Source organism: Hibiscus syriacus, unplaced genomic scaffold (assembly GCF_006381635.1).
Source record: "Hibiscus syriacus cultivar Baekdansim isolate YM2019G1 unplaced genomic scaffold, ASM638163v2 tig00111505_pilon, whole genome shotgun sequence".
Classification (NCBI taxonomy): domain Eukaryota; kingdom Viridiplantae; phylum Streptophyta; class Magnoliopsida; order Malvales; family Malvaceae; genus Hibiscus; species Hibiscus syriacus.
The window spans coordinates 76,906-209,099 of NW_024063108.1; the positions used below are offsets into that span (position 1 = coordinate 76,906).

Consider the following 132,194-nt stretch of genomic DNA (forward strand, 5'->3'; position numbering starts at 1 on the left):
ATCAATCTTAATCCTTAGATTGTTCTGGAACAAGTTCATTCTATATCTACATCATATAATACATTGATACATATCAATATAATTGATATCTCTAAATTGTCACTCTTAGGCTAAAAGAAAGCTATTTTCATTTTTAATGAAGGTATGCATCGATGCACTATACAGTGTATCGATGCATTCCCTATCGGTGCATCGATTTACTACCTGTGCATCGGTGCATAAATGACATTTGATGTTTGTTTAATTGAGAGTGCATCGATGCACATTGAAGATGCATCGATGCACACAACCCAGAAATTCCATTGCAAGCACGAAATTCACTATCTTTTCATCTCAACTCCATCTTTCACCTCCTTTAATATATCTAACTCTCATACACATGTTTAAACTCATTATATTCATTTATCTCATCTTAACCTTAATATCCTCTCCTCTTTAGGAACTTCAAGAATCATACCCTATTTTCCACATGTTTCAAATCAATTCTAACACTTAATACTTTAATTAAGCTGATGACAAGTCAAATTTAACTTCAAGTTCAACTTATCAACTCCATTTCAAGATTTCACTCAAGAACTCCAAATCTTTAATCTTCCCTAACTCATTTATCTTTTGATTTTAAGATAACTTAAGCTTTCCTTAAGCTTAAATATCACCTAAGAATCATAACCCAACTTTTAATTCAACAAATAACCAACTAATTAAGAAAATCACCTTTGAGCTGGAGCTTCACGCACAAAGAAGAAATGAGGAGAAGAGAATTCTGGAAACATTGCTTTTGGTTTCCTACACTTCCACGTGTAAATATATATCCCCCACTATCATATTTTTAATTCCTTAAATGATCAAATGACCATTTTACCCTTTAGTTCCTTTAATAATTACTAACAACTTTTAAGAAATACTTTCAAATAAATTATTGAACTAATCCATTCTTCTACTTTAGTCACCAAATTCTGAAACTTTACAATTTGGTCACTAACCCATAGTTTGGGATGTACATCTATATATGTCTCACTAAGTTTATGACTTAGCGTGTAAGTGATTTACACGTAGGTACCAAGAATTGAGAATAACAGAAATAGGAGTGGCAAGAACAACAATACTGCTAGAAGATCAGATTAGAAGTAACGAGTAAAGTATGTCTTTTGTCGTGTATAGTGTTGGCATGTAAGAAAAGGGCCAGTTATGGATGCTCTAATCGATTTTAGGTTGTTTTGGGTCAATTCATGTAAATAAACCATTTTATTTTAATGAAAGTTTTAAATTTCCTTGTTTTCTTTAAGTGTCAAAGTTTGAAAAGTCAATGTGACACCTACTCGTATTCGGGTCGGATACGGGTTAGGGTGTTACATAAAATGAATTACCTAAAAAACTGTTTACATAAAATGAAATATATGAAAATGTTTTACGTAAAATGAATTGCCTAAAATAAATTACATTTTGTAAAAAAACAGTTTCAAAAATTATTTTATTATGGTGTTTGATGATATTGTGTAAATCATTTCACAAATTGTTTGATACAATATAATTAATTGTTTGAAAATCCTCTTATGTGATAAAAGATGTTGACTTCTGACAGATGAGTGTGCCTTTGAATGCAACTGGAGTTTCAAATGTTTACTTAAAATGAGACCTGCATATCCCATCTTGTTGCTGGTCCAGGCTGTGATCCTTGCACGAGACAAATCTGGGAAAGCATGCGGACCACAGCAGCCAAGGTTTGTGGCACTGATTGGTATGGTTCCCTGGGCGCATTCCTAAAACACAGTATTATCCTTTGGATGGTTGCCTTGGACGGCTCCCCACTCGCGTCAGACTTGCGCGGATGGGTTTAGCCAGAATGACAATTGCTTGCTCTGTAGTACTGAACCGGAAAACTCGGGACCATATTTTCTTCGAGTGTGGATTGGCTAAGACTTTGTGGGGGGTGATCCTTTCTCTTTGTGGTATACATCGCACTGTGAGCTGCTGGACTGGAGAGCTGGCATGGGCCACCCATTGATTTAAAGCCAAATCTCTCATATGAGAATGTTGAAGCTCGCTTTGGCTGGGATATTATAGCATTTGGAAAGAACGCAACAACAGACTGTTTGGAGGTAAAGTAAGATTGATGGAAGATATCTGGAGGATATTAGAGACACTATCAGGACTCGTTTGAGCAGGTCATTGATAGAATGGAATCAAGGAATGATGCCCTTGATAGTTGGGGCATCCTGTGCATATAAGTTGTTTTAAGTTTGTTATGAATATGTATTGAATTGTTCCTTGTAGCAGTATTCTGCTTTCTTGGGTAATGAAAATGGATTATCCAAAAATTTATAGAAAATAGTTTTCATAAATTGAATAAAGTTTGATTCAATTAATATTAAAAAACGGTTCGATTAATTATTAAATAAAAAAGTTAGACTAATTCGGTTAATATAATTCGGTTCGATCGGTCGAATTAACAATTTGAACATTCTTAATTTTAATAGTATTTATTAACATATACTAAATTATGTAATATTAAATGTAAAATTATATTATTCATTATTAATATATAATAATATTATATTTAAAAAATAATAGATAATATAATATATTATAATTTATTATACATTATTAATTAAAAATATAATATAATATATTATTATAATATAACTGAGTACATATGAATATAATATTATTAAATTTATATTATATATACATATTTTAATACATAATATTTTCATTAAAATGATATTAAAATGGTATATTAATATTAAATAAATAAAATAATATTTTTTGATTGCTATATTAAAGGGAAAATTAAGAAATATTTATCAAAAATCAGATGGTAAAATTTTTACAGAAATATAAAAGACCTAGAAAAATGAATATATTAAGAAAATCAATTGCAATTATCAAACACATGAAAATATATTTCAAAAAAATATTAACTATCAAACACATAAAAAAATTATTTTTTAAATTTATTTTCAACTATTAAGAAAATAAAAAATAATTTTTAAGCTACCCAATTATATGGCACAGTCCTTCCCAAGAGCTGGTCTCATCAATCATTGTACCTACTTTCGTGGTCCTTCTCATCAAATTAAGGTACTGTTCCCTTCAAATGTGTTCAGAGTTCAGCCAATACAAATGTGCGGTCATTAACTCATTATAAATTTCAGGCGTATATATTGTTTATAAAATGACATATAAATTTATGAAAAAATAAATATATAAAATAACATAAAATATACTAAATATTTGAGGTGAAAGGAATGAGTGTATTTTTTGAAGTCAACGACTGTAATATAAGTAATTAAATGTTTATTGTTAAATAGTTAATAATATTTAATATATTAATTATAATCACTTTAATTTTATCAGAAAAAGATGATAAAAAGGCATAAGAGGTTCATGTATTTTTAAAAGAAAAAAATCAATATTGTCATCGTATTATTTTTCTTAATGTGACCCAACTCAGAAAATAATTCGATGTGGTTATTTGATAAATGTTTTTATCGTTTAATCGTCACGTTCTAACGTGACTATCTATTGAATTGCGTGACAATTTCATTGGCATAAGAGGTTCATGTATTTTTAAAAGAAAAAAACCAATATTGTCATCGTATTATTTTTTCTTAATGTGACCCTCCAACTCAGAAAATAAATTCGATGTGGTCATTTGATAAATGTTTTTTATCGTTTGATCGTCACGTTCTAACGTGACAATCTATTGAATTGACGTGACAATTTCATTTGTCATGTTTGAATTACCAATTTAGTTCATCTGTCACGTTATCAAACATCGTAAACTATCACGTCAGCACCGTGAACTTCCATATCAGTACCGTAACGGCCAATGACGAAAAATATTGGTTAAAATATCATATTAGACTTATTTTCTGAGTTGGAGTACTACATTAAGAAAAATAATAATAGGATGTCTACATTAATTTTTTAAAATAATACATAAACTTCTTGTGCATTCTTCTATATATATATAGTCATTAATCTTACTATTAACTAATTTGAATGGAAGATTAATTTTATATAAAAAATAATAAATAAAATGTAAAAACTTGAGAATCATGTAATCTATTAAAAGTTAGATTTAATATAAAAATAAACGTTCAAATTATATTGTTTTTATTATTTAGGTATCTAAACTTTTTTTTGGTCAATCTAGGTGCCTAATATTTTTAATATTACACTTTTAGGTGCCTCAGTTGGAACTGATATTAAATTCTATCGTTAAGTGACATGTACCACACTCAAATAATTTTGAAAATGTAATTTTTTTAAAAAAATAAAAAAATTAAAATTTTATAATGAAAGTAACGTATGTCATTTAATGACGGAATTTAACGACTGTAACAATCAAAGGACTTAAAAGTATAACGTCAAAAATATTGAATACCTAAATTAATAAAAGAAACGATTCAAGCACATAAATGAGAAATATTATCTAATTTAAACACTTATTTTCGTATTAAAGCCTAAATTAAAATGTGATGATTTCTACGGTACCTAACAAGTGTTCATTGATCAAGGGCACCATTCACATTAGTTAATGCTGACGTGGATGGGGCACTCTATGGTAGTGACGTGGCTTTGTCTTATTCGAGACATTTCATGGTACTGACGTGGCTACGTCTTATGGTAATATGATTAGAGACATTAATAACTTTGGGATACAATGGCGGAATCACGTGGGGTAGAAGGGCATGACCCACTCTAACTTTTATGACATAATTGTATTTTAAGCCTTTGAAAGTTTTAATTTTAAGACATTGTCAATTTTAAGACATGATAATTTTTCTAAATCACTAAAATTAATTCATGATCCCTCTCAATATTTTTTAATTTAATATGTAAACTTTTTTAAAAAAATATTTTTTTAATAATTTTTATAAAATATTAGAGTTAAAGAATAATTTATAAATTTTAAAAGATATAATTAGTAATTTCAGAAATAAATAGGTTGACTTAAATTAGTGGAAGACCGACCATCTTTCCCATGTTCTACCAACCCCCTATCATTTTAACTTTTATTTGGGATTTAATGTGTTCACATTTACAGGGAGGACCGAGGGGTAAATTTTAAATTTTTTTATGTATTTTTTATTGAGAATATGTCTGGTCCTGTGAAATTTTTGGTTGTTCCCTAAGTTTAAGGTCAATTCCTTTAATATAAAATCATGTATCTGACCCTACACACACATATATATAAATATAATTATATAAATGGATGATTATTATTCTTAGAATTTTTAGTTCGAATAACAATTGACAATGATCGATGCAATCATTAATGTTGATCGACAATCAACAACAAAGACTTTGATTGGATTCACGAGTCAAATTTATATTTTATCTAAAGTTTAAGAGTAAAATTAGCATTTTATCTAAAATTTAGGTTTAAACAATTATTATGTCTAAAATTCATGAGTCATGTTAAAAATAAACATTTTTATTAACGTGACACATTAATAAACTAACGTGATTCAACAACTCAGTGATCAAAATAAAAATGACTAGAATATAACTTTTTTTAAAACCCGTGATCAAAATATGACAATTAAAAACAAAAAGTGACCACCGTCATAGTTTATCCTTTAAATAAGGTTAAATTATGTGTTTAGTATCTAAACTATCAGTTTTGATTCGTTGTAGTATCAAAGCTTTCAATTTTTTTAAAACCATACATAAAGTTTTGTTTTGTTTCATTTTAGTATTCCTGTTCAAAATTAATGTTAATTTTTAAAAAAATAAAAGTTTATATACTAAAATAGATCCAAATTGACAATTTAGGTACTAAATACGTTAAGTTTTAAACATTGAGTACTAAAATGAAACAAAAACTAAACATTATATATGGTTTTGAAAAAATTAAAATTTTAAATATTAAAACAGATCAAAACTGATAATTTAAATACTAATGCTTAATTTACCTTTTAAGTAAATAGTAGAAAGAACCCATAGGCATAAAGAGGATGCATCGACGGCTAAAAAATAGAAGATCATAGGGGTGTTCAATCGGTCGGTTTAAATTTTTAAATTTCCATTAACCAAAAAATCTTTTTCACTTTAACCGTTAATTGGATTGAATTTTTTTCGTAAATAATTAACCGAACTGAACTAATCGGTCAGTTAACTAAATTGCAGTTAAGGTTACGACACTATAATGTTGCGGTTGTGAGTGATGCTGACGTTACGACGTTATTTATTCCATAAAAGTAACTTTGATTTTATGTTCGGCGGCCCAATGCCCTTGTTTTCGGACACTACTCTCTACTGGACACCGCTACCATCTCTTGCCGACACCATGTGAATTCAACCACATAATAATAAATTTAATTTTCAATTGTGACTCCAACTGATAAATTCTTCAAAAACTCAATGCATTAAAACTATCACAAAATAGTCCACGAATTGGAGATCAAAAGTTAGGAAGTCGAAATATAAAAGTCGAGATTCACAGGGTTTTAAATATTATCATCATATTCGAGCTCAAGGGATCGAGATAAATCGACCTATGAAATTTGAGATCGAACGATCACCATCTACGACGGTCGATGGTAACGTCCAACCACATTTTTATTTTATTTTATGACTTAAAATACTTAAATATAATAGTTTAAATACCTAGTTTAATAAAAAAAATAGTATAAATTACCTAAAAAAACATAATTTAAGTATTTATTTTTATTTTAAGGCATTAAAAAATTATCATTGGTCATAATTAAACAAAGAAAACGGATAAATATTAAATTAAGTAAGTTTTAAAAATAAGTAAATAAATAAATACATCTCCAACATTTTTCATCGGTTTAAGGTTGTAGACACATAATTTCGTCTCCACTTACATATATATATTAGTATTACTCCACACTTTTATAATATTTACATATATATATTAGTATTAATTTTATTTATTTCTTGCATATTACAAGACCAAAATTGGGTTACAAGACCAATCTGCTGGCCCAACAGTGGACCAAGTCCAGTACACGTGACCCACTGGAGTTAGGGTTCCCAGAACCCTAGCAGCTTCCCCATCCAGCGCCGCGTCACCAAGATTCCAGGGCTATCACGTCGCTCCAAGACCCCCATCACCGCACATCTCGCCTCCAAACGGCCGAGACTCTCGGCCACGCAAAGAAACAAGCAACAACAACCAACATCAGTGTTTTACTCTAATTTAAACTCTAAAAAATAACCATTTTTGGGCTATAAATATTATGTAAAGCACACAAGTTTTTTTACAAAAAAATACACAAAAAAAGATACTAGGCACGAGCACACAAAGAGAGATCGCGAGAGTCACAAAACTCAAAAGGTTGTAAAAGCATTCAAAGCATTTTTCTTGAAAAGAAATAAAGGGTATTTTTCTTGGTCTTTTACCTTTGTTTTTGATTCGGTTCCCTTGCACTGCTTGCATGTTGTTGTTGTTGAGTCTCCTTTGAACCATCAAGAAAAACCATTTGGCCGATGAACTCTTAGGGGAAGGATCGAGACTTTGATCTCAGTTCTACCCTCCCCCGAGGCCTATTTCGAAAAACCAGTTTAAGATTTGGGTTGAAGGCAAGAAGAGCTTTCGAAAAAAGCTTACCTTTTCGTGTTTGGCCGCCGATGAACGACGGCCGCCGCGGATCAGCGGCGGTGGCAAGGCAGCTTGAGGCGGCGCATGGCCGTTTTCTGGAAATGAACGGTGGTGTGTTCATCAGTTGGATGAACAAAAGAGAGAGTCTGAGTGAGGGAGGGGAGCCTTCGACGAGAGAAGAGGAGAGAAATGAAATTTCAAAAAAATATTTGAGTCATATAGTTAGCCCAGCGGACCAAACTGGCCCGACCCGTGCTTATATCAGATCCGCGTGTTTTGCTAAAAGGGGTAAACTTCATTTTGGCTCCCTCTGTTTTGAAAAACATTCAATTTGGTCCCCAAATCGGTTGGGTAAACTTCATTTTGGCTCCCTCTGTTTTAAAAAACATTTAATTTGGTCCCCAAATCGGTTTAATTCCCCTGGTTATATTCTAATTCTGCCATCTAACTTTATTTTGTTTCATTTTACCCCTTTATACTTATATATATTTTATTATATCTCGTATTTGCTCTTTATACATAGATATTTGGATTTTTATTTATTTACACTATATTATTATATTCCTATTAGTTTATATATACATTACATATTTTTCTTTTATTACATGCTATTTATTATATATATATATATATTACTCATATTCGCTTTTTTATATATATTATTTTCTTTGTTTTTATATTTTTTGTTCATGTATATTTTTATTTACCTATCTATTTATATTTTTATATTTTTTTCTTTATTTGAATTTTCGTATTTTTCCTTGTAAATTTTATTCATATTTCATTCTTAATTCTTGTGTACATTATACTTTCTTTATTTCGTTTGTTCGCCTTATTTTTATATTCTAATTTTATTATTTTTATTATCTAACCATTTTCTCAGTTTTTTAAGGATGTTTTCAAAACAATCAGAAGTAAGTAATTCAGGATCAAATTTTACCTTTTTAATTTAAAATTACAATTTTATTAAATCATGACAACTGGAAATTACGTAGTACCGAAAGGGCGGTTCAAGGGTGCTAATCCTTCCTTGACCGTAACCGACTCCCGAACTCGACACATTTCTGAAAAAACGCAGATAAGGTAAGATGGTGTCCGACCCACCTAAATTCGTTTTAAAATGGTCGGTGGCGACTCCAACCCAATCAATTCAAGTCGAAGCCCAATTTCGGGCCCAACCGAAAGACGGTTGCGACAGCTTGGCGACTCCGCTGGGGACACAGGTAAGTGAGTCAGGCTAAGGTAATTTCCAGTTGTCTTTTCAACGAAAAGAGTAAGTTTGAACTTTAAGGTAACATTTCGATCCTTATTACTTACTTTTGGTTATATATATTTTTTTTCGAGTAAATAGTTGGACTGACCGTTTTCTAATGATTTCAGCTTTCCAAACTTTTTCATCCAAAGGCTCTATACCCGAGCTCCGAACCCTTTAAGTGGGGGTGAAAGCGACGCATTCGTGTGAATTTATTCACCGCATATGCCTAGCAAGTAGCCTTCGGGATTCATATACCTTATGTCTTCGTGTGAATTTATTCTCCGCATAGACATAAGGGAATGTGTCCCCTCGAGTTTAACTTAGTCCACACAAGCCTGTGATGGGTTTAGGACTAAGGGTCTGGTAAGCCCAAGGGGGCACCGGCAAGGAGAACTCGAGTACCTTTTAGAACCTAAACCGGGAGACTTTTGAAGAAATAGAGCCTACCCCAAAACCACATTCCAAAACCTAGGGCATTGTTTACCTAATCATGTTTTTGTCCCTATGCTTTTTTTCCCTTTGCAATTTTTTTTTCTTTCTTCATTTATTTATTTATTTCTACTTTTACTAACTTTTTACCTTTGTGTTTGTTTTTTTAGCATTTGCATCATAACAAGAGGCCATTGATCCCTAAAAAGACGTTCATTACGCACAAAATAATCTAAATTAATGGATAAAGGTGTTGTAATACAAGAGATTAAAAACCCTGAGGTACGACTATGGTCCGAGAAGACTCAGAAGGAAAAGGGAGACAGTCTTCAAGGCAGCTATGTGTCAGAGCTGGTTAGCTACGCCTCGATCAGTCTAAAGCAGAATGACGTACAAGAGCTCCGGGACATCTGGGATAGTTGGAAGAATGAGGTGAAACAGAAGTTCAGCCAACGGTACGGTGATGTTGCACTTTTGCTTCATGTTAAGATTGATGAGCCCTTAATTAGAGCTTTGGTTCAATTCTGGAACCCGGGATACAGTTGCTTCACCTTTAACCGGGAAGACATGGTGCCCACCATAGAAGAGTACACTACACTGCTGCATTGTGAAAACATCAAACTTGAGCGGGCCTACCTTAAGCACATTAAAAGTCAACCTTTCAAAAATGCACTAGCTAAGGTTGCCGGAGTTGATGAAAAATGGGTAACTGACCGAGCTCGATGTAAGGGTAGTGGAGAAGGAATCGCTTGGCTTCATATCAAACAACTAATGAAGCACCATCCCGATGAGTGGAAGACAATAGACCTGTTTGCATTAGGTCTGTATGGTCTAATTTTATTTCCAAAGACCTTAGGATACATCGATGCCACCGTAGTGGAGCTATTCGAACAACTCTCGAGAAGAGTCAATCCAGCACCAGCCATCTTGGCTGAGACCTTTCGATCTCTCAATCATTGCCGAAGAACTGGCGGAGGAAGATTTTCCGGGTGTGTTCAACCCCTTCAGGTCTGGATTCACAGCCACTTCTGGAAGACTAACGGGGTTGCCTACCGCCGTTTCAGCACCACCTATTCACCTCTAGGTGAATTCATCACCTTGAAATGGCATGAAGGCGCTTCGAAAGAAAGATGAATGAAGGTCTTTACGCATCTTCAGGACCGGGATATTGTCTGGAGAGCCCCCTGGCTATTTCTCAGTGACGTTCTTTTCCGATGTGGTGACTCTGACACTGTGACCTTACTTGGACTTTGGGGAGCAGTCGGGTATGCTCCGCTATTAGCACTTAGACAATATGGAGCACGTCAGTTTGTCCCAGCAACATGCGGGTTGGCTAGGTCAGAGTTTGAGTATCACGGCGACAGCTATAAAAAGATGATCAAAGAAGCAGCCGATTCGTGGAGGAAAGTATTCCGGATGGATGTTGTAGCTGCCAGAAGCATGCTCACTCCGGATTATGTGGAATGGCGAAGATTAAGAAAGAATGACAACATCCCTGTGCCAGACTGTGATGACACCCGGACCATGGAAGAACATCTCAGGCATGTCCCTTCTGAACTCGAGATAGCCAAGACCGAGTTTGAAGCAGTGAATAATGAGCTGAAGCAAAGGATAAAGGAACTTGAAGCTGAACGTTATCAGTGGAAGCTTGATGCTGACTCTCAGAAAGATCGGGCAGAAAAATTGGAAAAAGAACAAAAAAGAGTCCGTTTTGAGCTCGAAGACTTGAGAAAGGGGTATCAAGATAAGGTCAAGGATAACTCCAAGTTGAAGGTAACCTCTGAATACTGGAAAGACGAAGCTCATAGCCTGAAAAGGAAGTTCGAGGGGCCTGATGAGAGAGCTTGGAAAGAACAAACAAAGACTGCCCAAAGACGCTTGGCAGATAGTCAATACCAGAACCAACGCTTGAGAGTTCGGGTAACTGACTTAGAGAAACAGCATGAGAAAGATGGCAAGACGATAGCTGAGTTAGAAGCTATTGTAGATGGGTTCAACATGCAAGCAAACGAGCTTCAGATGGTGCCCTTCGACGGAGGATTACAATGGCGTTTCCGTTGGGAACAAGCACAACGAAGGGTGAGGGCTAGAGACGCAACCATACGAGATTTCCTGGATCAAGTGCAAAAAGCAGCCCGTCATCTTCACGGCCTAGCAAGGGAAGCTGGTGTGGTTCGACAAGGCATTCAACCAGTGACAGATGAAGGCAGAAGACTTGTCAACCTACTGGAAGCAGTTCGGGGTCTAGAGGATTTAGTCCAAATGTACCTTTAATCTGTTTTTATGTCTCTAAAAAGATAAAACATTTTTGTCTGAATAAGGATTATTGATAATAATGAACACTTTTCTGGATCAATGCCTCCAATTGCATACATCATACATTGCATTTCTTGCATTTTATATTTCATGTTTGTTTATTTTATATTTTCCATGTTTTTACATTCGTATTAACTAACAGAACATGTCTCAGACACCGAGCTTACCACCACAAGCATCAGATACACATCACCCGCACAATACTCGAACAAAAAAGAGACAAATGGAAGCCAGAATGGAGAAGATCGAAGAGCACATGGCAAGACTTCAAAAGGAACTAGAAGATAAGATGGCTCAGAACAGTGAAAGTACTCTTGAGTCCATCAAGAAAAATCAAGAGTCCTTGGTCGACCAAATCGTAGCCAAGTTGTCGGGTTTACAGCAAGCTAGTGCATCAGGGGGCATTTCTTCCGAGGGAGTGGCCATACCACCAACCCCGCAAGTGGTTATCTCACCCGGAATATTACCCGGGGACGCATCTGCTACTAAAGGAGAAGCCGCACTACCTGGGGACTCATTCGTTACTAAAGCGAAAGTTACACCGGCTGCGAAGATGCAAACTTCTACAATCGTCCCTGATGATCATCCGGATGATTATCATATCCCAGACTTTGACGAAGAAGATAAAACTAAAAAAATGGAAGAAAAGATAAAAATATTAGAAGATCAAATAAAGATGGTCCAGGGAGACCATGATTATTATGGAGTGGACGCAATGGAGCTGAGCCTAGTTCCAGACTTGGTGCTTCCACCAAAGTTTAAAGTTCCTGAGTTTGAGAAGTTCAATGGGAACAGTTGCCCTTCAGCCCATATTACTATGTTCTGTCGAAAGATGACAGGATATGGCGGGAATGACCAACTCCTGATCCATTGTTTTCAAGAGAGCCTGTCCGGTTCAGCTATTCGGTGGTACAACCAGCTTAGTCGAACTCATATCAAGACGTGGAAAGACTTAGCCAAGTCTTTCTTGGAGCAGTATAAGCATATCAACGATATGAGACCAGACCGGGTCATGCTACAAAGCCTAGAGAAGAAACACAATGAGAGTTTCCGACAATACGCACAGAGATGGAGGGATTTATCTGTGCAAGTTCATCCACCCTTGGATGAAAAGGAAACAAGAAAGCTATTTGTACAGACCTTGAAGGCACCTTACTTCGGGCATTTGGTAGCAATCACGTCAGGGAGTTTTTCAGATTTAGTCATGGCCGGTGAAATGATCGAGTTGGCCATTAAACAAGGGAAGATTGAGGGATGAGACTCCAGTAAAAAGCCTCCCATGAAAAAACAAGGAGCGAGAGATCAACAATGTGAACACCTACAATGTCAGCAAAGGGGTTACGATCTCAAGCTCAAATTCCACAGCAGCTGTACCATCCGGTACTTCTAGACAGAACCAGAGAGAACCAAGAAGAGAAAGGGAAAGGGAGCAGTTTGATCCCATCCCCATGACGTATAAAGAACTATACCAACAGCTCTTCGACACTCATGCAGTGTCGCCTTATCCTATGAATCCAATAAATCCCCCTTACCCGAAATGGTATGACGAGAGCGCTCACTGCGAATATCATGGCGGTGTGCAGGGGCATTCGATTGAAAGTTGTCTCGCATTCAAGAGACTTGTGCAACGGATGAGAAACAAGAATTGGATCACTTTCAACTCCGGAGCACCAAATGTCGCCCAGAATCCCTTGCCCAATCATCAGGAGACAGGAATTAATGCCATTACTACTGAAGGGGGAAGGAGAATTAAATCAAGGGTTTCAGAAATTAAATCTCCTTTGCCTTGGGTATGGAGCCAATTGGTAAAGGCAGGATTTCTTGCACCATATTCAGATACGATAGAAAATGAAGATGGTAACCATTGTTGTTACCACAACAAAGAAGGGCATAAAGTGCAAGACTGCCCAGAGTTCAGATTCTTAGTCCAGCTCATGATGGATCGAAAGGAGTTGGAATTTTACGAAGAAATTCAAAGATTCTTGGGAAGCAGATGTTTGTGCCACCGGAGAATCATCAGATAGAAAATTTGGTAGGGGTAGTCCTTTGATAATTACCCCTAAGGCAAGTATGACAGTGACAACACCAGCCAAGGTGGTAATCTCCGCACCGCGGCCTTTTCAATATAAGGACAATCGGCAAGTGCCATGGAAGTACGAGTGTCAGGTGAGCATTTCCGGAGGAGGTAATAGTAAAGTGGGGCAAAGACCACTGGAGCCATTCAAAGAAGATGTGCTAGTCGTCAATGAACCTATAAAGGAGGAAGAAGCTAAAGAGTTCCTCAAGATCTTGAAGCACAGCGAGTACAACATTGTAGAACAGCTCCACAACTTACCTACACGTACTTCAATGCTAGCACTATTTTTAAGCTCGGAAGCACACCGAGAAGCGTTGTTGAATGTCCTTAATCAAACGTTCGTGCCACAAGACATACCAGTCAGCAAGATGGATCGACTGGTGAACAATATTCAAGCTGATAATCTCATCTCGTTTTCAGATGATGAGATTCCATCAGGAGGAAGAGGCCGAACGAAGGCGTTACACATTACTACCTACTGTAAGGGGCATGCTTTACCAAGTGTCTTAATCGATAATGGTTCAGCCTTGAACGTGATGCCTTTGATTACATTGAAGAGGCTACCAATAGATACCTCTCATATGAGAGCTTGTCAGAATGTGGTCCGAGCATTTGATGGGACCAAAAGAGAGGTAATCGGAAAGATTGAGGTACCATTGACCATCGGACCAGCCACCTATGATGTTGAGTTCCTTGTGATGGATATCATGCCGTCCTATAGCTGTCTTTTGGGAAGGCCGTGGATTCATCAAGCAGGTGCAGTACCCTCCACGTTGCACCAGAAAGTTAAATTTGTCATTGACGGGGCCTTGGTAATTATCAACGCTGAGGAAGATATCGTGGCAAGCGTGACCACGGAGGCTCCATACATCGAAGTAGACGAGGAAGCGGTAGAATGTTCGTTCCGCTCCTTGGAGTTTGTGAATGCCATATTTGTGGCAGAAGGAAAGAGAATCCCAAGACCTCGACTCTCCAAATGCACAAGGATGGAGATCAAGCAAACCCTAGGCCGAGGCGCCAGAACCGGGAGAGGTTTTGGGAAATATTTGCAAGGGATGATCAATCATGTCATTCCTATCTCAAAATTAGACCAATTTGGGCTCGGTTTTCAGCCCAGTTATCATGAAAAGAGAAAGGAGATCCAAAAGAACCGGGAGAGAAGATTGGCCAGATTGACTGGGAACGAATTTCAAAGGAAGCCCATGACATTCCCGCCGCTTTTCAGAACATTCAAGTCAGGTGGTTATGTTTGAGACCACCACATCCGAGTTAGAAACGGCTCTGGAAGATCTGAACGTTAATGCCGTGACCACAGAAGATGTTGACAACGGAGATAGATCCGGGATATGCCTTCTGCCACATGGGTTCGTGCCTAGCAGTTGGTCGGTGGAAGAATTACCTGTGGTTTACAAGAATCTTTCAGAGTAATATTCGAACTATCCCTATTTGCCTATACCCGGGGCAATAGGTGATCTTTTATAAGGGTGAATAAATATTTTGTTTAAGTTTAATAAAAGATGCATTTTTCTTTTCCATGGCAAACAAACTTTTCTTTTATTTTTGAATTCATTCTCTATCTCCTTCATTCCAGTACTTCATTTCCAGTTACTCTCAAAGTTAGTTCTTGACCATTCCGTGTGGGATATTATCCTCTCACACATGCACATTTTCCTCCTTTCAGGTTCTCAGATAACGATAATGGGGGCACTAATGATCCTGATCCGGAGGTGGATTTTGAATCAACCATTTGTCTTGGGGAATTTGAAGAATGCGATAATGAAGAAGAGTACAACTTGCCTACCGAATTGTTGAGAATGATAGAAAAAGAAGAAAAGCAAATACTGCCACATGAGGAGGCGATCGAAATCTTAAATTTGGGCACTGAGGAAGATCGAAAGAAGGTTAAAATCGGCACAACTCTTTCGACTGAAGCGAGAAAAAACCTGATAGCCTTACTTCAGGAGTACGAAGATGTGTTTGCTTGGTCGTATCAAGACATGCCGGGACTAGACACAGATATGGTAGTTCACAAACTACCAATCAAACCAGAATTCAAACCTGTGCAGCAAAAACTGAGAAGAATGCGACCAGAAATGCTCCTTAAGATCAAGGAAGAAGTCAAGAAGCAATTTGATGCCGGTTTTCTCCAAGTGGCCAAATACCCTGAGTGGGTGGCCAACATAGTGCCTGTGCCGAAGAAGGACGAGAAAGTACGCATGTGTGTCGATTACCGGGACCTTAATAAGGCCAGTCCCAAGGATAACTTTCCTCTGCCACACATAGACACTCTGGTGGACAATACGGCCGGGAACGCCTATTTTTCATTCATGGATGGATTTTCGGGGTACAATCAGATCAAGATGCATCCCGAAGACATGGAAAAGACCACTTTCGTCACAATGTGGGGAACTTTCTGTTACAAAGTGATGCCTTTCGGATTAAAGAATGTTGGGGCAACATATCAGAGAGCTATGGTGACCCTGTTCCACGACATGATGCACAAAGAAATCGAGGTTTATGTCGACGACATGATTGTCAAGGCACAGACCGAGAGTGAACATGTCAAGAATCTGAGGAAGCTCTTCCAGAGATTGAGAAAGTTCCAACTGAGACTAAACCCTAGCAAGTGTACCTTCGGGGTAACATCTGGAAAACTACGAGGCTTTATAGTCAGCAGGAGAGGCATACAGGTCGATCCTGATAAGGTTAAGGCTATCCAGAATCTACCTCCACCACGAACCCAAAAAGAAGTCCGAGGTTTTCTGGGCAGACTAAACTACATAGCTCGGTTCATCTCTCAGTTAACCGACAAATGTGACCCCATCTTTCGTCTCCTCCGAAAGAATAGCCCTGGAGCATGGGATAAAAACTGTCAGATTGCATTTGAGAAGGTAAAAGAGTACTTGTCTCACACTCCTGTCCTGATGTCCCCTATCCCAGGTAAACCTCTGTTTTTGTATCTCTCCATATTCAAGAACTCCATGGGATGTGTTCTGGGTCAATACGACGAGTCTGGGAAGAAGGAAAGAGCCATCTACTACTTAAGCAAGAAGTTCACCGATTGCGAGGTCCGATATCCCCCTATTGAGAAGGTTTGTTGTGCCCTGGTATGGGCTACAAAAAGACTTCGACAATACATGTTGTATCACACCACTTGGCTGATTTCCAAGTTAGACCCACTAAAATACATGATGGGTGTACCTGCTCTATCCGGAAGGTTAGCTCGATGGCAGATGCTTTTGTCTGAATTTGACATCGAATACGTGAGCCAAAAAGCGGTAAAAGGCAGCGCCATATCCGATTTTTTGGCAAGCAGAACTGATGAGAGCTATGAGCCGCTGGACTTTGATTTCCCGGACGAGGACTTAATGGCCATATCTTTAGAGGAAGCAAGCATTTCAACGGACGGTTCCTGGAGAATGCACTTCGATGGGGCATCAAATGCACTAGGACATGACATCGGGGCAATTCTAGTCTCCCCAGAAGGGAGTCACTACCCATTTACCAGCAGACTGAACTTTGATTGTACCAATAACATGGCAGAATATGAAGCCTGTGTCTTGGGAATTCGGGCTGCACTGGGGCAAAATATAAAGACTTTACGGGTGTATGGAGACTCAGCCTTAGTAATCTATCAGCTCCGAGGAGAGTGGGAAACCAAGGATATAAAGCTGTTAGAGTACCGAAAACTAGTGTTGGGTCTGCTCGAAGAGTTCGACGAAGTCACCTTCCACTACGTGCCTAGAGAAGAAAATCAAATGGCTGACGCTCTGGCTACCTTGGCAGCCACATTCAAGGCTGGCAGGGAGTCTGAAATGATGCCAATTAACATGTGGTCGTATGAGTACCCAGCTCATTGTTACCAAATTGAAGAAATGAAAGACACTAAGCCTTGGTACTACGACATTCTGCAGTATATCAAGCATCGGAGTTATCCAGAAAAAACCACTGAAATCGAGAAGAGAACCCTTAGAAGGTTGGCAGCTGGATATGTCCTTGACAGAGAGGTTTTATACAAGAAAAGCCATAACCAAGTTCTGTTAAGGTGCGTCGATGCTGAAGAGGCAAAAATGATAGTGGAAGAAGTACATGATGGGGTTTGTGGATCACATGCAAATGGGCATATGATGTCAAGACAAATAATGAGATGCGGATATTTTTGGTCCACACTGGAAAGTGATTGCATCAGCTATGCTAGGAGATGTCATAAATGTCAGATTTATGGAGACAAGATAAATGTTTCACCCCATCCGCTTCATGTAATGACGTCACCATGGCCTTTCTCTGTGTGGGGCATGGACGTTATCGGGCAAATCCACCCGAAGGCTTCGAATGGTCACCGTTTCATTCTCGTAGCAATTGATTATTTCACGAAATGGGTAGAGGCTGCGTCATACGCCAGTGTCACTCAATCCACTATTTGCAAGTTTCTGAAGAAAGAAATTATATGTCGGTATGGTCTACCTGAAAGGATTATCACCGATAACGCAACAAACTTGAACAACAAGATGATGAGTGCTGCTTGCGAACAGTTCAACATAAAACATCACAATTCCACTGCTTACAGACCAAAGATGAACGGAGCAGTAGAAGCAGCAAACAAAAATATTAAGAAGATAGTGGAGAAAACAACTGAAACCTACAAAGACTGGCATGAGAAGTTGCCTTTTGCTTTGTTCGCTTATCGAACCTCGGTACGTACATCGACTGGGGCAACTCCATTTTCACTAGCCTATGGAATGGAAGCAGTGCTACCCATTGAAGTCGAGATTCCGTCTCTCAGGGTCTTGTCAGAAGTCAAACTAGATGATGCAGAGTGGGCACAATCCAGATATGATCAGCTTAATCTGATAGATGAAAAAACACTGAAAGCCATTCATCATGGTCAAATCTATCAGAAACGAATGATCCGAGCACACGACAAAAAGGTGCGCCCGAGAATATTCCGTGAAGGGGATCTAGTGCTAAAAAGAATTTGGCCAGTCCAAAAAGATTTCCGAGGAAAATGGACGCCAAATTGGGGAGGACCTTATGTCGTGAAGAAGGCTTTCTCCGGAGGAGCCCTTATCCTGGCTGAAATGGACGGACCTGAGCTGCCACATCCCATTAACTCGTACGCAGTCAAGAAATACTTCGCTTAGGATGAAAACCCGAGAGGGCGTCCTAAGTTGAAAAAAAAAATATGAAAAAAACAAAAACAAAAAAAACGCTTAGGGTGAAAACCCGAAAGGGCGCCCTAAATTGAAAAAAGAAGAGAAAATAAGGTGGGTTCAAGATGAAAACCCGCAAAGGGCGTCTTGCAACCAAGGATGGGTCCAAGTTGAAAACCCGGAAAGGGCGATTTGGATATTAACGGTGGAAACATCCCGGCACAGGAATCTTCTACAAACTCAATAAATCGGAGAAATGTCGCATTCTCCCAAACGTTGTCGCATTTTCAAAAATCCTTTGGCAAAGGCTGCATTCAAGGTCACCAAACGACTTTTCAGCTCAGAAGTGCCCACACTATCGAGATCTAAGACGTTCATTTACACATCATCATGTATTCGTTTTCTAGAATGTTTGTCATGTATTATTTGTTCTTCTCCTCCCTTATGAATAAAGACCATCTTTCCTCCAATTCCTTTTGAGCATCTTGAATTAGATTTAAACCTAATGGTTTATTTATTTTTATGAAAAATAATCGCATATTACTGTACAAAGATTCATTGAAAAGTACAGGTACCCAGAAGCCAATCAAGGCTCATGCACATGCTTGAGATGGTTGAGGAGCATCTTCAAAAAAAAAAATCATCATCAAACATTTGAAGAATTCAAGATCAGAGATCGGAACTTCAAGCTCAAGAGTCAACAACGACAGGCCACCGGAGATCGAGATTACCTTCCAGAGCTCAGAATAACATATGTTGCATATGCATTTTAGGCATACCTAAGAGCATGACATTCATAACATCACATATATGCATATCTTTGCAGGTTTTACCCAGAGCCAATTTCAACTTCACAACGAAGGATATTGGACTCCAGACAACGCAAGTTCAACTTCACGACGAAGGGACCGCTGGTTGTCAACAAACATTTCTCAATTTCAGAGCCAATTTCAACTTCACAACGAAGGATATTGGACTCCAGACAACGCAAGTTCAACTTCACGACGAAGGGACCGCTGGTTGTCAACAAACATTTCTCAATTTCAGAGCCAATTTCAACTTCACAACGAAGGATATTGGACTCCAGACAACGCAAGTTCAACTTCACGACGAAGGGACCGCTGGTTGTCAACAAACATTCCTCAATTTCAGAGTCAATTTCAACTTCACAACGAAGGATATTGGACTCCAGACAACGCAAGTTCAACTTCACGACGAAGGGACCGCTGGTTGTCAACAAACATTTCTCAATTCCAGAGTCAAGTTCAACTTCACAACGAAGGATATTGGACTCCAGACAACGCAAGTTCAACTTCACGACGAAGGGACCGCTGGTTGTCAATAAACATTTCCTCATTTCAGAGCCAATTTCAACTTCACAACAAAGAATATTGGACTCCAGACAACGCAAGTTCAACTTCACGACGAAGGGACCGCTGGTTGTCAATAAACATTTCCCAATTTCAGAACCAATTTCAAACTTCACAGCGAAGGATATTGGACTCCAGACAACGCATGTTCAACTTCACGACGAAGGGACCGCTGGTTGTCAATAAATAACTTCCCAACTTCAGAGCCAATTTCAACTTCACAACGAAGGATATTGGATTCAAGACAGTATAAGTTCAACGTCACGACGAAGGAGCTATAAACAATACCAACTTCACAAACAGATTGATCCAACTTCGCGACGAAGGAGTCATCTGTAAACACCACAACGCCATAGTCTTCAGAACAAGGGTCACCTTCACGACGAAGTACCTTGAACCAGAAGATGATTCAGAGGCCACTTGTCGAAAGCTTTGAGCTCGTCTTCAACTTCGCAACGAAGGATTTCGTGCTCAAAATCTTCCAGTTTTGACTCAACCCCACGACAAGGGAGTCATTTCTTGATCAAATTTCAAACTCTGTGACAGAGGATAGTTGATATGGACGAAATTTGTGTCTTTTAATCTTTGCTCTATTGTCGTTACACGATAATGAGCAAAGAGGGGCAGCTGTAGACACATAATTTCGTCTCCACTTACATATATATATTAGTATTACTCCACACTTTTATAATATTTACATATATATATTAGTATTAATTTTATTTATTTCTTGCATATTACAAGACCAAAATTGGGTTACAAGACCAATCTGCTGGCCCAACAGTGGACCAAGTCCAGCACACGTGACCTACTGGAGTTAGGGTTCCCAGAACCCTAGCAGCTTCCCCATCCAGCGCCGCGTCACCAAGATTCCAGGGCTATCATGTCGCTCCAAGACCCCCATCACCGCACGTCTCGCCTCCAAACGGCCGAGACTCTCGACCACGCAAAGAAACAAGGAACAACAACCAACATCAGTGTTTTACTCTAATTTAAACTCTAAAAATAGCCATTTTTGGGCTATAAATATTATGTAAAGCACACAAGTTTTTTTACAAAAAAATACACAAAAAAAGATACTAGGCACGAGCACACAAAGAGAGATCGCGAGAGTCACAAAACTCAGAAGGTTGTAAAAGCATTCAAAGCATTTTTCTTGAAAAGAAATAAAGGGTATTTTTCTTGGTCTTTTACCTTTGTTTTTGATTCGGTTCCCTTGCACTGCTTGCATGTTAACCATTTGGCCGATGAACTCTTAGGGGAAGGATCGAGACTTTGATCTCAGTTCTACCCTCCCCCGAGGCCTATTTCGAAAAACCAGTTTAAGATTTGGGTTGAAGGCAAGAAGAGCTTTCGAAAAAAGCTTACCTTTTCGTGTTTGGCCACCGATGAACGACGGCCGCCGCGGATCAGCGGCGGTGGCAAGGCAGCTTGAGGCGGCGCAGGGCCGTTTTCTGGAAATGAACGGTGGTGTGTTCATCAGTTGGATGAACAAAAGAGAGAGTCTGAGTGAGGGAGGGGAGCCTTCGACGAGAGAAGATGAGAGAAATGAAATTTCAAAAAAATATTTGAGTCATATAGTTAGCCCAGCGGACCAAACTGGCCCGACCCGTGCTTATATCAGATCCGCGTGTTTTGCTAAAAGGGGTAAACTTCATTTTGGCTCCCTCTATTTTGAAAAACATTCAATTTGGTCCCCAAATCGGTTGGGTAAACTTCATTTTGGCTCCCTCTGTTTTAAAAAACATTTAATTTGGTCCCCAAATCGGTTTAATTCCCCTGGTTATATTCTAATTCTGCCATCTAACTTTATTTTGTTTCATTTTACCCCTTTATACTTATATATATTTTATTATATCTCGTATTTGCTCTTTTATACATAGATATTTGGATTTTTATTTATTTACACTATATTATATTATATTCCTATTAGTTTATATATATACATTACATATTTTTCTTTTATTACATGCTATTTATTATATATATATATTACTCATATTCGCTTTTTTTTATATATTATTTTCTTTGTTTTTATATTTTTTGTTCATGTATATTTTTATTTACCTATCTATTTATATTTTTATATTTTTTTCTTTATTTGAATTTTCGTATTTTTCCTTGTAAATTTTATTCATATTTCATTCTTAATTCTTGTGTACATTATACTTTCTTTATTTCGTTTGTTCGCCTTATTTTTATATTCTAATTTTATTATTTTTATTATCTAACCATTTTCTCAGTTTTTTAAGGATGTTTTCAAAACAATCAGAAGTAAGTAATTCAGGATCAAATTTTACCTTTTTAATTTAAAATTACAATTTTATTAAATCATGACAACTGGAAATTACGTAGTACCGAAAGGGCGGTTCAAGGGTGCTAATCCTTCCTTGACCGTAACCGACTCCCGAACTCGACACATTTCTGAAAAAACGCAGATCAGGTAAGATGGTGTCTGACCCACCTAAATTCGTTTTAAAATGGTCGGTGGCGACTCCAACCCAATCAATTCAAGTCGAAGCCCAATTTCGGGCCCAACCGAAAGACGGTTGCGACAAAGGTTGTTCCACTAAAGACGAAAATGTCGATTTCATTGCAGTTTAATGCTGTAAGAAAATTGTATTTATGTTTCTGTGTTGAAATCCATCAAAACTTTTGAACGTGGCATTTCAAGGGACCAGAATTTTTTTATAACCATTAATAACCGATCTATTGATCGTTCCAAATCAGGTATTACAGAGATAAAGTCGACATTTTCAACTCGGTTTATTCCATTAGCAATCGTTAGGATTCAAACCCTAACCTTAAGGAATCTAGTGCAGAGACCAGAATTTTGGCAACAATATAAAGTAAGTTCTCTTTGTAATTTTGATTTATTTTTTCTATGTTTATTCATTTAAATTTGATATCTTATTTTTGTATATTATAAGAAGAGAAAAATATATTTGAGATTTTTTTTTTATTAATATGGGATAAGTACGAGATAAAATTATTAAAAAATAACCCTCAACCATTTAAAATTGAATGCTTACACCTTGACATTTTCGGTGCTTGAATCCGTAACCTTAAAGAATAACAAAATTTCCTTCACCGAGAACAATAAACATAGATTATTATGTTGGAATTTAGATGTCATAGATCAACGTAAAATTTATGTGAAGGAGATAGTTTTTTAATACTTTAGGAGATTACATACACATAAAATTTTAGAAGGTAAAAATAAGTTACAATAAATTATGAATAAAAATATAAAAAATAAAAGTTACAAAATGATTATTCGATTATAGGGAGTTGATTTGTTGAGTTCTTTGAATATTAAAAGTTACAAAATGATCATTTGACTATTCATTATGTTCCAAACTTGTCATTTTCTATAAAAAAAAATTAATGACAATTTGAGTTGTATGTTAACCTACTAACTGAAAGTCTGAGATAGGATAAAATATGATCTCGTTATCTCAAACGACTATCATATTTCAGTTAGCATGTTAACATCAAACTCAGATGACCTCGAGTTTAGAACATAACGAGTAATCAAGTAACCATTTTGTAACTTTTAATAGTCAAATGACTCAGTAAAGCAATATCCTATAGTTAGAGGATTATTTATATAGTTTACCCTAAAATTCAAGGAGTCTAATGGTATTTTTTGCAAATTTTTGGGGAGGGCCATGACTTCATCAGGTCCATCAGGATCATAGTTTTAAATTTATTCAGGAGACGGTGTCCAGCCGTATAGATATTCGCTTTTAATATAATTAAGTCTGGGTTCACTCAGGTCCAACCCGCCTAGGTTATTCATTTTTTAATCAATAAAAATATAGTTTTATACTAATATTTATATAATTTTATAATAAATTTAAATAATAATTTTTAAAATTATATCATGCTTTAGAAATCCATATTTAGAATTAATAAATAAAATGAAAGAAAAAAATTCCAGTCTATATGTATATTTTAAAACAACTCTTCACCTAAAAGGACCACTAATTTAAATTAAATGCACCATTGCTTCAAAAGAGAACTTAAAATTATTTAAGTTTAAAATATTGATTATTTTTTATATGTCTTATTATATTTAAGTTTAATTTATATAGTAAATTAAATTATTTAATAGATTAAACCGTGAATTAATTGAGTGGTTTCAGTGATAGAAAAGAGTGTTGTTTCTTTAAGAGGACGTTTAAGCAATTACATCTACAGGGTGGTTGTACTTCGTTAATAACAAAGAAATATTTTGAACAAATATTATATTATAATCACTGAGTTAACTGCATTCTAGGGTATTAGGGTTTGAACTCATATAAAGTGAGAAAACATAAAAATTCTTAATTATTAAGTCTAATGACTTCGTGGTAAATGAATTGTTATTATTCTTTGAGAATATGGGTTCGAGCACCATAGATGATAAGGGTGTGCGTGTTCAATGTCAAAGGGTTAAGAGTTATCTTTGAACATATACTGACTTGCACTTACCCCAGATTAATAAAAAAAATTCTAAATGACGGAAAACAATGAAGACTAGTGGGGCTATGGCACCCCTAAAAATTTGAAAGTATGCCCCTAAAAAAATTATAAGTTAGACTTCTAATATTTTTAAAACGTTTAATTTTTTCCTCATAAAATTTTAGAAATTCATATTAATTTTTTTAATATTCTTAATTAAATATCTCCCATATTTGTTAAAATTCTTATTAAGCCTCTCAAAATTTCAAAAATTTTAGTTATTTCCCAATTTTTTTTTAAACAATATAAACTAAACCTTCAAAAATTTTGAAATTTTAATCTAAGCCTCAATTTTTTTAAAGTTTCTAGTTGATCCCTCCAAACTCTATTACCAAATTCTATCAGTGACTAGGTCAATTAATGGATGTAAAAAAAATGATTAATTTCAAGTAAATCGATTCGAATAACTGAGTTAAGATTCAAGATAAAGTGAATGTTCGTATAGGAATATTCCAAGTTAGAAGGGGGATAGATAGATGTACCAAACTCGTGTCACGTGCCACCAAGCCTTGTAACAAGTGTTTGGTTCATAAGACACGTACCTAAAACCTAATGGCATATACTCAGGCACGTGACTCCCAGCTACCCACCTGCACCTCTTATTTATACGACCAACCTCTTGTTCACTTTCGATCATAACAACTTCCTCCTACAACCACCGTTACCGGCGGCTAACGTTCGTGTTGTTTGCTTCTCTAGAGAGAAAAAAAGGAAGAAATGGTGACTGTTGAGGAGGTTCGTAAGGCTCAACGTGCCGAAGGGCCGGCCACCGTGTTGGCCATTGGCACGTCGACCCCGCCAAATTGTGTCGATCAAAGCACGTACCCCGACTACTACTTCCGCATCACGAACAGTGAGCACAAGGTCGAGCTGAAAGAGAAATTCAAGCGCATGTGTAAGTTGAAAATTTTAAATTATCGTATAATTTATATATATTTTTATGATCTCTATTCATAAACTGTTTTCATCCATTGACATAAATTTATGCGATCGTGTCTGTTATTCTAGAAATTCAGTATGTTTTACGTATAATTTCATTGTGATTTTGGTGTTCCGCACGTAGATTTTTGCATGAAACTGTGCATTTTTCATACAAAGGGCATTGAAAAAAAGTTAATTATTGTATTTGTATAATAATAAGGGCACGTTTAATATCGAAACATCAGTTTTAGTCTGTTTTAGTACTTAAACATTCAATTTTTTCTAAACCATACCTAAAGTTTAATTTATGTTTTATTTTAGTAGCATATTCAAAATTTACGTTAAGTTTTGAAAAAAAATTGAAAGTTTACGTACTAAAACAGATTAAAACCGATAGTTTAGGTATTAAATGCGTTAAATTTTAATGGTGTTTCAAAATATTAAAAGTTTAGATACTAAAACGGATCAAAACTAATAGTTTGATTATTAAATATTTTGATTATTAAATATGTAGTTTATCTTAATATAAAGGATATTCTTTTTAATTATTGTAGGTGAAAAATCCATGATCAAGAAGCGTTACATGTACCTAACCGAGGAGATTTTGAAAGAGAATCCCAATGTGTGTGAGTACATGGCGCCGTCACTCGACGCAAGGCAAGACATGGTGGTGGTTGAGGTGCCAAAGCTAGGCAAAGAAGCGGCCACCAAGGCGATTAAGGAATGGGGCCAGCCCAAGTCCAAGATAACCCACCTCGTGTTCTGCACCACCAGTGGCGTCGACATGCCCGGAGCCGACTACCAGCTCACCAAGCTTCTGGGTCTCCGTCCTTCCGTTAAGCGTCTCATGATGTACCAACAGGGTTGCTTCGCGGGCGGCACCGTGCTCCGCGTGGCTAAGGATCTGGCCGAGAACAACAAGGGCGCTCGCGTCCTCGTTGTTTGCTCGGAGATCACCGCGGTCACTTTCCGCGGGCCGAGTGACACTCACTTGGATAGTCTCGTGGGCCAGGCGTTGTTCGGCGACGGTGCTGCTGCCGTTATAATCGGTGCCGACCCGATACCCGAGATCGAGAAGCCCATGTTCGAACTCGTGTCTGCGGCCCAAACGATATTGCCGGATAGCGACGGTGCGATTGACGGTCACCTTCGTGAAGTTGGGCTTACGTTTCACCTCCTCAAGGATGTTCCGGGCCTAATTTCAAACAACATTGAGAAGAGCCTTGATGAAGCATTTAAGCCTTTGGGCATATCGGATTGGAACTCTCTCTTTTGGATAGCGCACCCCGGTGGTCCAGCCATATTGGACCAAGTCGAAGCAAAGCTATGCCTCAAGCGCGAAAAGCTACGAGCCACTCGACATGTTCTTTCGGAATACGGGAACATGTCGAGCGCTTGTGTGCTCTTCATACTAGACGAGATGAGGAGAAAATCGAAAGAAGACGGACTAGGAACCTCGGGCGAAGGGCTCGAGTGGGGGGTATTGTTCGGGTTCGGACCGGGCCTCACCGTCGAGACCGTCGTGCTCCATAGCATCGCTGCATAAACTGGGTTTCAGGAACTCGTTGGCTTGCATGGGTAATCTATAAACTCTCTCTTTGTTGTGCTAAATTGATGTGGAATTTATGTACCAGACTTATATTTATGGTAATAATAAATTTCAAATTTAGAAGAAAAATCTATCTAGATTTATTTATTATTTTCTGTATAACAACTGTATATTTAATTTATTTATTAAATAATTTAAATAAAATATTACAATAATTTATTGAAAGAGTATTTTATCGATCTCTCGTAATATTAAAATTTAAATCTATAATATTACTTAAAAGAATAAACTTATATTTGTAAAATATTTAACACTAATTCATTTTAACTCTGCTGATTATTCTAAAATTTTAAACATATATACTATTTTAATTTAATGATATCTAATAATTTTATATACTTTTTATTTTTTAAAATATTTTCTAAAAATATGAACAACATTTGTAGTGTTTATTTTATAATACTGTATAATAATAAAAATTAATTTTTATGTGTCATATATTTCATTCAATTTAATATATAATAAATTTAGAAAACGGGTCGATCAAACATTGAATGCTCGACATAAATGAACTTATATTATTACCCAAATTCATTTTTCAAATATCAAAACTTCTAAAAAAATTAAGATAAAAAATAGGGTAAACTATACCGTTCCTCATTAAACTATATTATCTCTCTTATTTTATTTATCGTACTTTTAATTTTTTTAATTTACTCACTGAACTTTTGAATTACTCATGTTTTGATTACTCTAAGTTATTTTTTTTATTTTCGTATGATGACATAGCATTTCTATTATTATTTAATGTAAAATAAGTTAAAATATAAAATAAAAATAGAAGGTGGTCGGACACCACCGTCGACTGTCGTAGATGGTGACCGTTTGATCCCAGATTTTATGGGTAGTTTCGCCTCGACACCATGAGTCTGAATCCAACCTCCATTTTTTCAGAACTTGCTATGAAGTTCAAGAATTGGAGATTGAAAGTAAGGAATCCAAAACATTTCAGTCGATATTCACAATTTTTGGGACATTTGCTGGTGAAACAACCACTAAATTCGGACTCAAAGGTTGAGACGAATCGACTCATGAAATTTGAGAACGAACGATCACCATCTACGACGGCTGGCGGTGGCCGGAGGTGGCGTCCGACCACCTCCTGTTTTATTTTATATTTTTAATTATTTTATATTAAATAATAATAATAATATGTCATGTCACACCGAAATATAATAAAATAATTCAAAATTATCAAAATATAAGCAATTTGAAAGTTCATCGAGTAAATTAAAAAAATTGAAAGTATGATGAAAAAAAAAAGAGAGAGAGTAATTTAATAAGAAATGGTGTAATTTACCCTAAAAGTTCCGAGTACTTCATTATATAAAAGTTTTTGTACTAAATTAAAACTTAAAACTAAATTCAAATTCATATATATATATATAGAGAGAGAGAGGGGGGTTAAAATCCACTTACAACTAGTATAATTTTTTTAGTTTTACACCTTTTTGTGATTGTTGGAAAAGAAAAATCAAAGGCTGAGATTAACTCTTTGTTTTTTTCCGCAGTGAATATCTTCACATTTTCTACTTTTAATCTCAACCTTTGATTTACCTCATCCAACGATTATAAAAAGGTGATTTTAGTTTTACACTAGATGTAATTGAATCTTGTTCTATATATATCCCATATTTTTTAAAAAGAATTTTAGCCCAATAATTCATTTTGGGATATGCCACGTAATCATTTGAGTACACATGATATGTGTTACATCATCATATTAACCATACGACATGTGTCACACCATCACTTTGAACTTATGATTTGTTCCACGTAATCATTTTAAACACGTGGCATGTGCCACATCATCACTTATGTACACACGACATTTGTCGTATCATCACTTTGGACACAAAACTTTTCATGTTAGCGACATGTATTGATCGTTAATCAAATAAAGATTTTTTTTCAATCCGTGACCATTTTGATCGAAAATAAAATATATAGGGTTAAAGTGTTTAAAAGTAATAAAAACTAAAAGTCATAAATTAAACGTTAAGTAGGATTGCCTTTTATACCTTAGAGCTAAAAAAAGTAAGTAAAAATTAAGATCAATGATTACAAAATAATCTTAAAAAATTAAGATTTTATGGAAAATCACTTTGATGAGTCATATTCACACCAGTATTTTTTTAACGATAATTGATTATAATGACCGTAACAGAAGTAAATTAAAACTTTAGTAACTTTAAATAAGTTTTAAAAGATTAGTGACCGAAATGAAAATCCCATAAAAGTGTGGTGACTACTTTTATATGTTACCCTAAATATAAAAACAAAACAAATGAATCCTTTCCTTTTTTTCCTTCTCTTTAATTAAATTTAGGGTAAATTATGTTTTTAGTATCTAGACTATTAGTTTTGACTCGTTTTAGTACCTAAATTTTCAATTATTTCAAAGTCATACCCAACGTTTAGCTTTTGTGTCATTTTAGTACCTCGTTGTTAAAAACTTAAAGACACTGCATATTTTTATGGGTAGATTGAATCATTCATCATTCAACTATCTTCTTACTTTTATTTTGTTATTAAAGTTCAATTTAACTACTCAACTTTCAAATTATTCCTATTTTAATCACTCTATTTTATTTATTAATAATTTGTGGGAAATGACATTTTTATTATTATTTTATTAATACACTTAAAAATAAAAAAAAATTGAAAGTTAGAGTGATTGAATTAGGAGTCATATGAAAGTTAAATAATTAAATTAAAATATTTTAATTTTAGTAACTAAAATAGGAGTGAGAAGATAGTTGAGTGATGAATGATGCAATTAACTCATAAAAAAAGTGTCACGGGCAATTTTTAATGGCGATGTACTAAAACGAAACAAAAACTAAACGTTAAGTATGATTTTAAAAAAATTAAAAATTTAGATACTAAAATAGATGAAAACTAATAATTTAAATAGTAAATACATAATTTACCCTTAAATTTAAAACTTGCAATCACATGAACAAGTAACAACCCTCTCAATTTCAAAATAATTTTTTTGATTACTCAATTTCATATTAAAAACAAAAGAAATGAATCCTTTTCTTTTCCTTCTCTATTGTAATTAAATTTAGGATAAATTATATATTTAGTACTTAAACTATCCGTTTTGGTTTATTTTAGTACCTAAACTTTCAATTTTTTCAAAATCATACTCAACATTTAGTTTTCATTTCATTTTAGTATCCGCCGTTAAAAAATTAATACGTTTAGTACTTAAACTATCAAATTTGGCCCGTTTTAGTACCTAAACTTCCATTTTCTTTTTCAAAACTTAATGTTAAATTTTGAACGAAAGTACTAAAATTAAACAAAAACTAAAATTTTTAACAACAAGTACTAAAATGAAATAAAAAATAAACTTTAAGTATGATTTTGAAAAGATTGAAAGCTTAGATAGTAAAATGAGCCAAAACTGATAGTTTAGATACTAAACTAATAATTTTCCCTTAAATTTAAAACTTGCAATTATGGGTGTATTTGGTTCGGTTTTTTACTAAAAATTGAACCAAACCAAAATAAACGATTTTTTAAAAGTTAAACCGAAACCGAATGGTTAAAAAACTGAATTATGTGAAACTAATTTTTTCGGTTTGGTTCGGTTCGATTTATTGATTTTTAATAAAAAATTCACTTGAAACTATAAATTCAAAAAAAAAAAGTCTATTCGGTTCAATACGTAACAAGTGAGTTTTATATGTAAAACCCGAATCGAATCAATAGAATTGATTCTTTAAATCAACCTGAAAACAAACTGTTTAAAGGTAAATTCAAACCGAACCAAGCCGAACCATTTTACTCAATTTGTGTCTATTTTTCAATTTTCTCAATTTAGTTACTCTGCCCTATTTGCAATCACATTAACAAGTAACAACACTCTCAATTTCAAATAAAAAAAACATACCTTTCTAAGAACCTTCTTCAATTCTGTACAAAAAGGAGTAACTTGGGTACTTCTCCTTTTCATTATTTTTATAATATTTTTCAATTTTCTTTTGTTGGGTTTTCTTGAAAGGTGGGGTTTTGTTTACTTTCTTGGATAGAAATTCTTTTCTTCGATTATAGTCCTATCATTTTGTTTTTTTTAACTTCTTTACCATATTCCCCACCTGATTTTTTTTTATGGTATAACTATTTTTTAATTTTGTTTCACACACCCACATGCATGTTCTTCAGTTTGTCTGATCTGGATTGGATCGCGAAGTTGTTATTTTTCCTACTTTAAAGAAGTGTGCAGAGAGAAACAGGGAAAAACAGGATCTCTCTTTGGTGGGGTTTTGTTTCTTGAAAAATTTTCCCTTTTCGTTTTGGGAGCAATCTTTGTTTTCTTAGAAAGAAATGAAGAGATAAAGAACCAGGTGAGACCCTTTTTTTTTTGCCCCTAAAGTTCATATCTTTTTTATCTCTATTTTGGGTCCACTAAAGGTTATTTTGTTGTTTCCCCTTCTTGTTTATGGCATGAGTTTATGATAGTTACAGGTTACTGTAATATTGCATTTCCATGTGGGCGGGTTTTTACTTATGTTTGATTGGGGTTTAGCCAATATCACATTTGTTTATGAATTGTTTTTGTTTCTTCTTAATTTCTCATTTGCTTGAATTTGTTGGTTTCTAGGGATGAACTTGATTGTTGTAATACTTTTGGGGGTTTGATAGCATTTATTTGTATTTGTAGGGATAAATAATCTACTTTTGTGTCTGTGTTGTTGCTGGATTTGCTTGAATTAGTTGGCTTTTAGGGATGAAATTGAGTGTTGTTGTAGTACTTTTGGGGTTTGATAGCATTTGTTTGAATTTGTTGGTTTGTAGGGATGAAATTGAGTGTTGTAACACTTTTGGGGGTTTGATAGCATTTGTTTGAATTTGTTGGTTTGTTGGGATTTTAAGTCGAAATCGAGTATTTTGATGCTGAATGATTGAATTGTGCTTTTGTTAGGAGAATTAGACTTGGGGTTGATAGCATATTTGGATCCGTGAGGCATGGCCAGTATCGATGTTTCTAGGTATGCACATAGCCCTGTGCACAAAGCTGTTGCGACGAGGGATTACGAGAGTCTCAGGAGGATACTCGAGGCCCTCCCACAGCTTGGTGATGCGGACGAGATTCAAACGGAAGCAGCCTCGTTGGCTGAGGAAGCGAAGGCTGAAGAGATCGCATCTGTGATAGATAGGCGCGATGTTCCTAACCGAGATACCCCTCTTCACTTGGCTGTTAAACTCGGTGATGAAGCTGCGACTAAAATGCTTATGGCTGCAGGAGCCGACTGGAGCTTGCAAAATGAACAGGGATGGAGTGCACTTCAAGAAGCGATTTGTAATAGGGAAGAGGCTATTGCGATGACTATTGTTCGGCACTACCAGCCATTGGCGTGGGCAAAATGGTGTAGAAGGTTGCCTCGTTTGGTGGGAACTATGCGAAGGATGAGAGACTTTTACATGGAAATCACATTCCATTTTGATAGTTCAGTGATACCTTTCATTTCACGAATCGCTCCTTCTGATACGTATAAAATTTGGAAGAGGGGTGCAAATTTGAGGGCTGATATGACTTTGGCCGGATTTGATGGATTCAGAATTCAACGTTCGGATCAGAGTATTCTTTTCCTTGGCGATGGTTCCGAGGATGGTAAGGTTCCTCCTGGATCGCTTTGTATGATCTCTCATAAGGATAAAGAGGCGATGAACGCTTTGGATGGTGCTGGTTCTCAAGCAACTGATGAAGAGGTTCGACAAGAAGTGGTTGCAATGTCCCAGACTAATATATTCAGGCCCGGGATAGATGTAACACAGGCAGTTCTTTTGCCGCAGCTGACTTGGAGGCGACAAGAGAAAACAGAAATGGTGGGTGCCTGGAAGGCTAAGGTGTATGATATGCACAACGTTGTTGTTAGCATAAAATCAAGGAGAGTGCCTGGGGCCATGACAGATGACGAATTTGTTGCAACTTCCAATGGAAATGAAACAGAGAATGAAGAGCTTGACGAGATCTTGACTGAAGATGAAAGGAAACAACTTGAAGTTGCTCTTAAATTGGATTCTTCCGAAATATCCAGCGAGAATGATGATGGCTTTATTGGGCGTCGCCATAGTTGTTTGAATCCCGGGAAATTCCTATCGAGGAAACCAATGGTTTTAAAAATGGAGAGACTAAGCAGGAAAAGAAAGGATGGTTCGGTGGATGGAGAAAAAAGGAGCCAAAGCATGAAGAGCAGAGGAAGATTGCGCCGCCTAGAAGTTCATTCTGTGTAGATGAAAAGGTGAGTGACTTACTCGGAGACTCTCCTTCGGGGAGTCAGATAAAGGCTGGTAGACATTCTTTGGAGATTTCGGCAACCGATGATCATCGGAGGATAAGAGATTCGAGAATTTCTTCTTCCACGAGTTCCGAGACTGGTGGTCGGCATAAAGATAGTGGCCGGGAGAACGAGTATAAGAAAGGATTGAGGCCTATTCTTTGGCTTTCTCCGGACTTCCCACTGCAAACTGAAGAACTCTTGCCATTGCTAGACATTCTTGCCAACAAGGTCAAGGCAATTCGTCGGTTGAGAGAACTGCTCACGACAAAGCTTCCTGCTGGAACCTTCCCGGTCAAGGTTTGTTGTTCTCTCGACTGTCTGATTGGGCCCTGTTATTATCTGTTATATGACCTCTTCAATAATGACTTCCGTACTTGTGGACTGATATTAACGGGGCGTATGATGCATAATATTTTTCTGTTGGATGACATTATATGCTCGTGTTATTATCCTGTTGATGATTTTGGCATGTACTTTGAGGTTTGTTTACCCATTATTTTATTGATCCATTACATTAGAGCTTTTAGCATATTTTCAGGATAAGTGGATACTTATGTAGTCTTTTAAGAATATGATTTTCGTATATTTTAGTCCGGTATATGATCCGATCCTTTCCTTCCATCTATCGATGCATAGACTTGCTAGATGAATGGAGTTAGTTTCATTCTTACACATAAATGGTGCCAGTATACCCTACACATTCCTCGGTTTTGTGATTCCTCAAAGATTTTGATTTGAATGAGTTCTCATGGTTGTACTTAGGTTGCTATTCCGGTGGTTCCGACAATCAGAGTGTTGGTTACTTTCACGAAGTTTGAAGAACTACAGCCTTTGGACGAGTTCTTGACACCCCCTTCAAGCCCTTCAGCTCCCCAAGAAAGCCCTGCAGTGACACAGGCCTCAGGGTCATCTTGGTTTCAGTGGATAAAGACGCCTTATCAACGCCCTAGTTCGTCCAATAATGGCGACAACAAGCCGGAAAATCTTCAAGATCCATTTGCAATACCTCCAGATTACACTTGGATTACAGCTGAAGCAAAGAAGAAAAAGATGCAAGGGAAGAGCAAGTCAAAGAAAGGTAAGAGCCAGACTCATTGAAGTCAGGCTATGATCCAGTCGTTAAAACAAGTTCTGGGTTTCCAAAGAAAATAATGTTTCAATTATCCGTCGAAATCGTGTTTCCGTTAATGGAGAAAACACGAATAGGGAAATAGATACTTGGAGCCATGCTCTTAAGAAGTTTGGATATTCCCTTCTGTCATGGGGAAATTTGATTGTGGGGGGTGGAAAAAAGGCATTTTGTGGGATGTTACTATCTTTGGATTACTGATTTACATCATTTACTTGTGACTACTTGTGGCTACATACAGTTGCTGACGGAGTTGGCACCGTTTTATTTCCAGTATCGGTATTGTTCGTTCCCATCGAACGATGTAATACGAGTTACTCGGTAGAGCTATTGGCCATAATAGTTTGTAGGATCGATGACCGCCGACCGTGAGGTCGTTTGAGTATTTATGCTGAGTCGTTTCGTCTGTTTGGGGTCATACAAGGATATGCAAAACTAGAAATTTTCTGGGAAAATTTTCGTGGTTATTTTGTATGATTTTGAACTCATTTGGTCACTAGATTCACTTGCCAAAGGGGCCACTTACACATGCACATGTTTTGCAATAATTGACCCAATTTGCCCTAGTTTTAGAGAGGTCCTTGCCCCTATTTAAAGACATTGATTGAGCAATGAAGGCTCTTGTGGGCTCTACTACGAAGCAGCAATTATCAGTTTGGGTAAATTACGTGTTTAGTACCTATTTTTTCAATACCTAAAATTTCTGTTTTTTTTTTCAAAATTATATCTAAAGTTTAGTTTTTGTTTCATTTTAGTATTCCAGTTCAAAATTCAACGTTACGTTTTGAAAAAATTGGAAGTTTAGATACTAAAATAGAACAAAACTGATAGTTTAGGTACTAAACGTGTTAAATTTTTAATAGTGGCCATTAAAATGAAATAAAAACTATTAGGTATGTTTTTTAAAAAATTGAAATTTTAGGTACTAAATGCGTAGTTTAACCTATAATTTTTCATGCCAGCCCTTAACATTTAAAGCAAATCTAGCAGCTTTCACAAATCTGTCTGCAAATTTGGCTGATTAATTGTAAATAATCAAGCAACATTGTTGTACTAATTGCAGCAGAGTATGCTAATGGAGATCTTTTATACAATTTTCATGAATTAGTTCCTCTTTGAAGGGGCTTGACCCTATCAGTAAATGTTGTTGCCTTCATTGAATTGGAGATATACAAGAGTTCTTAACTCGCTCTAGCTAGGATCATCTGACTCGCTTTTATGATCAAAATGAAAAAGTCGGATCTATATCGAATCGATTCGAACTTCTTAATACGATCCTCCAAATACACAGAAAAAATATAAAATAAAGTTGAGCTCTATATATGGGAAAAGATATGATTTAAATTACTTTAGTAACTAGGTAAGTTCTAGTTAGGGGAAGGGCATTAACCCGAACTCGATTCGATCAGGTCAAAACTTTTAAAATAAAATTTGAGTTTAGGGTGAAAAATCTTACCTGATCAGACTTAATAGCATAATTATTTTTTATGTACATAGGGATAATTGCAATAATATTTCTTTCTATATTATTTTATCAATTAGATTCTTATTTTACCTAATAAAAATGAATTATATATATTTAGACTGAGTCGAATTAGGTCGAGTACGAGTTTTGACCTAAAAGTTGGATTGGGTGTAAGTCGAAGGATTTAATTTTTGGCTCGAATTCTGGTAGAAAAAATAGGGATAATTATTAAATAAGTGCCTAAACTATACCGTTTTTTCTAAACAGGTGCCTAATATTACAAATGTTAACGCTTTAGGTGTCCGGACCGTAACTGTCGTTATTTTCACTATTAAGTGATAGATGTCACGTTTTGGTAATTTTAAATTTTTTTAAAAATAAATTATTATAGTTATAAAAACCAGAATTTCTCTTAAATTACAAAAAAAACCCAAATTCATATAAACCTAAATATGTAACCCTGACCACCGACGTTAACGTAGTCCATGCAATATTTCTAGTCATAAGTTGCCATAGTTATCACCGATTAGTAGTCGATTTTCACCGTAGGATTCGCGAGGTAAAAACATCGATTGGTCGTCCATTGGTCGTGATTTCATAGGGTTATTGATCATCAGGGGAGGTGAGGTCAGGTGGAGTTTTGTTGACGGCAAAGGGCAGTGGTCGACGTGGGTTTAGGGGTTGAAATGAGGGTTTTCAATGTTTTGGGACTATTTCAAAAATTTTGTGTGTTTTTTAAAGTATAGTTTAATTTTTTAATTGTAAATAAAAATTTTAAAATTACCAAAAGTGACACGTGTTCTTTAATGACAATTACGATATAGACACCTAAAGTGATAACGTTTGTAACGTTGAACACTTGAATGATTCAAAAAAGTTTGAACACCTATTTGAAAAAAACAATATGATTTAGATACTTAATTTATAATTAAGCCGAAAAATATGACCCAACCCGACCCGCTAAATGAACCGTTAAGATTTAGTATCCTTTCTTCTAAGTGCATGGTGAAACCGCTTCTTACTCCCTTACTCCCTTACCTCAAGCTTCTCCTCCAACTGATTTACTATATGTCCAACCTTTGCCTATATATACTTATCTTCTTTTTGATATATATATTTTTATAAAAACCAGAATAAAAAGGAATAAAGAAATTCCAAAAGATTGATTATTTGTCAGTATAATTCAATCCTTTTTAGATAAACATGGGTTTTTCTAGTTATTTCGGTGTGATCGTCGTCTTGTATGTTCTTTTTCTGAATGTTCTCGCCATTGTCGACGAGCTCGAAGTTAATGAAAATGAAAAACTTTGCTTCAGCGTCCATCTGATTCTGATCAACAAGAGATGATGGAATATAAAGGGAACAGAAGATCCTTGACGCTTTTGTTGCCTGCATTGATCGGTGCTGGTGTTGTTGCCGCCGGTGCTACTGCCGCCGGTGTCGGCGGTGCCGTGGGTTTAAAACACATGAGAGAAAGACAACAACGGATGCAAGCCCAAGGTGGGGGCGGCGGTAACGGTGGTGGTGGTGTTGCTTTTGGAGGTCACATAGGAGGTAATGGTCAAGGTAATGGTGGTGTTCCTAATGGTGGAAATGGCAACCCTAATGCTGCTGGTGGTGGTGGCAACCCTAATGTTGGTGGTGGAGGTGGAGACGGTGGTGCTTCTGCTCAGGCTCGTGCTAAGGCTGAAGCTGAAGCTGGGGCTAAAGCTGCTGGTGGTGGAGGTGGAGACGCTTCTGCTCAGGCTCGTGCTAAGGCTGAAGCTGCAGCTGAAGCTAAAGTTGCCGGTGGTGGTGGTGGCGGCGGCGGAGGCGGAAACGCCGGCGCGAGTGCTTCTGCTAAGGCAAACGTGCATGTTCACGTCCATTATCACGGAAAAGGAAAGATGGAGCAGGAGGAGACGACTGATGCACAGAAAAAGTAAACTCAAGTACTAAATCCTAATATCTTTAGAAAGATAAGAGAGGTCTATTTTGTTAGGGTTTCACACTTTGATGTTGTGGAACTTTAAACGGCATGGCATGCGTGTTAGTTTTTGGAAGTTGTTTTTATGTATCTTCTTAATATTAATGTCAATAATTAAACTTCTAATTCTTGTTTGGTCCTAATATTTATTGTTTTACTTTTTTAGGCCCTAAATTATAAATCTTAAACTCTAAATCATAATTCCATAACTCTAAACCATAAACCCAACTTTAAACTTTATAATTTAGGGTTTTAAGTTGGGGTAAGATATAAAGTGATGCAATTAAACAACTTTGAGGGCTAAATTGATGTGAAAATACGATAGGGACGAAAATGATAAGTTAATTCTACTACAGGGAAAAATGTGACACTTAAGCTTTTTTTATTTTATTATATGGGTAAGTACAAGCTAATATCTATTCAAAGATAACTCTCAACCATTCGACATTGAATGCTCACACCCATGTTATCTATGGTGTTCGAACCCGATTTCTCAAGAAATAATAACAATTCATTTTCCACTAATACAATTTGGTTCGTGATATTGTTTTACTTATTCTTAAGCAAAGAGCTCTCCAATGCATTTCAATTAGACAAGAAAGGTTCAATTTAAAGAAATATAATATCAAAACTCACCTTATGATTTAAAGGGTAAACTACGCATTTAGTACTTAAACTATCAATTTTGATCTGTTTTAGTACCTAAACTTTCAAAAAAAAATTCAAAATTAGACCTAAAGTTTAATTTTTGTTTCACTTTAGTACCTCATTATTAAAAACTTAACGCATTTTACTATCAATTTTGGACTGTTTTAGTACTTAAACTTTCCATTTTTCAAAAATTAACGTTAAATTTTGAACAGAGGTACTAAAATGAAACCACTACAGCAAAATAGATCTTTAACGACATTTTTAGTGGCGTTTTCAAAGAAGTTTTTTATTGCCACGATTAAATGGATGAGGGTTGATATGTTGTACTCCATAATACCCTCAGAGCCTTGATAGACATCGAGGATGGAATTAGAGATGAGATTGAAACAAGATAAGAAACTTTACCTTTTGTCCCACAAAATATAGATGAAACTATCGCTAGTATTAGTTCATAATTCTAATAGGTTTGGATGGCATGAATGAATATATTTATGAAAATTGATATGATATAACAATGTAGTAAGATTTTATATCTTAATTAATTAATTTATAATATATTCATTAATAGTATTCGTGTAACTAGTTACTAATATTATTATTTTTTATTGCATATATAATGACTAGGAGAAAATTAAGTGATATGTGGATTGTTCGAGTTCCTCAAGAAGAGGAAGAAACAATAATGAAGAATCGATTGGTGGTGGATCTTTATAAGTTCCGAATATAGTTGAAGAAATTGTAGAAATTAAAGGCAATGTTCAATATTTTATTTAAATGGTGATTGATTTTTTATTGACTTGATTTTGAAAATTTACACTGAATTATTCCTTATGTAGTTGAAAATGGTCAAAGATGCAAGACTAGATGTCTTACGATAATAAAGGAATTATACAAACTTTCACTTGGGGACCGTGTGAAAGTTTCAAGTAACGATGTCAGTCAACCTATTGGGACAGAATCACATATTCAGGCTGGTTACTTAGGTGTGATTGCACGCAATGCTAATATTCTATCGATCAATTTTGAGTCGTGGCGTGAGATGTTGAATAATAACAAAAACCAGATTGTGGATTGTATTAAGGTAATAATTTCATTATAATAGATAATTCATTACAATTCAATAAAATTTTATATTTACTTTTGACATTTGTGTTATTTGTAGGATAAATTTTCTCTAGGGGTCTCAAATGATTATTTAAAGCAAGCGTTAGGAAAGAAATGGAGATACCACAAGAGTTCTTTGAAAAAAAGATTATTTTAAGCATAGTCTCAGTTTAGAACAAAAGCTGCAAAATGTCCCACCTGGAATACTCATATATCAATGGGAAGATGCATTCATGTTTTGGATTTTAAAGAAAGGAGAGGTATGATGAACATTGGTATTGCCCATTGATATGTCACTATAATTTTGACTTTATAGTTCACGTAAATTTCAAATTGTAGGACCAAAGGCATATTGGTATTGTTAGGAGACAACAACAAAAGTTTACTCACACAGCTGAATCGAAGAGCTTTGCTCGTATAGCTCATGAGGAGATATTTTTTTTTAATTATGATTATTCCGATGAACATTTTTCCTATTATTTATTACTTTTTTGTAAGTACTAATTTACGTCCGATAATAAAGTTGCAAAAATAAAGCTCTTTAAAGTTGGTGCCGCTAGCCAAAGTGAAGATAATATTGGCGGACATGGTGGTGTTAGTGCCTCTGCTAGTGCTGCTGCTCAGGCTAATGTTGGTAGAAGAGGTGGAGCTAGTGATTCTGGTAGTGGCCAAGCTATTGTTGGTGGATATAGTGGTATCGTTGCTTCTGGTAGTGGCAAAGCTAATATTGGTGGACATGGTGGTGCCAGTGCTTCTGGCAGTGGTCAAGCTAATGCTGGTGGAAGTGGTGGTGCAAATGCTTCAGGAAATGGTCAAACTAATATTAGTGGACATGGTGGCGCTAGTGTTTCTGGGAGTGATTAAGCTAATGTTGGTGGAAGTGGCGACGCTAGTGCATCCGATAAAGGTGAAGCTAAAGTGGAGGAAGTGGCAGAGCTAGTGTCTCTAGAAATGGCAACGCCAGTTTTTCTGGCAGTGGTCAAGCTAAGGTTGGTGGAAGTGGTACTGCTAGTGCTTCTGGTAGTGGTCAAGCTAACGTTGGTTGAAGTGGTGTCGCTATTGCTTCTAGGAAAAGTGAAGCTAAAAGTGAGGAAGTAGTGGCGCTAGTACTTCCGGAAGTGGTCAAGCTAATGTTGGTGGAAGTGGTGGAATTAGTGCTTCCGGGAAGGGTGAAGCTAAAAGTGGAGAAAGTAGTGGGGCCAGTGCTTCCAGTAGTGGTCAAGATAATGTTGGTAGAAATGGAGACGCTAGTGCATTCAAAAAGGGTGAAGCTTGTAATATCCCAAAATCGGGGCTAGTGACTAAAATAGAAATTTTAAAACTTTGAAGTCTGATTCTGAAAGATTTAAAAGTTTAGGGATTTAAATGGGAATATTTAGTGGATGTTAGTTGGTAATTATTAAAGGAAATAAAGGGTAAAATGGTCATTTGACTAGAAAGATTTTTTATCTTTATTTGAGGCTATAAAACACGTGAAAAGGATGAGAAAGAAAAGAAAGTCTGGAGCTCGGGTTATCTCATTCCTCTTCTCTTCCCGTAAGCTCCATGGCAAAGGTAAATTTAATTTTAGTTGGTTAATTCTTGAGTTTAAGCTTAGTTTTGATTCTTGGGTGCTAAGAAAGATTATTTAGAGATTAAAGTATGTTGAAACTTCAAAATGGATGAGTTAGGGAGGATTAAATATGAAGAGTTTTTAAGTGAATTATTGAAATAAAAGGAGTTAATAGATTTTGAAGTTGAATTTGACTTGTTAATGATTAAATTAAGGAATATGAAGTGTTAGAAGTGGATTTAGAACATGTTGAAAATTGAGTACAATTCTTGAATTTCATAAGGAGAAGAAGATATTGAGGTTAAAGATGAGATAAATGAATATTAATGAGGCTCAACATGTGTATGTAAGTTAAGCATTTGAATAGGGTTGAAATATGGCACAATTAAGTTACAATAAAGTGATTTTCGTGCATAAATTGGAATTATGGGCTTGTGTGCATCGGTACACATTCAACATGTACCGATGCATCAAGGGTAAATTCCAGAAATTATTCAGTGTACATCGATACACACAGGAAGACATCGATGCATGGAAATTTCTAAGCTACTTTGTGCATCGATGCACCCATAGTGCATCGATACACCCTTAAAGGAAAAAGTGAATTATAGTTCAATGAATTAGTTTAAATTATTAGCATCGAATTATAAGGTTTATGCTTCTAATAATCGTCTTGGAAATTATGATTATATAGATTTCGAGCACGAACAAGTTCCGGGACGACCATCAAGTTAAGATTCGATCGAAAGAAATGAATCATAAAATGGGATTGGAACTTAGTGAGGCCAAGGTGAGTGCATATTAGATAGTGTATTATATTTAATGGAAATAAGACTTGTGACAAGTCTATTTCCTATAGTAAAATGAATGAATTCATTAATATGAGCATATGTTAGATATGTTACATGTGTTATTGATTGTTGCATGTGTTAATGATATGTGTGAATACATGTTTATATGATACATGCTAAGTGTCCATGATATATGTACACATGATAATATGATATAAGTTAAATTATGTAATATGATACATAACTATAAGATAAGTGAATGTATGTATATATGATAGAGATTATGTATGAGATATGAGAAGAGGTAGATGTGATTAGGTGAAAAAGAATACAACATATGTTAAGCCATGTTATATGTGATAAATGAATGATATGCAAAGTGACATGAACTACGTGAAAAGAAGCTACATGATTATATGTAAACGTGAAAAGTAGTTATAAGCTTATATGAACATGTGATATGAATGTGTATATGTGATACAAGTTATGCGACATAAGCTATGTGATATGTGACAATGAACTACGTGTTTATATGAATATGTGAAATGATATAATGTTAATGCCCATGTTATGTGAAGAGAGCTAGAGGTATAGTTGGCATGCAAAAAGTCGAGGGATTATACAGTGGTCCTTCGGGACATATACAATGGTTCTTCGGACATAGTGGTCCTACAGGACAAATTCTACGTGCCCCTAGAGGGAATTATACGAGTTGTGGTGACAACATAGTGCACAACCTCAATATACTCAAATATCTATAATTCTCACATATGTACATGGGCTAACAAAGAGATAACGATAAATATATATTACATGTAAAGTATATGCTTTTGTAATATGGATTGCATTATATGATTATATGATGATGTGTCTATTGTTTGGTTAAATGAATCATATAGACATACGAGTATATGATTATAAGACATAAATGATAAGAATATGGATAGTGGAATAAGGTTAGTAATGGAAATAGTGTGAGATATGTATATGTGTATATACATTGTATGTAATGTTATATTGTTTTGGTATGACATCATAAGATGATGTGTTCTTGCATGTTTAAATAATTAGTTCTTTTATAAATGTACTGCCTTACTAAGTCATAGACTTAGCATTTGATTGTTTCACACGTAGGTTACAGAAGCGAGAAGAGAAGCGAAGAAGAGCAAGAGGTCAGCATCTCCCTTACAAAGTTTCATATCAGAAAATAGATGATTTAAATGTATTTGGTTATTTTGAATATAGTTGGCATGTACTAATTGATTGAGTTGAATATGCTCTGAATGGTTGTAAAACAATTTGATAGTATTAATTACTATAAAGTAATTATTTTCTCAAATGAGGAAATTAAGATTTTAGTAGATTGTAAAGAACAAAGTTTTGAAAAGTAGTGGGGCCAGTGCTTCCAGTAGTGGTCAAGCTAATGTTGGTAGAAGTGACGACGCTAGTGCATTCGGAAAAGGGTGAAGCTAATATTGGTGGAATTGGCATCACTAGTGCTTCTGGAAAGGGGGAATCTAATGTTTGTGGAAGTGGTGGTGCTAGTACTTCCGGCAAGGGTGAAACTAATGTATGTGGAAGTGGTGATGCTAGTGATTCTAGAAGTGGTTAAGCTAATGTTGGTGGAAGTGACAAAGCAAGTGCTTCTGGCAAGGGTGAAGTAAAAGTGGGTGGAACTAGTGGTGCCAGTGCTTCCGAAATGGTCAAGCTAATGTTGGTGTTAGTGGCGGTGCTAGTGCTTCTGGAAGTGGCCATGCTATTGTTGCTGGAAGTGGCAACGCAAGTGCTTCTGGCAAGGTGAAGGTAAAAGTGGTGGAAGTGGTGGTACCAGTGCTTCCGGAAGTGGTCAAACTAGTATTGGTGGAAGTGACGGTACTAGTGCTTATAGCAAGGGTAAAGCTAAAAGTGGTGGAAGTGGCAGTGCTAGTTCTTCAGGCAGTGGTCAAGCTAATTGGTTGAAGTGGTGATGCCAATGCTTCTGGAAATGGTCAAGTTAATGTTGGTGGAAGTGGTGGCGCTAGTGCTTCTGGAAAAGGGGAAACTAAAAGTGGTGGCTCCAGTGCTTCCAGTAAGGGTCAAGCTAATATTGGTGGAAGTGGTGTCATTAGTGCTTATGGAAGTGATCAAGATAATGTTGGTAGAAGTAGGGGTGCTGGTGGTTCTGGAAGTGGTCAAGCTAATGTTGGTGGAAGTAGCAGTGCAAGTGCTTCTGGCAAGGGTGAAGCTAATGTTGGTGGCAGTGGCGGCACTAGTGTTTCCAGAAAGGGTGAAGCTAATGTAGGTGGAAGTGGCAGTGCTAGTGCTATCGGTAGTGGTCAAGCTAGGAAGTGGTGGTGCTAGTTCTTCTGGAGTGGTCAAGTTAATATTTGTGGAAGTGGAGGTGCTAATGCTTCGAAAGTGGCTAAACTAATGTTAGTGGAAATGGCTATTCTAATGCTTATGGCAGTGGTCAAGCCAATGTAGGTGGAAGTGGTGGTGCTAGTGCTTCCGAAAATGGAGAAACTAATGTAAGTGGAAGTGGTGGTGCTAGTGCTTTTGGAAAGGGAGAAGCTAATATTGGTGGAATTGGTGGTGCTAGTGCTACAGATAAGGGTGAAGCCAAAACAGGTGGAAATGGCGGTGCTAGTGCTGTTGGTAATGGAACTGCTAATGTTAGTGGAGGTGGTGGTATTAGTGCTTTTGGCAGTGGTAAAGCTAATGTCGGTGGAAGACAAACTTTCAATTATTTGACAAATTTGGGGTGTATACAAGGCAGTATCTGTTTAAAGACAAACTTTCAATTATTTGACAATCAACGCCCATACCTCTAGCATATATAATGCTCGAATTTGAAATCTCAAGAAAAGATAATAAATCACTTAACCATCGAAATCGCTTGGTTATTTACACATAACTTTAAAAGTCTTAACATGCTAATCAATAAATTAGCATGAATATTTATTTTTGGGATTAATATTTCTAATCACTTATCATTTTTTTAATTGTCTTAGTAATTCAAAACAAACCAATATTGTTAAATATTAGAAATATTATTATTAGAAATATTATCTCTAATAATATTTTTCATCAATGACTTTTTAAATGTTAAATAATAATCATTAAACTTCTTAAATGATTACAAAATTATCATTGGAATTTATCATATTGTTATAAGATGCTTGAAAGTTATCGAACTATTATAAAATAGTCCTCAAACTTGTATAATTCGAAGGTGGGTTGGGCGTTAAACGAATTCAACCTCAAATGATGCGTTTCTAATGAAGATAGCTCTTCGTTTTGTGTCACAAAGAGATCACTTTGGGTTAGAGTACTCTTACGTGACAAGTAGAAAATTTGTGAGATTATTCTTGAGACAATTTCCAAGAATGATTGTTCTTGTTATGGGCTGGTGTTAGCACACCTTGGGAAGATGTTCATGGTGGTATGGTTTGGTCCTTGGGTGATGGGCTTACGGTGGGCTTTTGGCGTGATTCTTGGTTGGTGAGTTAGGTCCCTTTCGGATTATATTGTCTCTATTGAGGTATCTAATGTTCAACAGGCGAAGGTGGGTACCATGGTTGATTCGTCTGGTGAGTGGAATTGGGCTCTCTTTCGCGATTTCTTCCCACCTTCGGTCCTGCTTTGTTTCTCGGCTACTAAACCACCACTTCCTGATGGTGGCCCTGGCACCCCAGGAGGAAGTGGGATAAACAATGCCGTTCTCCACCAGAAGTGCTTATAACCGTAGATACTCACATTCAGGTCCTGATAACCGTCCCATTTTAAGACACTTTTCGAAGTATAGAGGTCTACCGCGGATCAAGTCGTTGTTGTGGCTTATTGCAGGAACAAGCTTTTATCGAATGAGGAACGAGTGCGTTGTCACATGGCTCATCCCGACTTGTGCAGTTTGCGGGGCAGCTGTTGAGTCCATGTCTGTGTGTGATCGCTCGATCAACCTGGAGGGCGTTGATTAAATCGGAGCTGCTCGACGAGTTTCATCGCTTAGAGATGCTGCCTTGGATTGAGAAAAACCTGTGTTCCCTCAATTATTTTCCAGTGGTCGTCACTGATTGGAGCTTACACTTTGGTTCCATCCTTGTGCTTGTGGAGAAGGAGGAATACGCTTGTTTTGGACGCTGAATCCGCCCCATGGAATGTGTGATCCATGAAAGTGCACGATTGCATATAATGGCAACCAGGGCTCGTGTTGAAAAGGAAAATCATCCTCAAGGTTACTGGCTCGGGTAATCAAAAGTGCTAGATGGAAGCCTCCTACTCATGGGTATTATAAATTGAACACTGATGGTGCTAGATGTGACGCATATAAGGTTGCTCTCGATAGAGATTGGTGTGTTTCGTTTCGCCATATACCAGAGAATGTACTCGAGTCGCGGATGCATTAGCTCATTGGCTTGGCCGTTACTTTCAAGCTTTGCCATCATCCACGATCCACCTGAAGAATGCTCTACTGTTTTGCAAGCTGATAGCTCCTTGCACCAAGCTACAGCACTTGCGTAAATCGGTTAGCTATGGTTTATTTCTCTTGTATTAAAAAAAGAAGAAGCGTTCGTGGTCCTATTTTGTAATAGTTTACGAAGCTTAATACCCATTCTGTAACATTTGAGAGATCTTGGATCAAATCAAAACAGATAAATGCAATAAAATAAGTATACAGATTTGTTAAGCATGTGCTTGTGGCATAAGATTGCTGTAATTGACCTGATCTTGTTTTGACGTGCAAAAGAGACCATGATAAATCAAGGGTAAATTATGTGTTTAGTTCCTAAACTATCAGTTTGGTTTGTTTTAGTAGCTAATTTTTTAATTTTTTCAAAACTATATCTAAAGTTTTTTTGTTTCATTTTAGTACCACCGTTCATATTTTAATGTTAAGTTTAAAAAAAAATGAAAGTTTAAGTACTAAAACATAACAAACTAGTAGTTTATATACTAATCACGTTAAGTTTTTAATTTGGGGTACTAAACGAAATAAAAACTAAATGTTAGGTGGGATTATGAAAAAATTGAAAGTTGGGATATTAAAACGGACAAAAAATTGATAGTTTAATTACTAATACATAGTTTACCCTAAATCAAATTCAATTTTGATTGAACAAAATGTTACTGTTTTCCCCGATTGTTAGTTAAGAAAAGAAAGAGAGTAATGCAGTTGAAAAGGTCTACTGCCATGCTTTAAGCTTCGCCCTTGATTTGTCTTCAATGTGAACTCATACTCTCCCTATATAAACTTCATTCTTGATAAGTTAACCAACACGAAATAAAACACACAAAAATAAGGAGTTTTTTTTGCTTAAGATTCTTGGTAATATGAATGTTTTTACTTCCTTTGTTGCAGTTTTCTCTTGTTCGTTGTTTTGATGGATGGTCTTACGATTGCTGATAATCAAAATGTCAATGAAAATGAAGAAGTTCAAAACAAAATCCAAATTTGTCCGAAGAAATAAAAAACTACGGTTATAGGAGGTCTTTAACATTTTTACCTTTATTAGGTCATCATGGTGGTTATGGTGGTGGGGGTGGGGGGTGTGGATACATTTTGGCTTCCAAACTGGATTTGGAGGATTTGGCGGATATGGGGTGGAGGAGTTGGTGGGGAGGTGGACTGAGAAGGGATTGGTCATTATGGTGGTGGACAAGGAAATGTAGGTGGATATAGTGGAGGAAGTGTTGGCGCTGGTGGTACTATCACGGCGAAGTTAATGTTGGTGCACAAGGTGGTGTTAGTACTTCTGCTGGTGCTGGTGCTCAAGCTAATATTGGTAGAAGAGGTGGTGCTAGTGCTACTGGAAAAGGTGAAGCCAATGTTGGTGGACATAGTGGCGCTAATGCTTTTGGAAGTGGTGAAGCTAATGTTGGTGGAAGTGGTGGTGGAAGTGGTGAAGCTAGTGCCTATGGCATTGGTCAAGCCAATGTGTTTGGACATGGTGCGCAAGTGCTTTTGGTAGTGATCATGCAAATGTAGGTGGACATGGAAGTGCTAGGGCTTTTAGTAAAGGTGAAACTAAAAGTGGTGGAGTGGCAGCGCTAGTGCTTCCGGCAGCGGTCAAGCTAATGTTGGAGGAAGTGGTGGAGCTAGTGCTTCTGGGAGTTCAAGCTAATGTTGGTGAAAGTATAAGTACTAGTGCTTCCGGTAAGGGTGAAGCTAAAAGTGGTGGAAGTGGCGGCGCTAGTGCTTCCGGCAGTGGTCAAGCTAATGTTGGTGGAAGTGGTGGCACTAGTGCTTCTGGAAGTGGTCAAGCTAATGTTGTGGAAGTGGAAGTGCTAGTGCTTATGGAAAAGGTGAAGCTAAAAGTGATGGAAAGGTTGGCTCCAATGCTTCTGGCAGTGGTCAAGCTAATGTTGGTGGAAGTGGCGGTGCTAGTGCTTCCGGTAGTGGTCAAGCTAATGTTGGTGGAAGTGGTGGCGCTAGTGCTCTCGGAAAGGTGAAGCTAATATTGGTGGAAGTGGCGGCGCTAGCGTTTCCGGTAAGGGTGAAGCTAATGTTGGTGGAAGTGGCAGCGCTAGTGTTTCCGGCAAGGGTGAAGCTAATGTTGGTGGAAGTGGCGGCGCTAGTGCTTCAGGCAAGGGTGAAGCTAATGTAAGTGGTAGTGGTGGCACTAGTGCTTCTGGAAAGGGTGAAGCTAATGTAGGTGGAAGTAGGGGTGCTAGTGCTTCTGGAAAGGGAGAAGCTAATATTGGTGAAGTGGTGGCGTTAGTGCTTCTGGAAGTGGTCAAGCTAATGTTGTTGGAAGTGGCACCGCTGGTGCTTCAGGAAAAGGTGAAGCTAAAAGTGATGGAAATGGTGGTGCCAGTGCTTCTAGTGGTGAAGCTAATATTGTCGAAGTGGCGGCGCTAGTGCTTCCGGTAAGGGTGAAGCTAATGTTGGTAGAGGTGGAGGTGCTAGTGCTTCCGGCAAGGGTGAAGTTAATGTTGGTGGAAATGGCGGTGCTAGTGCTTCTGGAATGGTCAAGCTAATGCTGGTGGAAGTGGTGGCGCTAGTGCTTCTGGAAGTGGTCATGCTAATGTTGGTCAAAGTGGCGGTGCCAGTGCTTCCGGTAAAGGTGAAGCTAAAGTGGTGGAAGCGGCGGAGCCAATGCTTCTGGAAGTGGCCAAACTAATGTTGCTGGAAGCGGCGGTGCTAGTGCGTCTGGAAGTGGTCATGCTAATGTGGTGGAGGTGGCGGTGCTAGTGCTTCTGGAAGTAGCCATGCTCATGCTGGTGGAGGTGGTGGCGCTAGTGCCTCTGGAAGTGGTCATGCTCATGTTGGTGGAGGTGGCAGTGCTAGTGCTTCTGGTAGTGGTCATGCTAGTGTTGGTGGACATGGTGCGCCATTGCTTCAGGCTCCGGTGAAGCTAAAATTCATTTAAATAAATAAATTTAATTCCTAATTCTAATTACATTCCTTAAAAAACAACATTTGATAGTTTATGTTTAGCCATTTTATTCGGTGAAACGCCAAATAGCCGATTTTGTTAGTCTTTCGCAGACCATTCATGAGAAGTTCACAATATAAGTTATGTATATCTTCTTAATATCAATACTTAAATTCACTCAATGTTTTATTGTACTTTTTCATTTTCTCTTAAACTTATTGTTAGAACTAAAACCATAAATAATTTGCTATTATACTTAATATTAATATCATTTGCTTTAAATAGGACTTTTTTTTCAATAAAACTTGAAATTTATTAATGAGAAATATGGTTCTACAAAGTATCAATAATTACACCTTAAGATATGCCAAAAAAAATACAAGTCTCTACTATTTTTTTATATAATCACTGGTATTCTATCTATTTTTAACATTATGCCAATATAAGAGTGCAGTGGTAAGATAAAAGAACTCCTTATGTAAAATTCTAATTCGAACCTTAAAGATAATATTGTCGTAAAGGATAATCCCGAATCCGAACATGAACCATAAAACAGACATGAAAAATAAAAAGAAAAATCGATATCGCAGCAAAATCGAGGTTACCACAATATATGAACATGGTGACTGCCATTGTTGAATGCAGAAGGAACATGCAAATCTTGCTCCCCATAACTCAGTTATCACTTTCAGCAATGCCAAAGCTGTTCTAGTTGGTTCAAAGTTAAAATTCCAATGAAAGAGTAGAAGACTGGTAAAAGAAGCATATATAAAAGCAAGGGAAGTGGAGAGCTTTACATGCCAAGGAAATGGAAGGGTACAAGTGGCTTGCTTGTCCATTAAAGATTTTAGGGTAAACTACATCAGATACCATCGAACTTTACGCATTGTATCGTTCATACCACTGAACTTTCAGTTTTATCAATTAGGAGACTAAACTTTTATTTTCGTTTCAATTATACTACTAAATCGTTGAATCGTTAACGGCACAATGACGACTGCCAACATAGACATCTCACCAAAACAACGTCGTTTTAATCCGACTGTTAACGATTTAATGACCCAGAGGTATAATTAAAATAAAAATCAAAGTTCAATGTTATAATTGACAAAATTAAAAGTTTAATAGTAGAAACCATATAATGCCTAGAGTTGGGTCAGATATAGTTTACCCAAGATTTTATTCTTCACATCTTTTTTGAAAAAGTTATCGATTAAGTTTAGTTAGATTAAATTTATTAATACAAATATAGGATAAATATACAAATGGTACCTCGGAAATATGGTATTACTTTGTTGAGTCCCAACTATCAAAAGTTATAAATGACCCTCTAACTATAAGATTTTTGCTTTGTTAGTCCCAACTATTAAAAGTTACAAAATTGTCACCAGACTATTTATTATGTTCTAATTCATACTTTCTATTAAAAATTGATGAAAGTCTAAGCTAGATGTTAATCTGGTGTCTAAGATATAAACTAATCCCGAAATCTTAAACATATCATCTCACACAACATATTAATGTCCAACTTAGATTGTCGTTCATTTTTTTAACGAAAAGGGACGAGTATGGAACATAATGAATGGCCGGGTGACTATTTTATAACTTTTAATAGTAGAGGGACTCAACAAAGCAACATCCTATAGTTGGGGGACTATTTTGTAACTTTTAATAGTCGAGGGACTCAATAAAGTAACATTCTATAGTGAGATGACCATTTGTGTATTTTACCCTATAGTATAATTATACTACACGAATATGATTTGTCAAATGTTTTCGTAGGGCATGCAAATTTGGCATATGTGCTTGCCTTCACATCTCAAAATATTCAAAGTTATTTTCTGGTTGCTCCTTTTGTATTGCTTGCTTTCTACTCAAAACTTAAAGCTTTCTCTAGACTCATTAAACAAAGGCTTATTTTGCAAATATGCTTCTACACCGGTACCTTTCTTAGACATTACAAGTAGATAAATTAAAGTATCAATATGGACATAAATAAAGTTTAAGTACCATTTTGGAAAGTGTGGATAAATTCAGGGGTTAAAGTGTGCCTTATCTCTAGAAATTATTATGAACTTGGTTTCAATTTGAAGGTAGATATAGTATTAAAACTAATGATAGAATGAATGCATTTTCTAATAAAAGAGATAAATAACTCTTGATATATCGGGTGGGCATTGGACTCAAACTAGACGGGTTTCAATCCGATATGATTCGAGTTGAATTTTTTAAATAAAATTTAGGTTTGGGTTAGGTTGGATCGAGTTTTTCTAAAAAATATGTTCGGGTCAAGTTGAGTTCAAATTTAGATGAAAAATATCTGACTAAACCCTAAAAAATAATATAAATTTACTTTATATATGTAGGGACAATTATAATAATAACTCTTTATATATTATTTTTTTTCAATTAGATCTATATTTTTATTAAATATTACATGTCTGGTCAGATTTAGGTTTTATCTCCAAAAATCGATTTGAATTCGGATCGGATGAAGCCACCCCTAAACTCGAGTCTGGTCAAATTTTGGGTGGAAGACTTATATTTTCGAGTCACGTTAGATTGACCGAAAACCCGACCGATGTCTATCCCTATATATACTTATTATCTCTAATACATTTTTATAGTTAGTTAAACTAAATTACTTTAGTATTTTTTAAGGTAGAATTATCATTTTGACCCTCTAACTTTATTGGTTTAGTTACTTTAGCCCTTAAACTTTTATTATGTTTCTTTTGGCTCTCGAACTTTTATTTTTCTTTATCGAATTGACTTCTATATTAACTTGTTTGTTTTAGTGGATAAAGCATGTTGTTAGGAGTTGAACATTTATGTTTATGATTAACTTGCAATAAGTATGGCTCTACTAATGCTTATGTGATCTGTAATTAAAAGAATTAATTACATGTAATTAGATTGTTGTTTATTTTCAATCACTTCGATAACGAATGCGTTATTTTAAATTTGGGTCAAATTAAAATTCATCGAGTAGCCTCAGTAATTAAAAATTATGAACATATATTATCTTATAATTACTACAGATTACCTTGAAAAAATTATATCAAACTATCTCAATCAAATTTTGAGTGTTACACCAAAAATACCAATCTTTTTCCGTTAGAAAAGTAACAAAGAGATGATATGGTAATTTTAATTATGATAATCTTATTTCTATATGATTAGAGATGAATTTTTTATTTGAATATGATAAGTTTTAATTTGACTCAACTCTATAGAATTAGTTTTTTTTTTTGAAAATTTGAACTCGAGTTGTATCAAGTTTTTCGAAGGATAATCATCGAGTTTGGATTTAATGTGAAAAATATTAACCCGATTCAACCAAAAACTAATAGTTTTGGCCCTCTCTTTATGTTTTGGGATAAATTATGCATTAGTACCTTAACTATCAGTTTTGATCCGTTTTAGTACCTAGACTTTCATTTTTTTCAGAACTATACTTAAAGTTTACTTTTTGTTTCATTTTAGTACCTTGCCATTAAAAACTTAATGCATTTAGTACCTAAACTATCAGTTTTAGTACCTTAACTTTCAATTTTTTTTCTTCAAAATTTAACGTTAAAATTTGAACGAGATAGAAACAATAGCTAAAGTTTTTAACGGTGGGTACTAAAATGAAACAAAAAATAAACTTTACATATGATTTTGAAAAAATTATAAGTTTAGATATTAAAACAGACCAAAACTATTAGTTTATATGCTAAACAAATAAATTTATCTTATTTGTTTTTCAATTAGATTCTATTTTATCGAATAAAAGTAAAAGTTATATAAAGGTGTGTAGAATGAATTGATTGTGAATTTTTATACAAAAATTAATTTGATAATTTTTTAAATTCTTTTTTTTATTAAGCTAAGGTACTTAAATATGTTTTAAATACATCTGATGTGATCCCAATCAGCCCTAACTTTCTTCTGATCTAATTAAATCATTGAAGTTCACCAAGGCTGATTCAAAGGTGGTTTTACATTACTCATCCTATACCTACTTATTTGCACTATATTTTATCATATGTTTTATTTACCTCTTAGGATATGCTTATCATATGATATCATTCATCGAATGAATTTGCATGACTTTATTGCATTTAATAAGTACGTTGTTCATTTAAGCAGGCATTGCATTTAAATCATCTAGTATTTAGGGAAGTAGTTCATTATGCATATTTAGATCATTTAGTAAGCTACTTCATTCATGCATCTAGTTCATTGAATAAAGTTAGTTCATTAATCAAACTAACTCTTAATTATCCCATGCATATATTTATGTTATGATTGAATAAAGTTTATCTTTGTGTTTAGGTGCAAGAGGAAAGCTGAACAGTCTCAACAGATGCAAGAATATTAGTCAGAATGTATTCTAATTTGGAAGAGATACATATTTTTGGGGCCAGAAACCAAATTGGACATTATTCCTCTATCTCTTAGCTTTCCAACGCCTTTTTGAATCACCTATTGCTTCATTTTAGAAGTACGTTGTTCATTTAAGCAGGCATTGCATTTAAATCATCTAGTTCATTTAGGGAAGTAGTTCAATTGCATATTTAGATCATTTAGTAAGCTACTTCATTCAGCATCTAGTTCATTGAATAAAATTAGTTCATTAATCAAACTAACTCTTAATTATCCCATGCATATATTTACATGTTATGATTGAATAAAGTTTATCTTTGTGTTTAGGTGCAAGAGGAAAGCTGAACAGTCTCAACAGATGCAAGAATATTAGTCAGAATGTGTCTAATTCTGGATGAGATACATATATTTTTGGGGCCAGAAACCAATTGGACATTATTCCTCTATCTCTTAGCTTTCCAACGCCTTTTGAATCACCTATTGCTTTCATTTTAGTTTTTGGATTAGAACTCTATCGGTTTCTTGTCGGTCTTAAGCTTCATCCATTCATCTTGTTATAACATTGGTTCCTAGCTCACCTATAGCTAGTGAGTCACGTTCCATCTAGTGAGTCACGTTCCATCCTCTATCACTTCGATTCCATTTTATTATATTGTGGTTCCTAACTCATATTAGAGGGTCACAATCCATCTTTGAATTACTATCATTCTCCACGCCAACCACAAATATCCTTCACCATTTTCCGTTACATCCATTCAACACTATCACCACCACACTTCTTTCATTTCAATCCACTTCAACTTCATTATATCATTTCCATTACTTTCATACACATATTCATATATACATATTTTCCTTCTTATAACGTTGTATATGCATTTTCAGTCTTCAATCAAAGCATTGTGAAATTCTTACTAGAATCACAATCGGGCAACATCGTATATGACTCGGAACACATAACCGGATCATATCAACATCTCAATCATTTGACAATAATGTCCAATCATCTTACTACAGCCACTGATGCTCATACCCATGAGCTCTAAAAGAACAATGATTCGTTTAATCACCGAGATAAGTTGATTCGGCTCTAAATTCGAATTAAATACTTGAGATAAATTTACATAAACTTTAGCTTACCTAAAAAAGGTACATTTATAAGATAATTTTGTTCTTGTTTTACCTATTCTAGTAGATGTAAAGGCTCACTATAAAACCATCTCCAATATTTTCAATTTATTATTTTTAAAATTAAAGGTTGTCACTTTCTTTCTTAGTCGTCGCTTCTTCGTTGGGGTTAGCATCGGTATCGTCGACGATTCACTTTTATCGACAAAAATATCCAATTTAGCCCTCTTGTATTATCGAAGAATCCCAGCAAAAGTTTGGGTTTTTCTTATTTTGGGGGAATAATAGTAATGGCGGCGGCGGCGGCAACGATGGTCAGCTCAGCTGGAGGCTTACTGGCAATGCTTAACGAAAGCAATCCTCAGCTGAAGTTACATGCTCTCTCTAATCTAGTTGGGTTCGTTGATCAGTTTTGGCCGGAGATCTCCACCAGCGTCCCAATAATGTAAGCTTGAGTTTGGGGTTTTCTTTTGTTCATTTTTGTTTGATTTGGTGGTGGAACACTGAATGGAAGAACGTGGAGAAAGATAATTTCGATGTTTTACTTAGCTATTGTAGAGAAAACTTAGAGATTAGTTTGAATTTAGAAATTTGGTATGCTTGGGTTGTTTCACTTGTTTGTGGAGATTTGGGAATGTTTCAAAATTTTGGTTTTCAAATTAGGTTTTAGCTGCTAATGGGTGAAATTTAAGATTCAGCTAAATTGTAGCAATTTTTCTGGGTGTGTGTTATCGGTTGCTTTAGTCGAGCTATATGTTCTGCAAAAGATTTATGATTTCCAGATTCGGAAGAATGAAAATAAATTATCGTGTTATGAAATTTTCCTGTAAATTAAGTTCTATTTGATGTATCTTTTTCGAACCGGGGAGGAACTAGGAAGGGAGAGAAGGGTGGAGTATGTATATGTTTAGGTTTGTGCCTTCAACCATCTGTCGTACACAAATCTAAGTTTATTTAGCACGTTTTATTCCTTGCTTACATAGTAACTAATCATGTGGCCTGTAATGGGAGTGATTCTAATGTTTTTGGTCATACTTGTGTTTTTCAGAGAAAGCCTTTATGAAGATGAAGAATTTGGCCAGCATCAGAGACAACTTGCTGCGCTCCTTGTCTCAAAGGTCCTCTCTTGTCTCTCTCAGTTTGTATGCATGTGCATGTTAGTGCAGTTTTGTTAAGGCATGCACCTAGGTGTTGCGCCTCAGTGGCTAGGTGCTTTTTATTGTTAAGACCAATATGTGCTAAAAAAGTTGGCTTGACTGAAGTTCTCTTTAATTTATCTAATTTTAATATTTTCATCGACTGTCTTTACTAACAATAAAGGGAATAATATCAAAATTATCAACTTCAGCTTTGACAATAGATATGGGATGAATGCCATTGGTCTTGTACCAGTATGGGTTTTAAAGGTAAAAAGAAGTGTTACAGGTACCATACCGTTATGGCTTTTCTACTGGTCCATACCAATCGTACCAGCCTGTACTGGATTCACCAGTTTCTATTGGCCAATACTAGTCAGTATCGATAAATACTTGGTATAAGACTTTGGTTTTTTATTTTAAAAAAATCACTTCTTTTGTACGTGTACTGACCATAACTATCTATACGGACTTATGTAAAATTAAAAATTTCATTGGGGGGTATCATGTTAAAGCAATGCTGCTGTCTGATTTGCAGAACAATTATTTTATTTTGTTGACTTTTAGTTATTTGGGCTATATTGTTCTTTCCACCAGGTCTTTTATTACTTGGGCGAACTCAATGATTCATTGTCTTATGCTCTTGGAGCTGGCCCCCTTTTTGATGTTTCTGAGGATTCTGATTATGTTCATACTCTCCTTGGTAAGAATTTTGTTTAATTTGATACTTCTTGTGATCTTACTAACAGTTTAATTAATTGAAATCCATTAGTATGTTGGTTATGATTTTATTTTGCCGCACGTAGGGTTAATGAAATCCTAAATTTTTGCTTGCAGATTATATTATATTTCTTGTGTTTTGAATTTGATATTCCAAGCGGTTTACTGGTTGTGTTCTTAATGTCAGCCAAGGCAGTAGATGAGTATGCCAGCTTTTGGTCGAAGGCAGCTGAATCAAGTGATGAAGGAGCAAAGGTTGATACTAGGCTGGAGGAGATTGTGGAGAGAATGCTGGATAAGTATGTAAAGCTTGCTTTCTTACCTGATTGAGTGTTTCAGAGTTAGTCTAGCTACTTACTGTTGTTGTTTTGTTTAGGTGTATTACGGATAGAAAATACCAACAAGCGATGGGAATTGCAATTGAGTGCCGGAGACTGGATAAACTTGAGGAAGCAATAACAAGGAGTGAAAATGTTCATGCTACCTTAGCATATTGCACTAATATCTCTCATTCATTTATATATCGCCGAGAATTCCGTCTTGAGGTAAGGGAATTATTTTAGTAGTCAATAAAGTTCTAAAATGCAATCGCTTCTAGTCTTTATAAAGAACATTTTGTAATTCCGGTAGTTCTGTGGTTCTTTCAGGTGCTTCGCCTTCTTGTTAAAGTGTACCAACAACTGCCTTCTCCTGATTATTTGAGCATTTCTCAGTGCCTAATGTTCTTGGATGAACCTGAAAGTGTTGCGAATTTATTGGAGAAACTTCTCCGTTCCGAAAATAAGGAGGATGCTCTTTTGGCTTTCCAGGTTGCCTTCGACCTTGTGGAGAATGAGCAGCAGGCTTTTCTCTTAAATGTACGAGATCGCCTTTCTGCTACCAAATCTCTACCTTCAGAACCAGTACAGACGGGATCCACCGACCCTGCTACTGCTGAAAATGAAAATTCTACTACTCCAGAAGATGTTCAGATGACAGATGGATCTTCTGCTATTACTACAAACGTGCATGAAGCAGATCCTAAAGAAGTTATGTATGCTGAGAGGCTGACAAAAATCAAAGGAATTTTGTCTGGGGAGACCTCAATTAAGTTGACTCTACAATTCTTGTACAGTCATAACAAGTGAGGCATCAATTTCTTTTGTATAATCCTTTGGTGTAATTAAATTCTTATTGTGTTTTCCCCCTGAAAACTGTTAACCAATTGTGATTTGTCTTAGATCGGATCTATTAATTTTGAAGACGATAAAGCAGTCTGTTGAAATGAGGAATAGTGTTTGCCACAGCGCCACAATCTATGCTAATGCAATAATGCATGCTGGGACAACTGTGGATACTTTCTTGAGGGACAATCTGGTAAAAGTTTGTCTTGCTGTACCTATATTCATTCTTTAGGCCAATTTTCATAGTGTGTCTGCTTACTGTTACGGTTATCATTAGGACTGGCTGAGTAGAGCTACAAATTGGGCTAAATTCAGTGCAACAGCTGGGCTTGGTGTTATTCACAGAGGACATCTGCGGCAAGGGAGATCTTTAATGGCTCCATATCTGCCACAGGGAGGGGCTGGAGGTGGTGGAAGTCCATATTCTGAAGGTGGGGCACTATATGCTTTGGGTCTTATTCATGCCAACCACGGTGAGGGGATTAAGCAATTCCTTCGTGATAGCCTACGCAGCACTAATGTTGAGGTATATGATTTTATTTGCATATGATACATGACCATCAATTTGTTTCTTTTCCTACCTCTATGCCATTTGGGAGAGTTGTACTTGTCCAATTGGTGGAGAAAGTAACATTACCCTGGAGTAAATGTGAAATAAAACATTGGATAAATTTTATGTAGGTTATCCAACATGGTGCATGCTTAGGACTTGGTTTGGCGGCTCTAGGAACTGCGGATGAAGAAATCTATGAAGACATCAAAAGTGTGCTTTATACTGATAGTGCCGTTGCTGGTGAAGGTGCTGGCATCAGTATAGGTTTGCTTATGGTTGGAACTGCTAGCGAGAAGGCAAGCGAGATGCTCACTTATGCACATGAGACACAACATGAAAAAATTATCAGGTAAAATTGGGTTTTACATAATCTTGATGTTGAACTGGGTTTATCCCTTTAGTGGTCTTACTCTCATTGCTGTTTCTATATGGTTTCAGGGGTTTAGCATTAGGGATAGCTCTTACAGTTTATGGCAGGGAAGAAGAAGCAGATACATTAATCGAGCAGATGACTCGGGATCAAGATCCTATTATACGATATGGTGGTATGTATGCCATAGCATTGGCCTATAGGGGAACAGCAAACAACAAGGCTATTCGCCAGCTGCTGCATTTTGCTGTATCAGATGTGAGTGATGATGTTAGGAGAACTGCTGTGTTGGCACTGGGGTTTGTCCTTTACTCGGAGCCAGAGCAGGTAGATGCCATCTTTACTCAGCTGTGTGATTGATGTTTGTTGCATCTTTTCCGTGTCGTTCTAATTGTACTGCACCTTTGGGTCAGTCATTAGACTATGAGTTTCTGGGAATCTCACTGTTTTGTCCGATCTAAACTGCAGACTCCTCGAATTGTCTCCTTACTGTCCGAGTCTTACAACCCCCATGTTCGATATGGTGCGGCACTTGCAGTGGGTATTTCATGTTCTGGCACCGGATTGAGTGAGGCTATATCGTTGCTAGAACCCTTGATATCAGATGTTGTTGATTTCGTTCGTCAAGGTGCTCTCATTGCGATGGCTATGGTCATGATCCAGATCAATGAAGCCAGCGATTCCCGTGTCGGGACATTCAGGTATATGCTATTATCATATGTTCTTATCATTCCTTTCCTCTGATATGTAGCAATTCTAAATATGTATTGCTTTATATCCCCTTAATCTAGGCGTCAACTTGAAAAAATTATACTCGATAAGCACGAAGACACAATGAGCAAGATGGGAGCAATCTTGGCCTCCGGGATCCTTGATGCTGGTGGAAGAAATGTAACCATAAGATTGCTTTCGAAGACGAAGCACGACAAAGTCATTGCGGTTGTTGGTCTTGCTGTTTTTAGCCAATTTTGGTATTGGTATCCCCTCATTTATTTTGTTAGCTTGGCATTCTCACCCACAGCTTTTATCGGACTGAACTACGACCTGAAAGTTCCAAAGTTCGAGTTCTTATCACATGCAAAACCTTCGATTTTCGAGTATCCAAAACCAACCACTGTGCCCACCACTACATCAGCCGTCAAACTTCCGACTGCTGTCCTGTCAACTTCAGCAAAGGCTAAAGCTAGGGCTAAGAAAGAGGCCGAGCAAAAGGCAAATGCCGAGAAACCGGCCGGCGAGAAGGATGGGGAAGCTATGCAGGTAGGATTCATCTAATGTTTAAACCTGTGTTTTGTTAATTAAATTTATAGAATTCAAACTTTTGTATAATGCATTGTTGTCTTGTGTTTATGGTTCATGTTTTGGTTGATTCTTTCTATCGGATAGGTCGATAATCCCCCGGAGAAGAAAGCCGAGCCGGAGCCGGAGCCATCTTTTGAGATTTTAACCAACCCAGCTAGAGTGGTTCCTGCTCAGGAGAAGGTCATTAAGTTCCTAGAAGACAGCCGATATACGCCCGTGAAGTTGGCACCATCCGGGTTCGTCCTCCTGAGAGACTACGCCCTGATGAACCGGAGGCACTGTCCCTAACCGATGCACCTGCATCCTCAGCATCTCCGACAGGCGGATCATCAGCCGGTCAACAGAGTTACCTTCAGCTATGGCCGTCGATGATGAACCGCAGCCCCCTCAGCCTTTCGAGTTCACATCATGATGTGCTCGAATTCGGGCCGACGATAGCTTTTAGAGATATTTCCTATTTTATCCTTTGGTTTTTATGACTTTGCATTTTTAATAGATGCGGTTCCCATTTTTTACTCTTTATTTATTATGTTAGGACTTGAGCACTGACCTATTGGGTGTATCAACAAATAGTTTCAATCACTTTCTCTATTGATTTTCTTCCTTCTTTTTGAGTCATACTTACTTAAAACGTTTTTTCCCCACTTTTTAGATTTATTTATATAATAAAAAATACCATCATAAAATTAAACACACATGGATTAATATTTCTTAGTAATTGATAACGTGTATACTTTTTATAAATAGGATTGTATATATGATAGACGGCATAATTTCGTAGATTTTGTATCGTACTTGTATCAATTGGAGTGGAATGGGTATAAGTTTAATGGGTGATAGATGGATGTGGATGTAAAAAGTCGTACACATTGTGTGTAGTGGATAGGTGATGGATTTGAGATCTTATCTATCCTACATCCGTCCGTCCCACACCGTCCCCCACTAACTATACACCATATAAATTTTAGACAGTTATGAATTTAAGTATAATTTCAAATATTATATTGTAAATATTAAGATTTTATAAGAAATGTATTGTAATTTAACCAAATATTATGGTATAAACATTTTTAGAATTGAAATATATCGTTTCTCCTATCTCAAACTAGTGGGTACATACGGGTACTAGATGAATGGTAGATATATAGTTAGGTAGCGGATATGGGGATGGTCTTGAGAGTATACTCGCGTGGGCAGATTTGGATTTAAAAATTTACCTGTCGTGGGTAAAGAGTAGGTGATAGATACAAAAATATTAGGTAGGTACGAGGGAAAGAATATCCACAACCACCATGCCCGTTTATTATCCCTACATAATTATTTAAATTTAAGATTTAAAAAAATGTTTCTTTTTATCACTTAGATTATTTAATAGGTACGAGTTCATTGTAATATTATTTTTTTAATAGACATGGATGAGTGAGTCCCATGTGGGCCATTAATTTATTATTTTTAAGCGGACTCATCAATTCGATGTGACGAGTCCAATAAAAGATTATGTTTTTATTATTGAAAAAATTAAAATTATAAATTAAAAAAAGGATAACTCGTCACCTCAAGGTGACGAGATCTTTCAAATTCAAAAAACTAGTCGTTGGTCAATGGGCAATTGTGCAATAGTCACAACGAAACTCGTCACATCGAAGTGACAAGTTCGCCCGAGTTAATTTTTTTAAAAATAAATTAATTAAAGAAAATAATAATTTTTATGAAAATAACATTGTTTACAAACTAATAAAATTTATTTATATATTCTAAGTTCTTAATGATGTCGAGAAGTGGTTGAATGATAATGGCGCGAGGCTCGTCAAGTATGTCGGGGTCGTCTGCCTTGATCATTGTCGTCATCTTCATCATCCTTGCTGAGGAGGTGTACTTAACACACTCTGAGATCCACCTTCGAAATACGGTGATGAGCTTATGGTATTTGACGTCATCATTGTTGTTACTGAATCGACTTGGCAGCTATATTGATGACCATATACGATATGATCCCATTTACTCTCTCCTGCATGTTCTGTCGAAGATGTTTGAGTGTGTTGTATTGCATCCCATGAGCCTCCAACCCAAATCGGCTAAGTCTTGGTTGAAGTATAATATGCAGGATATAAACCGAAACTAGCCTGAGATGCATAATAGTAATATTTAGTTGTATATGCAGAAGAAGAAGACATCGATGATTTCTTCTTTGACTTGGGGAATCTGGCCTGATGTTATTCTCATTCTTCCCTCTGTTGTGGTGTCGTGAGATATGGTTTCTCATTTGCTTCGTAATTTCGAAGATAAGGAGAATAGTCGAAATTTAGACCCAACGGTGTAATCTCGTAACATGGGAGAGTGATAAGTGACGTTGATTTCATAGCTCGATATAGTAAGTGTGCTTCACCGGCTAATTTTCAGAATGTTTCCCATGCGTATCAATTCTATGGGTCGCGTCCATCTCAATGATTTACATAGAAATTGGCTGATGTGACGCATATTGTCCTAGTATTCTATCACCAGCGTGCCACTTAACAATCGCAAAATGTAATAATGGTATCGCGACACACCATAAATCGGACCCCTCAAAAAATTACGGACCGGTAGATCTCGTCGTCAGCATATGAAAACCAAGAAAACTGAAAATATTAAATATCAAAGTTAATATAAATAAAGTTTATTTTTAAAAAAATAATAATAAAAGAACAAAAGTATACCGTATATCTATCGACGATGTGATCATCATCTGTATATCTTTTGTAATGGCACCCAATAACTTCGTCTTGGTTATTTTATGGCGCCAACTAAAATATTTAAAAATAGAAAAAGATTAAAAACAGATAAAAAGTAATTCAAATTTAAAAACAAAGTTAAAAAATTACCTTACAGCGAGAGGAAACTCGACTGAGGTTGTTGTAATCAGCGTAAAAAATTGGAACCGATACCAAGCCCACGATTGTAGGAATATTAGACAGATTGCTACATCAGTTTTTTGACCCCGCTCAACAATTGCAGCCTTGCAAAGCTGCCGGTATAAAAAGGCTAAAATCGCCGAGCCCCAACTGGTATTGTGACACTCAACGAAGTCATTTAATATTCGAAGATACTGAGTGTATGCCAAATTATCAGATTTATCCGATAATAATACCCCTTCGATCAGTTGGAGAAGATATGTTTGGGACGCAAAAATAACATTTTCCTCGGTAGAGTCGTTGGTCACTTGGAATTCAGACTCCAACCACGTCATTCGTACCCGATAGATATCGATGAACTCGGATGGTGACACCTTTCCCAAAACTTTGTAGACTAACCTCTGGGGTCGTAATTGTTTCGCCTCACCATGGAAACTCCGAGTTGGTAAGTGACGTATTCCAAAGTAATCGTCGCTTCACCCCACGAGAAATGGAAAATGTGCGTCTCAGGCCTTCGATCAGATCCTCAATCAATGCCAGATACACCTTGAAGCCACGTACAAATATGATTGGAAAAAGGCCGAATTGTTGAAGATATATCAACATCTGCATATGGGAATCTCTCACAGTCATCCTGCGCTAAGAATACTCCGTTCTTCTTCCGTCGGAGTTCGATCGATGAACCAGTAATTCGAATCGATTCGAATATATTCGATCATAAATACTACTCTGTTTGATTCAATCATCCAAATTGTTGAGTGGTCAAAATCAAAAATAGAAATTTTCACATAAGAAGCCATCTTTCTCTCCTATTCTTCCTCCAACCTTCACTGACATAAAAAGAATCAAACTCCGTCGATTTCTTCTTCCAGATTGTAACCTCTTTCAATGGCATGCAATGAGATGAATTCATGGACATTCACTGGCCTTGTGGGCGCTTTCCTCGACCTATCCATAGCTTATCTATTTCTCTGTGGATCAACCCTGGTTTATTTGGCTTCGAAATTTCTGGGTTTATTTGGACTCTCCTTGCCTGCTAACGGACTGTTTGGTTACCTGGAAAAGAAAAAATGTATCCAAGCCATGTTGGTTCATGATCCGTCTCTTAAAATCTCATCTGTTCAATATTCCGTAATGAAAAAAGCATCCCTTTTATGATGATGATGATGATGATGAGAAGAAGATGATTATTGGAAGAATGGCTACAAAGGAAGCTTTGGGTCGATTCAAAAGTGGAGGGGGAGGCATCGGCGATGGAAGAGAAATGCCGGCGCCGGTCATCGGGGAAATGGTTTATCTTCTGCTACTTTCAGTAAGCTCGGCAACGATGTTGACGAAGACGGCATGACTTTGGTTAATTCCGAAGGTGATCATCATTTTCATACGGTTATTGATATTTAAAACGACGTTGTTTTAGGCACTTAAGTTTAGGAGTATATCGATTTTGTCATAAATTTCTAAACGGTTCTATTTGTGGTATTGCACCTTTTTATTCGTCGTCAATAATCAATTATTATTTTTCTAGGAAATCCGCTCAAAATCAACATAAATTTATATTTAAAATTGATTTTGAATGTGTTTCGTGAAAACCAGTTCTAAGAGAAGAAAAAATAGTAAAATACAACTGTTTTGACATCAATCTTGCCACAAAAATGAAATGACCGTTGACGAGTGGTGATTGGCGGTTCGCAATAACTGAAAAGATGCAGTGCGAAACTGAAACTATTTGAAAGTTTAGTGACAATATCGATATACCCCTGAAGTTCAGTGTCTAAATCTTTATTCATAAAAAAATCGTCTCTAAAACGACGTTATTTTATCCACGTCGTCACTGTGACGAAAAGATCTGCCCACATCATCGTATCGTTAAAATTTAATAGTTCAGCGATATAATCGAAGTTAAAACCAAAGTTCAGTATTATAATTAGAGAAATTGAAAGTTAAGTGATATAAACGATAAACTTCTTAAAGTTCAGTGGTATCTAGTGTAATTTATCCCTCTTTTTATCACATTGGAACTTTATTTTACTAATGCTAATGCCACATCTAATGTGTTCATAATTGTGTGATTTTAGATGGAAGGGGAACTGCAAAAGAGATAGAATGGTCTAAGCAAGGTTTCGAGGCTTTACAAATGGAATACGACTCTTTCGCCGAGAATAAATCGATGGACGGAAACGAATTAGCGATGGCGATAAAACGATCGGCGTCATCGAACCGGGATTTCAATGGCAGTGACAAAACACGCTTAGAGTGTTAGGACAAGCTCTTGATGAGGAGCATGCTACCTGTGCTTCTCTTTACATCGAGCTCGAGAAAGAACGAAGTGCTGCCGCCTCTGCTGCGGACGAGGCTATGGCGATGATACTGCGCCTGCAAGAGGAGAAGGCGGCGATCGAGATGGAAGCTAAGCAATACCGAAGGACGATCGAGGCAAAATCTGCATACGATGCTGAAGAAATGAACATTCTCAAAGAGATCATAATAAGAAGAGAAAGGGAAAAGTATTTCTTGGAGAAGGAAGTTGAAGCTTGCGTGCAAATGTTATACGGGAACGAGCAATTGGAGGCCGATACGTATGACATCGCGGTCATGAACGAACGAGGGACGTCGAGCGAGGAGCAGGGTCCGCTTCCGATTCAGCAGTTCAGTCTACAGATTACCGAGTTAAATGAAACTGCTGGCAATGAAGCATATATGTTTCGAAGTGATGATGAGAATCTTAACCGTCAAGAAAGACATGTTGATGAGAAAAGGATTAATGCTACAGAAGAAGAAGAGGAGGAGCGATGCGGTGAATCCAATCCGGACCAACGCTTGACACCGAAAACAACTGAGCCAAATATAGTTTTCCCCTACAACAATGAAACTATGGAGAAGGGTGGAGAAGGTTTACATGGCTCGGGTTCTGGTTTCAATTGTCGTGTTCTCGATGTTCATGTCGTTAGTGGTGCATCGAACCTGGATAACAAAGAAGGTGAAAAAAGAATCGATAAGGAGCCTAAAACAAGCGATAATCAAACCATTATCGAACCTTGCAGGACAAGAAACAGTTTAGACAGATCTGAAGGGTTACCACCGCTTGGTCCTTCACAACCCAAATCTTTGCATAGAAAATCCAGGTCGGCATTCGATTACGAAAGGTCGAAAATCGACAACGAAGTCGGGTGGCTCAGAGAAAGGCTGAAGATAGTACAGCTGGGAAGAGAGAAGCTTAACTTACCTGCAGGGCACAGGGAAAAGGAACAAGTAGAGTTGCAGATATTGGAAGATATTGTGAGTCAGCTTCGCGAAGATACGGCAATTAACGGAACCGGGGAAGGCTCTGCGACAAGCATATTTGCCCCCTCTATCATCTAAGGTAATCTATTACTCTCCTGCATGATCAAACGAATTAATGTATCGCATTTAAAGACGTTTTACGCTCGTATACGTAAAGATGCTTGATCCTAGGAAAACTTGATTGCTAATAGAGCTGAATGATTTCAGGTAATATCAAAGAAAAGACATAAGCAAAGTGCTTCTTCAGGAGGGTTGAGAAGCATTTAAAAGGCCAAATGGGACATGCTGAGAAAGGAGACATGCTCAATAATCTGGTTTACTGGTTCGATTTCTGACCAGCTGATTCGAAGGTTTCGATTTAAATGTTCCACCGATCGCAATAGTAAGCTGTCTGCAATGTTTTTTTACTTGTTAGGCAAGATTTTGATGACTTTGTAACCCTGCAGGTTCCAGACAGAAATGAGCTTATGTTGACGACATAATGTAATTCCTGATTGGCATATAAATTCTACATAATAATTGTTCTTTACAGTGATCTTTAAGCATCATTATGCAATGACTCGAGTATTATTTGAATTCCGTGTTCGGGTTGAACGGTAATTACCGAGACCGGTGAGTGGACACAGGCAGGGGAGAGGGTGAAGGCGTAGCGTTGTAGAATCATGGAGAGAACAATCTTCGTTTCCGTGGTTGCGAACGTCATACTGACACAAGATCAAGGTCCGAATCCAAAAGGCAAAATGCAGCCCCGTTGTTTTCGGTAGCTTTCGCGATATCTTCTGCAAATCTCTCCGGTTTAAAAAGATGAACATCGTCTCCCCATAGTTGAGGGTCACGGTGAACCGCATTATTTAGAGCCAGAAGATCGATATTAGCAGGCAAGACCAGCTTTCCCAACTGAACTTCTCTTCCAACTTTTCTCATCAGGCCAGTCGCCGGACCGTACAATCTCTCCTGTTTTTCTCGTCCGAATCAAGATACACATTTACGAGTAATCCCAGAAAATCGTTTCCGAATCCATCGGCTTCTCCATTCACAACTCTGTCTTCTCTTTTCCTAACAATCGCCATCACAATATCTTGTATTTCTTCTGCTAGTTTTTCAGACTGCATCAAATCAGCAGGTTTCCATAACTTGCTGCACAAGCAAACCAATGTCACACAAAATTAGCATTCAGAAACTAGCTAAATCAAGGGAGAACACAGATTACAGGGAACATAATTGATGAAATGGATTCTGGTCTTGAAAATATTTCGAGTCATGATTATCGACAACTCGTCCAACATGGCGAAAATCTTCTCCCCTTCCAAGTAACTGCTACCGAAAGCTGTTCTCGAGATCACTTCCGAAGTCAATAATCGGAATTCTCGAAACACCTCGATCTCTTTACCTTCTTGGCACTCCCACTTTTCTAGCATTGTTTCAACGCTAGCAATTACTGCTGGAATCATGTTCTGCACAAACAATCCTCTAATATGTAAAAGGTTTAGCCAGAATTCCAGAAGTAGTATGATTCCCGAATAGAGATGGTCATTTCACCCGGACTCCACGGATCCGACTCTACTTGACCCGGTCGGATCAATCGTTCAGTTTAAAAATTTTTAAAGGTGTTCGGGTTTAGATTTAGGGTTAAAAACTCAACCTAACCCAACAATTGGAGCAGATACGCTAAAATTATGTAATATCGGAAGATAATGAATGTGCATCAAATTACCATATTTAACCAGTAACAATATCCCTCCAAACAATTCGAGTAGATACGCTCGGGCTACAAAAATCACCTCTTCCTCGATAGAGTTGTCTGTCACATTAAATTCGGACTCCAAACAAGTAATTCGTATATGATACCCGTCTAAAACATCTGATGGTGGCACCTTTCCCAAAACTTCGTGAACAATCCTAAATCGATCAAAATTGTTGTGCCTTACTACCACCATACCATTAACCGGAACGCCGAGTTGGTAACTGACATCTTCCAACGTAATTGTCGCTTCACCACTTGAAAAATGAAAAATATGTGTCTCCGGCCTCCAACGTTTGATGAGTGGCGTAATCAATGCCGTGTTCATCTTAAAACCATGCAAAAACGTCGTTGGATACATCCCAGATTGTTGCAAATATATAATAATCCATTCAGGCAAATCTCAAAGATTCATTCCTCTTTAATGAACGCTCCGTTCTTCATTCAGACCGAGCTCGAGCAAATAAATATGGACATCATTGAGGCGTAACATTTCATCGCTGGTAGACATTTTTCAAAAATTTTGAATAATTTTTGAACTTTTTAGACAAAACACAATAAAAAAAACTAAACCCAAAACTCATATTTATAACCCCAAACCCAATGGCAATAAACAATTATTCTTTTAAAAAATCCACGAACTTATCATCTCGAAGTGACGAGTTCTATAACGACCGTTGCAATCTGCCTGTTGTGCAATGGCTAGAAACATCTACTTTTTTAAAATTTAAAGCAAACTCATCACCTCGACGTGATGAGTTTGACAATTTTTTATTTTTAAAAACTTTAAATTATTTAATAAAGGTAAAAATAAAATATTAATTTCTAACGAGACTCATCACTTGGAGGTTATTCGTTTTGGCCTATTGGACCAATTAATTTTTCCACCTTCGGTATTTGGGGAAAAAACCTACCTTTTAAGACTAATGGATCATTTTGATTTACATTAGCATTTTAACCGATAAGTTTCAAGTTGGGGGTTTTATTTTTTATTCGATATTTGTAATAAATAATTTTTAAAAAAATTAACAATTAATAAAAAATAATTCGTTTAAGAATCAGTTTTGTTTCTATAATAGATTTAATTTATCATTTTCATTCATATGATATTTTTGTATTGATTTAACCCTCAAAATTATTTAATTGCATTATCTTTTACCTTAAATCCTAACTTAAAATCCTAAATTTAAACCCTAAACTCTAACCCAAACCCCTAACTTTAGACTCTAAACAATTGTGAAAATTTAAACATTAATGCAATTGAAATAACTTCGAGATCTGAATTGATTCTAAAATACCATAAGGATGAAAATGATTTATTAACCCAAATTATTTTCTAAAAAAAACTATTTGCAATGAATCAAACGAATTCTTATTAACAACATATTCTCCAATTGGGATGGATCGATATAAGTTTAGTGGGTAATGGGCGAGTGTGGATGTAAAAAGTCGTACTTATCATGGGTAGTGGGTATGTGATGGATTTAAGACCTTACTCGCACCGCATCCACCCGCTCGCATCTGCTTGCGCCACATCTGCTTGCCCACTAATTGCCCATCATATAAATTTTGGACTATTTTGAATTTAAGTAAAATTTTAGAGAATATTCTATAAATCTTAAGATTTTATAAGACATGACTTGTAATTTAACCAGATTTAGGGTATAGACTCAATTAATCCTTAATTTATTGTATTATACTTCTTAACGGATGTGTTTGTTTTATATTTTTTTTTGTTTAAGTAATACGTGTGGTTGCTTCCAGGCTGATATGGAATGGTACAAGCGAGTACGAGATGAGTGTTTGATATCCAGTTAGGTAGTAGATGTGGGGTGGATTTGAGAAACCCATGTGACGAGTGTGAATTTAAAAAAATTTACCCGTCGTGATAATGGGTAAATGATGATTTAAAAATATTATGCGAGTATAGAACGAAGGAAGGGATATTCGCATTCACCTCACATGTTTGACATCCCATGTTTGACATCCCTATAGGAAATATGTAGGGCGAACACACGTTGGGTTTAAGTTGAAAAAGTGTCCACCATAAATTTTAAATTTCATTTGATTAGTTATTTATTTTATTGATAATATTAATCCTAAATTTTTTTATATACATTTTATATAAAAATATTATATACACTTTCACTTGATTAGTTATCCATTTTATTAATAATATTAACCTTAATTTTTTTTATATACATTGATATAAAAATATTATGTTATTAATGTATGTATAGTCACAATAAAAATATTTCTAAATTAACTTAAGGATGACAATTTAACTCGGAACTAACAAGTTTCGACCAGATCTGATAGAGTTTGATTTCTCTAAAAATATTCGGGTTCGGATCAAATTTTTTAAGGGGTGAGATTGGTCGGGTCGAGCTCATGTGGGGGGTGAAAAAATTAATCTGACCTGACCCGTGGATAATAATGTAATTTCTTTAAAAAAATATTATTATTTTAATTAAATCATTATTTTATATCATGTCATATCGGATTTATACTCTAAATATTCGAGTCAGATCGGAGCGGAGTGAAAGATATATATTTTCTGAGTCAGATCGGATCAGATGAAAAATATAATTTTTAGGTTAGGTCATATTCAAGTTGAGAATTCATATTTTTAGGTCAAATTAGACTGCATAAACTCGACCCTAAACCGAACCACTACCATTCCTACGCTAGCCAAAGAATGTCAAATAAGAAGTGTTTTTTCACTTGAAGATCCACTGCACTGGAGAATCAAATTCAACAGAATCCAAGAGATCCAATTATAATGTACCATTCAGGCAAAAGGTTCACATGCGGCGTTTAGTATACGGTTAAAATAAATGTTACCAATTTTATTATTATTTTAAATAATAAAATCGATAAAAAATAACTGAAAATATTATTATTTTTACGATTATAATTACCAATATAAATAAATGAGATAGAGAAAATCCGACCAAAACATGTATAAAAACAAAAGAAAAGGCTGCAAGCCAAAAAGAAAACAAAGAACTCCTCCTCATTCCCTCTCTTTATCAATACATTCTCTTTTTCTTTCATCTTCTCTCTTGCTTTACCAATTTAACTCTCTTCCATGGAAGTACCGATCTCAAAACCAGCATTGTTCTTCTTCTTCCTCTCGTTGCTGGTAAACACCTCGTCGGTTGCTCGAGGGCAGAGCTGGTGCGTGGCTCGTAGCGATGCGAGCAACCAGGCCATGCAAACCGCACTCGACTACGCGTGCGGCTCCGGTGCCGACTGCAACCCGATACAGTCCGATGGGCTTTGTTTTCTTCCGAATACAATCCAGGCTCATGCTTCTTATGCTTTCAATAGCTATTATCAACGTCGAGCTAGGGCTCCTGGTTCCTGTGACTTTGCCGGCACTGGAACTGTTGCTAAAACTGACCCCAGTTTGTTCTTTGGATACACTTCAAGTTTACTTTTTTTTGTTCATTTTTTAATGGGGTTTCTCTCTCTTTTTTTCTGATTTTGTTGTGTTTTTTTGTAGGTTATGGATCTTGTATGTACCCATCTTCTCAAAGGTATGTGTTTCTTTTTCTCTTGAATTATGAAAAGAAATGGACACTGGTGTATTTCCTTTTTCTTTTTCCTTTTGGTTGCTGGGTGGCTTTAGAAGGATTTTGCTGCGATTTCTTGAGTTTCACGCATTCTTTTGATTACAGCCACTAGTAGTACTGGTAAATAGTAATATAAACAAAGTTGAATCAACTCTTCATAAGCAATATTGCCTAGGGTTTCAAATAACAGTCCGCTACCGCGATTTCGCGGTAGCTCTGCCTTTTGCTACACCCGTAATAGCGTCTAATGGCGTCCGCTATGGCCGCAATCGCGGTAAAAACGAAATGACTTAAAACGCGACCGCGATTTGAAACCCTGATATTACCTTTGATTTTTTGATGGAATAAATAAATTATGACGATTATAGGCATTCATCTTTTTAATTTAGATGAAAAATGACAATAAGTGAAGATCGATAGTTGACTGATAAGAAACATGAAAAAAAAAGAATGATTGTGAGGTGTTTCAATATGAGTCTTAGTCTAATCCGAGAAATATTATAATAATTTTAGTATAAATGTCAATTATAGACTAGATGAATATAATCAACTGACAATAAGATCACATGAACCTCTCAAAAGTCTTATCGATAGGTCGCAACTTCCTAAGGTTAAATCCTCGAATATTTCTTCAAGAGATGTTATCCTCGTATCATCCGGAGTTCTCGAGGAATGCTGAGTGTTTAAGGTTCTTTCTTCGAAGATGTCTTTTTAAGATCTTACTTATGAAGAGGTTCCTTCGAAGGTTTTGACATGCAAAGCGTTAATGATATGTGGAGGATGTTTAATGGAGATATAACAAGGGTCAATTATGTATTTAGTGTCTAAATCATCAGTTTTGGTCCATTTTAGTATCTAAACTTTTAATTTTATTCAAAATCATACTTAATGTTTAGTTTTTATTTCGTTTTAGTGACTCGCCCTTAAAAACTTAATAGGTGATTTGCACGTGTACCTTTTTTATGGGTAAATAGCATTATTCATCACTCAACTATCTTCATTCCTATTTTGGTCATTGAAGTTTATTTTTTAATTTAACTACTTAACTTTCAAATAACTCCTAATTTAATCACTCAAACTTTCAAAAAATATTTTTGATTATATATTAATAAAATAATAAAAAATATCATCTCACAAACTATTAATAAAATTAGAGTGATTAAAATATGAGCAATTTGAAGTTGAACAGTTAAATTGAAATGTTTTTAAACTTTAGTACTAAAATAGGAGTGAGAATATAGTTTAGTGATGAATGGTGTAATTTACTCATAAAAATTGATTATTTAGGTACCAAAACAGACCAAAACTGAGTTTAGGTACTAAACACGTAATTTACCGATAAAACAATTACAGTCACAAGTACTTGAGTTACCCGTGGGTGCATTGGGTCAATGTAGTGCATATTGCTTAACATGTTGCTCTATAATTACCTGTTGTTCTTGTTTCTGCCATTTTTTATGATTTTAACAGCTTGGGTTCATGAAATTTCCAGGTCGGCCGGAGGGATCGCTATACAGGGGTCGGGGTCACGGAACAACCCGAATGTACCAACGACGACCACAACAAGTGCCCCAATCACTAGCGGAGGTGGCGGTATCGGGATAAATAACCCTGGACTGACCCCTCCATTTCCCACAACAGATGAATCTAAAGCCTCATTAGATGGCACAGTCACCATAAGCTCAATGTTCATCATGTTCTTACTTGTTCTATCATTTATTTTACACCCAGTATGGAACTTTTAAACCATGATGGGAAGAGGCGTTTTTGTTAGATGTTGTTGCCTTCTCTCTTAGCTATTTTATCGAACGGAACAGATGATTTCGGAAAGATTATTCGAATAAAATCATCCAATTTTATCCATAAGAACCTAAATGAAATATCTGCAGCATAATCAGGCTGCATGTCCCAACAGAGTTTACCTGGTGCTGGACCTGATGTGAAGTTAAAAGCACGAAATCCACCCGTAAATTTATCCGGAGTCTTCTACGGTAGCTCGTCGGAATGTGTCATCACCGATTGTAATACGAATAGGTCAAGTAAGGATCCGAGTTGAAATCATACACCGGGTACGGTTTTCTTGTAGGCATGAACCTGGTCGTTATTGCCAAATGAACACACAAACCATCAGTTCTCCAAGTGCATATGCCCATTGAAGACTATGTCAACTCCATATTTGTACAATAATTCTTCCATTGCAATCCCCATGCATTCTGCTTCTCCATAATAGAACATCGACGACGATCCGCTCTTTTCCGATGGAAATGCAAATCGAGCACTATAAGCTATCATCATCAAGGGAACGTTAGACACCAGAGGTCACTAACCAGTCGATAAAAGCAAAGTTCAAACGATCAATATAATTTTTTGGTACCAAATTGAAAATTAAGGTACCTAATGTGTAATTAATCCCAACTTTAGTTAACTTTTTTAATTTGAGACCCAAAAGGCCCATCCTGAAATTAGTCCTCTCTATTATATTATCAAAACCCAAACAAAGGCCCATTTGGTAAATACATAATTCTTTTGGTAAAATTCTCATTTAGTCCATGTACTACATGTAAGTTTTATATTTAGTCTATATTCTCTATAGAGTTAATCATCGACAACAAACACACAATCAAATCTTGTGCTGGTACGTTCATTTTCCTAGAAATTACTTCATTTTTTATGGGTTCAGCTCATTTTATTTTCTTCTCTTTTTTTTCTCAGCAATATACCGCATAAGATGAAAAGAATCAATATTTAGATTAAATTGCTTGTGGGTTTTTGTTAATATATTCTTTTCTCTTAATTGTTTAACATTTTATTGAATACCCAAATCGGAATCGTGTAAAATGTTGAACTGTAGCTTGCTAAAAAATGTGCCATTTTTCATATGTATGGAATATAAAATCTTGTATTTTCTGAGTTTATTTCTAATAATTTGAATTCGTATGTTCATTGGAAGTTTAGAAGAATCTTTTTGAGTTCAAATTTACTTTGTTGTTGGATTTAGTGACACTGTTGAGTTCAAGGGGTTTGCTATAGGTGGATTTTGGTTTTCTTTTAATTTGTAGAAATAAATCTCTAAGGGTTTGAAGTTTGCAATGAGTGTTTATCGCTCGTTGGAAATCGATAATCTGATTATATTTTGTGGGAAATTTAAGCAAGTGGCTTTATGTCTTGCTGGCCTATGTTTCGAGACGAATTTGATTATATCGGTATACGATGAGGGACTTAAACTATAACCACAGCTGAGATAGTGTTTTCTTCTCACCCTATTACAAGTTGATTTCAGGCAGAAATGCCACCAAAAGTTGATTATTTCCATTTGCACAGCTACCTTGTCGGATAAGTTTTCTTCACTTTAAAATGATAATGTGAGGTGAGATCGTTGGAGTATTCATGGGTGGATAAAGCCATTCACATGCTGGAAAACGAAGCTGTTGTTATAGAATTTAGAGATGCTATCAATTGAGGATTCAGTGAGCAAAAGCTTGCAAAGATCAAGTGGCTATATGCTTACGGAGGTTCTATCACATTCTGATGGAGAATTTGGAGCTTTTTCTTTGGAAATTACATATGCATAGATATGTTTATTGCATTTCAACCATGATTATTGTTATAGGAAGAAAAGAAATAGTATGTAATGGAACTCGAAAAGTAGGAATCCTATATGCTTGTATTCATTCAAGGGCACGCCACAACATTTGATTTGAAGGGAAAGATTCGATTCTGTCTCACACTACCTGTCGTGTCTTATGAGTTGTTTTCTGGCTCTAAATCTTTTTTCTATAATATGTCGTCCTGTATTTTTTATGCAGGAATTTCCCTGAAGACGCAGGAACTCTATGCTATTGTCTTTGCTACTCGTTACTTGGACATATTAACTAGTTACATCTCGCCGTATAACACAATCATGAAGCTAATATTCCTGGGAAGCTCTTTCTCAATTGTATGGTACATGTAATATCACAAGATAGTTCGTAGATCTAATGATAAGGACCAGGATACGTTTCGGCATTATATCCTTATGCTTCCTTGCCCGATTCTTGCCCTTCTTATAAATGAGAAGTTCACCTTCAAGGAGGTATCAACATTTTATCTTCCTGTTTGTTGGAAAATATAACAACCATTTCTGTGTAGTCATTACAATCATGATTCTATACGTTAAATTCATTCTGGCTGTCTTAGTAGCTATGTACACTATCGATGTGTTTACATTAAGAAATCATCCGTTTCTGACTATATTTTCATATGTTGAGTATTTGTCTGACAAAAAACGGTTGAACAGGTTTCGTTGTATTTGGAAGCAGTCGCCATACTTCCTCAGCTTGTATTGTTGCAAAGGACTAGAAATATTGGCAACTTGAGCAACAATATGTGTTTCTCCTCTGGTAAATTTAAACTTCCACTGTATGCCATAATATTCCTAATCAGTTGCAGGCTTGCTGTAATTTTGTCACATTGCATGAAGGACCCTTACTTCCTGGCTTTCATTTCCCTATATTGTTGCTTGCCTCCTTCCATGTTAATTTAGCAAGAAAAGTTGATATGGTGTCGGACCCAAGTTCTCGTTAATCTCGAAATTCATATCCCTAAAAACTTCAAGACCGAAGTGCTATACGAACCCCTAGGAGAATTTTCATATTGCTTTTCTTTAGCACCATGATATGTATGCATTTTTTATGTCTTTTCAAGTCATTAACTTCGAAATGTCTAATTATCGGTTAGGAACTAATATTGTTCCTTCTCATTGCAGTGCATACAGAGCATTGTACATGTTGAACTGGATTTATCGGTACTTTACCGAAGAGGATTTTTTCCGCTGGATAAGTATGTCTTCCCTCTCTCTATCTTCTTCTTTGTCTCGATCATAGGTGTATGAGGAATGTTCGTATCGATATATATATATATATATATATATGCGCACAGATTTGCGATATTTAATGTTATATATGTTATTTCGAACACCTTGTTTATATGATTTCTTTTTTTCAGCTTGGATTACAGGGCTTGTCCAGACATTGTTGTATGCTGAAGATGAGTATCCAAGAAGCTACATTGAAGAATCTATAGATTTCACAACAAAGAGTGGTTCCTTATCATATGGTGGCAAAATCCTTAAGATGTTGGCTGGTTTTGATTTATCCTGCAAAAAGTTAGCCGGTCAAATTCCACCCGAACTCGGAACCTTGAGCCAAATCCATTCTTTGAACTTGTCACACAACAACTTGATCGGAGTTATTCCGTCATCGTTCTCGAAACTTAAGCAACTTGAGAGTTTAGACCTTTCTTACAACAAATTGGCTGGTAAAATCCCAAACCAGTTGGTAGAGCTGAACTCTTTGGAGGTTGTCAGTGTGGCACACAACTTGTCAGGTAGCATTCCGGAACAGAAAGCTCAATTCGGGACCTTTGATGAAAGCAGTTACGAGGGGAACCCTTTTCTCTGTGGGCCTATGATACGTAAAAGTTGCTCGAAAATCGATCCATTATCGACCGTACCGACTGCATGCAAAGATGAGGAAGAAGATAGCATGCTAGACATATATGTTTTTCGTGTGAGCTTTCTGGTTTCTTACGCAGTTACGTTATTGACAACTTTTGTTGTGCTCTACATCAATCCATATTGGCGAGGAGTTTGGTTTTCTTTCATCGAGATGTGCTTCACCACCTGCCGGGACTCGACCGTCGGCAATTTTCTTGCAAATTACGTCTTCAGGAGGTGTGTTCAGCAGTCACGAAGATCTGAGCAAATTTGGTTTGTGTTGTCTCTGATTTGTTTTTGCATTCTGACTAAAGCTCTCATGTTTTGTTAGTTTTAATGAAATTTCAAGTATGATCTTAATCGGCTAATCCAGTGATCAAATTATAATAAATCGATAACGTAAGTGATCAAAATATTTTTTTTTAATTTCAATAATAAAATTACACAAAATCAAAACAGAAGTGATCAAAATTGTAGCTTACATAAAAAAAATATTGCAAAGTTTTATTCAACATTTCCAAATCCAATCAACTTTCGATAAGCATTGTATTCAAACAAATTCCAAACCTATTGTTTTTAGTATAACAATCACGAATGTGTTCATTATCAGAAATCTGAAAAATCCAGTCTGGTTATGATTATGTAAACAACAAAAAATGTGATCTTTTTCAAGGTTTCTTTCTTATAAAATGGGGTTGGTAAAAAATCCGCACCCGTGCCGTGTGTGTCAAGAAAAATGGGTTCATTTATATCGTATTGAATAGCTAATTAAAGTTGATCCAACACTAGAAACTCAGGTATCGATATATTCTGAAGATTGTACAGACCTTAGAAGCTCCTTCAAATTTGCCAGAACATGCCGCGGTCCTAAACTCTTGACCCCGATGAAATTCAAAAGTTCTATATCCTGCAAATATAACGACGAGTTTGCATTCGTTTCATAACAAATATCGTAACAATCAAAAGACAATTAGGATACCACGCAACCCAACAATTTTTTCGCTGAGAGGAACATGATCTTGCACAGACTCTTCGTTTTTCTTTAAATATTTGTCTTACAATTTTCGGACAAGGATTTGAGGATGTTACCGTGTCAAAGGAACATAGTTTTTTGCTAAGGGGAAGGGGATTTAAGTGACAGACCTCCTTATGGATGTAAGATAAGGCTATCATCATATTTTTGAAATGATTGATAATCCTCGTCCGGTGAAGTTTATAGATAGTCTTAAGAGTTCATCCTAAGAAACTAGATGTAATAAATCCAATATGTACCGAATAATCCAACCATGATTATAATGAAGATGATGATGAAGCATGACTAGCCACTAGCAAACAAGCACTCTTTTTCCAAGCTGTCAATTGAAGACCATGGACATGCCAACTTTGCAGACCATTTGAATCCAATAACACAAATACAAATGCAAAAGTCGAATAATTCGTCCTGGAAAAAAATGATAATACGTGAACACTCACCTTGTTTAACAAGAATACAGCATATGCTGCTCTTGTTGTGTCTTGACCGTCTAAAAGGAGTGGAAATTCTGCTTGCTTTACATTTGCTGAAAGCGCTGTATACGATGACATATCAGAAGATGCAGGCTCTACTGAAGGCACATAGTCGATAATATATGAGCGGGAACCACCCAAGCGCAGAGGATAACGCAAAGGAACTTGAAAATAGGATGCAATTAGTGGAACAACCTGCAAGCGAGGAAATAAGGGGAAACAAGAAAGAATGATTACGAATGAACAACACTAGGCCCAAGATACTATGTTTACATCATAGCAATCTAAAATTACTATGACTTCTTAAAGCAACAATGAATTGCAGGAAGTAGTTAGGAAAAAAAAACTTGATGTATAAAGCTTGATATTATTAGAGAAAAAGCAACAATTTCAGTAACAAAAGATAACTGTAGATTATGCAGAAGCAATGGAACGCACATGTGCAACATATCCTAAGGCACTTGCAGATCTCTGAACCTCCTTTTTGTTGGTGAAAAAAATTCATCTTTGTAAAAGGAAGCATGGTGAGATTGAGACCTAAAATCGTCAAGGACCCTTGACTAACAGGCTTAGATGCAGAAGAATTCCCTAGTGATGACAGCAACAGAAAGAAGTTAATATCAACACATTAGCAGGTATCATCATTTTGTTGGAGTCAAAAAGTGTAGCCGTGAAAGTAAAAGACATCCAAAACTTCACAATATTCAAGACATTCAAGTGTTTATGTCATGTTCGTGTTATTTCTTGTTGTTATGCCACGCTTTAATCAGTTTTCCATGTGTTTGTGTCATATAACCGTATCATGTCTAATAGGTCTAAGTAAAGCAACATATTGGAACAACCATATAGGTCCGTCTAATATAGCTAGGTCTATAAAAAAACACAATCTGGTGTTGTCGGTAAAGCTTTCCTCAAACCATTTTGAACATCCAAAATCTCAAGAACAAGCGGAAGGGGAAGAGTACGAAATATAACAATCATAACTCTGGGTTCTTGATGATATATGGGAGAAGGTAAACATTAATTAAAAATATCGGAATAAACCACAATCATAACTATATGTTGGGCCTTTTTTGCAAAGGTTTAGCAATCCAAAACTACTAGCACATTACCTAATCTACTACTGCTAGAATAGGACTCAAGTTCCTGCTCTTGTGCGGGTCCAACCAAGATCTTTACAGGATAGAGTAATGAAACTTGAGATATCATATATTGTTGCCTTGCTCGAAGCTTCCTTTGCACATTTTTAAGTTTAACATAACCCCTTTCTTCAGTGAGTAATCTATTTGCTTCCTGTAATAAAAACAACAGATAATCAATCAAGCTATGCATGAAAGACTACCAATCAATTATCTGAAAGAGGAGGAAAATATGTGGGAGAGCAAGAAGGGGATAATCCTTCACACAGGGTGGATGGGGGAAGAGAGAGATGGTCTTCTAGATTGGAGAAGGGGGGGGGAGAAGAGAGAATATATAACATCTAAAACTTAATAAAAAGAACTTCAAAAATATCATAAATTCAACACTCCTGATGATATAAAAATGGGACTCAAAAGCTAATTGACATCTTTAGAATAAAAAAGCTTCACCTGCAATCGCTTCCTTGCTACAGAAAGAGAGGTACCAGCAACCAATAAAGATCTCACTTCAGTGCTAAGCATTTCCTCCTCCTTTTTAGCATCCTCTGTTATGACTTTGCAACGAGTTGACATGTTTGCCATCACTAGTTTTCTTGCCTCTAGTCTCTCGTGCATTTCCTCAAGCTCATTCAGTTTATTCAACGACTCCTTTTTGACCTGCATAGAAAGTTCCAGTCCACTAATCAGCAGCCCAAGTAATTAGGCCCATTCTATCAAACCTAGATAGTGAGTGTGGTGCAAGAAAACAAATTTAAATTACAGCTCACCAGGTTCTTCAAGTGTCATATGGCTCGATCAATTCAACTTTTCATATCTACTAAAACTAAAAATAAATAGAGAAGAGTGCAAATACAATCTTAAACAGCTTTCGGTGGCATGTTTACATTACAACGAAACAGTTTAAGAGACCTAAAAAGGGGGAAAAGCATCTGAAAGGTAGAAAAGAAATTGAACAGAAACAATGAATCTATCTGGTACAAAGGGCAATAAATCTTAACAAAGGGAAAAACAATAAATCTATTTGGTCAAATTAAAGCTCAGGCATCCAGCCAAATAAAGGATAACTGCCATTTCAACTTTTTGACACAGTATAAAAGAACCGGATATTCTCAATTTCCAAAAAACCAGGACATAAGAGTGAAAAAAATATGCTTATTTAGTCTTACAGTTAGAAGCACAAATAGTAAGTAAATGAGGTATACGAGAACTGAAATAATTTACTGAAGTGAATCAACAATATTCTTTTGGTACTAAAAAGAATACACAGATTGAATATTCAAATTTTGTCAAGGTAAAAGTTTCATTCACCAAGATAATTATCGTCTCGCTTTATCCCAGTAAAGATTAATTGAAAAAATCTATGCCTAGTATTCTTGCTGAAGCATTTGAGCAACCCAACAGAAATCATAATATGCCGACCTGAAATGATTGACTTTTCCAATTTCACAGCCTATATAGTATACTGCCCAACCTAGTAAACAATTTAGGTACATGCACCCGAAATCTATTTTCTTTTTGTATCAACTAAAATACCAGAACTTCATCCTCTGATTCGTAGTTAGTCAGGTTTGGGGAATTGATACAAGTAGCACATACCAACACGATTTAGTTCGATAGAGAACTGTGATCCATATCAAGCATATCATTTCCCATAATGAGAGGTCAAGTAGCAAATTAGGTAGACTATGATCCTACTATCTTCCAGAATAGCAACATTGAGCATAAAACTAAAATTATAGCATATTATGGGTCCTTCCTCTCTACAACTACTTATAAAATTAATAAACATTACAACATTAAGAATCTAGAGAAGAAAAAAAACTTTCTTATAAACCGGATTACTACTCCAAGCTTCTAAAATTTCAGCAATGTCCCCTTTACCTTTTCACTCAAATCACTGCTTCCCAATCAACAAACAATATTCTAATTGTCCTTTCACTTCAAAACCCCTCTTTTCTCTCTCCAAATTCGGCTTGTATTCAAAAACCCAAATTTGATTTGCTAAATTAACATATTTCTCAAGAAAAAAATTAAACAATTTTTAATCAGAAAAAAAAGTAATTACCTGAATGAGTGACTGGAGCTTCTCTTGAAGACTTCGCTTCTTCTCATTAGCTTCCTTAAGCGCAGAACTCAAACTCCACAATCTAGCTAGCTTGTTCTCGAAATCTTCCCATTCAATTACTTGCACAGTATACTGTTCGGCATTGATTTGCTTCGGGCCGGTAATTAGGGTTCTGTCTCGGTCTTGTTGTTCTCGATTGTCCATGAAAGAATTGAAGAGGAAAGCTTTCGATTTTGAAAGTTCAAAAAGAGGCCAAAGATCGACCTCATGGTACTGGGTCTCGCCCGGTTAGAGTTCTTTCTTCACGAGGATCGAATCATTTTTCTTGGGAAAATTTGTTCACTTTTCTCGGGAAAATGCAAGGGGGGACGGAGAATGACAGGTGGCGGTGAACGGAGGATTTTCTCGATTCATGTTTAATTCACTTTCAGGTTGAGAAATGGCATTACAAGTAGGATTCTATTATCCGCGGGTAAAAATATTTTTAAAAGAGTTAATAAATTTATTTATTTTAAATAAATAAAAAAAATTAAGGCAAAAATCATCATAGGTCCCTGTATTTTCTCTCGATTAGGCTCTCCAACTCATAAAATAAATTCAGTGTTGTTTTTTATAATACTTTTTGTCGTTGACCATTACAATACTGACGTATCAGTTCATTGTACTGACGTGCAATCTGTCTACTATGTTTGAGTTATAAATTTAGTCAATATATCATGTCATCCGCCACGTTAATATGTCACCATATAGACTGTCATATCAGCACTATGAATTGTCACATTAGCATTGTACGATCAACGACGAAAAAATATTGGTCAAAGGGTCACATTAGATTTATTCTCTAAGTTAAAAAGTCATATTAAGAAATAAAATAATATGAGGGCTACATTAAATTTTTTTCAAAAAATAAAGGACCTCTGATGTTTTTTTGCCTAAAAATAGTGAAAATTTTAATATATATAACTTCTAAAAGATAAAGAAAATAAGAGAAGTGAAGGAAATTATTGTTATGGTTTTATTTTAATGAATAATGAAATTATTATTCTCTTTATAAATTTATATTTTATTTTATATTTAAACAATTAATAGTATTTTAACTAAATCGATTATACTTTAATTAAATGACATTAAATTAAATTCAATAAAAAATTATAAAATTATACTTTAATTAATGACCATAATTATAATTTACCCTTCAATAAATTTCGATAATGGAACATAAAAATTAGGATAAAATATATAAATGATTAACTATATTAAAATAATTATTTTAGTCTTTCGAGTTTTAGAAAATATAAAATAATAAAATATCGTTAAATTTCTAGATTGATTATAAAATAAACATTAAAATTTATAAAGTTATTAAAAATTGACATTAACTTATCAATTAGTTATAAAATAATCTTTAATTATATTAAAATTTGTTATTGTTTTATAACGTATATTGATTATTTTATAGGATAATATATACAAATAGTCTTTGACTATAAGAACTTATTTTGTTGAGTCTTCTATTACTAAAAGTTAGAAAATGGTTCTCTAACTATAATGAAATGTTTTGTTGAGTTTATCGACTATTTAAAGTTACAAAATGGTCACATGACTATTCATTATGCTCTAAACTCATCTATTTTCATTAAAAACATTAACAACAATCTGAGCTGGACGTTATAATGTTGACTAAAATATGATAAAATCTAATCTCAACGAGTATCGTATCTCAGTCAGCATGTTACTGTCCAGCTCATACGATAGTTAAAATTTTAACGGAAAAAGACGAGTTTAGAAAAAAATGAATAGTCAGATAATCATTTTTTTATTTTTTAATAATTGGGGAACTCAACAAAGCATTATCTTATAACTGAGAGACTGTTTGTGTACTTTACCCAATTTTATAAAGTTTAATAAATATAATTTTCACAATTTTAGTAGCTAAAATATTATTGGTTAAATTATGCATTTAGTATCTAAAGTATTAGTTTTATTCTGTTTAGTACTTAAACTTTCATTTTTTCAAAATCATACCTAAAGTTTTGTTTTTATTTCATTTTAGTACACCTATTCAAAATTTAATGTTAAATTTTGAAAAAATTGAAAGTTTAGGTACTAAAATGGGCCAAAAGTTATAGTTTATGTACTAAGCACGTTAAGTTTTTAACGGTTGGGTACTAAAATGAAACAAAAACTAAACGTTGGGTATGGTTTTGAGAAAATTGAAAGTTTAGGTACTAAAACGGATCAAAACTGATAGTTTATGTACTAAATGAGTAATTTACCCAAGATTATTTCAAACATAGTTTAGTGACTATTTGTGTATTTTAGCCTTAAAGACTATGATTTTATGAATGTATCCCTCCATACAATGCCTATTGAAAACAGTTGAAATGAAAAGTCTTCGTCTACTCTTCAAACGACACTCTTCTCCCGCTAAAACCAGCTCTTCTTCCTCCAAATTCAAAAACCCTAAACCTCCTGTCTCTAATGGCGCTGATTCATCGAAACAATCATCATCTCAAGATCCCCTTAAAACCCATTTCGCCTCTCTCATCAAATCCTCCGAAACCACCCTCCAGCTCCGCCACATCCAAGCCCAAATCCTGCGCCGCCGCCTCTCTTCCAGTGCCAACCTCACTACCCTCTTAATCTCCGCTTATTCTTCACTCAAATCAACTTCTTATGCACTCTCCGTTTTCAACAATTCCCACCACAAAAGCTTATTCCTTTTCAATGCTCTGATCCGTGGCTTAACGGAGAATTCCCGTTTCCAGTCCTCAATATCCCATTTTCTTCTAATGTTGAGACACAGAGTTCGTCCCGATAAACTTACGTACCCTTTCGTGATCAAATCTGTGGCGGGAGAGGGTCTTCGTTGCCTTGGCCTTATCCTTCATGGAAGAATAATCAAATCCGGGGTTGAGTTTGATACGTTCGTTCGGGTTTCGTTGGTGGAAATGTTTGTGAAACTCGAGGAAATGTGTTTTGCGTTGCAAGTGTTTGATGAAAGTCCTGAGAGAAACAAGGGCGAGAGTATACTGTTATGGAATGTGTTGATTAATGGGTTTTGTAAAGTGGGGAATTTGGGGAAAGCTATGGAGCTTTTCGAGGCTATGCCTGAGAAGAACATTGGCTCTTGGAATAGTTTGATAAATGGGCTTATGAGGAATGGAGATTTGAACAAAGCAACGCAGCTCTTTGATGAAATGAAGGAGAAGGATGTGGTTTCTTGGACTACAATTGTTAACGGATTATCACAGAACGGGGATCATCAGAAGGCATTGTCTATGTTCTTTAAGATGCTGGAGGTTGGCTTGAGGCCTAATGACCTTACACTTGTTTCGGCTCTTTCGGCTTGTGCTAAAATCGGTGCTCTCAAAGCCGGAGTCAGCATCCATAGGTATATTGTGGAAAATGGGTTTCAGTTTAATCAAGCAATTGCTACTGCATTGGTTGATATGTATTCGAAGTGTGGGAATATTCAGTCTGCTGACAAGGTTTTCGAAGAAACAAAAGAGAAGGACATTCGTACCTGGAGTGTCATGATATGGGGCTGGGCAATCCATGGATTTTATGGACAAGTTATCCAATGCTTCAAAAATATGATATTTTCAGGTGCAGATTTAGGAATTTTCATCGAGCTCGAATCACTTTTCTAATCTTTCAGAATGAACTCAAACCTGTCATGTTTGCAGGGATAAAACCTGATGCGGTAGTCTTTCTTGCCCTCCTGACCGCATGCTCACACACGGGGCTAGTAGATCTCGGGCTTAACTTCTTTGCCAGCATGAGGCTCGATTACTCGATCGAACCGACCATGAAGCATTATACATTGGTCGTTGATTTGTTAGGCAGGGCTGGCCGACTAGATGAAGCGATGAAGTTCATAGAAAGGATGCCTATAGGTCCCGATTTCGTGACATGGGGAGCACTTTTCTGTGCTTGCAGAGCTCACAAAAATATCAAAATGTCAGAACTAGTGTCACAGAAGCTCCTTCAGCTTGAGCCTAAACATCCCGGGAGCTATGTTTTCATGTCAAACGTTTACGCTGCAGTTGGGAGATGGGAAGATGCAGAGAGAACAAGAACGGCGATGCAGAGTCGAGCTGTCGGCAAAGATCCAGGGTGGAGTTCTATCGAAGTTGATGGACAAGTACACAGTTTCGTAGCCGGTGATCATTCCCATAAGCACACGAGAGAAATATACCTGAAACTAGAGGAAATAGTGGCCGGTGCAAGAGAACAAGGATATATGCCCGAGACCGGGTGGGTACTTCATAATATCGAGGAAGAAGAGAAGGAAGATGCATTAGGAAGTCACAGTGAGAAATTGGCTCTTACCTTTGCCTTACTGCACACTTCTTCAGGGACAACTATCAGGATAGTGAAGAACTTGAGAGTATGTGGGGATTGCCATTCCCTGATGAAATATGTTAGCAAGATGAGCCAGAGGGAGATCGTGTTGCGAGATATAAAGCGATTCCACCATTTCAAGGATGGAGCCTGCTCATGTGGAGATTATTGGTAAAATGGTAAGTAACAGCAACATTAATCTGATTTGCTGTTCATGTAGGTAAGCCAATTCAAATAAAGAAACTTGTTTAGTAATTGGTAGCATGTGCATTATGATTGATCCAATGCCAATTTAGTTATTATGGACTTGTTCCTGCACCCTTGATGTATACCCCCATCTGTTTTTGGAAAGAATTGAAGAACTTGCCGCTCACTGTATTGCTTGATACTTGGCCATAAGTGATGAGTTCGTGGCAGCTACGAACGGGAGGCAGCGTTTAGGGCGATAGCTTGTCACCACGCCGGACAAGTGGTGGCCTGCTTTGCACGTCCTTTACCTGCCATGATTGCTGCTAGTTTCGTGGAGGTAGATGCAGCCGCCGCTGGATTAAAATGGGCAGTGGAAAAAGGGTGGACTGATATCTAAAGCTATTATATCTATCGTGGAGTTCCATTTACAAGAGGCTTTGGAGATTTTAACACCACAAATCTTCGGCACGATACAAACGGGGCAGCTCATGCGTTGACAAAATAGTCTTTGGATTTTGATGAGAATTTATATTCTAAATTGATTGCCCCGTTTGTATTTCAGGCATTGTATTTTATGAAGTTATTTACGGTTAATTAATATAATATGTAGGGATGGCGTACGAGTATAATTTCGTGGATTTTATACCGTATCCGCATCAATTGAAGTGAGAATATATATAAGTTTAGTGGGTAATGGACGGGTATAGATGTAAAAAGTCATACTCAACGTGAGTAGTAGGTAGGTGATGAGTTTGAGACTTTATTCGCCTTGCATCCGTACACTTCACATCCACTTACTCACTAACTACCTATAATATAAATTTTGAACCATTATGAATTTAGTATAATTTTAGAGATTATTCTGTAAATCTTAAGATTTTATTAGATATAACTTGTAATTATCCAATTGTTATGGTATAAACATTTTTAGAATTAAAGACGATTATTTCTCCTATCTCAAATTGACGGGCATAGGCGAGTACGAGATGAATGATATGTATCTAATTGAATAGTAGGTGTGGGAGTAGATTTAAAAATGTTTTCGCTGGGTGTGAATTTTAAAATTGAGTGGAGGTCAATAAAAATAATTTCAAATTTCAAATTGAATAGTTGTATGAGTTATTTGAGTCAGCTTGAATTAGTAGTTTTGATTTTCAAGTTATAATCGAGTTTGAATTTTAAAAGTTCGAATGTGTTATTTTTTGTCTTGAGCTTTAACTAAATAATTTGATTGTTCGTGACTTGGTCCATATGTAACTTCAATTCTTCTTTTTAATATTTTTTTTAATTTAATCTCTCAAAATTATATTTTATTCAATTTGACCTATCAACTACAACTCTTTGCAAATTTCTTTTTCTTATCAATCCCTTGACTTAAATTAAATTATGTCACTTCAATTCTTTTGTAAATTCATTTTTCTTATCAATCCCTTGACTTAAATTAAATTATGTCACTATCAATTCTTTTGGTCAATGTGTAACGGTCGGGTTAAGGTCGGAGTTTTTGTCAACTCGACCTGATCCGACCCAAAAATAAGTATCCTCCACCTGAATTTGATCCGACCATGTATAAATTAATAATTTAATTAAAATAATAATAAATATTTTAAGAAAATTACATTATTATCCTCGGGTTGGGTAAGGGTTTTTTCACCCTCCACCCAAACCCGACCCAACCTTATCTCTTAAAAAATCCGATCTGACCAGACCCAAACTCAAATTTTTTATAAAAAAATCCGAACCTGACGAGTTCGAATTAAATCGTCATCCCTATCCTACCAAATTTAAAATTAACGAAATTAAGTTACTTTTAAGGTCCTATCAGTTTCAAAATGTTTTAAAAATAATGAAATTAAATTAAACAACTTAATGTCTACAGTTTCAAATATGGAGTTACTACAACATGAAAAATGGGCTTTCTTCAATTATGTTCCAGATCAAACAAGATTGTATGATCGATCTGAAGTTGATTGTAATCAATAATAATGATGATCACATGGAACTTGAGCATAACCAAAGTCCAAAGCAATGAATACAATCTCTTGCACCATCAAAGGACCCCCGTAGACTTTTATCAAGACAACATGGATTTACTTTGATTTTTTAAAAGGGTAAATTACACCGTTCCTCGTTGAATTACACTCTCTCTCCTATTTTCCTCACTCAACTTTCAATTTGATCAATTTGCTCACTAAACTTTACAATCGAATCATTTTGCTCACTCGACCGTTTTCAATTAAAATAGAAGGTGGTCATACCACCGCCGCCCACAGTCGACCGCCGTAGATGGTGATCGTTTGGTCATAAAATGGGATGGGTTGTTTCGTCTAGACACCTTGAGTCTGAATCTGACCTCTATTTTTGTTGGAAATTACTCATGTTTTAGTCTAAATTTACGGGTTTTGAGACAATTTTTCGGTGAAACAACCACCAGATTCGGACTCAAGGGTCATGACGAACCGGCCCATGAAATTTGAGACCGAATGACCACCATCTACGACGGTCGAAATGAAAATGACGTGGTGCCCGTCAGAGAGAAAATGAAGAAGAGAAGGAAAAAGGATAATTTATACCATGAGTCATTGAACTTTATTCCTTCTCCTATTTTACTCACCGAAACGATGTCGTTTTGGAGTATATTTGATTTTTTCAAAACGACATCGTTTTTATGCCTGTGTCACGTCATAATGTCGTTAAATAGTTGACAGAGTGAGCAAAATGATTCAATCTGTAAAGTTCAGTGAGCAAATTAATAAAACTGAAAGTTGGGTGAGGAAAATAAGAGAGAGTAAAATCCAGTGAAGAACGATATAATTTACCCTTTTTAAAATAATGATTCCTTTTTTATGCATATATGTATAGAAAATTAAGTGTCCCGCCATTGATCTTAAAGTAATGTAATAATGTAAAGAAAGAAGCATAGTGAGCAAGAAAGGTTGTATTGTCAAAAACTATAATCTAAAAGAAACATGTGTCCATGTCCCCCTGTTTCCAGTGTGGTTTCAAACATATAGAACCAAGCCTCACCATCATTTCCATATGGCTTTCATATCTTAAGAGTATTTTTATCTATTTAGTTGCGTTATACATGATGTAAGTTAGGATGGCAAACCGACGTTGCGAGTGCGGATACCTTTTTTCTCATCTCCGTATCTATCTAATATTTTTGTATCCGCCAATTACCTATCACCCACGATGGATTTTTTTTTTTAAATCTACACTCACCCATGTGGGTGTATTCTCAAATTCACATCCACACCCACTACTCAACCGACAACCGATTATCCACCACTCATCTCGTACCCATCTGTACCCGTTCATACCCGCTTGGCAGCAACTTCACTGATTATATAAGTGAGATTATTCAATTCTAAAAATGTTATACCCTGAAATTTGGTTAAATTATAGACAATGTCCTATAAAATCTTAAGATTTACAGAATAGTCTCTAAAACTATACCTAAATTCATAATAGTCCAAAATTTATATGGCAGGTAGTTACTGGGCGAGCGGATATGGGAAGGGTAGATGCAGGGTGGGTAAGGTCTCAAACCCTTCACCTACCCACTACCCACGACAGATATGACTTTTACATCCACATCGCCCACTACCCACTAAACTTATATCCATCCCCCACCTTAATTGGATCAGATGCTATGTAAAATCCACGAAATTGTATCCGTTTATCACCCTAATGTAAGTAATCGATAACAAAAAAAGAAAAAAAAAGTTATGTAAAACATATTTTCAAAAAATTATATTAGAAGAGAGAAAATACACTATATTAACAGCAAGAAAATATAAAAGATATCACAAGATATACACAACAAACCTTAAACGTTCCACAATACAATCTAATACAAAATCTTAAAAACTAAGTATATATTTATAGTTGGATGAAAATTCAAAATTCTAGAATAATATTTTATCATAAAACGAGCGATCCCCACAGATTATTTTTATTACAAATCTTTATTTTTCCTTTTAATTTATTTATTCATCAAATAAGTTGTATAATGATCTTTTTCGAGTCGAGTCGAACCAAAATAAAATTTAAATTACAATCTCTAACGAATTATATATAACATTAGTGAATATACCTAGGGATGGGCATGGGTTGGGTTTCGGTCTACCTAACCCGACCCATAAAATATATACCCTAACCGACCCGAAATCTGACCCGATTTTTTGAGACAAAATCCGAACCCGATCCGACCTGACTCAAAATAATAAAAAATATTATTTTTATTCAATAAAAACAATGATTTAATTGAAAAAAATAATATATAGAGAGGTATTATTATAATTATTCCTAAATATATAAAATAAAATTATATTTTTTGGGTCGAATATGTTTTACCCTAAGCCCGAATCTGACCTGAACATCACCTTTAAAAAACCCCACCCGATCCGAACCTAAATTTTTTTAAAAAAAATCAGACCCGATCGTTCGGGTCGGGTCAGAACCCGTCGAGTTCGGGTGTCATGCCCATCCCTAAATATACCTAATAATTACACTAAATCATTTCAAATTTAAAATTACCTTAAAACTATTTTAAATTAAATAATTTTGAATTGATTTCAAATTACTAACTAATATTTATCTAGTTTATAATTTTATTATTAAATCCACAACTCCTCTCAATTACAAATAATTTTGGAGTTTAAATGTTGTTTTTGTTATGTAATTAAGAATGCATAATCAGATAACTAATTTAATTCAAACAAGGCTTAATACACTTTGTAATGTCTAGATTATATCTTAAGATACGATTTGGTGCTTAAAGAATTTTTTGTTAATAATAAATATTTAATGTTTTTTTGATACACTCTTAAGTGTTTATTGTTATATTTTTTTAATTTTTTAATAATAGAAATATTATTTAGAAAATAATAAAATCACTTAATTTATTTATAAAAAATCCCAAATTTTTATTAAAATTATATAAAAAATTTGAAAAATTAAAATCTCTCATTCCATCTCATTTCCAACTGTCGCCTGTCATCTACAACTACCATCGTCATCGTCGAACGGTCGCCCGCTTAGTGATCAGTCGTCGATCTTACCATCACCCCAATCTCTTAAATCCTCGATATCCAAATCCGTGATCCATTAAAACCCTAATTCCCAATTTCAATTTTCACGAATATACATTTTTTTCGAGCAGCGGCAAGGTTTTAAATTTGTAAAGGATTTAGTATTTAACTTTGCAATGGAGTTTTGATTTTGTGTGGACGGGAGAAGAGAGAAGGGGTCAAGGAAGGGACACTTGAATTTTTTTTTATAAATAATATATTTATTTAAAACTATTAGACTTTTTTAAAAATTTATATGTATGACACGTGTCAAATAATAGTTAAATCTAACGATCGTTATGATTCAAACATCTAAAAATATAACATTAAAAATATTAAATACATAATATTAATAAAAATAATTCTTTAAATACCAAATCATATTTTAAAAATTTATTTAAACACTAAAAAGTGTGTTAAGCCTTCAAACAAACAAAGTCACCATCGTTAAAATGTGAAACAAAATTAAAATTGTTAATTTCTTATTGGTCCTTCAACTCCACTCTATCACGGTCATGTCACTCAATTTTCGTTTCCACCTCCTGGAACTTGACGCTATTGATTTTATTATTATTATTTTAACAAAATTAATTTTTTTTACCTAAAATATTATTATTTTATCTGATTGTTAACAAAATCGCTAAAACGCTTAATAATAACAAAATCAATAGAAATAATAATATTTTTAATAATTTTTTACAAATTTTATTAAAAAATAATAACAAAATCGTTAACTTTTTTTTTAATCATATATTAAAGTTATCGCACGTGAGACTTTCCATCCACCTCCACTCTCCGCGAAGCGAAGAAATCAGAAATAATAATAATAAATCCAAATTCAAACAATAATTTAAACAACCCCTACTCTCTCTTTTTCTCACAATTTTCCCAAAATTTTAATTTAATTAATTCATTGTTTTGATTTCACGAAGGATCAAATCTCGATTCCGATCTTGAAATGGTGAGGAAGCGAGTGCCTGATTGGCTCAACAGTTCGCTTTGGTCCACGACTCCCGCCGACGATCGCCTGCACCTCAACTCCCCTTCTCCAGCCACCGCTTCCGCCGCCTTTTCCGAGCCGACTCCTCAGCCTCCGGCTCCAGTGCCTCCTCCTCCCGCCGCCGCCGCAGCCTCGAAACCTCAGTCCACTCCTGTTCCTCCAAAATCCGAAACCAAGGATCCAGTTAATAAAAATAGTAACCAGAATAGCGGTGGTAATGATCGAAACGGCGGCTCATCTGACGCTTCTCTCAACGATATCTCTCGCCAGGCTCAGCTCTTATCCGAGGTTTTTTTTACGTGTTCTCCTTTATTAACCGATTCTCTTCTTCTACTTCTTTAACTTCATTCTTTTTTGTTTCTAATTTCTATTTTTTTCAGTTGTCTAAGAAGGTGATAAATATGTGGGAATTGAGGAGGATTGCGTCGCAGGGACTTCCCGATGGTGCAGGGATTAGATCTACTGTGTGGAAGGTAGTTTTTTCTTCCTTTCCCTTTTTAATGTTTGCTTGCCGAGAAATTTGAAAATTGTGGAAAATCCTCGGAAAATGTGGTTTTTCTTTGGATTAATACTGAAAACCGTGTTGTTTGGTTATTGTGGTAGTTGTTGTTGGGGTATTTACCACCTGAACGTGGGCAGTGGTCTTCAGAATTACCTAAGAAAAGGTCTCAGTACAGGCATTTTAAGGAAGAGCTCTTGATGAATCCTGTAAGTCATTTTCTTTACCTTTTGCTTGATAAAATATTGTACATGATTGAGTACGCAACTATGACATTCATTCTGTGGTTGAGCTAGTTGCGAGTAAGTATGATATGATTATTTGCTTTGCTCAATTCTAATGTAAATTCCAACATCATCTATAGAGTACTAAGTGGATAAGAAATGAAGGAAATCGATTTTAGCAGAGCAACTTACTATTTAATGGGAGAAAAGTGAGGTTTATCCAACTCTTGCTGGATGTACATTGTTTTCTCTCCTAATAATAGAACGACTTTGCTCTAGTTTATTATTTTTTTCTGCATTATTGTCCTGAAAAGTAGTTTTATCTTTTTTGGTTTTTGTCTTTCACTTCCTTTTTTTCTTGTAAGAGTTTTGGGGTTTCTGAATGTTTCTGTGGCTAGTCAGTCCAAAATCACAAGGAGGTTGGAGAAGTCTTTGACTTGTGACAATGATGAATCAAAATCCGAGAGCAAGGGTCTGCTGTCAAGATCACAAATAACTCACGGAGAGCATCCTTTGAGCCTTGGGAAAAGCAGTGTCTGGAACCAATTCTTTCAGGTACCTTCTTAGGCTTGTTTGAAAATAAGCTTTTGGAAGCCATACATCATTCCATGTGTTTTAAAACTTTTAATGTCTGAATGTGTTAAATATAACATTGTAAAACTTGGTTAATATTGTTTGAATTAATTAAGTTTTAAAACATGAGTCAGTCTAGTAGTCTTCATGTTAGTTTTCTGTAGCATTTTGCACAACATGCAGCCTTGGAAAATATTAGCGTTGCAGTATCTAATCTTTAATTTACCAATAATAATTTCTTTGGTATTGGATATTTCTATAATTTCTTAGAGACCGGTGTTTAGTATTTATAATGTTAATGTTGTTTAGCAACATAGTTAGGAGAGACTGCAGCATCTAAACTTCCTATTGATGCAAGCCTTAACCTAAGTTAAAGGAGGGGGAAAATTACACAGTCAACACAATTCAGCCAACTCGGTTTCCATCATCGCTTAGTGGGCAAACGTTAGCCGAGTATTATTTCAAATACTAGAATATGTGACAGCAATGCAAGAGAGTTCTGATTTTCAGTTTTTAATAGAATCTATGCATGGAGTGTTTATTGATCTCAAACCTTTTTTATTTTTTATTTTGGGGATGGGGTTATTTGTAGGAGTCAGAAATCATAGAACAGATTGAGCGGGATGTGATGCGCACTCATCCAGACATGAACTTCTTCTCTGGGGACTCACAGCTTGCAAAATCTAATCAGGTAACCATCTTTTCTTTTATTCTTTCATGTGAATTTATTGTTTCACCCCTTTTGACTTAAGTTTGGATATGGATTAAAATAATTTCGGACTTATATGGATATTGCTTGTTCAGGATGCAATGAGAAACATATTAATCGTATTTGCCAAGTTAAATCCGGGTATAAGATATGTTCAAGGAATGAATGAAATCTTGGCACCACTATTTTATGTATTCAAGAATGACCCTGATGCAGAAATGGCGGTAAGATCTCATTATTGTCCCCATCCTGTTCTTTTATATTACATCTCCACTATTTTGTAAAAGATATTAACCTACTAAAGTATAAAGAATATGATGCAGCAGCTTTTTTGTTAAAGAAAAGGAAAAATATGTGATTGTTTTGATTTTCTTTTATTGAATATGGAAGGATGTTTCCATGATTTTATTGTTTCTGTTTGCAACTCCATTGCATCAAATCCATCTCTTTTCTTTCCCCAAGCTACCAAAAAAGTTATAACAAAAACTTGCAAATAGATTGCAGCTTTCGGAAAACAGTATGGTAATGTTCATTTATCATTATTGTTATCAACTTAGCAGACACATATATGTTGTATTCACCAAATAGGGAGTATCTCTGCCAACATATAGCCATAGACCAATTACAATGTCAATAACCATTGTAAGAATAACATAGATTTATGGTCAAAGTATTGGTTGAGTATTTTCTTCAACATTTTCCATATTTTAAGTCTTGCAGGCTGCTGCCGAAGCTGACACATTCTTTTGTTTTGTTGAGTTATTGAGTGGATTTCGTGATCATTTCTGCCAACAACTTGACAACAGCAATGTGGGAATTCGTTCCACAATTTCTAGGTTATCTCAGCTTCTGAAGGAACACGATGAAGAGCTTTGGCGTCATCTTGAGATCACAACCAAAGTAAGATATCATTGCAAAATTTAAACATCTTTTATATCTTGACTCATGTATCTTACCTGCAAAATTTAAACACTTTCACCTTTGTCGTTTTCCGCACCTTGTCGAGGTAATTAGTTTGGCTTGAATGCTAACTGTTGTGTTTAAATATCACAGGTCAACCCCCAGTTCTACGCATTTAGGTGGATTACTTTGCTCTTGACACAGGAATTCAACTTTGCGGACAGTCTCCACATATGGGACACGCTTCTTAGTGACCCTGAAGGCCCTCTGGTATGATTGCAATTTTTATCCCTCACTCAATTCTCTAGAACTTTGCTATAAGATTGTTAACTTTGCTGGATCAAATCTTCCAATTGTCATCATTATTTAACTCTGGGAAATTAGGGGAGGAGGTTGGGGATGGTAACGGTGTGGGGGCGGGTTAGATTTTTTACCGCACTGACCCAGACCCAAAAATTAGGAGTTTCGCCCGACCCCGATTTCAGTAGAATTTAATCCAACCTATAACCCGAAAACCCCAAAATTTTAACAAAGCCCAGCTCTCCCCGTCTAGACCTCCAAAATTTTAATAAAACCTTAAAATATATTATATAAAAATAATTATAAAATAAGAAAAGGATATTTTAGCAAATATATTGAGGCAAGGCAATGTGGGATTCACTTATAGCCAATCCTGACTTAACCCCAACAATTTAATGAAAAAACCTGACCCCAACTGCGCCGGGTTAGGACCCATCAGGGTCGGGAAAATTGCCATCCTTAGAGGAGATAGGGCATGAGTTTGAACGCTTTACAGTTAAATTGATCAAATGTACATGATTGGTTTACTAGTTCTAAAACAAGCATGCATGTGTTTTCTGCAGGAGACGCTGCTACGCGTGTGCTGTGCGATGTTAATTCTCATTCGTAGGCGCCTGCTGGCTGGTGATTTCACTTCTAATCTCAAGCTACTACAAAACTACCCGTCCTCAAACATCAGCCATTTGCTGTACGTCGCGAACAAGTTGCGCACACAAGCCATAGGCTAAAACGCGTTTAGAATTCGTGTTTTTTTTTATCATTGGCCCATCCCCCTCGAACCCTTTTGCTCTTCGATTCGAAAGAGAAAAAGAAAAAAAAGAAATCAGTGCTTGTAACGTAAATTGTTTTGGGAGAAACAGCTAACATGCAGGTAGAGAATAACTTCTCTTTGTTTCCGTTTCATCAGAGCTGTGTTTGAAAGTGAAAATTATGTAGCTTTTGTCTTCTTTTATATGGTGGATTTTTTTTTTGCAGTGTGCCTTTTTCTTTTTCATTTGCAATACGGTTGCTGCTCTGTTGGGAGTTTAGGATTTGCAATAAGGATATCTTGATTGTAGATTTAGGGTATATCTAGTATTAATGGTGTAGGTTTTTTTTTTTTTGTTTTTTTTAATTATGGTATTTCTTTTAATAATCTGATTTTTTGTAGAATTGTTTTAATTAGATAAAAATAAATAATCTCTTTTAATTAGGTTTTTAAATTATTTTAATTAGATAATTATGATATTTTTGAAAAATATATGATTGAACTTAATCTCTTAGTTACGTTGCAATGATGATTTAACCAAAATTTTAATGGAAGAAAAGCAAAGAAATGCACATTTATCCTAGAATAAAAGTGGGAAAAATATTAATAGATTGGTTCAAGTGGTAAGTAATTTGATATCATTTGGTGGTAAGTAATTTAATATCATTTAAGTAGGTATTGAGTTCGAGGTTCTATGAATACAAAAAATCTCTGTGGGAAGACTCATTCACCAAAGTTATATGTGCGAAACAGGTTGATCTGGATTAGTCAGAGAAAAGTCTCGTGGAACCGAGAGGGTAACCAAAAAAATATGAAAAAATAATTCTGCTTAATAGTATCTAGCCAAAAAAATGCATTAAAGACCCCTGTATGGTGTTGACAGGGTCTACGATGCTGACATGATAGTTTCATCTGTCATGTTTGAATTGTCAATTTAGTACATCTGTCATGTCACCCATCATATTATCAACCACTGTGGGTTGTTATGGGCTGTTACGTTAGCACCATAACAGTCTACGATAAAAACGTTAGTCAAATGGTCATATTAGGTTTAATTTCTGAGTTGGAGGGCCTCAGAGATCACTATACAGTGCTGATATGACGGTTTACGGTATTAACGTGGTAGTTTCATCTGTCATGTTTGAATTGTCAATTTAGTCCATCTATTATGTCATCTACCATATTATCAACCACTGTGGACTGTCACGTCAGCACCGTAACGATCAATAATAAAAAACATTGATCAAAGGGTTATATTAGATTTATTTTATAAATTGGATGGTCACATTGGAAGGCAAATAATACGATCGCCACATTGGTTTTTGCATTTTTATGTAGTACATAATTAAATAAATTACCTTCGGCCATTTAAAATATAACCGACCTTAGCTCAGTTGGTAGAGCGGAGGACTGTAGTTGGTAAAAGCCTTCAGTTTGATCCTTAGGTCGCTGGTTCGAATCCGGCAGGTCGGATAAATTTTTACCTTTATTCAACATTTTTTTTCCAATTTTTCTTTGTTAATTTCATTAGGCTTTTCCTTTCATTAGCAAAAACAAACAATTAGCATATCGATAACCCCAAATCCAACAGCTATCAGCCACTTCAAGATATGGTAATCACTCTGAATTTCCCTTTTCTATACTTCAATCTGTTTGGTTGCCCAGAAAGTAACTAGAAAGTTAACAAACATTGATATTTACGTTACAGATCAGTTGTAGATCAAATGCTTTACGTTCCGTCTTTTCTTATATAAGAAAAAATCAGTTTCTTTTTCCTTCCTTTTTAATCTTGGATCCAATTGCTTGAACAAAATTAGTAATTCTTTAATTGATTCTGTATTTCATCGCAAAAGCTTAATGCATTTCTTTAGTAATTATTCTTACTGATTTGAACTAAAAAGAATAGGCGAATCCATTGAAGCTGTATTTAACTTGCGTAAGGAACACTCTCGACGCTGCTATGTGTCTCCAGGTATGCAAATGAAGTTTATGAGTTTACTGTGAAGTAATTGCTGCAGAGTATCGATAGAGAACTGTAATGCCTGAAATTGATGTTCATAATTTTTATGATTGGATTTTTCGACTTTTGTCTGATTGAATTTGGATTTTGTGTTTCACTATTTGTGATTGTTAGAATTAATTGGAGAAGGAAGTTTAGCCATCAGCTTTTTGTTTGACATAATGCTACTGTACTAAGAGCTGACTTCTGAGGATTTAACTTAACCAGATTGAGATTGGAATGATTAGAAATGGATGACGTTGTTCATATTTCCAAGTTTTAGATTATAAAATGCTGTGTAAATCTGATTGCTACCAATGACTAATATGGTTCTTGGGGAGCTCTTTCGATTCGGAATTTGAAGGCCTTCTGAAGGTGGATAATGAATAGAGGAAGATGTTCTTCCTCCAATTTGAAATCACCTATGCGATTTCTACATTTTTTTTTTGCAAAATTTAAATCAATTCCAACCTATATCTTTTGTTCTAGATTATTTTTGGTTTAAATTTGAAAATCTCTTTGTTTTTATGTTAATTTTGGATAATCCTTTTGTGCCCACTCAGATAGTCAGATACTTTACCTGTACTCTAGTTACGTGGAATTTTTACGCACTGTGTTGTTAAAGACGTATTTCAAGTAATTGTGTTTGCTTGGCAAAGACCTTAGGTTGTCAAATTTTGCTTTCTACATGATATATGTGCTTAATTCAATCTTCCTCTCTTATTTACATGCTGGTTGCAGAATTTTCCTTGTCAAGAAGTTGAGAGGCATAATAAGCCAGAAGTCGAACTGAAGTATGTATATTGATTTCACGTTCATCTTTATTTTCTTGTTTTAGAATTTGACAGTTTTTACTGGATAAAGTTATATGAAAAGAGAGTGCTCAAAGTACTAACAAGGTGTGGAAAAATTAATAAGAAATGCTAATAGGCGTTGCTTCATGCATTGTTTTTTTAGTTTGGAATTATTTCATCATTCTAGAATGATCTTGCTACTTATCGTATGCTGATCATAGACCAGTGTGAACTGCTTTGCTTTTTAGTAACGCTCTTACATTTAATTGGCAAATTTCTCCCCAAATTATCAAGGTCTTGTTTAAATTTACTATTTGTAGATTTTCCCCCTCTTTCCTAAATAGAACTAATGCCATGGAGTTGGAGCTCCATGTAATTTGTATTTGTTCAAGCTAAATAAGTTATTTGATCCTTTTGGAATGGTTTTCTGTTTCTGAGATGCAGACATTGTTTCAAGTCTTCGAGGCCATTCATGTATGCTAGCCTTTTATCATGTTGTTTTGTTCTCGGAATTTTCCTATCGCATCTCTTTGTTTAGATTGCTGTGCTCCCTCCTCTCCCCTAGACTTTGACCTATCTGAAAATTCTAGTTTCTTCTTTTCTTCAACAAGATTTTCAGTGAGGGGATACTGGCTCCTTTATCTAGCAAGTTAATAGTTACCACTCTTATTTGTTTCTTTATTTTACTAGATATTTTACTCATTTTAAGCTTTTTTTGTGCTTGTTCATGCACTTTTAGTAGTAATTCATATGATTCTCTCTTTTTTGATGGCCAATTCTCTAGTGCAATGAATGGTACCTCGGAAGAAATTCAGTGAAAATCTACATGTTCTGCACCACAATATTCTACACTTCTGGGCAAACTTTTTATGTTTTTCCTTTTTATATTTTGCAGCACAAGCCCAGAACTTCTGCTAAATCCTCTAAGAACCATCTTCTTGACTTAAGAGACATATGCATATTATTCCTTGTTTCCCTTTTAGCTTAATTTATTACACACACACACACACACTGAAGAACGGCCAAATTGAAATTTATACCTTATTGGTTTTTCATTTTAATTCTTTGCTCGTCTTTAGTCCAAATTATCCTCATTTCTATGATTTGCTTTTGCTTTACAACAAATGAACAATTTAAGGAAGAAAAAACAAACAATATAAAGCAAGTAGCCAAAGCAACTATGAAATGGAGCCTAACTTTGTGTTTTCTGCATTTTCACTGTTGAGTTTTCGGGCGAATAAGAATCCACCTAGTATGGAATTTGTGTTTTTTTATATCAATCACTTAATATTTTGTATGTACCTTTAACATGTTTTTGAGATTGAACTGGAGGGTTGAAAAATGTAAGTTGGACAAATTAAAGCTTAATTTTACCTTGAAATAATGAAGCCATAGGGGTTTACATTACTAAATCGTCTGCCTCCACACTTGACATTTTCCATCTCTCAACTATCAATGCCCTGCACCTTTAGTCCTGCAATGTAATGATGAGGAATAACATCAACATGCATGCATCCAGTAGAAACGAATTTATGTGATTTAATTGGTGGAGTTAGAAAATGACTAGTTATTTGTTCAATTCTCCCCTGTCAAACTTTCTTTTACGCCACTGGTTTGGATCTTTTTAATATGCCCATTTTCAATTGCAGGTTTTGATATGTCGAAACGAGGCTGAAAAATGCTTAATAGAAACGTCTATCAATTCACTACGGATAAGCCTCAAGGTGAAAAAAAATAATCTTTCCCTGGATGTTTCTTTTTCCAGGTAGAAGTAATTGCTGCAAAAAGGGTCTGAATATTTTTCCTGCTTTTAGATTAAATAAAAAGCATTACATGCATGATGTCTTCTCTTCGAATTAAATTTGTTGGATTCGAGATAAATAAAATAACCATTCTAGTGCAAGTTTATTCTTAACTAGTATCGGGATAAATTTTGCAAATTTTCTCCCATTTTGTTCTCATGCATATGCTCTATCTTCTTGTATAGGTAAAACAAGGCCGATGAACTTGAAAATATACTAGCTTTTGTCAATGAGGGCAGAAGCATTTCAAGTTATGAGAAGAAAACCAGTTCAGGTACATACATTTTGGTCTCTAGTTGAACCTCGATCGCCTTCGAAATTATTTAGCTTGACAACTTGATTTGATTAAACATCCAACTTGCCTTGAGGAATGATTATGTGTACATTGTGCAAAAGCAATCATGATTAACATTTACGAATTGAACAAAATAGAGAGCAGAGAAAACACCATGATGAATTGTGACTGTTATAATGTAATTCCTTCTTTCACCTTTGTTCGAGTCGATAAATAATAAGTTCGTAAAGCGTGTTCTTGGATTACGATACATGTTTATCGTAAATGTAATCCAAAAATTTCTTGTCTTCACGGTTCGAAATGCTTGCGGAATTTCTAGATGATTTTTATTCAATTGCTTGCTTCATGGAGCAGGGTTACGACATCAGTTTCCTTATCACAAACTATCATTGTAAAGAGATGCAGAAGCAAAAGCTCATTGATTTTATCGTGCAGTTCATGGAGGTAAAAATTTTCTTAACCCTTCTCCGTCATCTTTCTTTTTCGATCATAGAATGCGGATCTCTATTTAATCTTACATAACCGAATTTTAAGAAATATCGATAAATTCATGGAAAATAAAGAATTAGAGCATATAGATTCCAGCTACGCGTCTGATTTTGCTAAGAAGGGTTTGAAATGAACCGGTTCTTGGCCTATCACTATCAAAGTTCTATCGTTTGTCCGGTAGATAATGTCGATAAACGAATTGAAAATGTCGGTAAGTACGCGAGGGAGGTTGGTGGCAACGGAGTTTTTAAAGCAGTTTCTTTAAATTCTTCACTATTTGAATGAATCTGGGTTTCATTGCCCACAATTGTGATCCTTTATAGATCAGTAGCCACTGTAAGGTATGCTTGATCAAACAAAGAAGAATTCTCTTCCTCTTATGTGTGCTTATGTTCATATATTGTGTGTACTCTGATAATAGACTTGGTAAAAAGTCAGAACATAACATTATAAAACAAAGTTTACACTACCGACTACCACTTGGTCTAACAGTATGAGATGTTAGATTTAGAGTTCGAATATTAGTGTCGTAAACAAAGTAAATTTGGTTCGAAGGGTTACTCTAATTGATAGATTTTTTACATTATTCGGTTCGGATTAATCGGTCAATGAATCAGATAAAAAATGAGATAATCAATCATCACATTACACCATATGATTTGATATGTCAAATTTTAATCGAGTTTAAGAAATTAGAGCCCTTGTAGTAGGTTAGTGCTTCCCGCAACTAGGGGCGGAACGAAAGAGGGACCAGTGAGGGCATGCCCCCACTCATTTAAAAAAATATAAATTAGACATTTAAATTTTTAAAAAATTTTAAAAAATTTTAGAAATTCATATTAAACTATAAAATTTGTTAATATTCCTAATTAAATCCTCTCCAAATTCTCATTATGTCTACTAAAATTTTAGTTAGACACTATCTTATTGGAAAAAATGTAGATTAAATGCTTTAAAGATTTTAATTTAAACTTCTGAATATTTTAAAATTTTAAGTTAACCCTTAAATTTTATTATCAAGTTCCGCCATTGCTTGCAACCATGGCGAATTTTGAACCTCGTGTAAATCTTTTTGTTAGGTCTAGCTTGACGTGGAGCGTTGTTGTAATCTGCAGTTATTTGAATAAATTCGACAGTAGAATAAAAAGAATCTTAAATATAATTATGCCATACACCTCAAATGCTTACACTTTCACGGTTACAAATAACTGCCCTCACACGATATGGCCCAGAACACTCGCCGGTTCGGGGACTCCACGGCTTGCGTCAATGGAGTTGCAGTCGGATGCAGGCCAAAGTGTGAGGTTCCCATTGATTCCTGCAGGTTGGTCGGGTCAAATTTGGGGACGGAATGGGTGCTCGTTCGATGCCACTGGTGTCGGGTCTCGTCGGACCAAAGATTGTGGTGAAGCATCAATGTGATGGCATTGACATCCGGCATATTTAGGGAAGATCAATAGTGTTCCTGTTTCACTCACTATACTTTCAATATTTTTAATTTGCTCATTAAACTTTTAAATTTTTCTGTTTTCATCACTCTAAATTATTTTATTATTATTTAGATATGACATGGCATCTTCATATATTATTAACTATAAAAATAATTTATTATTAATAATAAAATGATATTTTATTATTAATAATAAATTTAAAATGATTTAAAATAATCACCGACCCTTCTCGTTACTATCGACCACAATCTAAATTTAATTTTATATTAAATAATAATAATATATTATGTCATTTCCTAATAATAATGAAATAATTCATAGTGACCAAAATTACTCTAATAAAAAAAAAAAAAAAAAAAGTTCAATGAGTGAAATAGGAGACAGAGTTTTGTGATGAATGGTTTAGTTTACCCTAAAATAAATTTTTAGGTGAATTCAAATCTTAATATTTCATTTGAAAATATAATATCTCTATTCAAATAAAATAAAATTTAATAAAAAATATTTTTATAATAAATATTCACAATACTCGAATAAAATTAATCTGTTAATAAATGAAATTCAAACAATTATAACGGTCCAATGTTTGTCGGTATAGCTCGAGAAAAACCTACTTGTAGCAAGAAATAATTCATTTCAATGACTCTTATTTCCACTTTAATTTCTCTCTCTCATTAGCTAACTCAATAATTCGTTCATAATAAAGCAACTTTTTCAAGGATATAACTTTTTCCAACCGTTAAAAATAAGTACCTAAACTATGCTTTTTTTTAGGTACTTCAATTATTTTTTTTGTCAAACTAGGCACTTAAACTATTATATTTAATAATTTTAAGTTCTATTTTTTTAGTTAGAATAGTATTTTTTTTTTACTAATAAGATGTTGACACCACATTCAAAATTAGGTATTTGTTTTGATTAAAAAATATTTTAGGGGCTTAAATAAAAAAGGGTATAGTTTAGGGACTTACTTTTACAAAAATAAATAGTAAAGGCACTTAAAGTGATTACATATAATAGTTTAAGTACTTAGTTTGTCCCAAAAATAGTTTAAGTACCTAAAGCAAAAAAAATAACATAGTTTAAGTATTTATTTTAGTTTAAGCCTTTTAAAACAAAATCTTATACGATTTGATTCGAATTAAATTAATCAAGTAAAATGTTTAAATCAAACAGGTGATTTGTTCAATAGAGGGGGTTAAATTGATCTGTTTAATATTCAAAGGACCAAACAGGTGATTTCACCAAGGAAAGACATGGTGTAGTTCAACTCATTTTATCATCACATTTTAGTGAAATTACAACTCATTAGGAGCTTTTCTTCTTCTTTTTTCAAAAGAGATGGGGATCCGATGCTTTATGATAAGTTGGAATGAGAATAAATATCTAAAATTCTAATCTTAGAACGCACGTCTCGATTCGAGTCGATTTATGATATTTCTTCGAGTAAAGGGAACAACTTATTATACCTTCAGAGGTCACTTCTAGAAATTACCGGCTCTCTGCCAGTCGAGACCTCTAAAGCTTTCAAAGAATCTATATCTTTCAAGCATAGGGGTATCACAACCTCCGAAGTTATAGTGCACAGACATAACAGGCACACATGACCTACTATAGTGAAATCCAAGATATGACAATGAGGTCTATTTATTATGCTAACCTACTAGTAGTCGTAATTATTCTATGTCTGACATCATCAACTAGAGTCGCTATAAATATCTTTCAACTGTAACCGAGAAAAGGATCCCCTCCACTCTCTTCTCCTTCTTCACTCACATCTTCTCGTTATATTTTTATATCTCACAAACAAAAATCAATGACCGTTACTTTATCGATTGTGACTCTCCACTCAAATCGAAAGAGACGAACCACCAACAACTAGTTAGATAAATTTATTTTGATCAACAACGATAATCTTAATACTACATACAAAAATGAAGTAAAAAAGTTTATATAATAGGATTTAGGTGAAATTAATTTTTTTTGGAAGGACTAAAGCTAATTTTTTATATTAAAAATAAAAATAAAATTATTAATTTTGAATCGACATATTAACAACAATATATAATTATTTATGCATTATCAGTTATCATATGATTTTATCTCACTAAAAATAAAATAATTTTTTTAATCTTCAATTATTCAACAAAGCAATTTAGATGGAGCCTTGCATTACTTTCTCATGCTAAAATCTAAAAGCAAAAGTGGATTAGTTAAAATATAATAAAAGGGTTAACTACGCATTTAGTACCTAATCTATCAATTTTGATATGTTTTAGTACCTAAATTTTTAATTTTTTCAAAATCATACCTAATGTTTAATTTTTATTTCATATTAGTATCTCATCGTTAAAAACTTAACGCGATTAGTACATAAACTATCATTTTTGTCCCATTTCAGTACCTAAACTTTCAGTTTTTTCAAAACTTAACGTTAAATTTTGAACGGGGTACTAAAATAAAACAAAAACTGAAGTTTTTAACGATGAGATACTAAAATGAAATGAAAATTAAACATTAGGTATGATTTTGAAAAATTTGGAAATTTAAGTACTAAAATGAACCAAAACTAATAGTTTGATACTAAACACGTAATTTACCCATAATAAAAAAGGAGGGGTTGTTTAGACAAATATGCTTTAATATCAGTTCTTACTAAGCAACCACCTACTTTATGAACTGTCATGACCATAAAATCATAGTTTCTAAACTGAATTTTATAATACAAATTAATGTAAATCATGACCTAACCTTATAATCTAAAATGAAAATTACTTATATACATTTCAATTTATGAGATTTAAAACGAGTTTTGATCCGATCTTATAAGGTCAGTTTTTTAGAAATTCAGATTTAGGTTAAATTTAAGGTGATTTTTTTTATCCGAGATAATAATATAATTATTCTTTATATATTTTAAGATAATTGCAATAATTTTAATATATATATTCAATTAGGTCTCTATTTTATCTAATAAAAATGAGAATTATATATATTTATGTCAGATCAAATAAAACTTCTCTAAACTTGGATTGAATCGAGTGACAAGTGGAGAGATTGAATTACGTATGCTTCTTTTATGTATATATAAATGTGGTCCTTGTGAATCTTATTTCAACCAACATGTTTTAATAATCTTTTAAGTATATATAAATGTGTGAACCGATATGGCGATATTAATAATTAAAAGGAATATTATTTTTTAAAAAAAAGTTTTGGGTTTAAACAATTATATTTGCACGTGTTTGTTATTAATAATTAAGAAAATTTTTAAATATATTTCTTAGAGAGAATTTTCTCTTTTAAAATTCGAAGCTTTCTAAATTAATATATGTGTGTCCATCCTGAAATTCTATGATGTCAACCTTGAAATTTTATCGTATAAAAAATTTATATTATCAATATATGTGTACACACCTTCAAAAAAATTTCTACATCGACCACTGCCTATACTAATATATATATATATATATAAATGAAAGTGTCTTTTTAGTTAAAAGAATTATTAAATCGGGTCAAATATATTATTTATTTCTAAATTAAATTAGAAATATACTAAACTAAAGTAAAATTATACGTTCATTATTATATCAAGTAGAGCGAATAAATAAAAGGACAAAATACGCGTTTAGTACCTAAACTATCAATTTTGATTCATTTAATACCTAAACTGCCATTTTTTTCAAAATCATACCTAATGTTTAGTTTTTGTTTCATTTTATTACCCGCCCGTTAAAAACTTAACGATTTTAGTACCTAAACTATCAATTTTAGTTCGTTTTAGTACCTAAACTTTCAAAAAAAAACTAAAACTTAATGTTAAGTTTTTAACGTGGTACTAAAATGAAACAAAAACTAAACGTTAGGTATGGTTTTTAAAAAAATTAAAAATTTAGGTACTAAAACATATAAAAATTGAGCATTTAAGTACTAAATGTGTAATTTACGCTAAATAAAAATTCGCCCCACCCCACCAATCGCTAATATCCCTTAAAATTAAGCAGAAGAAACAAAATATTTTTGGTTGTGTTATTTTCAATTATATCCAAAAATTTGGTAGAAAAAGGAAAGGGCATACAAAATGAAAACAAAAGTGGCGTTAAGCAGTCGTTTTCTATGTGTTAATTTATCAAAACGACGTCACATTGCATCCAATATATGTGAACGTAATTAAGAATGGTGGTAGATTTTGATAGTGCATTGATTAATGGTCCCCTAACAACGCATCATAAAGTAATTTACTTTTCTTCAGTCCAAAGAGTTAATTTCACACCAAACATCAATAGATGAAATTATAAAATGGTACTTCGATTATAGAGAGTTATTTTGTTGAGTCTCTTGACTACCAAAAGTTACAAAATGATCACTCGACTATCCATTATGTTATGAACTCGTCATTTTCTGTTAAAATTTTGATGGCGGTTTGAGTTGTACATTAACTTGTTGATTGAAATATAATAAAATATGATCTCATAATCTCAAACAACTATCTTATCTCAATCAACATATTAACGTCAACTCAGGTGGTCGTTTAATTTTCTAATGGAAAGGGACGAGTTTGGAACATAATGAATAGTTGAGTGGTCATTTTGTAAGTTTTAATAGTCAATGGACTCAACAAAGTAACTCCCTATAGTCGAGGGACCATATTATAACTTTTAATAATCAATGGACTTAATAAAGTAATATCATGTAGTTAAAGCACGATTTGTGTATTTTACCCTTTTCTTTAATATAGTCGGGGATGATTATAAGGTAATATATATTCAGAATATTTCTTAACAATCGACAACACGCACACATCGCATCTGTTTAAACCCAGAACTTTTAGAATGAATAACACTCATTTTTATTTATATTATTAACATTATCATCATTAATATTTCTATTAATATTCATAAATTTTGCAATATTCATAAATTCTCATTTCAATCATTATTACTCTTATTAGTTTTTAAGATAAATGAATTATTAATATAACTAAATATTTTAAAATATATATTACATGACCCTTATTCCCATATGTAATGGGATAAGGGGGAGGTAGGATAGTAGGCTGCCCCCAACGCCAGGTTGAGAGCAGCTTCTATAGGATACCTCCGAATAATGAAATGCCCTCCGTGGGGCTCGATCCCATGACCCCAAAGTTAAGAACATTTTGCTCTACCAACTAAATATTTTAAAATATATAAAATATAAATTATTAATTTATCAAATGAAGAAGACCCAATTATTAACACACTACAAATACCTAATACAACAAGAAAAAATAATTGAAGTTAGGCATGGCAAAACAAAACACAAATATATATACATTTCTTATAATATAAATTGTTAATGTAGATCTTATAAATATATATTTTAAATATAATAACTGTCGCAACCGTCTTTCGGTTGGGCCCCGGAATTGGGCTTCGACTTGGATTAAATGGATTGGAGTCGCCACCGACCATTTTAAAATGAATTTAGGTGGGTCGGACACCATCTTACCTGATCTGCGTTGTACCAGAAATGTGTCGGGTTCGGGAGTCGGTTACGGTCAAGGAAGGATTAGCACCCTTGAACCGCCCTTTCGGTACCAATTAATTTGTCGGATGCCTTTAATTGCAAAAATTGAAATTTAAATTTCAATTAACCTAATTCAAATTATTTACCTTCGATTGAAAAAAAAATCCCCCTAAAAAGTCAACAATATTGTTAGATTGTAAAATAAAAATAAATGAAAAAAATAATAATAAATATTAATATAATGATAATAAAAAATAAATAAAATAGATAAATAAAATTGAGTAAAAAAAACTAAAAAATAATAAAAAACAAAATAAAAAATGTTAAAATGAAAATCGAACACAACCAACGAAAGAACGAAAAAAATAAAAAAAATAAAAGGGACCAAAATGAATGATGTTTAAAATGGAATATCATAACAAGAATTAATCCTTAAAACTCAAAAGCATGTTACTTGCACATTACCATATATAAATGTGGTCCCCACATGAATATAATTTAAAGGGTTTTTTACCCAAAGCATTATAGGCACGTGAAGTCCATTTGGAACCCCACCAAATATGCTTGTATTTTAACACCTTCAAGACTTTGCTTCAGTCTTTGCAGATCTCATTAAGGCTTTGCCGTCGCCTTTGCCTTGGTAATTCTCTTGAGCCTCCTTTCGCCTGGTATGTAATTCGAGACCAAGAATTGATGTTTTCCCACGCGTATCTGCTTGGGTGAAAACCCTTTACTCCGACGAAGCAAGCAGTGGTCGAGCCTCCTCCAAAGGTCAGTTTTATTCTTCCTTTCGAACAGATTTCTTTCTGGGTTCGAATATGGTTGGAGATTTTTCTCTCTGGGTTTTTTTTCACACTGAATGGTTTGCCTTTCAAATAGGTTCGAATACCCTATTTTTATTTTTCCTCTTGTTTCTTGTTCGAGAACCCCTAAAAACGGTTCACTCCTCCGTATATTTCTTCCCCCGTATTTTCCAGTGTGATTTTTCGTGTGCCCCCTGTGTGTAATATGCGTGATCTCCCCCTGCTCTCGTGATTACATCGAATATTTATAGCCTATGATTTTAGTGTTTGATTCCTATTAGAACTCTAACTCCTTGCTTGTTGGTGGTTATCTTGCGCCGGGGAATACGGGGTTGTTGGTGGTGAGAAGCCCCATTGACGCACGATTCATTTGTTGAACCAAGATAATCGGTTGCGTGGAGCGTGAGACATGGCGACCGAGCGGCTGGGGTCTCCACGTGGTGCTGAATGAGACACGAAAGTTAGGGTTTCCAGTTCAGGTGTTCTGTTGATTTGGGTGCGTGTGTTGGGTCAGTAGAGTGTGGGCCGTTTTTCTGGGTCATCTGGTCTTGGTCCTTCATTTGCATTCGGGCCCTGTCACAAATGTAAACAAATGGATATGTAAATATGTGTGCAATATGTGTAATAAAATATATAATATAAACTATAATGTAAAAATATTATATAATTTTAAAGGACGAAATTTAGTGTCTACAGCTGCCCCTCTTTGCTCATTATCGTGTAACGAAAATAGAACAAAGATTAAAAGACACAAATTTCGTCTATATCGAATGTCCTCTGTTTGTCAAATTGAACTGAAATATAAAATGACTCCCTCGTCGTGAGGTCGAGTCAAAACTGGAAAATTCTGAGCACGAAATCCTTCATCATGAAGTTGAAATCGAACTCAAAGCTTTGGCCAGTAGCTCCTAGATCGTCTTCTGGTTCAAGATACTTGGTCGTGAAGGTGAGCCTAGGTATTGGATATCCTTCGTCGTGAAGTTGAAATCCAATGTAAGTTGCGTTGTTTCAAGGCCAACATCCTTCGTCGTGAAGTTGAAATTGGCTCTGGAACCGGGAAATTGTTTGTTGACAACCAGCCGTCCCTTCGTTGTGAAGTTGAACTTGTGTTGTCTCGAGTCCAATATCCTTCGTTGTGAAGTTGAACTTGGCTTTTCCAATATCCTTCGTTGTGAAGTTGAACTTGGCTCTGAAATTGAGAAGTTGTTTGTTGACAACCAGCGGTCCCTTCGTCATGAAGTTGAACTTACGTTGTCTGGAGTCCAATATCCTTCGTTGTGAAGTTGAAATTGGCACTGAAATTGAGAAGTTGTTTGTTGGCAACCAGCGGTCCCTTCGTCGTGAAGTTGAACTTACGTTGTCTGGAGTCCAATATCCTTCGTTGTGAAGTTGAAATTGGCTCTGAAATTGAGAAGTTGGTTATTGACAACCAGCGGTCCCTTCGTCGTGAAGTTGAACTTACGTTGTCTGGAGTCCAATATCCTTCGTTGTGAAGTTGAAATTGGCTCTGAAATTGAGAAGTTATTTATTGACAACCAGCGGCCCCTTCGTCGTGAAGTTGAACTTGCGTTGTCTGGAGTCCAATATCCTTCGTTGTGAAGTTGAAATTGGCTCTAAAATTGAGAAGTTGTTTGTTGACAACCAGCGGTCCCTACGTCGTGAAGTTGAACATGCGTTGTCTGGAGTCCAATATCCTTCGCTGTGAAGTTGAAATTGGCTCTGAAATTGAGAAGTTGTTTGTTGACGACCAGCGGTCCCTTCGTCGTGAAGTTGAACATGCGTCGTCTGGAGTCCAATATCCTTCGTTGTGAAGTTAAAATTGGCTCTGAAATTGAGAAGTTGTTTGTTGACAACCAGCGGTCCCTTCGTCGTGAAGTTGAACTTGCGTTGTCTGGAGTCCAATATCCTTCGTTGTGAAGTTGAAATTGGCTCTGAAATTGAGAAGTTGTTTGTTGACAACCAGCGGTCCCTTCGTCGTGAAGTTGAACTTGCGTTGTCTGGAGTCCAATATCCTTCGCTGTGAAGTTGAAATTGGCTCTGAAATTGGGCAGTTATTTTGTTGACAACCAGCGGTCCCTTCGTCGTGAAGTTGAACTTGCGTTGTCTGGAGTCCAATATCCTTCGCTGTGAAGTTGAAATTGGCTATGAAATTGAGAAGTTGTTTGTTGACAACCAGCGGTCCCTTCGTCGTGAAGTTGAACTTGCGTTGTCTGGAGTCCAATATCCTTCGCTATGAAGTTGAAATTGGCTCTGAAATTGATAAGTTGTTTGTTGACAACCAGCCATCCCTTCGTTGTGAAGTTGAACTTGTGTTGTCTCTAGTGGCACGATATCCTCCGTCGTGGAGTTGAAATCGCGGATGGCCCCTTCGTTGTGAAGTTGAGCCTTGACTTGAATATCCTTCGTCGTGAAGTTGAAATCCAAGTATTGTATATTGCGGGTGGACACAATTCCCTTCGCTGTGAAGTTGAAACCGTGGAGACCCCTTTATTGTGAAGTTTGGCTTCGAGCTAGATATCATTCGTCGTGAAGTTGAAATCCGCTCTCGAGCAAATTATGTTGTTTCGAGAGAAACTTTCAATCTGTCGAGTTGGTTGAAGTGTAGCTTCTTGCTGCTGAGCTAAGCAACCGACATCAATCTATAAAGGTGCTTTTGAATCGAGTATCCTTCGTCTTGAAGTCGAACTTGACTCTAAAGCTGTAAAAATTATGTACGTGGAAAGAAAATGATAGATATGACGCTCTAAAATGTATGCATAAGATGCATGTAACATAAATTGGTTATATTTTATCTCCTGAAAAAGGTCTGATAATTTGCATTAGGATGCTGAATCCCCAAATATGCCTCAATATCCAAAAATGCCCCAATATTTGATGTTGAATCTTCAAAGATGCCCCAAATGTTCCTCATTTCTTACTTCAGCATTGATTCTGAGCATGAGTTTTGTGTCTAAGAGTCACATGTCATTTACCAAGATCCACTCTAGAGAGACTGTCTTGTTTGAAAAAAAATGTTTTTCTTTCTCTTTTATTTTCAAAGTTCTGAAAATATCAATAAAGAGTTTCGAAAAATGTTTAATCAAAAGTTTTGAAAATATTGTCTCTTTCACGGTTTTACAATTGAGACGAATCATAAAACTAGAGTTCATTGGATATCAAATATTTAATTACAATGTTAATCCTTCAATAAATTATAGCTATTTGACACGTGCCAAGATCAAAGCTATCTTTGGGAAATAGTTAAGTAAGGAAAGGATAAAAAGGTCTCAGGTTATTGTGTTTGGTCAAAGGTTTGGCATTTGATGCTTAAAGGTTTGGTATTTGATGCTCAAAGGATTGATGGGGTAGCTTGCATGCTCCTCTGCTAGAAGTGTTCTCTGACTTCCAACCTTCGTTGTCACACTCGGATTGTGCAATGCATTATCAAGAAATTTGCGTGATCACCTCAGTTTGCACAATTTTATATTCGAGCCACCTTTTTAGGTTTTCAACTCGAACTCTCCTTTGGTTTCAAGACGTTATTCAGGATTTACGTCTTGAACCCCCCTTTGTTATTTTTCTCTACCATACATTAATTACACTGTTTTTTGCAAACAAAGATTAATCCTGATGGGCGGGATGAAATCTGAAGATAGTCTCTTCTGTTTAGAAATCCATGTATGATTAGAAGGGACTTTTAAGGCACGTAATGTAGGCCATGGTTCATGGTTATGAAAGAAAAGGATAAATAGGCCCAAACAAGTGTTTCAGGGTGTTGAACCAAGGATCAATTCATTCTGATGCCTTCAATCATGTCCTGCTCAAAATGTCTCTCTCTTGATGCTCTATAATCTTCGAGTGAAGTGATTCAGTGATTCGGGAATGTTTGTGCTTGATCAATCTCATAATTTGAAGCTTGATGCGCTATTTGTCTTCAGGGAATCTTTGCATGTGCTATTTTGTTCCTTTTTCTTTTTGATTTTTGTTCTTTCTTTTTTCTTTTTTTCCTTCTTTTTTTCCTTCTTTTATTTTTTCTTTTTTCTTTTTGTTTTGATTAAATCTTCGCACTTGGCATTTGATTCACCTTTCGGTATCTCATCTGAATCAATGCATTCACTCATGCGAGCAGATTTGCTCCACCTTGCCCCCTAGTGTGGAGGGTGATCCTTGGTTAGGGTTGAATCAGAAGAAAAACACTATAGGCTCAAAAGGGGACACAAGGGATATTTTTTTTTCTCCTGTTGTGAAGGGATAAAGAAAGATAGTCGTTCATCATTTCATACATGGAAGTCCTCACAGAAGAGGTATCCCCAGGGGGATAAATTTGCAGGATTAATTCTATTCACATGAAAACATTGTAATTAATGCATGATAGGATTATTTCGAATGGATTGTTTTTTATTGCTCCTTGCTCCCAACATGTCTCAATGTTCAGGCTCCCCGCGAGATGCCCCAAGTTGTGTCTTTAGAAGAATGCTCATATTCAAATGAACAACTCAATGCCTTGGGTTTTAACGGTAAGAAAAGGTTAATTTTGAGTCTAAAAAGACAATGATGTAATATTATTGACTCAAAGAAAGGTATGGGTGTATCAAAAAGATAAAGACAATGTTCAAGAATTTCAAAGGGAAGTTATGTCAAAATTTGGTCTTTTTGGTAATGATCAATGTATTTCATTTTGGGGTTTGAGACATGATAAGAAAGGTCTAATCTTGTCATATGTCAAAAATCTATAATTTTTGAAGAGTTAAAAGAATCCTTAATTCATTTAATATTCGAAGAACTAAAGATTAAAATTTGTTCAATTGCTCCACCTTAGAAAGTAGCATAAATTCAATCGTTTAAAAGATTAAGCAAACATGAAATATCAGTGACGTGTTCAAACAAAACAATCCTCTAAGTGCAAATGGTATATGCCATGCCCCCTTCTTCGGCTGTCAATGCCCCTGAATCCATCAGGTTTTGGATCTTGCACTTCAGCGCCTTATAGTTCTCAGAGGAATGTTTGGAGCATCCTATGTGGCAACTACAAATAGCTTCAACATTGTAGCCCTTAGGATATGTGGACTTTTTTCTCAGATCATCTTGGCAGGTTTAGTCGTACAACTAGCTGATCGGGCTCCCACTGTACTGATTTCAGTTTTTCCATGATATTACAATCTTGCTTCCATGTGGTGTCATGTGGTTCAAACCACTTCATCGAATTATCCATGAAGAAATTTCATGTTTATGAGAATACTTAAAAAATGAAATGTATATGCAAAATGCAAAATGTAAAATGTAAAATGTAAAATGTAAAAATGCATGAAATGTTCGAGGCATTGATCCAAAAACATGTCTGTTATTGTAAATAACCTTTATTGGGACAAAAGTGTTTTATCTTTTAAGAGACAATAAACATATTTAAAGGTACATTCGGACTAAATCCTCTAGACCCGGAACAGGTTGACTAGTCATTTGCCTTCGTCTTTCACCGGTTGAATAACCTGTCGAACCGCTCCGGCCTCTCTGGATGAAACGTGAAAATGTTGAGTTTTTTTTGTATTGGTTCCCAAAAAGTGTCGAATGACTTCATCTCTGGCTTTCATCCTTTGCTGAATCGGAAATTCCATTGAAATCCTCCATCAAAAGGATTATCCGAAGTTCATTTGCTTGTTTCTTGAATTTGTCGACAGTGACTTGCCATCTTGTTCTTGTTGTCTTTGAATGGACTCTCGAGGTCAGTAACCTTTTTTCGTCTTGCCCCTGCCACCTTTGTCAACCCATTTTTGAAAAGTTAACTTTTGATGTACTTGATTGTGAGCACCATGAATGTGACACATATTTGTCTTGCAAATTGTCCTCATTTCTTTCTGAGTCTTTTCTGACCATAGCCGGACCCCTGCGTTCTTATCTCTTGTATTACAACCCCTTTATCCATTAATGCAAATTATTTATGGTTAACGAACACGTTTTTTTGGTGGATCAACACCTCTTTTGAATGATGCAAATAATGAAAACAAAATAAAAGAGAACAAAAGTAAAATAGAGTTAGTGAGATAAATCAAAACAATAATAAAAACGACAAATCCTACCCCACATGATATCTACCCCGCATGCTTTAATTCTTACCCGGACATGATCTCTATCCCGCATGCTAATTTCACACAAATCCTAACCGCATATTTGTCTAGTTCGCTTGCTTTGAACAGAAAGTAAAGCAGGAAATAATTCCGGCATCCTAGGGTTTGAAATGAGGTTTTGAGGTGGGCTCTAACTCCTTTTAGTCTCCCGAGTTAGGTTCTAAAAAAACGGTACCCGAGTTCTCCTTGCTGGTGCCTCCTTAGGCTTACCAGACCCTTAGTCCTAAACCCATCACAGGCTTGTGTGGACTAAGTTAAACTCGAGAGGAAACATTCCCTTATGCCCATACGGAGAATAAATTCACACGAAGACATAAGGTATATGAATCCCGAAGGCTACTTGCTAGGCCCGCACGGTGAATAAATTCACACGAATGCGTCGCTTTCACCTCCACTTAAATAGGGTTCGGAGCTCGGGTATAGAGCCTTAGACAAAAAATCTTTAAGGGCTGAAATCATTAGAAAACGGTTAGTACAACTATTTACTTGAAAAAAAAAATAATCAAAGATAAATAATTGGAATCGAATAAATAAATTAAAATTTAAACTTGTAATTTTCGCTAAAAAAGACAAACGAAAATTAATTATGGCCTGACTCACTTACCGGTCCCCAGCGGAGTCGCCAAGCTGTCGCAACCGTCTTTCGGTTGGGCCCCGGAATTGGGCTTCGACTTGGATTAAATGGATTGGAGTCGCCACCGACCATTTTAAAATGAATTTAGGTGGGTCGGACACCATCTTACCTGATCTGCGTTGTACCAGAAATGTGTCGGGTTCGGGAGTCGGTACCAATTAATTTGTCGGATGCCTTTAATTGCAAAAATTGAAATTGAAATTTCAATTAACCTAATTCAAATTATTTACCTTCGATTGAAAAAAAAATCCCCTAAAAAGTCAACAATATTGTTAGATTGTAAAATAAAAATAAATGAAAAAAAATAATAATAAATATTAATATAATGATAATAAAAAAATAAATAAAATAGATAAATAAAATTGAGTAAAAAAAACTAAAAAATAATAAAAAACAAAATAAAAAACAAAATAAAAAAATGTTAAAATGAAAATCGAACACAACCAACGAAAGAACGAAAAAAATAAAAAAAATAAAAGGGACCAAAATGAATGATGTTTAAAATGGAATATCATAACAAGAATTAATCCTTAAAACTCAAAAGCATGTTACTTGCACATTACCATATATAAATGTGGTCCCCACATGAATATAATTTAAAGGGTTTTTTACCCAAAGCATTATAGGCACGTGAAGTCCATTTGGAACCCCACCAAATATGCTTGTATTTTAACACCTTCAAGACTTTGCTTCAGTCTTTGCAGATCTCATTAAGGCTTTGCCGTCGCCTTTGCCTTGGTAATTCTCTTGAGCCTCCTTTCGCCTGGTATGTAATTCGAGACCAAGAATTGATGTTTTCCCACGCGTATCTGCTTGGGTGAAAACCCTTTACTCCGACGAAGCAAGCAGTGGTCGAGCCTCCTCCAAAGGTCAGTTTTATTCTTCCTTTCGAACAGATTTCTTTCTGGGTTCGAATATGGTTGGAGATTTTTCTCTCTGGGTTTTTTTTCACACTGAATGGTTTGCCTTTCAAATAGGTTCGAATACCCTATTTTTATTTTTCCTCTTGTTTCTTGTTCGAGAACCCCTAAAAAACGGTTCACTCCTCCGTATATTTCTTCCCCCGTATTTTCCAGTGTGATTTTTCGTGTGCCCCCTGTGTGTAATATGCGTGATCTCCCCCTGCTCTCGTGATTACATCGAATATTTATAGCCTATGATTTTAGTGTTTGATTCCTATTAGAACTCTAACTCCTTGCTTGTTGGTGGTTATCTTGCGCCGGGGAATACGGGGGTTGTTGGTGGTGAGAAGCCCCATTGACGCACGATTCATTTGTTGAACCAAGATAATCGGTTGCGTGGAGCGTGAGACATGGCGACCGAGCGGCTGGGGTCTCCACGTGGTGCTGAATGAGACACGAAAGTTAGGGTTTCCAGTTCAGGTGTTCTGTTGATTTGGGTGCGTGTGTTGGGTCAGTAGAGTGTGGGCCGTTTTTCTGGGTCATATGGTATTGGTCCTTCATTTGCATTCGGGCCCTGTCACAAATGTAAACAAATGGATATGTAAATATGTGTGCAATATGTGTAATAAAATATATAATATAAACTATAATGTAAAAATATTATATAATTTTAAAGGACGAAATTTAGTGTCTACAATAACAATAATATGATAAAATATTAACATGTGATATAAATATAAAAATTATCAAATTAAGAAACGTGGGGTGAGAACCTGCCGGGGGGCAGCTTCTTGGTCTCATAACATATCGCCGTGAGGCCAGTCATGGTTCAAGTAGGTGAATGATAGGTGGACCCATCTTTCTCATTTTATTTTTTTAAGGGAAAATTATAAGTTTAGTAATTAAATTATCAGTTTTGTTTTGTTTTAATTAGGGGTGAGCGTTCGATCGAGTGAGTCAAAAAAATTTAAGTTATTCGAGTTAACGAGTCCTATTTTACATCTCGGAGTTGACTTGAAAATTTTTCGAGTCGAGTCGAGTTTATAAAATTCGACTCAAGCCAAAATTTTGAGTTTCTATTTAAATTTAATTATAAATATTTATAATATTGTGATATTATTTGATTTTAATTTAAGTGGTTTTTTATGAATATATATATATATATATATATATATATATATTTAACATTCCATTCATGTGTGATTTTTTATAAAAAAAATACAATGCATATATATTTCTTTCATATGTGATATACCTATATCATATAGAATTGAGGGACTCAACTTAAACTTGAAAATTCATCCACTAATTATTAAAAAATTTCGAGTTATTCGAGTTGTATTTACAACTCGATTTGAACTTGAAATTTTTTCGAGTCGAGTTTATAAAATTACAACTCAAAGTTGGTTTGAGTCGAGTTTTTTCAAATCAAGTTGAGTTGAAAAAAATCAATTTTTAGAATCGAGTTTTGCTCATGCTCACCGCTAGTTTTACTACCTAAACTTTTAAATTTTTTCAAAACCATACTTAAAGTTTAGTTTTTGTTTCATTTTAGTACATTTTTCAAAATTTAACGTTAACTTTTAAAATAAAAAAAAATTGATAGTTTAAATACTAAATTCATAAGTTTTTAACAGTGGGATACTAAAATGAAACAAAAAAAATAAAAATTAAGTATGATTTTGAAAAAAATGAAAGTTTATGTACTACAACAGACTAAAATTAATAGTTTATGTACTAAATACATAATTTACCTTATTTTTTGTTTAAAAATAAATTAAATAAAGTCAACTACTAATTAATCTATCAAGACAATGCGTTAGATTTATTAAATAAGATAAAATGTTTAAATTTTTTATATTGTAAAGGGAAAAAGTTCGATAACTAAGATTGTCCTATAATGAGTCTCTAATAATATTTTATATAAATTAATCGATCAATAAATTAAATATTGATGAATATACTAAAAAATAGATAATATTTTTTTGAAACAATGTAACCTTGATTTAAGTATAAATTTGAGTTATTGAGAATATTGGTAAAAATGACAACGAGTTGAGTTGAGTCAGATTTTCAGTCAACTCGATTTGACTTAAGAAATATACATCCTCTGTTTGAATTCAGCTCTACCTGAGAAACTTACACTATCCACTCAGATCCAATTCGAATCAAGAAACATACATCCTTCACTTGACTCGGGAAACATATTCCTTCGCTCGAACCTGACTCAACTTAAAATTTTAGGGTAAAAATTTACATCCGACCCAATCTAATATGATATAAATATATATAAAAATCATTTAAAAAATATGGGTCTAATTAAAAAACTATAGAGACATGGCACATTATAGCAATTATCTCTAGATTTATAAAAGAAAATCATGCTATCACCCCAGTCAAAAAAATTCACCCTAAATTCAAACTCGACCAGACTTTACCCTCTATAAAATTCAACCCCACCCAAGTCGAACTCAATTAAAAAAAATCAATTAGATCGTATCAAAATATGTGAATTTCGAATTAAATTAATATCCCTAAATATAAGAATTTCAAATTTAAATTTTTTTAAAACATATATTATTACTTGGAATTAGGGACGGGTCTACTTGGTGGTTGGGAGGAACTGTTGCCACTCCCAAAATTTTTAGTATAATGACAGTTTAGGTCTTTTTTTTAGTTTAAATATTAATCAAGTAAGATCTTTGTCCCTCTCAATTTTTAGTTTCAAATACTTAATGGATCATTGTTCTTTTTCTATAAAACAATTTGTCCCCCCTCGGCATTTGATCCTAGTTCCATCCCGACTTGGAATCACCCAAGATTAATATACATACATACATACATATATATATATATATAATCTTTAAATCCACATAAAAATACAAATATAAATTAACATGAAAATAAATAACATGAATTAAGATATTTATATTATAGGAAAATATAATTATTATCAACATTAAACTCAAAACAAATATTAATATTAGTATTTGACTAATTCTATTATAAGATAAAAATAAAAAAATTAAATACAACACAACATAACTAAACCAACATTTCAAAATATGCATAACATAAGCAATTGTTTTATCATAATTCATATAAATATATTATAGATGAGAGTGGGGAAGGTTGCGCGGCCGGTGGCGGCCCAGCTGCTCCTCGCCGGCTCCTCACATCACATGCGCCATGGTCAACCATTAAAGCTCTTTGCTTTCAAAAAATAATGTTGCTTTTGTATTTGCATGCTTTAGTTCCCCCCCCCCCCCACACAGTCAATGCTAGGGATGGTAATTATATTCATGATTCCGTCTAAGAACGAACGCTGATAATCTTGTAACAACACGGCTTTGATAGCTAAATATCCTAGGACGGTTGGTGTTCGAATCTTAAATTTTTATGGATAACAATAGTCTCTTTAGTCACTAAAGTAGCCTGATTCATGCTCATGTCGATTTTAAGCTATCCAAATAAGTATATAATGACACTAGAGACTCGATAGACCACTTAATTTTATGAAATTCAACGAAATCTACAAATTACAACGATTCTTTTAAACATATTATAACTATAAAATTGCATCCAAAAATACTTATATCTAAATCCAATTACATGGTTTATAGTCAGAGATCACTTTGTTACTTTCAATAGTCGAGAAACTCAATAAAACAACATTATATAGCTGGAGAATTATTTGTGTAATTTACCCAAAATTTTATTAAGTCTCTCGACTATTAAAAGTTACAAAATGGTCATCTACTATTCATTATATTCCAAACTTGTCATTTTTTTGTTAAAAATTGAAGATATTTTGAACTGAACGTTAACATGCTGACTGTAATATGATAAAATCTGATCTCAAAATCTTAAACGACTATCATATCTCAGTCATCATGTTAACGTCCAACTTAGATAACATCCAATTCTTTAACGGAAAAGGACGAGTTTGGGACGTAATGAATAGTTAGATGACCATTTTTTAACTTTCAATAGTCGATGGACTTAATAAATCAACATTCTATAGTCAAATGATTATTTTATAACTTTTAATAGTCGATGGGTTTAATAAAGTAATACCCTATAATCGGGGACCATTTGTGTACTTTACCCTAAATGAGATTTATATATCTAATATATGGATTGAATCTTACACAAATCGTCACATCAATTTTTGTATTTTTGTATAAATTTCAGCCTCCCATTTGCCTATCAGTGGTCTTTTAACTTTTCCATTATAGATAGCAGGGAAAAGTGGACAACAATCGACCGACATTGATAATTTCTAAAAGATAAATATAAAATCATTATCTTTCTATTTAAGTTATACAAAGCTATATTAAAAGATAGGGTAAACTATGTATTTGGTACTTAAATTATTAGTTTTACTCCGTTTAAGTACTTAAATTTTTAATTTTTTCAAAACTATTATTAATATTTAGTTTTTATTTTATTTTAGTACCCGTCGTTAAAAACTTAACGAATTGGCTAACGACATATGCTTCCATTGGACGGACGACCAATCCGAACGGTAGTCCAATTTTAGGCCCATCAGGGTTGACGATATAAATCTAAGGATTGAGAGATCAAAGAGTCCATCGTCGATTTGGAGATATTGAGGCATTTTTCGATGAAACGAGGTCGGAATCACGTTTAGGTGGTTGAAAAAATACGGGCTGAAAAGTTTGGGCTTCATCGACCGGTGGATGCGATGGCCGACGACTGTAGACGCGGCGGCCGGTGAGCTCGTTCGTTAAGGGTTTAACGGCGGGTACTAAAATAAAATAAAAACTAAACACTATGTATGATTTTGAAAAAACTGAAAGTTTAGGTACTAAAATGGATCAAAATTGATAGTTTAAATATTAAATACGTAGTTTGCCCTAAAAGATAATACCATTTAATTGTTTTAATTTATAATTATAAACTTATGAATTTAGAGTTAAAATTGTACTTATGTGTAAAAAATAATAATTTAAATTTAATAAAATAAAATACCATATTATACGGGTATGAAAATCAACAGAGGAACAGAGAATACAACAGTGACTCTGATGATGTTTCAATGCTGTAGAAATTATTGGCCTTATTATTTAAATCTAGATATTGATTTTTATCATTTGCAGCCTATTTAAAATAAAAGTAAATTACGTATTTAATACTTAAACGATCAGATTTAGTCCATTTTAATATATAAACTTTTAATTTTTTTTAAAATCATACTTAATGTTTAGATTTTAGTTCATTCTGGTACCTCACTATTAAGAACTTAATGTATTTAGTACATAAATTATCAGTTTTTGTCCATTTTAGTACTTTAACTTTCAATTTTTTTTCAAAATTTATCGATAAATTTTGAACATGGGTACTGAAATAAAACAATAACTAAACTTCATATATGATTTTTGAAAAAAAAATGAAAATTTAGGTACTAAAATGGACTGAAATTGATAGTTTAAGTACTAAACGTGTAATTTACCCTAAAAATAAATTTAGAAATCGTTTTAAGATATTTGTTATTAAACTTTGTTTTGATTCTTATATAAATAATATCACATATTTAAATTCGTTATCCAAATAAATTATATAAATTCAAAATCAATATTTTATGAATTATAAACATTTTATCTAGACATATTAAAATGTTAAGATATTTTTTTTAATTTAAATTTAAACTGATTTTTTAAATTATTATTTTTTATTAATTTAGGATAATTATAATTTATAAGATAGTATCTATTTTAAATATTTCTTAGATATTGATAATAATAATAATAATAATAATAATAATAATATACAGACCCTCCAAACACAATTATTTAAATTTACATCCTCTAAAACAAACACTATATTATTTTATCACTAAAATCACTAAATAAATTCTTTAAAATTATTATTTATCATTAACGTTTTGTCTAAATTTAATCATACAAATTTATAATATAGTAAATAGTTCTGATAAACTGATTTGATTTTAAAAAAACGAGTCAATTACACAAATGGTTCCCTAATTGTAGGGCGCTGCTTTGTTGAAAATACTCTCTTGACTACAGAATATTGTTTTGTTGAATCCATCGACTATTAAAAGGTAGAAAATGTCATCAAACTATTCTAAACTATTCCTTTTTCATTAAAAAGTTGATGACAGTCTCAGTTGAACATTAATATGTTGACTGTGACACGATAAAATATGATACCAAAATCTCAAATGAATATCATATATCAACCAACAGATTAACATCTAGCTCGGACTATCATCAAATTTTTAACGAAAAAAGATGAATTTGGAACATATGAATAAGTGAGTGACCATTTTATAACTTTTAATAATTGTGGGACTTAACAAAATAAAATTATATAGTTAGAGGATTATTTTGTAACCTTTAATAGTCAGTGGACTCAATAAAATATCGTCCTATAGTCGAGAGACCATTTGTGTACTTTACCCAAAAAAGTATAGGGTAAATTACACATTTAGTACATAAACTATCAATATTTATTCGTTTTAGTACCTAAACTTTTAATTTTTTCAAAATCACACATAACATTTATTTTTTGTTTCATTTTAGTACCTAACGATTAAAAACTTAACATTGTATTTTTTATGGGTAAATCACGTCATTCGTCACTCAACTATCTTCTCACTCCTATTTTGATGCTAAAGTTTAAAAATTTTCAATATAACTACTCAACTTTCAAATTACTCCTATTTTAATCACTCTAATTTATTTATTAATAATTTTTATGACATGAAATTTATTATTATTATTAATACATAATTAAAAATTAAAAATCAACTTTGAAACTTAGAGTGATTAAATCAAGAGTAATTTGAAAGTTAAGTAATTAAATTAAAAAAATAAACTGTAGTGATTAAAATAGGAGTGAAAAGATAGTTGAGTGATAAATGATGCAATTTACCCATAAAAAATGTGTCACGTGCAAATGTCCCGTTAAGTTTTTAACAGTGAGATACTAAAACGAAAAAAACTAAACGTTAGATACGATTTAAAAAAAATGAAAGTTTAGATACTAAAATAGACGAAAACTAATAGTTTAAGTACTAAATGTATAATTTACTAAAATAATAATTTTTTATTAATATCGGATAATGTATAAAATAGTATCTGGTCAAATAACAATCTCAATTATTTAACAATAAACTCTCACTTCTTTAATATTTATAATATTCAAAATTAAAATTTCAAGAAATAATAATAACTCTTTATTACCCGATGCCTTAAAAAAAGGTCCCAACTGTCACGTCATCTGTTCCCAACTATTGACGACTTCCCTTGTCTTTGGCCAACCATACTCGTAATGTTAAACCTCTCTTTCTCTTTCTCTCCCACTTTCACTTTCTTTCTTTTTCTTTTTCTTTTTGTCATTTTTCGCACTCTTTCTAAGCTCATATGATATTTCTTTCTTTGTTTCACTTTATTTTTCCAGTTTTCTTCAGAAAAAATCAAGCCAAGCCATTACTGTTATTTCTTATATTTTGAGTTTTTTTCACTCTTTTTTGTTTGTTTCTTGGGAAAGCCTGGTGCTGAGTGCTAGCTTTTTGATGTTGAAGTGGAAATTTCTGATTTGATTTGTTTTCCATCGGATTTTTTTAAACAAAAATACCGGTTTGGGTGTTAATGGGAAGCTTGATTCTTGGCTGCTATCAATGGGAGAAGAGAAGATTTGTTTGTTTCAAGTAGATTGAGATATTGCATTCAAGGAGAGTTTTTTTTTCTTCCTTTATCGGAAATGACAAAAAAGAGAAACTACCCAGTTTTTGAAGTTAATTGTACAAAAATAGTATGATTCTGGCCTTTTTTTATCCATGAAAATTCAGCTCTAGGCCATGCAGAAAGGCACAGTCTTCCCCAAGCTGATGACAAGAGCTCATCAATCTGTAATCTTCAAATTTAGTTGATTTTGATCTCTTTCCATTGAAGTGAAGGTCCAAGAAAAAAAGGGGTCCATTGGTGAAGAATTTTGAGGCAAAAAGAAAGGTAGTTCAATTATACCTTGGCATCCAATGGAGCTTTTGCCCTTTGAAGCTTGTGGTTTGCTCTACTTGGAGAAACTTGAGTCATTGAAATTGGAATATTTTCATACCTTCTATGGTTTTTGGGGTCCTGTTCTTCTTTCTCCTCTCATCAAATCAATCACTTCTATGTGATTCAAGTGACAATTTGTGTTTATTTGGTGTATGTTTTTATTGTTTCACTTGTTGTTCATCTGTTGTGAATGATGAATGCTTCTGCAATTTCATGAAATCTCTCATTGTTGATTTACATTTCTGGTTTGTATCTCTTTGTTATGTCTTAATTGTTGATTCTATCTGTTGATCAGATTCGAGTCTAAAAATTTCGGATTCGGGAGCATAATCTCATATAAGGTCTGCATTCATCATGGGGAAGAGATCGAATAGACGCCCTGTTCGATACGAAAAGGATCAGTTGGGATGTATGTGGGGGTTGATCACTATGTTCGATTTCCGCCATGGTCGTAGGACTCAGAGACTGCTTTCGGATCGAAGGCGTGATGCTGTTGGTAGGTTCTGATAAGAAGCTTTGAAGCATTTTTCACTGCAAGTGAATTTTTACTTTGTTTGGCCTTTGTCATTGTCCTTGGAGCATAGAGAGATCATTTGGTTTGTTCCGATATCGGTAAGTTTCGGACGCAGCTATGTACATCGGTTCTAAGAACTCGTTTAATTGTGCAGGTAACGGAACTTCAACTGGTCTGGTTGAAGAGAAGGCAATGGCAATGGATACATGTAAGCCAAGCGTGAAGAAACTCCTTGAAGAAGAAATGTCGAGGGAGCAAGTTGCTAATATAGAGGTAAACAATGCCGAACACGGAGTGAAAGAGTTCGGTTTGGGGGAAGGAGACAGCGGAAGGAAGAGCCAGAAACGAAGTAACAGAACTCGCAAGAAAAGTTCCGGTAGCAGTCTCGATGTCGATGCCGCCAAGAACTTGGTATTGGAAGCGTCATGTCAGCATAAATCTGAGCAACAAACACCAAGCAGTCTTGATGTAGAAAATCTTGTAGAGGAGTTTCGTCATGAATTCGATCGGGAAAGAATCGATTGCAGGCATCAATATCGGTCTGCCGGACCGAAGAGTTGCTGTTTTGAAGAAAGATTGAGTGAGGCTATCAAGTTCTTAGTGAGTCAGAAGCTTATTAACAGGAACCAACTTATGGAAGGTGGGGAACCCCAAGCCTCGAAAGAAGTCATGGATGCACTTCAAGTTTTGAGTTTAGACGAGGAATTGTTTCTGAAACTTCTACGAGATCCGAACTCGATGTTGGTGAAATATGTTAAAGACTTGCCAGACGATCATGACGGAGAGTCGAAGCCTCTTGTTGGATCCAACAACTCAGAGCAGCTGCCTGCTGGTTTAAGACAATCGAATGAACCTGTTAATAGGAAACAGCGGAACTTCTTTAGAAGAAGGTCCAAGTCTCAGGATAGAGACTCGTCGGACGGAAATACGGTTTCCGAAGCTCCCAATAGAATCGTTGTTTTGAAGCCTGGACCGGCATGCTTGCAATTGCCTGAAACCGGAAGCAGCCGAGGCTCATCACCGGAGCCTAAGCACATCATCAGACATAGAGAGCCCCACTTTTTCTTACTGAGATAAAAGAAAGTGGAAACATGCTATGGGAAGAGAGCAACGTAGAATTCCCACCAATGAATTATGGAAAAGAGTTTCGGGTGAGCCGAAAAACTCGGGGGACACCGGAGGGTTCAAGGAATATATCACAATGAATTCTCCAACCAAAGACCATTTCTTTATTGAAAGAGTTGCCAAACTTTCCACTGGTGCCAAAAGAGGAGAAAGGACGAGCAGGTTAAAGGGCTCCGAAACGAGTACTGATCGTGAGACTAACTTCTCCAGGCATTCGAACATCTATATCGAGGCGAAGAAACATCTCTCCGAGATGCTAACAGATGGTGATGACAATGTGGATCTTTTGAGCAAACAAGTTCCGAAAACGTTAGGGAGGATTCTTTCTCTCCCTGATTATAACTCTTCCCCTGTTGGCAGCCCTGGGAGGAGACTTGGTGGCTCTGATGAACTCGACAATGTCAGCTGTCAAAGTCAAGCAGCGGAGGAACTAGAGACCCAGCTTTGCATTTCCGATGACAAAACCGGCGATGAAATCCAAGGTGATAATGTAGTTTTGGAGAAACTCGATGCTTTTGTGAATGATGACACAGTGGATCAAGATGATTGTTCTATCAAAGATGAAACGAGTTCCGGAGGTATTATGGTTCAGGAAGAAACTAAGCTCTTGGATGCTTCTTCTAAGACTTCAATTAAAACAGATGAATCTGAAGTTCATGATGAAAAACAATATCCACATTGCTCGAAACAGGTAGAGTAATGCCACTTGCTCGTAGTATATATACACTGAAATAAGTATGCATTGTGTATGTTATATCTCGTCCGACCGATATTTCATTTTTTTCCCCAACCTCCAGGAGTTATCTGAAGAGGACCAACGGTCATTTTCTCCATTAGCGTCTCCATCAAACTCATCGATCACTAAAATGGTTGAAGGTCTAGAGAGTGTTAGTGATATACAGGAGAGGCCAAGTCCTGTGTCTGTTCTTGAGCCGATATTCGCAGACGATGTTATCAGCCCTGCTAGCATCAGATCTATTTCTGGTAGACATGAGAAATCCTTTTGCTTTTCCTTTTTCATGTTGTGCATTTGTTTTTAACTTTGTTGTGCTACATTTTCGATAATGTCAATCTTTGCACTGATCTTCAGGTGAAACATCCTTACAACCACTGCGAATTCGATTCGAAGAACATGGTTCTTCAGCAAATCACAGTGGCCGTTTTAAAACTTGTATTGATGATAAGGAATCAATACTTGAGCACATAAAGGCTGTGCTACAAGCCTCGAGTTTCGACTGGGATGAACTCTACATCAGGTCACTTTCTTCGGACCAGCTTCTTGACCCTCTGTTGCTTGATGAGGTAGAATACTTACCCAACCAACTTTTTCATGACAAGAAACTGCTCTTCGACTGCATTAACGAAGTTCTCATCGAGGTTTGTGCGTACTATTTTGGTTCCCCCGGCGTGTTGTTCGTTAAAACGAATATCCGTCCTCTTCCGAACATGAAAAGTACCATCGAAGAGATTCAGCAAAGAGTTTATTGGCATGTGCTCCCAATGCCGCTGCCTCATACTTTAGACCAGGTAGTCAGAAAAGACTTGGCCAAAACAGAAACATGGATGGATCTTCGACTCGATGCAGATTTTATCAGTGTCGAGATCGGTGAAGCCATTTTCGAAGACTTGGTCGAAGACACTATAACAAGCTACGTAAAAGTAAGTCCCGAATGCGAATATCGTGGCGAAGGACCAGAAGAGTGACATCAACTTGTAGAAGGCAACCAAGTCAGTTTTGTTCATGCTTCATACCAATAATGCATCTCTCAATGGGTCAGAGTAGGCGAAAAGCAAGCTAATCAAGTCGATGCTGCGACGGCGTTTTCGTAACCGTGTCGACCTGGAGATCTTACTAGTGACTTCAAAGCTTCATGTTTCATGTTCAGAGATCAATTGGAAAGCAAACACCTGGTTTCAGATGCCTTTCTTGGTTTAGTTTAATCAATAACTACATTAAAACTGCTGTTTCTTAGTGGTAGAATCTAGAGTCTTGTGTGTATTTGATTGTGTGAATGGTGTGTTCTTTGATAGATTTCATTCATTCCTAGGGTTTGCTTACTGGTTTTCTTCCTTTGTTATATACCTTTGGGTATATATATATATACACACACACACAGACATGCATGTACCTGTAGAACCTATGATTGCTGAGAATAATAGGGTTAACTATTTGTCATTTTAACCTCCAATCTTTTGATTTTATCAATTAGACCTCTTAACTATTTAAATGATTCAATCAAGTTACTTGAAGAGATGACGAAATTATTAATAAAATTGATATAATTATACTTTTAATCCTCATTACTTCTATATTTTATTAATTTATTCTCAATTTTAAATTAATTCAATAAATTTAATCCAAAATCATATTCAAATGTGTTGGGTTGGGGACTTTTCTTCTTCTTAATTTGAACTTATTTAATCTAATTTATTTTCTTCCAATAAGATTGTGGCACCTGTCATCATCATCACGTTACCAAATTCATCATCATGACAACATTTATCACCTAAATAATACTGTTTTAGACATGTTACCTAATTCATCATCATGCCATCATGCACATGTTACCAAAAAGGCTGTCAAATGCAAGTACAGTCCATCATTATTAGGAACTCTGACTACCACCATAGCCTGTGTCCTAGTCTTATTCTACCCATTGTCAGCACCTAAAACTCATGAAATTCAGGCCATTAATGGAAGAAAAAGGGCATCTTAAACGTTTTTCAACAGAACCATTCATTTGGAAACTCACTAAAGGACACCATTGAAGTCAAATGTCACCTAATGCCCTGTTCTAATGAAAGGGTCCCATATCACGAACCGAATTATCTAAGTAGTTAAAGATATGATTCTTCTTCTTAGAAATACAGAATTCAAACACCAATGATTATAACGGAAGTGATTGAACATTTTTTGTCAAACGATTGAAATTATTTAAAACATATATTAAACGAAACATATGGACCATGATAATGTAAAAGTGTTTATAAGTCATTAAATACACTAGAAAGCACATAGCATTTGGCTACTTCAGTTTTTTCTTAAACTGTGAAGTCGGCGGAACGGCTCTCTTCCTAGAAAATGCACTACTTCAGCTATCTAAATCTTCATCACCATCATCTTCATTGACCATGTCTTGACCAGAAGGGGTGGAGGAGTCCTGGTTCTTGGAAGCTTTTCTTTTTCCAGCACCCAACTTGGTAGATAGTTTTCTCGCGACCGGGTCGTTAGAGAGTCCAACTTTTGATTGGCGCGGAACCTTTGCTCCGAGTCCAAGCCTGTTAAAAGCCTATCAGAATGGTGTATGAATATATGACACGGCTATGATAGAAGCTAATCACTCTGACCTCTCTGGCCGAGCCTCTGGTTCTTCTTCCACTACTTCGTCTTGTCCAGATCCATTCATTTTATTTAGCCATTGCTCAGCCTGCATATCACTTGTGTCGATAATAAACTAATAAACTGGTCAATGGTTCCCAAGAAGAAAGAACAATCGATGACTCCGGAACTCCACCATAACCGGAACTGCCCAGAGCACTAGATGCAATCTAGACACTACAACTCTTGTACTGCATGATACACAAAGTACAGAAAGAGCGGCCACTCGAGCGAACCGTAGTATGCGTACTGATGTGCCAGTTATCCAATACATCTCCTTGATAAGATGTGCTAAAAGAACCATAGAACAAAAGTAGTCACACACTTGGAAGAAAACCGAAAAAAGAAGCTTTATGCGTAAGTTTGTGAAAACAGAAAAGAAGAAGAAGCTTCATGCATACTTCTTTTACTGAGAAGGAGACAGGAGGAGTTAACCATTATAGCAACTCCCAAAGTTACATTAAGTGTAATAAGAACATTCATCTAATATCTGAAGCTTTCAGGGGATGAAAATGCATGTGTAAGAAGTGAAGAAAACACTTACAAGCGCTGTAATGTGGCATGGCATATCATGCTCCCAATGGCAATTATCATGTTAGATATGTGAAGGACACTAAACCTCTTCTCCAATCGTTGTCTCAAGGCATTTACAAGGGTATTTTTATAATTCTCGGCATTTAACCTTTAAAGAAATTCACGAGGTCAATTTTTTATTATCACTGAACTTAGAATTATTTCCGATCGGTCTACCAATTTCTTTTGCGAGCCATCTGAGTCTTATATAGTGTTATGCCTTTATTCCATATTAAGTTTAAGTCCATGATAATTAAATACACCAAATTATTGATTAATTATTTCCATTCATGCATTTACCAATTATCAATGGGTTCTAAAAAACATACAAAAGGTAGTGTAGTGTTATCTCGATTCACGAGCCACACTGATTAACCAATTAAATTTCATTTGATCACCCTCGAACTTTAATTCCACGTCTCATTATGTCTCGGATACATGGCAAAACCAAATACATTAGAAACGGAACTTAAATGTGAAAATTCGTATTCAATCGGGAGATAAAATGTATAAAATAACTTACCGAGTTCAAATTTGACAAAATAGACTTCGGATTCAGACTCAGAACGTCGAAAAACATAAAATATGACTTTTCAAAAAATTTGACTTTTTGTCAAAGTCAACGGTTAAGAGTGAACATTAGTCAAAGTTAATGAGTTGACTCTATTCGAGTTGACTCAGCGAAATAACTTAGCTTGACCCGGTTTGGTTTGACTGGACCGGTTCTAGAAGGCTCCTGGACCGGCGAACGAATCCCACGCGCACTGCCGGCGTTTGCGGCGGCGATGGAGCTCATTTTGACGGTCTGACTCCCCGATCAACTACACGCTTGATTTAAACAGTATCGACACAAAAACAAACCGAAAATCACGCTACAATCGTCATAAATGCATTTGATAACTTACCTTAACGGAGGTCGACGACGAGCAAAATCGACTGGGTTTTGCTCACACGGCACCGATAAGACTAATGGGAGTGTCAATGAGGCGAGCCGACACCTAGATGAACGTCAATGCATTCGATAACTTACCTTGACATTTGGAATAATTTTAAGTAACAAATCAATTTTTAAACCAATTTATTTTTACCTTTTTTTTGTCTTTACCTATTTTTTTCCTTAGAAAAAAATAATATATATATATTATTAGTATATAAATTATCAGTTTTAGTCGATTTTGTGCTCAAGCTTTTAATATTTTTAAAATCATACCTAATGTTTAAATTTATTTATTTTAGTACCACTTTGTTAAAAATTTAACGTGTTTAGTACCTAAACTATT

At 35.3% G+C, this 132,194-nt stretch overlaps 9 protein-coding genes, 1 long non-coding RNA gene, 1 other non-coding gene and 3 pseudogenes across 15 annotated transcripts; 13 read left to right on the forward strand and 1 right to left on the reverse strand.

The window, feature by feature from the left end:
- Positions 1-13,964: 13,964 nt before the first annotated feature.
- On the forward strand, positions 13,965-27,151 carry LOC120164116 (chalcone synthase 1-like). Of its 2 annotated transcripts, XM_039173871.1 has the most exons (4): positions 13,965-13,976; positions 20,061-20,066; positions 25,395-25,574; positions 26,155-27,151. In XM_039173871.1, the coding sequence occupies exons 3-4, from the start codon at positions 25,397-25,399 to the stop codon at positions 27,144-27,146; spliced, it is 1,170 nt and encodes a 389-aa protein (XP_039029802.1). In that variant the 5' UTR covers positions 13,965-13,976; positions 20,061-20,066; positions 25,395-25,396; the 3' UTR covers positions 27,147-27,151. The 2 variants fall into 2 exon arrangements, with proteins under 2 accessions (XP_039029802.1, XP_039029803.1); XM_039173872.1 differs by lacking the exon at positions 20,061-20,066 and having other exon boundaries at positions 13,972-13,976; positions 25,379-25,574.
- Positions 27,152-31,198: 4,047 nt separating this feature from the next.
- Positions 31,199-34,901, forward strand: LOC120164115 (ankyrin repeat domain-containing protein 13C-like). The gene is given in 4 exon segments (XM_039173870.1): positions 31,199-31,567; positions 32,146-33,297; positions 33,300-33,802; positions 34,268-34,901. Coding segments are annotated over 3 exon segments (1,947 nt in total). The 5' UTR covers positions 31,199-31,567; positions 32,146-32,189; the 3' UTR covers positions 34,604-34,901.
- Positions 34,902-37,445: 2,544 nt separating this feature from the next.
- Positions 37,446-49,495, forward strand: LOC120164123 (glycine-rich protein DOT1-like). Its single transcript, XM_039173877.1, has 6 exons — positions 37,446-37,905; positions 40,470-40,666; positions 44,138-44,193; positions 48,486-48,569; positions 49,133-49,185; positions 49,275-49,495. The coding sequence occupies exons 1-6, from the start codon at positions 37,446-37,448 to the stop codon at positions 49,493-49,495; spliced, it is 1,071 nt and encodes a 356-aa protein (XP_039029808.1).
- A 5,629-nt stretch (positions 49,496-55,124) lies between these two features.
- Positions 55,125-60,879, forward strand: LOC120164144 (annotated as a pseudogene).
- Positions 60,880-65,507: 4,628 nt separating this feature from the next.
- On the forward strand, positions 65,508-66,512 carry LOC120164124 (myosin-binding protein 2-like). Its single transcript, XM_039173878.1, has one exon. The coding sequence runs from the start codon at positions 65,508-65,510 to the stop codon at positions 66,510-66,512; it is 1,005 nt and encodes a 334-aa protein (XP_039029809.1).
- A 4,733-nt stretch (positions 66,513-71,245) lies between these two features.
- Positions 71,246-73,572, forward strand: LOC120164137 (PLASMODESMATA CALLOSE-BINDING PROTEIN 3-like). Its single transcript, XM_039173887.1, has 3 exons — positions 71,246-71,585; positions 71,684-71,717; positions 73,246-73,572. Exons 1-3 carry the CDS (start codon positions 71,267-71,269, stop codon positions 73,496-73,498), a joined length of 606 nt encoding a protein of 201 aa, XP_039029818.1. The 5' UTR covers positions 71,246-71,266; the 3' UTR covers positions 73,499-73,572.
- An 800-nt stretch (positions 73,573-74,372) lies between these two features.
- LOC120164125 lies at positions 74,373-77,557 on the forward strand (annotated as a pseudogene).
- Positions 77,558-77,802: 245 nt separating this feature from the next.
- LOC120164141 lies at positions 77,803-82,328 on the reverse strand (annotated as a pseudogene).
- On the forward strand, positions 81,406-81,680 carry LOC120164143. Its single transcript, XR_005519713.1, has 2 exons — positions 81,406-81,549; positions 81,582-81,680. It is a non-coding gene; the product is annotated as an uncharacterized LOC120164143 (long non-coding RNA).
- Positions 82,329-83,635: 1,307 nt separating the features above from the next.
- Positions 83,636-103,320, forward strand: LOC120164142. Of its 4 annotated transcripts, XR_005519712.1 has the most exons (7): positions 98,039-98,113; positions 98,407-98,472; positions 99,241-99,293; positions 100,943-101,017; positions 101,281-101,369; positions 101,745-101,834; positions 103,112-103,320. XR_005519712.1 is itself a non-coding variant. In XM_039173891.1 (4 exons), the coding sequence occupies exons 2-4, from the start codon at positions 101,325-101,327 to the stop codon at positions 103,286-103,288; spliced, it is 312 nt and encodes a 103-aa protein (XP_039029822.1). In that variant the 5' UTR covers positions 100,721-101,058; positions 101,281-101,324; the 3' UTR covers positions 103,289-103,320. The 4 variants fall into 4 exon arrangements, 2 of the variants coding, with proteins under 2 accessions (XP_039029822.1, XP_039029821.1); XR_005519711.1 differs by lacking the exons at positions 98,039-98,113; positions 100,943-101,017; positions 101,281-101,369; positions 101,745-101,834; positions 103,112-103,320 and adding exons at positions 83,636-83,646; positions 97,273-97,278; positions 100,189-100,648 and having other exon boundaries at positions 98,402-98,472; XM_039173891.1 differs by lacking the exons at positions 98,039-98,113; positions 98,407-98,472; positions 99,241-99,293 and having other exon boundaries at positions 100,721-101,058.
- Positions 84,320-86,937, forward strand: LOC120164138 (pentatricopeptide repeat-containing protein At1g04840-like). Its single transcript, XM_039173888.1, has 2 exons — positions 84,320-85,545; positions 85,626-86,937. Exons 1-2 carry the CDS (start codon positions 84,321-84,323, stop codon positions 86,456-86,458), a joined length of 2,058 nt encoding a protein of 685 aa, XP_039029819.1. The 5' UTR covers position 84,320; the 3' UTR covers positions 86,459-86,937.
- LOC120164139 (TBC domain-containing protein C1952.17c-like) lies at positions 92,379-96,697 on the forward strand. The gene is made up of 9 exons (XM_039173889.1): positions 92,379-92,835; positions 92,928-93,020; positions 93,151-93,255; positions 93,673-93,825; positions 94,436-94,534; positions 94,648-94,776; positions 95,273-95,452; positions 95,606-95,722; positions 96,316-96,697. The coding sequence occupies exons 1-9, from the start codon at positions 92,506-92,508 to the stop codon at positions 96,478-96,480; spliced, it is 1,371 nt and encodes a 456-aa protein (XP_039029820.1). The 5' UTR covers positions 92,379-92,505; the 3' UTR covers positions 96,481-96,697.
- TRNAY-GUA lies at positions 97,880-97,973 on the forward strand. Its single transcript has 2 exons — positions 97,880-97,916; positions 97,938-97,973. It is a non-coding gene; the product is annotated as a tRNA-Tyr (tRNA).
- Positions 103,321-124,719: 21,399 nt separating the features above from the next.
- LOC120164119 lies at positions 124,720-129,078 on the forward strand. The gene is given in 6 exon segments (XM_039173875.1): positions 124,720-125,275; positions 125,619-125,819; positions 125,992-126,912; positions 126,914-127,653; positions 127,760-127,946; positions 128,053-129,078. Coding segments are annotated over 5 exon segments (2,604 nt in total). The 5' UTR covers positions 124,720-125,275; positions 125,619-125,677; the 3' UTR covers positions 128,667-129,078.
- The last annotated feature ends 3,116 nt before the right edge of the window (positions 129,079-132,194 follow it).

What these genes read in the sequence shown, in the direction of transcription:
- LOC120164124 (XM_039173878.1), top strand. Translation starts at nt 65,508, where the DNA reads ATGGCGATGATACTGCGCCTGCAAGAGGAGAAGGCGGCGATCGAGATG.
- LOC120164142 (XM_039173890.1), top strand. Translation starts at nt 101,691, where the DNA reads ATGCTTGCGGAATTTCTAGATGATTTTTATTCAATTGCTTGCTTCATG. An exon ending in TTATCGTGCAGTTCATGGAG is followed by an intron (nt 101,835 to 103,111) that starts GTAAAAATTTTC and finishes GATATGGCCCAG; the next exon opens with AACACTCGCCGGTTCGGGGA.
- LOC120164137 (XM_039173887.1), top strand. Translation starts at nt 71,267, where the DNA reads ATGGAAGTACCGATCTCAAAACCAGCATTGTTCTTCTTCTTCCTCTCG. An exon ending in TGTTGCTAAAACTGACCCCA is followed by an intron (nt 71,586 to 71,683) that starts GTTTGTTCTTTG and finishes GTTTTTTTGTAG; the next exon opens with GTTATGGATCTTGTATGTAC. An exon ending in ATGTACCCATCTTCTCAAAG is followed by an intron (nt 71,718 to 73,245) that starts GTATGTGTTTCT and finishes TGAAATTTCCAG; the next exon opens with GTCGGCCGGAGGGATCGCTA.
- LOC120164123 (XM_039173877.1), top strand. Translation starts at nt 37,446, where the DNA reads ATGGAATATAAAGGGAACAGAAGATCCTTGACGCTTTTGTTGCCTGCA. An exon ending in GTGGACATGGTGGCGCTAGT is followed by an intron (nt 40,667 to 44,137) that starts GTTTCTGGGAGT and finishes GGTGATGCCAAT; the next exon opens with GCTTCTGGAAATGGTCAAGT. An exon ending in TAATGTTGGTCAAAGTGGCG is followed by an intron (nt 49,186 to 49,274) that starts GTGCCAGTGCTT and finishes ATGTTGCTGGAA; the next exon opens with GCGGCGGTGCTAGTGCGTCT.
- LOC120164139 (XM_039173889.1), top strand. Translation starts at nt 92,506, where the DNA reads ATGGTGAGGAAGCGAGTGCCTGATTGGCTCAACAGTTCGCTTTGGTCC. An exon ending in AAGAGCTCTTGATGAATCCT is followed by an intron (nt 93,256 to 93,672) that starts GTAAGTCATTTT and finishes GTGGCTAGTCAG; the next exon opens with TCCAAAATCACAAGGAGGTT. An exon ending in TCTGGAACCAATTCTTTCAG is followed by an intron (nt 93,826 to 94,435) that starts GTACCTTCTTAG and finishes GGTTATTTGTAG; the next exon opens with GAGTCAGAAATCATAGAACA.
- LOC120164138 (XM_039173888.1), top strand. Translation starts at nt 84,321, where the DNA reads ATGAAAAGTCTTCGTCTACTCTTCAAACGACACTCTTCTCCCGCTAAA. An exon ending in CAAAAATATGATATTTTCAG is followed by an intron (nt 85,546 to 85,625) that starts GTGCAGATTTAG and finishes TCATGTTTGCAG; the next exon opens with GGATAAAACCTGATGCGGTA.
- LOC120164116 (XM_039173871.1), top strand. Translation starts at nt 25,397, where the DNA reads ATGGTGACTGTTGAGGAGGTTCGTAAGGCTCAACGTGCCGAAGGGCCG. An exon ending in AGAGAAATTCAAGCGCATGT is followed by an intron (nt 25,575 to 26,154) that starts GTAAGTTGAAAA and finishes TAATTATTGTAG; the next exon opens with GTGAAAAATCCATGATCAAG.